This window comes from Thunnus maccoyii, chromosome 8 (assembly GCF_910596095.1).
Source record: "Thunnus maccoyii chromosome 8, fThuMac1.1, whole genome shotgun sequence".
Classification (NCBI taxonomy): domain Eukaryota; kingdom Metazoa; phylum Chordata; class Actinopteri; order Scombriformes; family Scombridae; genus Thunnus; species Thunnus maccoyii.
In genome coordinates this window covers 32,633,180-32,777,358 of record NC_056540.1, presented here as the reverse complement: position 1 = coordinate 32,777,358, position 144,179 = coordinate 32,633,180, and the positions used below count along the sequence as shown (strand labels likewise).

Sequence of the window (144,179 nt, the reverse complement as noted above, 5' to 3'; positions counted from 1 at the left end):
ATGGCCAGTACACCACTGTCCGTAAACTACTGTTGCTACTGTATATTCGGGCACTAACAAAAACTGGAAAGACAACTTGAACAGAGAGTAGGAGATCTGAATTGTATACTAGCTACAAATCAATTTGATGATATAAAAAAGAACTAACTGAAACAAATTACGAACTTAATAACATCATAAACAAGAAGACCCAATTTCTCATATAGAAGCTAAAACATAATTACTTTGAACACAGTGACCAATCAGGAAAACATCTGGAAAATCAACTCAGGCGACAACAAGAAAAAACAATTATACAAACTATTAAAAACTCAGGGGGGATTACAATGTGTACTCCAAATGATATATCAACAACATTTCATACTTTCTATAGCGACATTTAGTAACATAACTACAATAAACACATTCTAGGACCAGAACTTCATGCAAATATCTTAGATAGACCCATTACACTAGATTACACAAGCCATGTCAAATAACAAAGCACCCGGATCAAAACGTTTTACAAGCACTAAGAGATTGGAGAAAGTCATTCATACACTCTTCAAGTAATATGCACCACCTATTCAACCCAATACATACTATATATCCAAAAATCAAAAGACTAACACATCCATCATATCATTAGATGCAGAGAAAGAACTGGACCATATAAACTGGACTTTTTTTATTTGCTACACTAGATCGGTTTAGTTTCGGAGAATCGTTTATTAGAATCATTGATCCCCAACGGAACAACCTCACAATGTTTCACACTAATCTGTAGCAAGGAAGGTGTTCTGCCTCTACATTGTTATTCACACCATTTATAGAACCCTGAGCAGCTGCCATTCACACAAATCACTGGAATCACCACTATCAACTCAACCCATAGGGTCAGTTTATATGCCGATGATTTATTAATATATATACAAAAAAATCTGTCATTACCTGCAATCAATCAATCAATTTTTATTTATATAGCGCCATATCACAACAAAAGTCATCTCAAGGCACTTTTCACATAGAGCAGGTCAAGACTGTACTCTTTAATTTACAGAGACCCGACAATTCCCCCATGAGAAGCACTTGGCGACAGCGGTAAGGAAAAACTCCCCTTTAACGGGAAGAAACCTCAAGCAGAACCCGGCTCTTGGTGGGCGGCCATCTGCTTTGACCGGTTGGGTTGAGAGAGAGAAAGAGAGAGGGAAAGGGGGAGGGGGGACAGAAGAACAACAATCATAACAATAACAATAAGTATAAGTATCAATAGCCAGGGAAGGATGCCATCAGGACTGTGAAGGACCGCGAAGGCTCGGCCCAGAACCCAGAGTTTCCTGTGAGATGAGAAAGCACAAAAAACTCTGGGGAAGAAGCAAAGTTAGTGACATGCATTGATGTTACATGAATGCATACAGATGGAGAGGAGGAGGAGGAGAGAGGAGCTCAGTGCATCATGGGAAGTCCCCCAGCAGTCTAGGCCTATAGCAGCATAACTAAGGGCTGATCCAAGGCGAGCCTGGTCGGCCCTAACTATAAGCTTTATCAAAAAGGAAAGTTTTAAGCCTACTCTTAAACATAGAGAGGGTGTCTACCGAATCTGGTAGATGGTTCCACAGGAGAGGAGCCTGATAGCTGAAGGCTCTGCCTCCCATTCTACTTTTAAAGACTGTAGGGACCACCAGTAACCCTGCATTCTGGGAGCGCAGTGTTCTAGTGGGATAATACGGTACTATGAGCTCTTCAAGATATGATGGTGCCTGACCATTAAGAGCTTTGTAAGTTAGGAGAAGGATTTTAAATTCTATTCTAGAATTTAAAATCAGTGTTCAAGTGTTCAGCAGTGTTCAAACTCAAATAAAGACGCTCCTCCATCTCTGATTATTCCATTAATTGATCCAAATCCACCATCCTCCCACTAAATCAACACCAGTGGAAGGCTGCAACCCCCAACATCTCAACTGGTAACATTCGATATCTTCATCATTGATATTTCCTCCAGTCTTCAAGAGTTGTTTCACCCCATTCTTAAATCCACTGAAGATCAGTTAAACAGCTGGAATAATTTACCACTCTCCCTTGCAGACTGCATTGCAACAATCAAAATGTCAATTTTACCCAGAATCAATTACTTCTTCTCAATGACCCTGTCCAACCAACACCCGATCGGATCAATACACTTGACTCACTAATCACATAATTCTACTGGAAAAAACAAATAGTTTAAACCTACAGAAAATCAAACAGCTTGGAGATATAAATGCCCCAAATTTCCTTTACTATTACTTAGCCAATCAATTACAATACGTCATGAAATGGATTCACTCAAATGTCCACCAAGATCCATGGTTAGAAATTGAACATGGATCAGATCAGAATGCAACAAACTGTCCATCAAAGATCTACCATTTTTCTCAACAACAATAAAAAAAACATAACTGCTACAGGAACACAATTATTGCAACAAGTCTAGAAGCTTGATGGAAAATCATTAAGATCAGCAATCACACACCCTCTCCATGTAAATTCACCCCAATGGGGAACAACTCAGACTTTGTGATCAACAAGCTCTTTTAATTTGTGGAAAATCAAAGGAATCACTCACTTAGAACACCTGTTTGAAAACAGCACTCCATGAATTAACCCAGAAGTTTGATCTCATTCAAGAACATTTTCCACAACTCAAGAACGCACTCAGGAGAAGAAAAAAAAAAGATACACATAACAACTTGCAACCACCACAATTAGTAAAAGACATGCTGTGTGTCCCCATTGCACTCTCAACACCACAGACAACTACTTTCACTCAGCATTGCTTTTCACAACAACCCAAAACATCTGGAATAACATAATTACCATTTCCCAAATCTTGGATCACAGCATTCCACTTCCCCCCTCCCTCTGCCTCTTAGGAGACCTCCACCCCATCTGTCACCTACATAAATCAATCAAACACCGTACTTATCACCTTGACCGTTGCAAAAGAGACAATATCGCTCAACTGGAAATACAGACACAAAATAACCACATCACAATGGTTTGATTTGTTGGCAGAACATTTCTCAATGGAACGAATGACTGTGTCTAACACAAATCAAACAGCTTATTACACTTTGGCCCCTTTTCTGAAACCTCTGAATCTTTTCTTTTCTCCATATATACACAACAATGCATAATCATGTTGTACATCATTACCTGTTTAGATCAATTATAAAGCTATGGAGTTTGTCATTTTATTCTCTTCTGACTAGCACTATTCAGGGGTGGGGGGCTGTTTATATTTGTCATGTTTGTTATATAATTGTTGATTAGAGTGGAAATCCTTTTAGTAAATTATGTTAACTTCATATCCACTAAGTAGTAACTTTAACTCACCACATGTTTCTCTAACATTAACCCTAACCCTAACCCTAAGCATAATCTTTCCCTAAAGAGACCTCAACCACAGCATTGTCACATCATAAAACATCATTATTGTTTAACAGTGATGTGTAACGTTTTTGGAAAGCACTGCTGACAGGGGCACCAGATTAGAAAACACTCCTATTTGTCGTTGTGGAGTCACATGATCAAACCACGTACCTTCTTGTTTAATTTTGAGGACTTGTCCGGTGTTACAAATCAACTGGTTTTCCCGTTAACTTGTTATCTTTGTTTGTAAACGTTGGGCGTTTCTCATGGCGACAGCAGATGTTCCAATCATGGAGAGGAAACGTTGCTGACCTCGTATATGCCTGATTGTGATATTATTATATCACTCGTTATTCCGTAGACTAGACTATCCATCTGATTAATTCAGTTTATTGATGGTTTATGGATCTAAGAAAAATGTTTAACTTCAGAGTTAATCTTGCAGACATATTTTAAAACCCAAAGATAATATACAGTTGTTTTTGCTTTGAAATAGACTGTGTGTTTGGGCTTATTGGTAGTTCTCAAAGCTGCATTGCTCAGTGATGTGACACCATATACCGTAAGTTTTCCTTTAGATTTAACACCTGGTGTCGAAACCCGGGTAGGGAGTTTTTATTTTGAAGAAAATACATCAAATTATGGTTAAGAATATTTCTGATCCCAAAGTTTCATTGAACTCCATAAACCATAAGCTTAATTAATCAGATGAATAGTCTAGTCTATGAAATTATCAGTGATATAAAATAATAATCAGGCATTTACAGGGTCAGCGATGTTTCCTCATCTGTGATTTGAACATCTGCTGTCGCCATGAGAAACTCCCGACGTTTACGAACCAGTTAACAAGGAAAACCAGCTGATTTGTAACACCGGCATTAACAAAGGCTAAACTAAACACGAGCAAACCAAACAAAACCAAGTTAGGTGGCGGGAAGACGCCAGGTAGAGAGAGAGAGAGAGAGAGACATCTCCAGCGCTGTCATACAGCTCAGAGCCGTCACACAACACATGGCCAAAAATATGTGGACAACCAACCATGAGTGAATGTTCATGAAGCCACTGAGAGAACAGGCCCCACTCTTCAGGTTTCAGGCTTTACATCAGATGTTTGATACTGGCTGCAAATTACAAGCAAATATACATCTCACTTCGCATGCTTACAAACACACAGCTGCAGTTATCTGAGTGCCTCCCTGCACTGCTGTATGTCTTCCAGGTGTTGCCCATTCATATATTTAACTGACAGAGGACAAATTAAGGTAATGATTGTGCTTACACAAGAGAACCCTGTACTTCCTCTCCTTCCAGAGTCCATTAGCACATTTCACACACAAGAGGGGTCAGATCAAAAATATCTTGGGGAGTGAGGCGTTCCCATAATCTTCTCTGCCGTCGTCACCAGACTAAAGATTTCAGCCTCAAACTTAGGCGTCAGGTTTCTAAATCAGCTGGTGTTTATTTCTCTCCATCTGTCAGAATCATAGACTGTATGTTGTGTATCATTGTGTTCCAGCCACATAATGTTGTCATGATACAGTCTCTGTGTTTTTATGGCTGCACCGTTTCATTACATGCAAATATTCTACATGCAGTGAATCATTTAAAACCTTAAATCTCAGTCTGACAGATTTGGTGTATTTGGGAACTTTGATTTATCCGCTAAAGTTTAAAATAAGTGACTGCTGGTGGGTCACTTTGTACAATTCATGTTGTGCAGCCAAAAAGTTTAGTTTTGAATGAGACACATTTTTTGTTTCCCCAGGGTTGTAATTTCTTAATTTTGTTATGCCAACTTCTGTCTGGGAAAAAATAATGATAATAATAATTATAATTATCATGAACTTTACTTAAGTTTCCCCAACTAGGTCAGAAAAGTTTTCTAAACAACAAAAAGACAAATGGCAGCAGGAAAAAAAAAACAGAATTAAAATACAAAGCGAAACCAATAAAATAAGCAGAACCAAGAGCATAAAGTTCACACTGAGTCTGAATTAAAACTCAGAGTCGTAGCGCTCATAGTCTTTATAAAAAGAAAAAAGAGAGAGAACATGTTATTGAAGCTGCTGACTGGTGAGTAACGTCGGCAGCGCTCACTAATTACTGGAGCTACCTGCTAAAACTGTAATTTTCAGAGGTGATCAAAACTCTTTTAATCTGCTGTGCATACATAATGCTGCGGCGATAAAGAGCCGCTGCGACGAGACTGAAATAATAACAATAATAAAATATATCTGAACACAACGGCTGCAAAAAAAAAAAAGTTTCTGCCAGAATGAATCATTTGTTAATTTTCATGAATAAATTATCTCTTCATGCATTAAAAACACTCTTAATGAGGAAATCACTCTTGGTTCTTTCATTTGGGATGGAGCGTGTGTGTGTGTGAGCATGTGTGTGTGTGTGTGTGTGTGTGTGTGTGTGTGTAAATGAAGCTGAGGTCTGAGGTTCACTGAGTGAATTTCTGAGCAAATTTCTCTTTAATATACCTGAAAACACATTTTGACACACAGGCACAGTACAGGTACACAGACACACAAATAAATACAACAACAAACACACTACTGCTGAGTATCTTTAAGTATTTTTCATTGTCAGTGCTAATATGGTACCTAAATATCAATATTAGATTAGATTATTTTTTATTTTGAACATGTTAAAATAAAATAAAATATATAGGCAGTGAAACAAAACAAATAAAAATGGCAGCAAACTTTCAGTAAGCAACACAAATAATAATTGTGTTTGAGAGGGGCGTCGGATGAAGTAAAGAACTTCAGTATCAAACTAATATTTTTCCGCTACCCTACTTTGAGTAAAGTTATTGATATATATACACGTAGATGGCATATTGGGCGCCGCTAGTCAGTGTAACGCTGTAAGAAGTCGATCTGCTCTTACAGCTATGATCTCACCAAGCAGCAACCTCCGGGGCTGTAGAATGAATCTAATGTGGAAGTGCCAAAAACTGCAGCTCCTTGAATGACCACTTGAGGCTCCAAAAGCGAGTCAATCCCCATAGACCCCCATGTTAAAATGCCCAACTTTACAGCAGAAATAAACATGTTTACAGCCTGGTACAAACAACGGTTTTGGTCTCTGTAGCTAATTTCCTCTTTCATGACAACTGTACGGGGGGTGAATTTTTTTATAACTCACCCGTTTAAATTTTATTAAGCTGTAAAGTTATGCATAATGAAGGACATGGCTGCTTTGAGTGACAGGTCCCCCAGCCGCTAGGTGGCTTGTTTCAGTCATTCAGCCCGCCTCTTTGCCCATTTTTGATTGGCTGGGAGTTAGGCAGCATCATGCACTGCCAAAATGGCGACGGCCGGAGCTTCAAAACCGCTCTTCAGAAACCAACGAGTGACGTCACGGTAACGACGTCCATATTTTTATACAGTCTATGGATCTCACTGAAGTGTCAATCAATCAATCAATTTTCCAGCAGTTTAGTAAAAGGGGACAAAACAAAACCATATTTCTGCTTTTTTCTGCTCATTTTCTTTTTACCTCTTAATGTGATTTCCTGTAGAATTATTTTATGTAAAGTTAATACACTTGAAAACAAGGATTTCTGTTCACCTTCAGAATATAAATAAAGGTTAAATAATGAAAAATTAAAGATTCATGTTCCTATATGCTGCTGCTGCTGCTGCTGTGAATTAAATCCTGTTGATTCTCTCTCCATCACTGACAAGTAGGAGGCCTCGACCTGAGGAGTGCGACCACTCGGACGCTGATTTCCCTCAATCCCACTTGCATTTCTGAAATATGAATGCCCATTTCATATTTATCTTTTTCTTCTGTGGTGGCGGCGGCGAGCTGTCGCAGAACGCGGCAGGAAGGAGCTGAGCTGGGAGGTCCGGGGGAATAAACTTTAATTATACATGCCGGCGTCAGGGATACAGAGCGGCGAGTGGACGGAGTGATTGATTCGCCGTCAACAGAGGGGGGGGTTGGTGGGGGGGGGGGGTTCGGCAGTGATGGAGGTATCCGTGGCGACGAGCAGCGGGCCCTTCATCACCTGAGAGGCAGCTGGCATTAAGGCAGCTGTCAAGGACTTTGATTTGGAGTGGGAATTACAACACACACACACACACACACACACACACACACACACACACACACACATGCTTGCATAACACACAGTCTCACACAATACCCCAGGTTGCATAATATACATGATACACTCACACACACTCTTCACACACACACACACACACACACTCTGTGGCTGTCCCCGCAGGCGTTTGCTGCTGCAGCTCTTTGACGTGACACCACATGAATAATTTGTGAGCGGTGGTTCAGGCTGGAGGTGTAACAGAAATACAAGGCTGAAAAATCCCACGCTTCCCAAACACACCTCATGTAAGGCTGATGGTGCCGTAAAAAGTGAGAGAGAGAGAGCGAGGGAGCAACCCCCGACACTTCACCTGCGGGCCGAAACCAGCTGAAAAGCCTGAAACACATCAAAACAAAGAAAGAATGCAAAGCGCTCACATATGAGCCCAGAGGCTGAAAAGGAAAACCTGCTGAGAGCAGAGCGAGCAAAACCGTCACTGAAAAAAAAAAGAATTGGATACAGTTGCATCAGGTGAATGTGGTGTCAAGATGTACCCTGGTTTTTCACTACTGAGTCCAACAGAGCCTAAATATCCCCCAGAAGACTCTTTCTACTTCTTTCAAAATATCACCTGTTACAGAATTAATTTGACAGGATCCGTGTTGCTTTTTATTTCCCTGAAAGAGAACAACAGACCCTCTTAGAGTTCAACTTCAACAGTCATGTCAAATCAGTTTTAAAGTCTACATTATACCATCTTAAAAACAACATTGGCTGGCGATTTTCTATATTTTTTTCTTATTGTAAACAAATCTTATGTTTGGAGCCAAACCAACAATGAACTGATCTCCTAACGAGTATTGTCTGGGTTTTCTTGTGTTTCATTGGGTGTTCCCCAGGGGTCAGTCTTGGGTCCACTTCTTTTCACTATTTACCTCCTTCCCCTAGGCACTCTCCTCCGTCACCATGGGGTCCATTTTCACTGTTATGCCGATGACACACAGGTCTACATCTCCTCCAAACCCACCACTGCAACTTCCTGAAGCTGAACGGCAATAAAACCACCAAGGCCCTGCTCATCGGCTCCAAATCCCAACTCACCCCAGCTCCACCCATCATCATCGTTGATGGATTTCCTGTACCCTTCGCCCCCTGAAGTCAAGAGCCTCGGCGTCATTCTGGACAGCACCCTCTCATTTGCACCCCATATTCAAAACATCACCCGGGCTGCATTCTTCCACCTTCGCAATATCTCCAGACTCCGCCCATCACTGTCCCGATCCAGCACCGAAATCCTGGTTCACTCATTTGTCACATCGCGCATCGACTACTGCAACGCCCTCCTCACCGGACTCCCCACCAAACTCATCAACAGACTGCAAATGATTCAGAACTTGGCTGCCCGGATCATCAACCGTACCAAATCATCCGACCACATCACCCCTGTTCTCATCCAACTTCACCGGCTCCCTGTACAACACCGCATCGGCTACAAAAACCTCCTCCTCACCCATAAAGCTCTCCACATCCTAGCCCCGACTTACCTCCACGACCTCCTTCATGAATACACCCTGTCCCGCACCCGCTGCTCTTATCCATCCCCACGTCACACCTCAGTACCATGGGTGCCTGAACCTTCAGCTGCTCAGCACCCAGGCTCTGGAACCCCCCCCCCCCCCCCCCCCCCCCCACATATAAGACAGTCAGACTCCATCACCTCATTTAAGTCCCACCTCAAAACTCACCTGTTCAAACTGGTATACTCTCTATAACTGGACACTGTGCACCTCACCTGTTTTTACGCTGATGTTTTGTTTTAATTGATGTTTTTTTGATTCTTTTACGCTTTTATTTCTTGTAAGGTGACCTTGGGTGACTTGAAAGGCCTCCAAATACAATGTATTATTATTATTATTATTATTATTATTGTGTTTGTGTGTATCAAAGCCTGATATATCTTATTCCTCCGTCGTTGTCCAGAAACTATTAAAAACACGTCAGCTGCACATGTTCCTTCATCATGAAGAGTTTGGTCATGTTAGTTTGTTTAGAAACGGCTCCAAAGACTAATAACAGCATCATGTTTTCAGTCTCCAGAGAGTAGTTCTGTGTAAGGCAGACGCTACTGAGCATGTGCAGGAACACGGTTCTGTTTACAGCTTCGCTAGCTTGTTGCGCTACATATCATAACCTCTTCCTTTGTACTACATTATAAATTTCTCAAAGAACTTCAGTATAATGTGGTAATTCAGCTTTTTTGCTATAATTTCAACAAGACAGTCGTGTTTGCATTCACTGACTCTACAAAATTCCACTTGTTCTGTATGTAAACTGTTAATAATGAAACTTCCTGCAGATGTTTTATAATAAACAGCACATCAGAAATAATGGAGGCTTGTTATGAATGACCTTTATCTATCCAAACAGGCCACATCCTCTGCTATTATATTTGAGAGCCAGCGTTAGTACAGTATGTTAATTTCTTGTGCTACAGTGTATACTAGCTATCAAAATAATATTCTGTCAACATTAGTAGTATGGAACTGGGACACGCTCTGCGGCTGCTTTGCTTTAATAGAATCATCTTTCCTTTAGTCTTACTCGAGTGTTCACTCGTGTTAGTGCTTTTTCATTTTGGATGTGTATCTCCTCCAACTGAAATGAGCTGAAATTACCCTCCTCCTCCTCCTCCTCCTCCTCCTCCTCCCTCTCCTCCCTCCTTCCCCTCCAGCATATTGAACGATGCTATCAGAGCAGAAGTGACAGCTCGGCTCTGCTTTATTTACTTTATTTGCTGTGGTCAGAATGTGAAGCTCCTCATATTCAGACTGATGAGAGGCTGCAGATCAGCGTGTCATCAATCAGCCCGGCCGAGCAAACATTAGCAAGGAGGGAAAGAGAGAGAGATAGAGAGAGAGAGTCGCTTTATTTGCAAAGTGAATGCCTTCATGTATTTATCCTGACACGGGCCCAATCCCAGTTCCCTCCCTCGGCCTTACCATGCTCCTGTGTAGGGCAGGGTGTCCCGTTTCTTTTGGGGATCGAGGGGTGATGGTCATCCAGCCCTCCAGATGTCTCTTCAAACGGACTCAAAACTGAGTGGTAGGAGAAAATTCCCAAAATGCTTTGCATACTGGAGGTTGTGTAACCTGAAATATGGCTACCTGTGCAGGGAAAGAAGCCTATGAATGTAAGTATATCTTCATGTGACACCTACAAATGTATGGACACAATAGGTAGGTTTGGATCACTATTTTATGTATTTTTTCTGTGAAAAAGGCTAGATTTAAATATGTTTTATTATAGGTTTAAACTTTGTTTTTTGTGAAGTGTGCTTTTCTGTTCCGCCACAAGAGGGAGCAGTCACCAGAGCGAGCACTAGTAAGGCTTCCATTCCTCAAACAGAGAACAGCCTGATGAACGAGCACAGCCAACGTCTCCTGTCTCTGCTTGAACTGGCTACCTGTATGCTGAAGACACGTCTTCTGCATACAGGTAACTCATGTCTGAGGCCTCTAACATTCTCAAATAATCATGCAAAAAATTTTAAAATCGGCTGGAATATCTTAGTTTACTGTAGATGCAAAGGAACATATAATTGGATTGTTATAATATGCATTTAAGAAAAATTGCTATTCACGTGTAAATGACGAGTTCATGTCCCATGTATGATGCATATGATGCATACATGTTTAGTGCCATAGTACTATGTTATAATCATGTTGTAATATTCCACAGACTCCTGAGAAAACAGGCAGCTAATAAAATTCTGAGCAGAAAATGAAGAACACATACAAAGAAGAAATACGCCATCAAACAGCTGGGGGATTCAGTGACCTGACTGCTGTATTTGCTTGCCAATTTATTATTATATAATTAATAATGTATTATTAAATGTATAATTCTCTCAACCATGACATTAAAGAAGACTCTACAACAGGTCTCCAGAAAATGGGAGAACTTAAAAAAGAAAATATTAGTTAATAACTGCATAAAAGTTAATGAAACAAACGTATTTATATGTAAAACATCTTGCTTCTGTAAATGTTGTTGTCATTACTACATTTTTATAATATTCAGTTGTGTGTGTGTGTGATTTTTATTGCAGGAGCTAAAAACTTCCAAGACCGATGACTCAGGGGCAGAAGACGGAGAGGTCACAGCTGCCACCTGTTTTGCAGGTTTATGCAGATACGTATGTATGTGTGAGGTTTTGGATGTCAGACTTGCAGATGAGCTTCCTGTTTCGGTGGCATCTTTTGTTTCAAATACCGATGCAACAACATCACTTATGATAAGTTTAGCAGGAAAGAAAACAATCACATTTCCCAAATAAATCTCTAATGTTTCAGTCAGAAGGGTTTAGTCCAAAGATACTATTGCACCTGTATTTCTCAATCCTTCATACGATAGGTAGCAAGTACGTAGATGTCAAAAAAGTCAAAGCTTCAGTTTCAGTGGACCTGCAGGTCTCGGGTTAGAGGTGAGTCAGTTCTGTGTGACTGGACACTCGGTTAAGGATTTTTTTTCCTAGGAACTGCAATGTGTGGGTGTTCTTATGTACCTGACCAGAGTCAGGCAGGTTTCTCATTATTTATTTATCTTTTTCTTCTTTCAGGACATCATTAAACTTCCCGTACAAACCAACCTTACTGAGCCTGAGCATCAAGTCCTGAAGAGTTCACTGCATCTACCTCAAGTCCATCTGCCTCCACCCCATCTAGAAGAGCAGCTCTTCCCACAACCTCATCCCCTAAAAGAACAGAAAAGGAAGACCAGTCCAGTACTGGATTTCCTCAAATGAGCAGAGGAGAGCGAGGCCTGAACTTAACATTTTTTAGGCCTTTTTGAAAAATCAATTGACAAACTGTCAAACCAGTAATATTTTCTTCTGGCCAGTTGTAAAATATCAGTTGAATGTGCAATATTTGTTCATTTCTTACTGCACTACTTCCTGTTTTGTTCCTGCTGGACTGGCAGGCCAGAATGCAATATATTTAGCAATAAGGTGTTAACACATTAGGTGTTCCATATACATATACATATATATATATTTAAATTTATTTATGTGCACATATTTACATTAAATATATGCATATAACCCTCTCTACCCCCCATCTAACCAACCCTACCCTCTGAAGACTGACGAATGAATAATGAAACTCAGAAAGCAGCAGTTGGATAAAAAAAAAAACAGACTGAAGAATGAAGTTTACATAGATTATAAAACAGTTGCGGAGGAGGAAAGTTTTGGTCAAAGGTGAGTCTTAGTCAGAGAAAGTGACACCACGAAATTCACTTCATCCTCATGAAATGGGTGTTGCAGGAAACTTAAAGGATATGTTGACAATTTTTCGAGTGTGTCTTAAAACAGCAGTCAGGTGTCCATATGAACAGTGAAAGAGGTTTTCCTCGCTGTAATCATTCCTCCTGTTCATACTGGCTATTAAAAGATCCTTCAAATGTGCTTTCAATGTAATTCATGGGGGACAAAAATCAACAGTGTGTCCACACAGTCATTTTGGAGGACGCGTTCAACACATGCGCAGTAGATCAGCGTGTGATGTATTCCACACACTATGAATCAAATCAATATGGCAACATACATAGAAGAAGAAGAAGAGCTTGTTTATCTGTTGTACTTAGTGAGATCACATAAAAAAAGAAAAGTAAGGACCAAAGATGGGGGGTACAGCACGTTGTTGCAGGAAATGCATGTAATGGACGAGGAGAAGCACCATCAGTACTTCAGGATGTCCGCCGCCAAATATGATTTTCTGGCGCGCAGCATCGGTGAACGTATCCAACACCAGAGAACACACCAAGCGATCAATGTGGTGGGAGGGTTAGCACTGCTCTTATGCTATCTAGCTACTGGTTGTTCTCAGACAAGTGTAGCTGCAAGTTACTGACTGGGCAGCTGCACTGTGTGGAAGATCATTCCCGAGGTGTGAAAGGCCATTTGAGACACTCTGCAGCCGGAATTCATCCCATACCCGTCCCGAACACAGTGGAGGGAAATAGCACAGGATTTCTGGAGAATCTGGAACTTCTCACTGTCTCCTGGTGCCATCGACAGAAAGCATGTCAGCATCATAGCCCCCCCCCCCCCCCCCCCCATGCCTGTAGTGATTATTTTAATTATAATGGAAGTCCCTCACTTGTTCTGATGGCTGCATGTGATGCCCATTGGGGCTTATGGATGTGAAACCAATGGAGGCATCTTCAAGGAAAGCCTTTTTGGGTCTAAATTACTTGACGGGACTCTGGGGCCACAGCCACAGATGCAGATGCAGATTCCCACGGCACCCAAATCTTATGTGCCCATTCCAGGTAAGATTATTTGTTTATCAGAATTTACAATTTAATCATAAAAATTATATTTTGCAGCAATAGAATAGTCTTACAACAAAATGCTGTAATGCTGCAGCAAATGCAGCAGTAATTAATCCAAAAACAACATATATAATAATAAAAGACTGATAGCGACCATTATTCTGCAGGAATAACTACTTTTACTTTTGATACTTTAAGTAAATTTTGCTGATAATACTTAAATAGTTTTAATTAATGTTCTGAATGCAGGACTTTAACTTGTAGAGGAGTATTTTCAGTTTGGTGTTTTACTTAAGTAAAGGATCCGAACACTTCCTCCATGTCTCTCACTTTATCCCACAGGCTGCAACCTCACAAGAGCACAGCAGGTGTACAACTACTGACATTCCCTTTGACATCATGACATGCTGGAGGAGGATTTTTGGTCAGCCAATTGACTGCAGCCCACACAATGTTGTACACATTGTGAAAGCTTGTTTGGCTTTACACAACTGTCTAACTCACACTGATGCAGCAAATCCACCAGATACATCCCATCCAGCCCCACAGACAGCACCACCACAAACGGAGACATCCAGCCAGGCGATCGGAAGCGACATGTGGCGGGTGACAATAACCTCTTCGAGTCAAGGCAGCTGTTTACTGGAAGAGCAACACGGGTTGTGCTCAACACAATCTACGACCTCATGACTTTCTTCCAAACATCAGCAGGACTTGTGACATGGCAAGACACCATAGTTAGGAGGAGTCTCCAGAACATTTGACATAAAAATTCCCTTTCAGCTACATTCAGCTAGCGAGGGTGGAATATAACGACATACATTTACTTAAGAACTGTAATTAACCCTTTCATGCATGAATTATGATAACCTCAGTCAGGATTTTTTTCCTAAGTGTTTTTTGAAAAAAAAACTTTTTTTTTGCATGGAAAAAAAATATTTGAACTTCATTTTTTTTAAACACGCATTTTTCAAGGAGTTTGTCCAACTTAGTGGACAGATGATAGATTGTCATTTTCTCCCAACATAAAATCAATACTTGGCAATTTTAACAATTGTATTACTCCTTAGTTGTTACTTGATGTTACAAAATTGTATTTAGCTGCAAGGGTCTAATACTATAGAAGGATCGGCAAGATGTTCCTGAGCTGCTGAGCATTTCCAGCCGGCAGGCGGCCATCTTGGTTTTGAGAAATTTGTGTTGCACTTATAGAGGCCGGCCAATGGATGGCAGCGTATGAGATGACACACGAGAGTCCACTGTGTTGGCTGATGTGCAACTATACCATTAAACCCCATGCTTATATAAGAAAACGGCTTTTGAATAGCTGTCCACTGTAGTGACCACTATGCATGAAAGGGTTAAGTTCAGTTTTTCACTTGAATATTTTCTACTCATACTACTTTCTATTTCTAGTCCACTACATTTAAGAGGGAGAATGTACTTTTGCTCCACTACATTTATCTGACAGCTTTAGTTACTAGTTACTTTGCATATTAAGATTTATGTATATAATACTGTCAAAGTGCTTATAAAATATGTTTTGTTAACTGTAAGAGAATATTTTTACAGTGTGGTGTTTGTACTTTTACTTCAGTAGAGGATCTGAATACTTCCTCCACAACTGATTGTTACATTTTTGTCATTTACTAGGTGCCAATATCAGTGAAGGGCTCAGTATATTTCTTATATTTCCATTTCAGTAACTACGGCGCCTGTGACATTTGTGTAGTGAATTAGCTGATTAACAGCTGTTTGTGATGAACAACTTCTGATTGGTTTTTATTGACAAGATGTTTCTACCATTTAATAGTAAGACTGGATATTTGTGAATCAATTCTTCTTAGTCAAAATGAACATGTCAAAATGTTTGTTAAAGCAGCCACTTTGATTGAAGACCTCTGAGAAGAAGATGCAAAACAAAGTAATTCTTGAAATTTTTATTTTACAAAACAACAACACTATAAAACAGCAACATGGAGAACATTGGAAGACTGTCCAATTACTGGCTTAAGTCCTTTTCCAATACTTCCTGCTGCTTCCAATATGGCAGCTAGTGTACTTCAAATTGAGCATCCATGCACTCAAAGGTTGGAAGCATGATGTGCTCTCAAAACAGACCGCAAAGTGAAATAATATTTTACGTTGTTGTTTTTGTGAACATAGGGGGCTGCTCACTATAGCAGATCATATCATTTTTCTTCTTCTTCTACTAACTACCTGCTTGTGCTAGTTTTAGAGAAAACTACTGTGGAAAACTCGCTAGCAAGTGTCAAGTGAATCCACAACTTCACCACTAATGTGTTTTCGAGTCAAGTAAGTTACAATCGTTTGAGATACTCGCTAGTGATGTTATGTCACACTTTATTATATAAACATGATCTGCTCTATAAGGTTTTAAATAGGTTATGCTAGCTAACGTTAGCTATGTAGACTAAGTTAGCTAGCTAGGTTAGCTAGTTACTGCCATGGTAGCTAGGATTCAAAACCCTTCACATGTAAACAAGAAGTGGACAGCTATTTTAAAAATATGATTATATGACATTAATGCACAATTATGAGAATATTTATTTGTAGATTTCAATTTTACTGGTTTTTCATTATAAAAAGTAATGTGAAAATATGTTTTGAAGTTTTCATGGATAACATTAGCATAACATTTACTGTTGGAGAGGAAGGAGAGGAGGAAAAGTAAAGACATAATATAGATCCTGCCAACTTATTATTCCAAACAATGTTTTTGAGATAAAATACAAAAATGAAGCAAGCAATTGGAATCTGTTAATTAAAGTGTTTTATCTAATTGTATATTATTTATTATTAAAGATTGGAAAGGAAGGAGAGTGAGAAGGAAAAATTAAAGGAGTAAAAAGAGTGAAGCAAGGAGAGTGTAGAAGAGTGAGGTGGAAAGAGAAGGAAGACAAGTGAAGAAAAGAGGAGAACGATTGGAGGAGAAGAAAATGTTAAAGTAAGAAGATGGACACAAGCAGAATGAAGAAGAGCAGACTGAGGACGTACAATGGCTCTTTCCAACAAACAGAAATACCATTTTAATGACAACATCATGAGAGAATTTCCATTTATACGCCCAGGTCAAGACCATACAGTGGTTCACTGCACCCTTTGTAAGTCCTCTTTTTCAACTGGCAGCGAGGGAAGAATGGCGGTGGTAGAACATCAACAGACCAAAAAGCATAAAGCCTCTCTGATTACCCGTGCTGGTCTGCCCTCTGTCACTGCATTCTTCAAGAAGGTAGAGTCTTCCCAGGAAGAATATGATTTAGCTGAGCAAGAGGGCGTCTTTGCATATCTCACTCTGCGACACAATCACAGTTACAGATCAACGGACTGCATGTGACCCCATACTGTATTAGCACCATGGGCAACTATTCTGGTAACACAGGACCTGGACCAGGTTGAATTTGTGTCCCTGTCTATTGACGCGTCCAATCATGGACTTATAAAGCTGCTGCCAATAGTAGTCAAATATTGTAAGATATATGATTGCAGCACATCTGTGGAAACAAAACTGCTTGATTTTGTTGAACTGAAAGGAGAATCAGCAGAGGAAATTGCAGCTGAGGTCCTGGTGGTCATCCAGAAATTTAACCCGGAAAAACAAGTTTGTGGCGCTCTCTGCCGACAACACAAATACCAGCTTTGGAGGACCGAGTAGGTTGAAAGGGTCAATGTCAGTGGGAAGAGATTTGGCTGAGGTTGTCCTGCCCACATCATCCATAACACAGCCAGAATATGATTCCCCTTGATGTTTATCACCTGCTGACAGATATTTGGATATTTTCGTATTTTCACCGTCAGAGTAGGAAGACTGAAGAGCTCCCTGCTCTAGAAAGAGTGCTGAAAATATATGTGCCATTGAAATCCTTTTTTCTTTCTGAAGACAAATTCCCTGCTGTCCTGCAAACAATGTTTGAAGTGACTGACTGAACTTTGGCTGGCCTTTGTTCCCATGGAAACCTGATCGTATTAGGTGACATGATCAATTTGCTTGAGGGCTAGGATCGCACTGTGCTGTGGAATCGGCTGCAATTCTGAGAACCGTTGAGACAAAACTGACTGCAAGACATGGTGACAACTTCATTCCAGTTTTGGTCAGAAGACTTCTGAGAGAGTTAAGAGGAAAATGGAGCAATGTCTTAAGAGAGCTTTCTTAAAACATCCCAATCATCCTTCACTACGGCTGTGAACTACTTGGAAGCACAAGGAAGGCACACCGATAATCCTAAACCTAAAAGATTTACATCGTCTCCTTTTAAAAAGGCAACGTCAGAGTGAAGACATCCAGAAGGCAGCAGCCGATCTGAGGAAAAATGCCCCAGTGTGACCTTGGAGTGGATTAAAGAAAATTCTGCATCAATGAGACCAGATCCAGGGTCTAACTTTCCATACAACTTGCGGACGTGGTACTAAATCAAGTTACAGGCTCTTGTGGGTGATGATGTCATGCCGTCGCCTTCCTATGATGGTAAAAAGCAGAACTGACGGCTTTTGCCTGACGAGTTCTCAAAGGTTCAGATTCAGTAAATTAAGTCAAGCTAATGGAAAACCATCATATTAGTCACAACAGCACAAAATACTCTTTATTCTTTATTTTAGCATCATTATTGTGTTTATATATTTACCTATAAGTTACCTCTCATACCCTTCATCTGAAATATATATATTTGTATATTGTATATATTGAATATTATCATGTTGTTATATTTGCTTGTTGATGTATTTATGCTAATAAAGTTATTTAGAAAAAAAAAACACGTTTAACTCAAAACGCAAAAATTCTGTGTACTCTGATCCACTGATCATGACGAAACCAGTAAAACAAGTAGATTTCAGTCCAGCATCGTGCTGTTTTAATCACTGATGTGATCTATGAAGGACAGTCAGGTTGATCCTTTTCACGACCTTTGACCTCCACACAACACCTGTCGGGAGTAAATCCAGTGTTGATCTGTTCATTTAATTTATTTATTTAATAATCATTTTCTTCATGTCTTCAATCCTCTTCCTCGTCTTCCTTTATCTCCACTTTGTCCTATTTTCCTCATTTTCCAGTTCTTCATCTTTTTCCTCACATTCTTCCACCTCACCTCTCATTTTTTTCCCCCTCCTCTTCCTCACATCCCTCCTTCTCTGCCACTGTTTCTTCTTCTCCCCCATTTTCTTTCTTCTTTCTCCTCTGCTTTTGATGCCTCTTCCATCCCTCCCTCCTGGTCTTTCATCTTTTCTTTCACCTCCTCATTTTCTGTCCACCTCTCCCTCCCTTTCTCCTTCATCCCGTTCCTTGTTAGTTCTTTCCCTCCTCATTTTCCACCTCCTTATCCTCCTTCCTCATCCTCTATTCCTACCTCCCCACATCAGAATCAAAGATTTTTCTCATTTAACATTTTGCAGGGATGTTTTCTTGTGAACCAACAAGAATATGACTTTCAAAACAGGAAGATTCGTCCTTCTGATTTATATTTTTATTTTGTGTGTGAAGACAATCCATTAAAAAGAGGAAGAAAAAAAAAACAGCAGGAAAGAAGAGCAGTAAAATCACAGGAGGGAATCACTTCCTCCCGGGCAATTTATGGGTATGTTCTCTTTTATATGCAAACGGCCCGACCCCGAAATATAAACACTACACATACTGTACGTCTATATATATATTATATATATACACACATATATAAAAGGCTATCATTTGAAATGCAGGAGACGTGATTCAAAAATGTCTCCCGGGCTACAACGCCAATACCAGGTTCACAGTCTATCAATTCACATCAAAAGAGAGAGACCAATTTCACAAACGGAGGCTTGTGTGTCCACATGTCCTTGAATAATAACAGCATCAATATTCAATGTTTCCATTACGGAGAGCGGTGGCGTCGAGCTCTGAGACTCCGATGTGGCGTCGGCGTCCTCAGAGGACGAATGGAAAAAAAAAAAAAAAAAAAAGCTGCTCAAACACCACGTTAAAGATAATTTCATGGGGGGAAAAGCTTACATGTGATTTTTTTTTTTTTTTTTCATTTTCATGGAGGCTGATATTGACAGAAGATGCTGCATCTTTTTGATTCATGAAAGCAAACAGAAGAAGCTGACTGACGAGATCAAAGCTTCGCTGTAGATGAAGTCAGCAATTAAAACTGTTTTGATTGTTCATGTTTATTTATTGTAATAAAGAGGAAGAGTGTGAACATGTGTCACCACTGGAGACTCTCGGCGGACCGCTACGACATGCGAGGTGGTCTCGTGTCAAACAGCTGAGGGTGTCAGTAGGCGAGTTTTCAGCAGCCTTCCTCACCTTTCTGGTTGTAAAAAACAGGTAAAACAGTGGAGAATAACAAAACTGTCGCTGGAAAATCAGTAAAACTCTACAGCAAGGAGAGAAACACTTTGAAGCTGTTAATAATAAACCTGCTTGTTTCTTTATTCTTTTGCCTGTTTAATTTTGACAAATTGTGATTGAAAAACAGAGCCAACCTCCATCCAAAATATGACTTATTTAAAGGTGCAGTTTGTAGAATTTAGTGGCATCTAGCAGGACGGACTTGGAAGACATGGAATATAATATTCATAATTATGTTTTAATTAGTGTATAATCAACTGAAAATAAGAATCATTGTGTTTTCTTTACTTTAGAATGAGCCCTATAGAACAGGTCCTCTTCCACGGAGGCCGCCATGTTGCACCACCGCGTAGCCCAGAACGGACAAACCAAACACTGGCTCTTTCGGCCTTTCGCATTTTTCGCGAGTTTCGTGGCCGCCGTAAGGTTCTCCTACATGCTTGGAAGTGGAGGAAGATGTTTTATGGTGTGACAACGCTGCGGTTGAGGTCTGGTTAGGCTTAGTCACAAATGACACTTGGTAGGTTTAGAGAAAGATGGTTTGGGTTAAAATGGTCACTTGAAACGTGGTTACTAATTCTTTGAAGTTAGGCAAACTTTGTCGTCATGGCAACAGTAAACACAATGTTACGGTTTTTAAATAAATGTTCCGACTCACAGTTGAAAACGAGAAGCATAGAGCGGCCTCCTGCAGCTCAGAACACTTTTTGCCACTCAACTCACTAAGAAGTCATAATTACAATGATGGCGTCTGTCTCTCAAATCTAACTGTAGCTTGTTTTTGGCGACTGAATTTATGACCTATTGGGTCATTTTTTGGGGGGGGGAGTGCAGGCTCTGGAGGAAAATGAAGCAAAACATAAAGGTTATGTTCAAAAGGTGCATGGACGCTGAAGGTCAGCGTTCAAGTTAATCCCAAAATGGGTTTGAGGTCTTGGCTCTGTAGACGACAGGTCACAGATGAAAAAGGAGGAAGCAGAGGAAACAAAAGGGAGAGGTCAGGAAGTAAACAAGGAGGAAGAGGAGGAAAGAAGGGTTTGGCTAGGGAGGAAAAGATGGGAGGAGGAAGGGGGGAAAGGACTGAAAAAGAAGGTAATGAAGGAGGTAGAGAAAGAAAAAAAGGATGCAGGAAGGAAGATTAGCAGGTAGGAAAGGATCAGAGAGGCAGAGGAAAGGAGGAGGCAGGGGAAGGAGAGGAGAAAGTAGGAAAGAAAATAAGGAAGTGAAGTAGGAGAACAAAGATGTAGAGACATTAAGAGGAATGTAGAAATGTGGAATGTAGAGAAGAGAAAAGAAGGAAGTAAAGGAAGCAATGGATGAAGTAGGGAAGGAGATAAGCGGAGGAGGCGAGGATGGAAAAGAAGGAAGCAGGGAAACAACACAAATGGTGGTAGAAAAGGGAAAAAAAGGATGTAGGGAAACAGAGGAAGAGGAAGTAAACGGGATGATAGAAACAGAAAGAAGCAGGTAGGGAAGGAAAGGAAAAAAGCAATTAAAAATGTAAAGAAGAGAAGATTAAATGAAAGCATAGAGGGCCTCAGAGGTTGATCTGCTCTTTAGTATCTTTGAATCGAACTCTCTGAAATCCGTTCTGTTCACAATCTGAACCTCCAACCACAGACGACTCGATTTCGGGGGCAGATTTCAGGGCGGTTCCTCTATGTGACGAGACATGTAATTATCTGCAGCTACTGCATGTACAAACAAATTCTCACTTTTATAATCTTATTAAGAGATTAGGAGGGCTCGGCAACGGGTTTAGGCACGGCTGTCTGCTGGGGGGGAGGAGGGGGGGGGCAAGAAAAAAATAACTTATTTACTTCTTAATGGATTTTATTCTCACTTTCTCTCTGAAAAATCAGTTTGGAGACGACCTTAAGCGACGCATTCAGCTTATGAACACACACACACACACACACACATATATATATATATGTGCTTTAGCTGACAGTCTGGCAGCAGAAACAACCAGAAGACAAGGTGGGACGAAGTTTGTTGCCTGGATGAATGCAAATGACAATCCAAATCACACAAAGAGGAAAGAAAAAAAAAGGAGAACAGAGAGCATTTTGTGTGCCGTTTTGAAAATAATCCCATTAAAACAGCAATTTGTTCCACTTCCGACAGCATGTCTGTTATTGTGCTGCGATAATGTAGCGCAGGAAGAGAAAAGGCAACAAGAGGAAGAAGAAGAGCCTGGAAAAAAAAAACAAAAAAAAACACACACACACACACACAATGGTGTTCTTTTTTTTGTTTTTGTTTTGTTTGGTTTGTTTTTTTTGAGATTAAATCCCAGAAAAATAAGTCGTGGAAGAGACTGGATCTGAACAGAGAGTATAAAAGGGCGAAGAGGAGAATTTCCTTGATATTTGTGTGACCCTGGATATTGATCTGAGGGTTGAACTATGAAACAAGTTCAACATATCCAGGCTTTCTTTGTGTGATCTGGCTCGACAAACCCTAAACTCGAGATCACAGATAAGTGGTATCACAACGGTGGATATGATCTTTCTTTGTTAACTCAGGCTTTCTGCTTCAGGCTCTGTGCGCGTCCTCATAATAGGAGGCGTTTGGTGCGTCATTTGACTCTTTTTCTGCACAAAATGGACCGATGGCATGCTGGCTACTTCAGTCAGGAGGAACAGATCATTATAACGGAGAGATATGAATAATATAAATATATTATCACAGCAAAAAGCAACGTTGTTGCTGCAAATAAGGCGAGAGAGGAATGCTGGCAGAAAACTGCTGATGTAAATTCGTTCATTAAAAAACAAATTCATTAATTTATTTATTACGTAATCAGTTTATATACTTATTTAACTTTAAACTTGATGCAGCAGATTTAAAAATTTAACTCAAGAAGAGCATTCAGGTCTGTCTCATAATGAAGGATCAGTGGAAATCACTTTAGATTCTGGCCAAATCAAAGTGAAATTAATATTATAGATTGAATATTATCGGTGATAAATACCAATAGATTAATCTTTTTTTTTTTGGTTCAAAGTATTTCTTCATTTCCTTTATTTATTTATTTTTTTTTTAAATACAGTTTGATATATTGTAACAAAATCCCATCCCGCAAGTAACCCTAACCTACTGCACCATTACAAATTTACAACATGACGTATCAAATCAATGGTAAGTCTGATAAAAGACGAATCAATTTTCTAATCAGTGTTCTAATAGCTGCAGTAGCAGCAGTGTTAAACGGACTTTGCAGCAAATCAGGTAGTCAGTGAAAGGACGGCGTTTTTTTATTGCCGATTTAAGCTGAAACTCAGAACAGCATAAGTTACCATGGTAATGTAGCCTTCGTGACACTGAAAACTGGCTTTAGGCTCGACACACCTCACTAACCGACTGATCTCGCTTCGTAGTACAACCCTCTGGACAACTGAAATGGAGGAAAAGCTGTTTGAGCTGTGAAGAGAATGAACAACATGAAATCACAGAACTACACAGTCGACCTGAACGTGAAGTTTGCTTCGTTTTACAAACTTCACTCACCTCCAGTTACAGTCCACGTTAGCCTCACCTCTCCATCCAGGATCTAATGCAAACCCTGACCTTATTTTCCTCTCCGAGTACAAACTGCTCTGCATATAAACTGTACTGGCGGCTGGTTGCCTCCATGTTTGTTTAGTCGTTCAGTGTCTGTGTGATCACTCATAAGGTTTATGCTCCTTCCTGACTGTCAAAGACTGAAAACCAGTTGGTGGAAACAATGTTCATGTGTGGTCCAACCAGTCTGTGGAGGTTTCAGCTCGTCTTCAGGTTTGTCCCCAGTTTTAGGGAAATGTTCTTGGTCTCAACATTATTGCATCACAAAGCATTTTACCTCCAGACAGACATACATACTGAGCAACATCCTTACAATCATTTATACATTTAAAAAAGAAGAATAGAACCAATACAAGTTATAAAACCAGTAATATCACACACTGTACCAGAGTATTGCATGTAAAAAGCTACAGCGAGGATGATTCATGTGCTGTAGTAGACCAGACTATAAAGTAAAGTGCTGTGTGACCATGTAAAGTTCCACCAACGCATCATTTAACCGCTGCTTTTCAAAAATCTCATTGGAAGATGGAACAAAAGAGTTTATATAACTGTTCAGTCTGCATTTTGTAACTCTAAACCGTCGGCCTGAAGGTAGATGCGTATATTCAGAGTGAAGGATGTGAGATGGATCATTTTATTATACTCTGTGCCTTTTCTAAGCTCAGATGTCTCATAATATAAACTGAAGAGAAAAAGTATTCTTTCTTCTCTGTAACCTTCATACCGCAGCCGTCTGCACAGAATGAATAAGCCAAGTACACATCACGCTCACCGGGCTAATAGACATTTTTCACAGCAGACATTCTGACTTATCAAAAACAGGAAAAGCACAATTATTAATAATAACATTAACAGTGACTCAGTTGCGTTTAAGGGAAATTTTGCTACTTTTTATGTCCAATCAGTGTTGATGGTAGTCGATTGAAGCGATAAATTCCTCAGTGTGTTCGCTACACCGACAGAGAGAGTTGGAGTTTTCCTGCTTGCTGGCAGTGCCTACATGTCCCAGGATGCATTGTGCACGTCCTGTCCAGTCAGCTAATAATGTTGTGTTCAAGGACGCAGCCACGAGTAAGGTAAAATCCGAGTACTTTACTGTAAAAATGTTTTTCCTCATCGAGTCGTACCGGTGTGCGAGGATCATAACACAAACATCACACTGGAGTTATTTATGTGGATCAATGTAAACTTACTGAGAGTTACACACACGTTCTGGACGATGATGGGAGACGCTTACAGTAAGTTAATATCAACACTCATGTAAAACTCCCGTATTAGAAAATACATAATTTAAAATAGGCCTTGTTTGTATGTGTAGAACAAGCAATATGATGATATTTTAACTGTCAATGTTTAATTTAGCACATATTTTGTAGGTAAATGTGGATTTATTCCAGTAAAAATGTAACTTAAATGACAAGTGATCCATCACCAATCATCATCATGTTAAATTGTCTTTTTCTTCAGCGTTAATGTTACACCCTTGAAGCAAAAACCTCTCATATTGTGATTTTTGGTGACGTGCAAATGTTCTCCCTCTGCCCGGGACGTCTAAAGCTGCGGCGTCTCTGGTCTTTCGGCTGCGTCTGTAAGATAGCTTCTGTGGTGGTAACTTCCTCCTCTGTCTGATTCCACAGCACCGCGCTATATTCAGCCTCATAAATTGTGATAGTGGAGCTTCATCTGTGCTCTGACATTAAATTGTAAAGCTAGTTGGTTTTTTGAATTATATTCAACTCTTCTGGATGTATCATGGAGAGTTTAGCTTAGTTTAGCTGCGGCTGTGATATCGCTCTGGTCCGTCTCCACAGTCTGCACTCTTTAACTGTGTCAGACTCCATGGCGCAACATTCGGCCTCCTATCATGAAACTAGTTTTATTCTAATTATACTGATATTTTATACTGATAAGTATTTAGTAGTATATGTTAGTGCCTGCTTGTCCTTTTCACTAGTGTAACATGGTAGGCGGGGGTGTTTTGGAGGACCCACATTTTACCGTCCTTGAAGGCACCACTACAGAAAATGAGGAAACTAGTTTGTGGTCTAAGTCAGATCTCCAAAGACTGCTGGATGACGTGGTTTTCATCACCTTTTGAACTTTTGCCAGTAAATGAGCAGGGAGCTCTGGGTGCAGTTAAACATTGTTTATTTGCATATACTACCCACATGGTAATGATACAATGCTGCTTGAAAAACAGAAAAGTTTCACTGCAAACTGAGCCAGTGAGCCAGCGTGTACGATACAGGGCTGAAGCCTGCAGCCATGATTCATGTTATTATTTACACATGTGCTTCTGGTATGACGGGTTACAATGTCTGCTGTGAAAAAGGTTTATTGCTGACATACAGGTACACTGTGGGTGATGTCACTACCGTAAAGTCTGACAGGGCAAAAAAACAAACAAACAAACAAAACAAAACAGGAATTTAGAGTGTAAAAAGACTGTAGCTAGCTACCTTTCCATCATGGTTCCTGGGTTCACTGTCTGTCTGTCGAGTGACTCTACTGGAAGCGGTGACGTGTCACCCATCTTTATATACAGTCTGTGGTTTAGAGACGACACATTTCTAACAGAAAGCCCATCTTAAAAACTGGAGGTGTGGAGTTTGAAAGATGTGGCAAAAAGGATAGTTCCATTTGCATTATGAGAGATGTAGGACCCACACAAAGGACTAAAAGTCAGAATATCTCAGCCTCTGCTGCTTAAATTTGGACCATATTTTAAGAAAAAACTGTCTCTTGCAAGTCCTCCAACTTTATGGACTCGGTATTCAAAACTAAATTGCTGTAGTGCACCTTTATAACTACACAACACATTTATTTTTTTACACTGTACACACAGTCACAGAGGTCTATGTTGGCATATGATGATAATGCAGGTGATTTTTCCAGCAAAACACACATTGTGTGTAAAAACTACTTTTTCTGAAGACGGAAAATTCAGTTCAGCTGAATTCTCTTATTGTGACACAACAGACAAGACTCCAAGGAATATTTGATATCAGCTGCCGCTGAGTATAAATATCAGAACGCTGCTAACTGTAGCCTCAGTTTGTGCTTCTCTCACAGCTGCTGGAAGCATTAATAAGTCTGATAAGAGATGACAGAGAGGCGACGTTGTGCTGCTCAGAGAACTGCGGTTATGCAAACAACCAAAAGATTTATTCCTTTTCTGTGGCAGTAAACACAACACATGGGCCCACCCATGGGCGCCTGCTTATATTTTCAAATGGGAGAGCAAACTTGGAAAGATAAATAACTGGTGTGGGGGTCTGGTGGGTGACTTTAAACAAATTCCCTGCATTTCTACACATCTAACCTCTTAGATTAAGTCAAGAAAACAGAAACCTGCACTAGTTTAGACTGAGGATGCGATGAAAACCAAGAATGCATCAAGAACAGTTTATAACTGGGTGGATCAGGACAGGAAATGATTATTAGAAGAAGAATCGTTACCTCATATTTGAAATGATATTTATAAAAACATTATGTAATGTAAAATGCTAGCAGGTTGCAGGCCACTAGGCCATCAGGTCAAACAAGGACAAACAATTTATATAAATGATTACAACACACACTGCCTCTAGACACTGAACAACAGGCTACTATTATACCAGTCAAATGATTACTAATATTATGTTCAAGTGAGATTTTCATTACATAAAAACACAAAAGTAAAGAGGATCCTTTGTAATGTTTTTTAGCTATACTCATCATTTCTAGCTGTTAGATTACAATACTGTATTCAAATCTTTCTTAATTAGATCATGTAATGTGGGAAAAATGAGACAAAAACTGTGATGAAATATTGTTTAAAAGGCAGAAAAGAGTTAACCGATCACTATCACTGTCACTATCACTGTCACTATCACCTGTAACAGCCACAGATTCTGGAGCTTTTCCACTCTTTGCTAAATGCTAGCGTCATTGCTAACTAAAATGCTGAATAAAAAGACTAAATAACTACGCAATATGACGATTTAGTCACACTCTTGACGTAGGCCGTTATACTACAGGGGTAGAATCACATGATCTGTTCAACTGAGGATGTGGGTGATTTTACCAGAGGTGGCATCATGAGGAGATGAATTTAGGCAAAAAAAAAAACCCATTTTTGTCAAAAAATTACTCGGGCCATTATTTTAGGAAGGTGACGATATTGAAACACATGCTGTTATAGTTGTCTCTGGATTGCATTTCTCCTGACTTTTACTCAGTGTGTGTTTCACTCACATTTACTGACCAATTAAAGCTTCCAAATGTAGCTGAAATATAAAGAATCCCAGCGATAAACAAGTGATACATGGAAAAAAAAAAGACAAAGCCACTTACAAAAGCAAGTGAAAGCAGGTAAGTTATGTGTCAGTTTCCATGAGAGTTATATTCTTGTAATGCAGCATCAAGCTCAAGTATCGTTGCTATGGTTACTTTTGATGTAAGTTTGATGTAACCTATTGATGCTGATTTTTTTTCCAACAACATGACACGTGAAAGATCTGGAGATCAGACGCTTTAATTAAGGGAAGTTGAAAAGTTATTTTTCCTACAGTTGTGAAATGTTTCCGGACTCCTTAATTTTTAATGACGTAACTTGAGGAGTAAAGTGTTGGTGACATGTTTGGTGGGAAATGAAGGTCTAGTATGTACAGTATGTATCTGCTGCTGAAACACGGTGCATGTGAACAGATGGTCTGGTCTATTTTTGTTGATGTTGTTTAACCTTTACTCAAAATAAATGAAAACAGACAGAGCCATCTGTTCGCAGACTCTGTCACTAAAAACCTCCCAAAAACTCCCAACAACACTTTATCATCACAGGTTCAGACTTCAGCTGCTGAAGAGACACTTTACCCAACATCTAACTTAGTTTTTCAGGTTGTTTTTTTTTCCTCCCATGATTTTCATATTGTGATTTCAATGTTGTTGTTTTTTCTACTTTTGTGGGTATTTTGAACAGTTTCTTAAGGTGCTAGATCCAAACAAAGATGACAAATAAACTGCTTTCAATTGTTTTGTTGCCGAGTTTTCATCTTTGTTTTGCTGAAGGGACTCATGTTGACAGACAGGTATAATTTTCCTTTCAGAGACTTTTTTTTTTTGTCACAGCGGGATGTGAGTGTTTGGACATTATGTTCATGTCTTTGACAAAAATGTAGCTCTTTATATCATTGGAAATAAAAAGCTTATTATTGGGAAACTTCTTGGGCCTCATATATAAACGTTGTGTAGGCAGAAAAGAAGGCATACGCCACTTTCTAAGCAAACTTTGGGATTTATAAAAAGAACAAACCTGACTGCAGAATATGTGGTCCTCCATGGAAACTCTGACCCAGGCGTATGCATATAAACTGGACAGTTTTATGTAAATCAGGCCTCTGAGCAGCAGCAAGCACAGATGAGGAGAAAACAGAATGATGCTTCAAAGTCCAGCTTTTTATTTGACGTCACCCTCAGTGGACTTTGTCGCTCTATATTATCTATTACACCTCCGGGGCTGTAAAATGAAGCTGATGCAGAAGTGCCAAAAACTGCAGTTCCTTGAATGGCTACTTGAGGCTCCAAAAGCGAGTCAATCCCCATAGACCCCCATGTTAAAATGCCCAACTTTACAGCAGAAATAAACATGTTTACAGCCTGGTACAAAAAACGGTTTTGGTCTCTGTAGCTAATTTCCTCTTTCATGACAACTGTACGGGGGGTGAATTTTTTTATAACTCACCCATTTAAATTTTATTAAGCAGTAAAGTTATGCATAATGAAGGACATGGCTGCTTTGAGTGACAGGTCCGCCAGCCGCTAGGTGGCTTGTTTCTGCCATTCGGCCCGCCTCTTTGCCCATTTTCAGTTGGCTGGGAGTTAGGCAGAGTCACGCACTGCCAAGATGGCGACGGCCAGAGCGGCTCGCTTTGAGCTTCAAAACTGCTCTTCAGAAACCATCAGGTGACGTCACGGTAACTACATCCATATTTTTATACAGTCTGTTTTTTTTTATGTCATACATCCTCCTCCTTTGTCAAAACTACATTACCCAGAATTCAACTGGACCATGGACAAGTGTGTTATGCTAGTAGCGGCTAATGTAACCTGGAGCTGCAGCCTCCAGCAGAGATGAGCAGCTACAGTTGTCGGATAACCTCACTTCTTTCTAACTTCACATCCCCCAGATTTTTTTTTTTTTTTTTTTTTACCTTTTTTCAAACTTGTAGTCTTTAGTCCCAACTGACGCTGACTGAAGTGACATCACTTGAGGCTGTTTATCAGATTTCACCGCGCTCCCTCTGGAGATACAAACGATTTTATTCTACTTTTTTTTTACACACAAAACAGCTGGAAACACACACCGAGTCAAATGATTCCATGAAGTACAAACAATCTTCTGGAGATGCCGATTCCCAATTGTAAATATGGTTTTCTTTAATATTCAGTCTTTTTTGTGTATGATTAAAGGAAAGTTTTGTGTTTTTTCTCCCACTCAGGTCTTGTTCTGATTGTTTTTGTGTTTCTTCCTCAGCAGCTTTTCTTTCAGATGTGACAACACATACGAGGTCCACGTTTCTGACACAGAGATAAACACAAATCCTCATATATACAATTAATTGTTCAAACCTAGATGAAGAAAACTAACTAACCTCCTGAGCTTCCTCATCAACCTGAACACTTCACCCATCAACATAATGAGTCAGATCCTGAGAACTGCGTGAAAATATTTTCTCTCGCTTGTCATCTTGGCTGACATGTGACAACATAAGAACGCCAATTACAGTTGAGAAAACACGCCGCTTCCTCTCTGATTGTTTTTTTTTTTTTTTTTTTTTAACTCATTAATCACGGGTCTTTTCCATCTGAGACACATTTTCCAGATCAGAATGTCACCTGAAGAAACGTTGCTGCAGGGTTTTCTGTGCTGACAATACAAATAAATTAAACAAAAAGTTTGTGCAGCAGCTTAATTTGAGGTTGTGAGCTTTTTTAAAACTCATCTGCTGGAGAAACATGTGCTTTACCAGTTGAAATCATTGATTCAACTCTGTTCTTTAAGAAGGAAATAAAAGAGGAGGATGGGAAGAAATACAGTAAAGGGAAGAATGAAGTAAAGAAGTGGGAAAGGAAAGAAATGACGGAGGAATAAAGTGAAGAGGAGGTAGGGAAGATATTCAAAAAGCGGAAAAGGAAAGGAGGAAGTATAAAAGACAAAGATGTGGTAGGAAAGGAGGTAAAGAAAAAGGAAGTAAGGGAAGAAAAGAAGAAGGCAGGAAGGAGAAAAGAGTTAAGATACACACACTCCAAAAAAGTTATAATGTCACATTTCTGATGCATATAATAAATAATTATTGATCAGAGGGACCGCAAACTGTTATTACTGTGTGAGAGCAACACTGCAGTTTGCAGTCTGGTAGTGTGATAATGTAGTAAATATGGCGATGAAACCACAGCCGCTATATATAGATGGATATATCAAGTGTGATGTCACCCGTTTGTTTGCATTGGAGCTGTTTGGAGACTAGAGTTGCTGCTTATCTGCGTTGCTGTCACTGTTTGGAGACAGGAGCTTCTAAATAAGAAGTGCAGGGTTTTGTCTTTCATAGTATCAGTATCTTAATCAAGTCATATTCAACTTAGTGAAATATTGTGACAATAGTCTGACTCAGTGTGAGTCCCGGAGCCTGGAGAGCAGCAGGTGAACCAACCCTAACCCTAACCCTAACCCTAACCCATAACCCTAACTCCCTAACCCCCTAACCCAAACCCTACCCCTAACCCCAACCCTACCCCTAACCCCTAACCCCCTAACCCTACCCTTAACCCTAACCCCAACCCTAACTCCTAACTCTAACCCCAACCCCCTAACCCCAACCCTACCCTTAACCCTAACCCCTTAACCCTAACCCCAACCCTAACTCCTAACTCTAACCTCAACCCCCTAACCCCAACCCTACCCCTAACCCCTTAACCCTAACCCCAACCCTACCCTTAACCCTAACTCCTTAACCCTAACCCCAACCCTACCCCTAACCCCTTAACCCTAACCCCAACCCTAACTCTAACCCCAACCCCCTAACCCCAACCCTAACTCCTAACCCTATCCCCAACCCTAACTCCTAACTCTAACCCCAACCCTACCCCTAACCCATAACCCTAACCCAAACCCTATCCCTAACCCCAACCCTACCCCTAACCCCCTAACCCTACCCTTAACCCTAACCCCAACCCTACCCCTAACCCCCTAACCCTACCCTTAACCCTAACCCCAACCCTAACTCCTAACTCTAACCCCAACCCTACCCTTAACCCTAACACCCTACCCCTAACCCCCTAACCCTAACCCCAACCCTAACTCTAACCCCAACCCTAGCCTTAACCCTAACACCCTAACCCTAACCCCCTAACCCTAACCCCAACCCTAACCCTAACTCCTAACTCTAACCCCAACCCCCTAACCCCAACCCTACCCTTAACCCTAACCCCTTAACCCTAAACCCAACCCTACCCTTAACCCTAACCCCAACCCTACCCCTAACCCCTTAACCCTAACCCCAACCCTAACTCCTAACTCTAACCCCAACCCCCAACCCCAACCCTACCCTTAACCCTAACCCCTTAACCCTAACCCCAACCTTAACCCATAACCCTAACCCCCTAACCCCAACCTTAACCCATAACCCTAACCCCAACCCCTTAACCCTAACCCTAACCCCCTAACCCCAACCACAAAGCAGACATCAAAGCTACTATAAGACTTCAACTGTTATTAACAGAGAAATAATTTCCAAAATGACCACCAGCACACTTACTATAGGGACTAAATTTAGAGATTGAGATCAGAATGACTCTTTGAAAACAATGACTGACTTAGTATTTCTAGAGAGAAGTTGAGGCTTTTTGAATGGGAGTCAGTTGGAGCATCTAGCAGCTGTCATGGTAGTCGCTGCCTGGTCAAAGTTAAACATGGTGAACTCTGACCTGTAAAAATCACGCTCGAATTTGTCTGTTGGATGAGCTTTAATACAAATGAACAGGAAACACAACAAATATTTGTATGACAGAAATATAACATGACCGCACCCTCAGGAAAGAAAAGAGGAAAATGGAAAGGAAAGAGGAAGGAAGAAAAGGAGCTGTAGGAAAAATGAAGGAAGACAAGATGGGAGAATGTGTGAAAATAAAGGAGACGGGAAGGAAAGGAGGTGGTTGGGTATAAAATAAAGCAACAGAGGGGCATAGTGAAGAAGGAAAAGAGGAACTACTGAAGGAAGAGAGGAAAGTGGTCAAACAAAAAGATGAGAGACAAAAGTAAGTAAGGAGGAACGAGAGAGAGGAGGAAGTGGAGAAGGAAGGAGGGAATAAAAAGAAAAAAGTTGTGGTAATGAAAGAAAATGAAGATAAAAAAGTAAGGAGGTTGGAAAGGGAAGGATGATGACAGTGATATAATAGGAAAGATAGGAAAGATATAAGAAAGGAAAAAAGGGAAAAGGTAAAGAAGAAAGAGGAGCTGGGGGAGAAAAGAAGGGATTACAGAAAGAAGGAAAGAAAGTAAGGAGGACTTAGGAAAGGAAATGAGGTGGATGGCAGGAAAACAGCAGTATAATTAGGTCTATGTTTTGTATTAACAGAGCTGTCAATCAAATTTGGACTCACTGCAGGATCCAATCACACGCTGTGTATGTTGGTGGTGGGCGGGGCTTTTTTTTACAGCAGAATAAATGTATGTCATGAAAATTTAACCAATGAAGCAAAAATAGTTTTAATGTCATGACACACAAAAAAATCATATTTCTCCTCGAGATGTGTTTGCTTGAGTGGGAATGTTTGTGTGTGTGTGTGTGTGTGTGGGCTTTGTGGTCTGGGGGGGTTTCTGGGGGACCTCCAGCCCCCGTCGATGCCGATTATCAGACCTCCTTCAGATCAGCTGAGAGTAATTTGATTATGACGTCCCTGGGGGGTTTTCCAGCAATCACTGATTTACTTAAAGAAAAGAAAAAGAAGAAGAAAAAAAAGGGGGTTTCATTTTATTTCTCCCTGAAGGAAGCGTTCAGTCTAATTTGATAACAAGCAGGACAAACCTCAGGAGCCGCGGGAATAAACGTTGAGATGAGACGCGCTCTGACGGCACAATTTATACAGAAAAGCTAAAGTTATAAGCTAAATATCATTTAAAGGACCAGCCCACATGTTTTTTTTTTTTTTTTTTTTACCTATTTCATTTCAACTGATCAAATTTCCAAAGAATATCATCACTTTTAGATTGATTTCCTTCCTTCCAGGCAGCTTTTGGTTCAGTTCATATCTAGATAATCCATCACAGTTAATGTTTAGTCATGTTTGTTTTTTGGCAAATCTCTCAAGGATTCGCTGGCATTTGAGTCTTAAGACAGGAAGAACCAGAAAGGGGGGAAAGTAAAGTAAAAAGAAGTAAAACTCAAACAAAGTAATTAAAACTGTAAAGTTTATCCTGATGGACGCGCTGGAGGGAAGGTCCGACGGTCCCCAAAAATTGATCATTTGATTAAACACTTTAAATGACCCAGGCTTATTATTGTCCTAACACCCGACCTCTTTCAGCTGTATGAACAGAATCCCAGTTCATCCCAGTCAGAGACAGTGTTAGTTCTCTCTATTCTACAGTTTGGATCAACATGAAACTCTCCTGGTTGAATCATCAGTACAAAAGATGAACAACTGCATCAGAAAATATCTGGTTCTTTGATTAAAAAGTCAAAGTTACAAGCTAAAACTTCAGGGAAGAAGTTAACTACGACTCCCAAGGTGCATTTTGGCAAGAAATATCCAATCACAGAGCTTAAAATTCTCCTATGTGAGCTGCTAACAACAGCGGAAGGTCAAGACGACGATGTTGAGAAAACTGAAAACACAATCTGCAACTTAAATCGATTCATTTTTATATTTTGTGTCAAATGTGGATGAATTCAGTCATTTTCGATGCGTACGTCTGACTGGCTTTGTCTCCATAGCAACAGCAGCTGAAGCTCATGGGTACTGTAGTATTTTCAGCCATATAAGAAAGACAAAACACATTTTCTCGGAAACAGTATTGAAATAATGAAAACGTGTGTCCATAAAAAAAACATATATGATTGTTATATCATCTGGGAAAGTCCTGTTTACATTTTCAGAGCAGATCATTGAAAGTAAAAACGCTTCAGGAGCAATTCTGCAATTCTGTTATGACTTTCCCCTCTCAGAAGTCAAAGAGGTGAGTAGTTGGGATGTTCTTAAAGAGGAAGTTGCACTGATTGTTTTTAAAGCAAAGTCAGTGTTTCTCGTCCTGTCAGGTGGCAAAATCAATTCACAAGAAACTCAGATATTCTGACTTTTATGTTGCGTTCATGTCATAATCTATTTATTGTACTTATGAGTTTCTGTCTTGTAAATAGTGTTGATATCAGCATCCAAGTCCCTGTCAAAGCAGGAATTAAAAACATGAATCATGGCTGTATTCCATTTAGGTGAGCTAGTTTTTAGGGCTCTGGTGTTGTGCAGGCTCACATGTCTTACTGGGACGATTAATGATACAGAGCTGTTGTTAATGCTGTCTGAGTTACAGCTGTGCTTTTCCTGCTTTGAAAGGTCAAATTGCCTGCCATGAGAAGGGTCTATTATTACTGGGAAACGCCTCACATCAGCCAGAATCCAACATTCAATGTGATCAAACACAAATATAATGGATATGTTGTTATATTGTCAAATTTAATCCTCACGTGACCAACTCTGGTAGTCATACAGCCATCTTGATGATGCTTGCAGGTCATAGGAATCTTTCCCATCCCTACCTTTATCACTTGAACGCAGCATCAGTACCAAGCAGGGTTCAAGCTCCAAAAATGATTCTAATTTCTCATAATTTTTCTTTTCTTTACACTCTTTCTGATACACAAACTCCATGAATCCAGTTGGTAAAACTGACTTTCTGTCTCAACATTTGTATCTTTTGAAGAGTAAAATCAGTGGATTTGACCTTTTTAAGAAACATTGTTAGATTATTTATATACTTCCCAGCATGCATTGCATCTGAGTGAACTCTCCAAAAAACTGTTCTTTGAGGCAACAGCAAGCATCGTTCCATCAGAAACAAAACACGCTGAGCCAAATGCTACCAAAATGCCAAAGTACATAAGCCCTGCCAGCACGCCCAGTGAGTGTGTGTGTGTGTGTGTGTGTGTGTGTGTGTGTGTGTGTGTGTGTGTGTGAGCGAACCAGGAGGTTGATGTCTGAACAAGGCTGTACTTTGATTAAGAGCTGGATTTCAGAAGCTTTGACAGTAAACTTTGTCCTTGAGCGTTTGCCTGCGACTGCTACTGAGCGAGCAGGGGAGGTTGTTGGGGCTCTTCCAGAGTCCCGCAGGCGTGCAAATGAAGCGCACCCTTGGCCGAGCACTGATTAGTATTTGACGATGGCCATCTCTCCCTGGGGCTGTTTAGATGGCTGACCTACTTCGGACTTGATGGTAGACGGAGACGTTTGGTCCTCTGGCCTTAAAAAAAAAAAAAAAACTCCATCGTGGTCGGACGACGTCTCAGAAACATGTCAGTCCTTCAAAGGACAAACACGGCAGCTGGAACACGAAGCCGAGACGGATTGTGGTTTACAGAGTATGTGAGCTCAATGCTGAAATAGTATTTGCAGCTTCCTGGCAGCGCTTTCTGTTTGTGCTTTTGACAAATGATGATGTATTTTCACCTTTTGATTTTCCTCTGAAATTGCTTTTGGTAATTTGGGCCTGACAGCAGCTGCATGTTCTGTGTATGTATTTATGAACAGGGTGCAGAACATTCAGTGCTCAGACTAGAATAATAAATGTCCATCTTTAACTAGACAGCAAACTGACTAAATGAAGTGAGAATAAGAAGATACAGGATGAGTACAAAATACAAACAGCAAGAAATAACACCCTGCATGTGATTTATTATAAACTGCATTGTTAAATATTAAAACATTAGCTCCCAACTTTTTTGTCTTGTGACCCCTGTTGTATCTCTTGTATAAAAGCAGTCGGGGTCACATTTCACATGTCTATGAGTTGTTAACAGCTCCACCAAATAGTGATTTTTCCCTCTAAACTTCTCACATGCTTTCATTTCAGTAAATGTTCAAATGATCCAATATTTCAGCAAAAATCAAAGATTAGAGAAAAAGTCCAAAAAACTGAAAACAGATTTGTGTATCAGAACTTTGTTTTTCCCTCTTTCCTCTCCCATTAATCATCTCACCACCCCTCAGATTTATCTGCTGACCCTTTGGAGGGGCCGGACCCCTAGGTTGGGAACCACTGGACTAAACTAGCTAACTGTATATAAAGTAGTGAGTCGTATTTGTGACAGTGTGTCTTCAAAGTTGTACTTGACTGCAGCTCGTGTTGCAGCCAGCACAGACAGCAGAACGTGTTTTCTGAAATCACACTGGCAACGCTGGTCATTAACACTGAGACCACAAACGGCATAAAAGACTTTCAGCTCTGTCAGAGAAAACTCAGCTGAGTTCAGACTGTTTACTTACAGCACAGCTACACTCTGGCGGCTGCTCACTCTGCCTGCATGCTGCTGCTGCTTCAGTTCAGAGGCTAACAAGCAGAGCTAACTGCTTTCAACCACCGCTGCAACATCAAACTTCACAAATCCAATCAACAGCTCCACCATCCACAGTCAGACACACATACACTGCTGCTTATTTACCATCAAATTACAGCTAAAAACTCATGCTAACAGCTGACTCGTGTGATTGTTTTGCAGGCTAGCAAAACATCCGGGTGCCGATTATTTACTGGCATTACTGGCAGCTCATAACCCCCCACCCCACATTCAAAAAAATGATCAACTCCTATAAAGATATCAACAGTAATTTCTACAAAATTCTTGGAAAAAAAGCAGAATCTCCATAAGTCATTGCAGTGGTTTTGAGAAAAGAACTCAATAATGAACAAAACTTAGTAAAATGTAAAGTTCAGCAGAGGCCACAGTGAAAAGGTCATCTCAAACACATGAACATGGAAAGATTTCTCAAAGCAATCATTAAAAAAATATATTATTAGTCATTATAAAACACTTTTAAATATTTTTTTTAGTGTTTTTGGGGACATTCAGAGTGATATTTTGGAAATAAAGGGCAACAAGCCTCTGGATCATATTTACTCACCTTCAGCTTTGTTTCAGCCTGTTTTCTGCCAGATTTCATGCTTCTGTGACTGTTAATGATGTCGCAGCAGCTCAGTATTTGAGTGAATACAAAGTTCCAGACACATGTCTTGAAAAAAGAGGATTTTAACAAACAGCCCCAAGATTAACAACAGAGATAAACACTCAACAGAAAAACAATCTTTAAAATCCATTACTTAACATAATTATATTTCAACTGCTGTTTTCCAATACTGAGTCATTTACTCTCATTACAGGACTTTAGGACTCAATAACAGGCCGAGTTATTTCTTGCAGTGTGCATGAAAACAAAATTTAAAGTCCCTTTAATGTATTTATTGCAGAGACTCATATTGTTCCATTACAGTGTACATTTGTACACACTTGTACACACTTTGAACACTTGCACTCTTTGCATACTATTTACATTTAACAGCATTAAACAGATCTTTAATCTGTCTGTAAACTCAGCAGTAGGGAAGGATTCACCAAGTTATTTGCTGACTTTTTTGCCGCAGGGTTCAAGTGAAAAGAAAACCTGCAGACACTATTCAGGGCTGAAAAAATACCTCCACCTCCTCTGCATGTCTGTATTTTTAGTTACAGTTAATATTCTCATAAAAGACTTCAACTGTTGACAATCAATCAGAAGTAAGATAGTAAAGTATTAAGAACACTTAATATATAACACTCAATATAAAGTGCTGCAGTATCACCACCTGCTTTTACCTCAATAATAAAAGTAAGTAACTTTATTTATATTTATTTTTATTTTTATTTATTAATAACACCTTTCGAGAGCAGAGACATCACAAAATGCTTCGGAGGAGAAATAAAGCATAAAGATACATACAGACATAAAACACAATAAAAACAGAATTAAATAGAAAATAGAAAAAGAACACAAAGGCAAGTCTAAACAAGCTGCTTTTTAAAGGTGTCAACAGATCTTAAATGCAAAGAGAAAAAGTTCCAACATTTAGGAGCCACAACCTCAAAAGCCTTGTTCTAGTGACAACCATCAAACCCTGATCAGAGGACCTTAGAGACCTGCTGGTAGTGCAGTAGATCTCCAATGTAGGTGGGAGACTGACCATGCAGAGCTCTATAGGTGATCACAAGGACTTTGAATTTGATGAAGAGCAATCACAATCGGTGTCACATGAGACCTTTCTGAGGACCTGGTTAAGACTTTAGCAGCAGCATTTTGGACAACGTCTAAATGATCCAGGGGTGTTTTGCTGATGCAGGTGAAAATAGAGTTACAGTAGTCAAGACGTGACAATATAACAGCATGAATTAACATTTCCATCTCTGCTTTAATGGGTCTGAGCTTTGCAATGTTTCTCAGCTGGAAAAAACAAGAGAATCAGACACTTGACATGTTGGTCCAGAGTCAGAGTCTGGTCCGTAGTGACACCTACATTTCTTATGGAGGATTTAACTGACGAGGTAAGACACCCGAGACCATCCTTTACCTTAAGGACAAGACCAGGAGAGGCAGAGATGAGGGTTTATGTTTAGTCTTCATTTAGCTGTAAGAAATTATCTGCCATCCAGTTCTTTTAGCATTCAGGTAGTTATTTAAAACTGACAATTTAGCTGTTTTGAGGTTTAAATGAGACTGAATATCATCTGTGTAGCGATGTCTAAGGGGACGCATATACAACGCAAACAAAACAGGACCGAGGACTGAACCTTGGGGTACACCACAATACAGAGTTTCAGATGAGGAGGTGAAGCTGCAGCAACAGAACCTGCAAAACTCCTATCAGAGAGGTAGGAGAACCACTGCAGGGCTGACCCAGAGATCCACTGTCCAGGTCTCTCAACCAAGATTTGGTGGTCCACAGTACCAAAAGCTGCACTGAGATCCAACAGCACCAACACCGAACAGTCTCCTACGTCACCACGCATCAAGATATCATTCGAGACTCTGAGAAGAGCTGTTTCTGTTGAAGCTGTCGAAGATATGCTCAAAAACAAAAAATAAAGTTAAAGAAACAGTTATCATAATAATATCATTGTATACCCTGTATACTGTATGTATTCATATTTATTTCTATTAAATGGAAGATGAAGCCCAATTTAATCCCCAAATTACTCAGATTACTGATCTACAATCAGGAGGAATTTCTACCAGATCAGCTGTTGTCTGATGTTTGATAATATTGGAATATTGGTCAAAACATCCATTATAATCTGTAGTGAGCTTGTTTTAATATTAATGGCATATATTGGACATTAGGGATGTGCAGAGGGCCCAGTATTTGTATCTGTATTTGTTGAGGCAGCAAAATTATTTGTATTTGTACTCGAATAAAAATGGAAAGAGGCTTAAAAATAATGTTTTTTGTTTTTATTATGCTTATAATTTTAGAAAATTAAAAATGAAAATTAAAGTGATGTCCAAATTAAGAAATGTGCGTCATGTAGCAGGTGGATGTGACTCCCCTCATTGAGACCTGCTGATAGACGTAACAGCGGAGCAGAGGAGAGACACTGAGATAGCAACTATAACTGACCTGCTCGCTGGTATTTGTTTTGTTTTTTTCTTCCCAAAAACAAATAATTTTAAAAATATTTGTATGAAACAAATATTTGTATAAAACTCACTATTTGTGCTTTGCCGAATAACATATTTGTATTCGGGCACACCCTTATTGGACGATACATGTGACTGCTGTGATATAAAACTGAACTTCAGATCAGATTGATGCATCGTCCAGATAAATTATTTCATTCTGTTCTTATGTTTTTAAAACAGATTAATTTACTTGGTGAACAAAGTCTGATTCTGATGGTGAAAACACCTCAAACATGTGAAACTGCACTTGAGACACGTTGAATGATTTTACCTCACAGGTAAAAGGTTTGTTTTCATGTCTGAAACAGAGTCGGTGTCGGATGTTGAATACGAGGCTGAACGACACGTCAGGACAGATGTTTTCTTCAGCGAGTCTGTCTGTCAGGACGCCGATCGTCCATGCAACTGCACCGCTTCGTGTTTTCCTCCATATGTTCTTCCTGCGTGGGTCTGATGTGAACGTGCATGACCGCCTCATCGGCTCTGATACAATTGCCTCGGTTAGCGTTGTTCTCCTGTTGTGGGTTTCTCAGCTCATCCTGTACACACACGCTACACAGAGGACTTCCTCCCCTGTGGGTTTCTGGGAAACGTTACAGTCAGATTTGGAAACCAGGCGTTTGATTGGCTGTGTGAATCATCGTCTGTGGAGCTGTAGAGTGAGTAATCATGTTGCGTGTAAATAAATCACTTGTGATTTTGCTGCTGCCATGTTGCATTTCATACTGAATACATATTTGGGTTTTGGGGTTTTTTTGTTTCTTTTGAGATCATGATTTGGCCTCTGTATGTTTTTTTTTATTACTTTATCAGTTTATAATATTTCTGGAAATTTGAGGGTTTATAATATAAAAAGAAATTGAAATAAATTCTACAATTACACACATATTAAATATATATAAACATGCACATTTTTAAGGTTGATAACTAAATTTTTTAGATAAAACTTGAATAAATTAAATTAAAATGAGAGGAATTTAATATTGCCAACCAGAAATACAAACCTGGCACCAGATCATTATGTAGTTAAATGAAAATTACAAAAAATTACAATTTAATAGTTACATCAACTAATAAAATCTGATTTTTACAAATGTACAGTATATATTTGTAGATACATAGTTTTACATTTCAAAATATTAAAAAAATTGGACTGGTGACATCAGGATTTCTAAAACTTTGTCAGAAGTTCTTAAATCTTCATATTTTTTTATAATCCCACTGTCTGTCAGTGTGTAATGTCAGAGAAGTGACTCTGCAGCTCCTCTCAGCTTTACGGAGCTTTATAATGAGTTTCAGCTCATTGTTTATCTGTCCGGCTGCAACTTTACGATTCTGGTTCACTCTCAGCGCTCTCATAGCGTCGTTTTGGGTCGCAGCAGGCAGCTGTTTTCAGAGAATAAGCTCTAAAAAGCCACTGTACACTACCTGCTGTTGGGCCTCAACCATGAGGTCAGACAAAGAAAAGCCTACATGTAACCTCTGAGGCCCGGCCACGAGGCTGCCTCTTTCCTTTGTTACCCTGAAACACAGGAGCAGCACCAAAATGCTGCTCACAGACTCCATTTCCACTGATGCATTGCAATTTCGCACCTAGGTGTCAGGCTCTTGTCTCTGATTGACGCATCAATATCACAGGGAGTCATGGCAACACAGCCGTGACACATACATACACCTGTTTACCTGTTTTACCTTTACACAGCTGCTGTTTTTGTGTGTTTTTACTTAGTATTAGTTGGTAGCATAGTGTTTGTTGATTGAAACAATTGTTGACTTTGCTGATCCTTGTGGAGAATAATAAATACTGTTTATAGCTTTAAAGAGAAGTCATCTTGTCATTATTGTGCATATTTTATTGTGGCTGATTGAGAGAGTCAGAACTCGGACTGTCACCTTCACTGTTCACTTAGTGGTGCTGATATTTCAGGTATTAGCTTGTTTATGAGACTACTTGACAGTTTGGTTATTGGTCTCGGTTGCTGAGTGGTGCCTAACATTATTAATTAAATTTAATAATTTCTTAACTTCATAATTCTTAATTATATCTGATAACACTGCTCAGCACCAAACGGCAAACAGACACAGTTAGCTGTAGACTAGCTGGTGAACATAGTGGAGCATTTAGCAGCTAAAGAGCCAGATATTTCGTTCAGGAGTTGGTAGAGAGTAAAAACAGAGCTAAAAGAGAGTGAATATTGGACTTACATTCACCAGGTGGACAGAAACACGACTCCAAATGAACGATAATGTTGCTCCGTAACTGCTGGATGTGGAAATAAGCAACTGTTTGCTAACAAGTTCAACATATCAACTTAAAAGCTGATGATATGTCAGTGTTTTGTTCACTACTTTGTCCCCAAGTGGCCCCATAAAAACCCTAAAAAACACTTTTTGCAGTTTAAATAAATCAGTCACCCTAAAATGTTTTAATATTACCTCACTTGAGGAAGACATCCAGGAGCCAACATCATCAGAATCGTTAGCCATCACTGAAGTCATCAGCCATTTTTGTTCAGTTTCACTTTCTTATAAGATAGTTTTGTTGTTTGTAAAACTTATTGTGAGATTGTTGTCTTTTAAACAGTCATAAGGATTCAGAATCTGCTTTATGTGGATATTATTTCTGCCTTCACTGTTCAGCAGTACATTAACATACTTTAACTTAAGGAATATTTTAAAAGGATTTCAGCACCTTCTCCTCCTCCGCTGCTCATTATGTTGTCGGAGTATTTCAACCTGGACGACAGTTACGTTCACAGTCATACAAAGTCTGCAGAACAGTGAATTCATGTCGGGCATCCACACATCTTATATACCTAGGCTCTGTTTGCTAACAGTGCTAAGCTAACCACACATTATCAGATAACACACATACACACATTCCACTCCCCACTGAGTCAGTCAGGCAGATCAGACGCCACAACAACAAAAGGCAGCAGGATGGAAACAAACTTGGAGAGCATCTTAGGGCAGCTCTCGCTCTTTCTATCCGCTGTAGGTCCTCTGATAGAGTTATAATCAGAAACACACTTCAGTCTGCAGCTGTCAGTGTCGACTGGAGGAGTCTAGAATAGATCCCACTTATCCTCAACCTTTTCTATTGCAACGGTGCACTTTTGAATATTTTGAGTAACTGCTTCTGTGGCGCTGAGAATCAAAAAAAGTCAGTTCAGCTCAGTCAGATTCTCCTTGAACAAATGGAAAGTAGCTAAAACTCAGCCTTGCGGTGCTGGAAGAAGAACTCTGATCCATTAGTGAATTTAAAGTAGCAATACCACACTTTGAAAGTATAACAAGGAAACGTCCTGCATTTCAAAGTAAAAGTATGGAAGTATTAACTTATTAAATTATTAGCTAAATTAACTTAATGTATTAGAAACAAAAGTACTCGCTTTGCAGAAAATCATGTTAAATATGTTTAATAAAGTACATTATTAATACTGAAGCATCAATGTGTTAGCAGCAGTTTGGACTACTTTATATACAATTATCTAGTTTACTCCAATGGTTCCCAACCTAGGGGTCGGGCCCCTTCAAAGGGTCACAAGTCAGTTGTCTTACATCCCCTTTACGTGGTTTTAATATCCCTGTTGATCTCCTCATCTTTCCCTTTAACTTATTCCTGTTATTCCTACATACATAAAATTATTATAAGATAAATCTGAGGGGTCATGAGATGATTGATGGAAGAGGAAAGAAGAAAAAAATAAACTTCTGGTGCACAAATCTCTTTTCAGCTTTTGGACTTTTTGCTAATTTTAGGGGTTTTTTTGTGAGTATTGAAGAGTTTCACCTCTTTGGGTCTCGAATAGATATTTAAATGACACCATGTGAGAAGTTTAGAGGGGAAATGTCTCATTGGTGGAACTGCTGGAAGTTTATTTGTCAATACAAGTTTATACAAGAGACTCAACTACAACTACTTTCTTTTTTGTTAGACCGTTCCCTCCGTAGATATAAAAGCTTATTCTAAGGTAACGAACACACAATGATTCTTATTTTCAGGTGATTATACACTAATTAAAACATACTTATAAATATTATATTCCATTTCTGCTGAGTCTGTTCTGCTTGATGCCACTAAATTCTACATACTGGTCCTTTAACTGTGTTAGAAGACGTTGCTTTCTGACTTTTTGGGTTTTTCACAATGAGAGGAGAGAAGAGACATACACAGTGAAGCTTTCCCTCACATATCATTATTCTGAAGACTAAGACATATTTTTAAAATGCATAGATTAATTAATAATCAGGATAATTGTTCATTTTAGTCGTGTTGTGTCTGTGTTAGTTCCAGTTTGAAATATAAAGCCCCCCATGACGTTCTCTCTCTCTCTCAGTCTGTGTGGGTAGCAGGTGGTGTGGTAAGTGTCCTGGTGTTGTTGGCTGGCCTCTGCCTCCTGCTTGGCCCAGGTTCATCCCTACACCTCCACCCTCCCCTCCCCTCCCCCCCCCCCCCCCTCTGGAGTCACTCGGGGTCAGGCAGGTTTAATCACATCCAGCTGGGTTCACTGGTTGAAGCAGAAAACGTCTCTGAAGCTTCGAGCTCGTCCAGCTCAGAGTGTCAGGACGGTTTACAGTCTGTAACAACATCAACAAGTTCTCAGTGTTGAGCAGAAAACAGCTTTGTGGTTTGTCTTAATTAAAACTAATGTACTACTTTTGGTTGTTGGGCCACTGTGGCTGTGACACTGTCAGAAGTTGCCATATTTCTCTAAGTTGCCTTTTATTACGCCTGGACAATTATTAAATCAGGTTTTTCTTTTTTTTTTAATGAAAATGGCTGAAAAGACAAAGGTGAAATCCATTAAGGCTATGTTGATGAAATGTTGCATGTTGTGTAGTGTGAAGTGGCTTTTTAGAGCTTTTTCTGAAGTGACACTATGATTGACGCTCTCAGCGAAAACACAACACATTACACACTGACATTTCATACTTTATTATTATTATGAAAAATATTGATTTTAGATTCTCTTAGAACTTGAAGACTGACTTCTTACACTGTAGAGAGAGAGAGTCTGGTCAGTGGTTGTGGTTACTAGGGAAGTGTAGAGATCCCAGTATTTGTATTTGTATCTGTATTTGTTGAGGCAGCAAAATTATTTGTATTTGTATTTGTATTCGAATAAAAGTGGAAAGAGGCTTAAAAATTATTATGATTACTGAGCTAAAACTTTACTCATCGCCTCATTGCAGCCAGACCTATCTATTTATACACCCATAACACACAGACAGTACACCATGTAACGTGTAGGAAGCAACTTCAAAGGCAATTATTGCTTTGCACTTTTCATTTATTGCCTATTTTTTACAACCTAACTTTGTGGAAAGGAGAAGGGGAACAACAGGTTATGGAGAGTCTTTAAGAGCACTTTGCTTGCGTCAGCTTTATCTCTGGTGAACACCCCCAACAAACACTTTTTAAAATATTTGTATGAAAGAAATATTCATATAAAACCCACTATTTGTGCTTTGCCGAATAATGTATTTGTATTTGGGCACACCCCTAGTGGCTACTATAAAAAAAGTGTATTTTCAGGGATGTCCAGCAGCCAAGTGGCGAAGACGCGTACCATAAAAACCATTTCTGGTCAACTATTTCTGCTGTCTGTCAATTAAAGGCGAAATGTGTAGTTTCATGCCAACAACTAAACTGTAACAAGTCAAATTTCCTCATATCAGACTTTAAAACTATAATAAGTGTGTTAGTGAAAAAAATAAAATAACATTTTTCAGTGAAAAAATGTACATGGCAGATGATTAAAAAGAATTTTGCTGGATCTTCTTCTGCTGTGTGTGTGTGTGTGTGTGTGTGTGTGTGTGTGTGTGGTGTCGGTTAGATAACTCGCTGCCAATCACTGCACAACGCAGCGAAGGGATCGATTCAACACCTCCCTCCAATTATTCAACCCGCCTCGCAGCAGGTCGCAGTGAGAGCGCGTCATCGGGCCTCCCGCTGCCTCTCCCGCTCCTCTCTGCCATACGGTCATTAACCCGGTCGCCCAACCGGAAAACGCCGGCGAGGGACGAGAGAGAGGAAGGAGCCGCCGCATGGAGGCGGAGAGGCGGGGGGGGACCTTCAGCACCCCGGGGATCCTGCTTCCGGGTTCCTTCCCCTCATCGCCACCCCCTCCCTCCCCGATCGCATCCCCAGGCCCAATCACGGCCTCCTGAATAATTCAGCATGTTCATCAGCTGTAATCTGATTATTCACCGGCTCTGAAATATGAATAATGAAGGAGCAGAGCGGCGGCCATTTCCATATTCTCGCTCTGTCTGTGTCTGAGTTTTCCTGCAGACGAGGACAGATGGACAAACAGACAGACTGATGGAGAAGTGAGAGGTTTCCTCTTTGTTCTCCAACAGATATGGCCAAAAGTATGTGGACTGTTCACATACTTCAGTGTACTTTTGGTTTTTCCAGGTTTGTGCACCATAGTTCCCATTTACTCAGGGGCCTTGACCAGCATACAGTAGTACACAAAGCCAGCTCCATGAAGAAATGTTGTTGTTTTTTCAATTTGGTGTGGAAGAACTTGACTGGTGTGAACAGACCCATGATCTCAAAACCTATCCAACACCTTTTGGATGAACTGGAACACCGACTATCACCCAGTATCAGTGGTGGACCTCAGTGATGCTCTTGTGGCTGAATGGGAGCAAAATCCCTGCAGCCAGGTTCCAACATGTGGTGGAAAGTCTGAAACCAGAGAAGTGGAGGCTGCAGATTAATGAACATGGTTTTGATATCACATGTTCATCAATTACATACAGTATAGGTGGAATAATTGCATGTCCACATACTTTTGGCCATGTTGTGTAAGAATGTGACAAGTGGAACTAATAATTTATAAGGACAACAATCTAATCTCTGGCAAGAAGAGTTGAGACTAGTTTCAATACTAGTGATTTTTTCATTTGTTTGTCTTTAAAAGAATAATGTAAACAGACAAATGCATCGACATTTCACCACAATTAAATAATTATAATATTACACTTGTTTACATAGATGTTTATCATGTTCTGTTCCACTCATTATTACCTAACCCAGTGTAAAACAGCCAAACAAGAACACTAACCCTAACTCTCCCTGAAGAGCTGAGAGCTCTTAAAGGTAACTTTCTTTAAAGGCTCTTTCTCTGTTTTTATTCTTAACAGGGTGCCATTCTGATTTAATGTTTTGATGTTCTTATCATGGCTGAGCGTTGTGTAGATGTAAGTTAAAGTTATTTTTATGTTATAGCCTATAAAGTTACTTATAGATCACAAAGAGATTTGTACCTTGTTTTGTTTAAAAAAAAAAAAACTGTCAGAGAACGTGAATGTGTCACAGTCGGCCATTTAGCAGCAGCCTGCGCTTGTGTACACTGATAAATACTTCTCTGGATTTTGAGAGACAAAAAACAATTTTTTTGTCTGTTGAGACGCTGTCCATGGTGTTGAAAGGTGTGCTTGGTAGATGTGCTAAGCACTGAAATAACTGTCTCCCATCCTGATGAAAACGCCTACAGACCGTGCATAAGTGCATACATGTGCACATGCATGAACGTTCGGTACACTTAACGGTTCCAATGCGCAGACTTGTTCTATGGTTAGCTAACGCAGTTAGTTTAGCTAACACTAGCTAGATGTTAGTTTGCCAAGTTGAATATGCTGCTTATTTTAGAAATAGTTAGCTACGCGAAGGCACATAGTAATCTTGCTAACTAGCGCGAGGTAGCTAACTGACTTCAGTTGAACATGCTTGGGCAAAATGTAGTAAATGTAGTAGAATGGGATAGACATATATATACATACGTGTGTGTGTGTGTGTGTGTGTTTTACATCAAGTGTCTAAGTAACCTTTTTAATTCATATCCCACTCATTAGTATGGAGAGTGGTCTAGCTTGGAGTTTATTATATTAAGTTAATATTTGAAAATGTTAATTGACATCTTCCTTATTATTATTCAGTTCTTCTTACGCTGGAGGTATATTTACTCCTATTGATAGTGTAAAATCAATAAAGCCAATGACATGTTTCACTTACGTTGGTCTTTTGAATTATGAATTAGAAACTTCTTGAAGGAGAGAGGCACCGCAGCAGTGTCTGGATGGATGGACGCTACACAAAGTCCCAGTTGCCTTGTTATTAAGAGTCTATATGTTTGTGGGCTAAAGCCACACAAATAATTAGTAAAATATTTAAATGTATTATGCTTAAAGATGGCGATCCTGCCGTGGTCCAGCAGGAGCACATGGAGAGCCTCAGGGGGGCTACATGCTAAATCAGCTGATTTGGGCACAATTACAGAACTGATTTGTTAGTCTGTCTGTTATCTCACTGTTTTAACAGTAATTTTGCTTATTCTATTTGGTGGGTCCTCCTCGAAAATCCCTCCACAGGTGGGTCTCTGTGAACCTGTGACCCTATTACATCGACTCCAGCCTTTCTTTTAACCATCCCTTGTGATACAATTTTGAATATAAACAAACTCAATTTCCATATCTCGTCTCCCACCTTTTTTTCAGAGTATTGTGGCAGATGTCTGCTTTCTTCTGTATGAACAGAATTTACATACATATTATCAAAGTTTCAAAGGTGAGTTTTATGACCTGAACTTGACTTTATACATTGGTTCTTGTGACATACATGATTAAGTAATAATACCAAGGCTCTGCATGTTATGTGCTCGCAGCCGAAGGCCAAAGTGTGAATATAGTGCTCCTTTGCCATTTTCATGCAAAAATGACTCATAATAGCTAATACAAGGTATTCTGGGTGTTTCTAGTATCAGCGACATACATTTACAGAGGCTGTAGTAATAAAACTGAAACTTATTGATGAATGAAGTCATTACTTCACCAAATCAAAGCATGTTTACCATGTAATAGTCAAAGTACATGTAGATGGATGCAAATAGGATGTGGGTGTGCAAATTTCATACGATTCAGTTCATTCACTTTATTATCCCAGATGGGAAACTTGACTTGCAGTCAAAACAACACAAGTACAAAAATGTTTGCTGTACATACAATATGTAGAACACAATAATACAACAAAACAATCTGTAAAATGTTAAATTACATGTGCAGAATGAGCAGGGCTATTGCACAGGGAACAAAGGGCTGTCTATTCCTATTGTACTGTGTAGTCCAGTATGGACCTGGCCCTGCAGAGAACCTGTCTGTGGGACACCACCTTACCCGCCACATTCATAATATAGCACAGGTAGTTTTTGTCATTGATGTTCAGGTTACCAAGCAACCATAGGAAAAGTAACAGATACATACAATACAATAGTATACAACACCCAAATATAAAGAGCCACATTGCTTATTCCACCCTGGGTGCAAATAGCGTTGTTGGCTACTGACACCTGGGTGCTAATAGCATCTGACAACGTTTTAGGGTTGTGTTTAGACTCTGGCAGCACTTGGCTATTGTTAGAGAAAGATCATGATCTTACAGAAAATTAACTGGCAACTATTTTGATAATCAAATAATCGTTTCAGTCATTTTTTAAGAAAAAATGCCAAATGTTAGCTGGTTGCAGCATCTGAAATGTGATGATTTTAAGGTATTTTGTGCCTTAACATGACAGCAAACTGAATATCTTTGGATTTTGGATGGTTGATCAGACAAAACATGAGATTTGAAGATGTCATCTTGAGTTCTAAGACATTATAACGGGCATTTTTCGCTGTTCTCTGATATTTTATAGACAAAACGATGAATCGATAATGAAATTAATGGTTAATTGCAGCCCTAATTATGTAGGAACACAAATGTTTGTATAAAATTGCACAATAATCCATTCAGTAGTAATTGAGACATTTCAGTCTGGATCCAAACTAGAAAGAAATCATTTTAAACTCTATGATGACATGTCTCCAGTAGGTAATTGCTCTAACTTATTTATGTCTTTCTCTTCATTATTTTTTGTATTTTTGCTCACTCATCTTCCACTTTCTCCCTGCAGGAGCCTCCGTTTCTCCCGTCTTTATATATTCTTTGGCCTTTTCTGTCTTTCATTCACTTTCTCTGTCTTCTTATGCATTCTTTGTAGGTACCCCCACCTCTCCTCTTCCTCGTTAACATTCAAAGCAGCATCTGAATAATTCCCATTGAAATAATTGATTTTCTTTTTTTTTTTTTGGCTGCTGGACTGCTCGGTAAATAATGGATGGCTTCATCATCAGGGACTCCCAGACCCTGCAGGCTGAGTGACGGCTGTTACTAATAAAACACACACACACACACACACACACACACACACACACACTGATATATACCTGGACATCTTGGCAGGGTGAGACTGTGTATTTACAGAGGAAGTAGACAGTGAAGATGAAGAGAGGATGTGACATAATGTACCAGAGGAAATCCAGATACCAGATCTGCTGAGAGGAAAAAAGGTACATTAGAGAAATATGATGCCAAGATTGTATTCATAAACTTGATTTGTTAAAATGTTAATTACTTTAATTTGTTTATTTTATTTTTGTTCAACTTGAAACAGCATAATTTAACTTTCCTCACATGAAAAAGCGTGTTTTTTACTGCCAACAGGTCAGATGAATGTAAATATATTGTAAGTGATGATGTTATAATAAACTGGCTTGTGACCATTTGCTATCAACCAATAAAATAAAGTATGGTTAATTCAAAAAGGTTAATTTTGCTGCTTTACAAGTTCTGCCACTAGGGGACAGGAAGGCTCATCAGTTTTCTGCCATTTATCCTGGACCAGATCATGTTAATGGATATTATTAGGAATTATTGTTATGTACACCCAGGAAGTACTGACAAAAAATGTGATATAAATGTCAATAATTTCATGTATTTAATACATAATTTAAAGCTTTATTTTCCACGCTGTTTTTGTCAATCTTTGTTTGGCATGACAGTGAAAAGGGTATTAAATTATATTCTATGTGTTATTTAAAAAGATCTCACAATGTCTTAAAATTAATTTGGTGAACACTGCGGAGAGCCTGGCTACAGATGTTTCGTAGAAACCAATTTACACTTTACTAAGGTATTTACTAGATTTCTTAAGCTTTAAAGAGCTGGTGTTGTGGACAATAACAAAAATGAGATTTGTGATGGATCAGGATTATGGTGGGGCCTTGTGTGCTGTAAAATTACTCAATTCTATCTCCTCAGTCTTTTGAAGTTATTTAAAATTTGGAAATTTGCGGCACAAGAGTGAGTGTTGTTGAGGTGGAACCAAGCGGCAACCTCTGGGGCTGTAACATGAAGCCAATGTGGAAGTGCCAAAAACTGCAGTTCCTCAAATGGCCACTTGAGGCTCCAAAAGCGAGTCAATCTCCATAGACCTCCATGTTAAAATGCCCAACTTTACAGCAGAAATAAACATGTTTACAGCCTGGTACAAACAACGGTTTTGGTTTCTGTAGCTAATTTCCTCTTTTATGACAACTGTACGGGGTTGAATTTTTTTTATTACTCACCTGTTTAAATTTTATTAAGCCGTAAAGTTCCGCATGATGAAGGACATGGCTGCTTTGAGTGACAGGTCCGCCAGCCGCTAGGTGGCTTTTTTCAGCCATTCAGCCTCGCCTCTTTGCCCATTTTTGATTGGCTGGGAGTTAGGCAGCGTCACGCACTGCCAAAATGGCCACGGCGGCAGCGGCTCACTTTGAGCTTCAAAACCACTCTTCAGAAACTAACAGGTGACGTCACGGTAACTGCATCCATATTTTTCTACAGTCTATGGGTGGAACCTGTTACTACGTCACACCAGTAAGTCAAATCAAATATTCAGGAAGCTTTAGCATGAGCCCACCCCTGTAGTGACTTCTGTAGTCAGAGTTTGCATCACAGCCACATGACGAGCAAAGCAGCAGACTGGAAGTGTTGCTGGTTGTTCAGCAGCTAAAAAGTCTTTACAGCCTTCCGGAGGATGGAAAGTGACGTCAGGAATGACTGAAACTCCGTTATCGGTTAGCGGTTGTGTGTGTGTTCGACATTGTCTGCTCAATGAGACTCAGCAGGCCGCAGGATTTTCTACTGTTTCATCTTCAATCTGTGTATGTAGTTTTAATACATGGTTTCTTTCTGTTAATCAGCAAAAGGAATATGATATACCTGTGCTAAAGCTAAGCTAGCGACCTCCAGCTACATTTGAAAAAATGACTTTTACGTTGTGAGGAAACTTAGACACAAGCTCACCGTTCTGAAACATCCTGTTGAGTCTCAACTGTGCAACAGCAGCTTCTTCCTTCATTCAGGATCAGACTTCATAGACGCTACATAATGTCTTACATGTCCGGCTGCAGACGTTACTCCAGGTAAACATGCTGCTGTATTCGTTAGAGCGTATCCCGATTGACTGGGGGTGAAGGTAGGGGCCACATCTCCTGCCAATCAAAGTAGGTGCTCATTAATTTATTTATGATTAGTTGGTAAAATCCAGTCCTAGGGCCTTACTTTACTAAGATAAGCTGTTGCCTCTTGAAACCAGCAGTCTACCAGCTATTAAGATTAATAGCTTAATTAATGAGGTGTTATAGTAACTCAGTTATCTGAATAAAACAACCATCCAAAGAGAAATCAAGATGCTGTGTGAACATGGTTTGAAGTTATCTATATAGTATGTCTATTATGCCTAAATTTCAACATGTGCAACTCAAACTTCCAGACATAGATTCTCATCATGGAGGAAATATACAAACAAACAACCCCTGTATTAACCAGAAGGTGAAAAAATGTCTATACAGATGTATCGACATAACACCAAAACCACAAATTTCCTTTTTAACCCCCTATGACTGCATTTGCTTACTGTAATCATGCTTTCAGCTTCAGAACACAGTTTATTTTTGTGGACCCTTATTTCCTCTTTTTTTTTTTTTTTTTTTTTTGCCTTTTCTCAAACCCTTTGAACAACTTTTGAAAAGCAGATCCAATCCCTCAGTACGACCTTCCTCCATCACTCCACCAAAACACGTCTGGATTCAGCTCAAAGATTTCAATAGATGCTGTGTTACTTCAAAGAGCCGTAAAATGTTTAATGGGACTCATTCCAGAGTCATCCAGGTTACATAACAGGTGTTTTTTTCTATCATCTGCTGGAAATCTTTTTTAAAAGAAAAAGCCAGGAGAAGAACCCAGCACGAAATGACCTCTGACCCCTCACTGAGATTGAGGTTTGGATAAGTAGTCTCCTTTAATCTGACTGGATGTCCTTTACTATACATCGTCAGACCATTTTCATTTTGTAAATAAAGAGCTCTTGCTTTAATCAACTCGATACCTGCTGTCAGTGTGTTTGGGGTCGGGCACTGCCGCCTCAGATCACCATCGCTGCTCGTTTGGGTATTTTTCCTGTTAAAACATGTCAGCAGGCCTCTGCATGAATTCCTTAGAAAATCTAACCTGCTGCTGCTGGTTCTGAGTCAGAGCTCGCATTTCACTCTAACACAGACAAATGCCTTATTTCTTAAAAACCAGTGGACGGCTCTGATGTGAGCAGAGTCACAGCTGCTGAGAGGAGACGACTATCACAATGGTCATCAGTTTACAGAAAGTCAAACATTTTCCCTTTCAAAGCAGCAGTAGAATCTTCCCCCGCAAACTTTATTTAAATAAATTACTAACTTTACAACTACAGGAAGTCGATTCTCTTGGAGAAGTTGCCTTTTCAATATGAGTAGTACATTTTTTACCCCATTAACTTTATTTGAATAAGTTAACAGACCAAGCCAGGAGTGCTTTTCTGCATCCCTGTCATTTCTCAGTTTTACATTAACCACTTGGCCAGCTCGTCTGTTGATGGTGATCAAACATCCATAAAGTCGTGGCATTTTCTGGACAATCTGTGAAACACAGTGAATGCTTTAATGAAGGAGCCAGTTACGTTGACAATATGTAAACACCACAGACCAAAGTGAAGTTAACTCGACGAGGATGGGATTCGAACCCACGCGTGCAGAGCACAATGGATTAGCAGTCCATCGCCTTAACCACTCGGCCACCTCGTCTGTTTACAGGGTTTAAATATCCATACAGTCGTGGCATTGTATGGACAATCTGTGAAACAGTGAGGTCTGGTAACGTGGCAGTTGTGAGAGTGGTCAGAGTCACATGACTGAAGGTATAAATAGTTGCATAACTCCTTTGGAGGGATTGACTCTTAGCTGACAGTCTAACAGCCTATTCACACATACAGACTTGAACACTGAAGACACAACACAACTCATAACTGAGTCTAAACCACGTCTCTGTTGTGGAGCAGCTTTTCTCTGACAGAGGAGGGTAAAAAAGCAAATAGTGCAACACTTCCAACACACTATGATAACATTTTGGGCTCTCTGTTCCCTCATAGGGAAGGGTAGCAATTACTGCTTTAAATGCTGCTGCATCGAGGCTTTAACAATGGAACCGGTTAGCTCGACGATATTCTAACACAGCAGATCAAAGTGAAGTTAACTCGACGAGGATGGGATTCGAACCCATGCGTGCAGAGCACAATGGATTAGCAGTCCATCGCCTTAACCACTCGGCCACCTCGTCTGTTGTTGGTATGTAATTGTCCATACAGTGACGGCATTGCATGGACAATCAGACAGCAATAAAGTCCTCTGGAGAACGCGGGCATCGATCCCGCTACTTAGCGAGCGCTCTACCATTTGAGTTATTTCCCCTCTGATTGTAGTCACGTAAAGACAGAAGATTGAATTGAACATGACTTGACGAGGATGGGATTCAAACAGATGCTCTGGGACCACAAGTCTTTACACAGACCTGGAAGGTCCTGAGGGCTTCATTGGTAACTTTTCTAGGTGGATACACCAGGTAAAGATAGATTTCTCCAGGAACACAAATCCTCCACAGGGGAGGAAGAAAGAGGAGTGCAGCACAGAGTTGGATGTCTTCATGCTCTTGTAGGGGAATTAGCTCAAATGGTAGAGCGCTCGCTTCGCATGTGAGAGGTAGCGGGATCGATGCCCGCATTCTCCAGAAGACTTTAACTATTTCTACAACTTCCGTTGGGAACTTCTAGGTAACCAATTTCACAGCTGAACGTGGGTAAGATGATCAGAAAGGTCTGGATTAATCATCGATAGGTTCCAAACGACACAAAGTCCTGAGTAAAAGCGGGAGAAGGAAAGAGGTCTCAGGAGACCAGACTGTCCAGCACAGAGAGGCCTAGCTGCTGGGGCTGTTTGGTGGTGCCAAAAACTTGGTGACATAGTGACACTAACAGGGCTTGTTGCTAAACTGCTGTAGCTGGCCAGTTAATCACTAAGTTGCTAGCTGGCTGAATTACCACTAGTCAGTCACAACAGCTGCTGGAGTTTTTCTCTATTTTCTCTCTGCTGTACTATTTCCTCATCTTGACATTTATACACAATTTATCCAAAGAGGTAGCAGTATCGTGTCCTCTTCTCATAACCGAGTGCAAACCAGGTCTCTGTTGTGGAGCAGCTTTTCTCTGACAGAGGAGGGTAAAAAAGCAAACAGTGAAACACATCTAACACGCTACGATAGCTTCATCCGATTTGGATTCTCTGTTCCCTCATATAGATCATAGGGAGCTCTTTCAAGAAGCCTTGTGATTGGTCAATCACAAGGCTTTTGCATCTTTGACTTTGAATTTGTTCTTTGACCGAACAAATTGAATTTACTGCTTTAAATGTCGCTGCATCGAGGCTTTAACGATGGAACCGGTTAGCTCGACGATATTCTAACACAGCAGATCAAAGTGAAGTTGACTCGACGAGGATGGGATTCGAACCCACGCGTGCAGAGCACAATGGATTAGCAGTCCATCGCCTTAACCACTCGGCCACCTCGTCTGTTGCTTTATATGTAATTGTCCATACAGTGATGGCATTGTATGGACAATCAGACAGCAATAAAGTCTTCTGGAGAACACGGGAATCGATCCCTCTACCTCTCACATGCTACGTGAGCGCTCTACCATTTCAGCTAAATCCCCTGTGACTGTAGTCACATAAAGACAGAATATTGAATTGAACACGAATTGATGATGATGGGATGCAAACAGACGCTCTTTGAGCACAGGTCTTTACACAGAACCTGGAAGGTAGGGAGGGTTTCATTGGTAACTCTTGTAAGTGGAGACACCAAATAAAGATAGGTTTTTCCCCCTCCAGGAATCTGCAGGGGCAGAAGGAAGAGATGTGCAGCACGGAGTTAGATGTCTTCAGTTTTTTGTAGAGGAATTAGCTCAAATGGTAGAGCGCTCGCTTTGCATTTGAGGGTTAGCGGAATCGATGTCCACATTCTCCGCAAGACTTAACTATTTCTTCTACTGCTGTCGGGAAAGTCTAGTTGATGTCGAAAAACCAATTTCACTGCTCAACATGAGTAAGACGATTTTAATCAGAAAGGTCTGTAAGAATCATCGACAGGACCTAAACGACACAAGGTCCTGAGTAGAAGAGGGATAGAGAGCAGAAGAAGGAAAGAGGTCCCAGGAGACCCGACTGTCCAGCACAGAGAGGCCTTGCTGCTGGAGCTGTTAGGTGGGGCTGAAAACTTGGTGAAATAGTGACATTCACAGGGCCGGTTGGTGAAATGTTGTAGCTGGCCAGCTAACCGCTAACTCGATAGCCGGCTTGGTTACTGCTAGTCAGTCACAACAGTTCCCGGGGTTTCTATCTGCTGGTCTGTTTCCGCGCCTTGACATTTGTACACAATTTATTCAAAGAGTTAGCAGTATCATGGCCTCTTCTCATAGCTGAGTGTAAACCACGTCTCTGTTGTGGAGCAGCTTTTCTCTGACAGAGGAGGGTAAAAAAAGCGAACGGTGGAACACATCCAACATGCTAAGATGGCTTCATCCGATTTGGATTCTTTGTTCCCTCATAGGGATCATAGGGAGCTCTTTGGGTCTTTGACCGGACGAATTGAATTTACTGCCTTAAACGCTGCTTAAAGCATCGAGGCTTTAATGATGGAGCCGGTTAACTCGACGATATGTAAACACAGCAGATCAAAGTGAAGTTAACTCGACGAGGATGGGATTCGAACCCACGTGCGCAGAGCACAATGGATTAGCAGTCCATCGCCTTAACCACTCGGCCACCTCGTCACTTGATAGCATTTAAATATCCATACAGTCGTGGCATTGTATGGACAATCTGTGAAACAGTGAGGTCTGGTAACATGGCAGTTGTGAGAGTGCTCAGAGTCACATGACTCAAAGTGTGAATAGCTGAGTGGCCCCTTTGGAAGGATTCAATCTTTTCTAAGTGGATACACCAGATAAAGATAGATTTCTCCAGGAACACAAATCCTCCACAGGGGAGGAAGAAAGAGGAGTGCAGCACAGAGTTGGATGTCTTCATGTTCTTGTAGGGGAATTAGCTCAAATGGTAGAGCACTCGCTTCGCATGTGAGAGGTAGCGGGATCGATGCCCGCATTCTCCAAAAGACTTTAACTACTTCTCCAACTTCCGTTGGGAACTTCTAGGTAATATGGAAAACCAATTTCACAGCTGAACGTGGGTAAGATGATCGGAATCAGAAAGGCCTGAATTAAACATCAATAGGATCCAAACGACACAAAGTCCTGAGTAAAAGAAGAAGAGAGAGCGGGAGAAGGAAAGAGGTCCCAGAAGACCTGAATGTCCAGCACAGAGAGGCCTGGCTGCTGGGGCTGTTAGGTTCTGCCAAAACCTTAGCAACATAGTGACACTAACAGGGTTTGTTGGTGAACTGCTGTAACTGGCCAGCTAATCACTAAGTCGCTAGCTGGCTGGACCATCACTAGTCATTCGCAACAGCTCCCGAAGTTTCTATTTGCTGTTCTGTTTCTTCATCTTGACATTTATACAAAATTTATCCAAAGAGGTAGCAGTATCGTGGCCCCTCTTCTCATAGCTGAGTGTACACCACGTCTCTGTTGTAGAGCAGCCTTTCTCTGACAGAGGAGGGTAAAAAAACACTAAGATAGCTTCATCCATTTTGGACTCTCTGTTCCCTCATATGTATCTTTTTCAAGAAGGCTTGCAATTGGTCAGTGGTGTGAGGATTGATTTTGCATCTTTGACTAGATGAATTGAATTTACTGCTTTAAATGCTGCCGCATCGAGCCTTTAACGATGAAGGTGGTTAGCTCGACGACATGTAAACACAGCAGACCAGAGTGACGTTGACTCGACGAGGATGGGATTCGAACCCATGCGTGCAGAGCACAATGGATTAGCAGTCCATCGCCTTAACCACTCGGCCACCTCGTCTGTTGATAGTGTTTAAACATCCATACAGTCGTGGCATTGTATGGACAATCTGTGAAACAGTGAGGTCTGGTAACATGGCAGTTGTGAGAGTGGTCAGAGTCACATGACTCAAAGTGTGAATAGTTGCGTGGCCCCTTTGGAAGGATTCAATCTTAGCTGACAGTATAACAGCCCATTCACACATACAGATTTGAACACTGGAGACGCAGCAGGATGCCTTTCATGGTGACATGGAATCTCAAAAACTGCCACTGCTACTCAAAGGGAAGTTGAGAAAAGTTCAACTTTATGCCAAACTTAAGACAGGAGGGGGAGATTGAAAAAAAGAACGTGGGAAGAGAAAACACGCAAGCAGAGTGCTTGCAGTAGATGTAAGAGGACTCTCTTTATCTCAATTCTGAATTAATTGTACAGGTTGGGTTGTTTGTCAGTGCACACAAAAGTTCCAGGGAACATTACGTACACACAACAGGAAAGTCTCCTGGAGAATGCGGCCATCGATCCCGCTACTTAGCGAGCGCTCTACCATTTGAGTTATTTCCACTCTGATTGTAGTCACGTAAAGACAGAAGATTGAATTGATCATGACTTGACGAGGATGGGATTCAAACAGAGGCTCTATGAGCACAAGTCTTTACACAGACCTGGAAGGTCCTGAGGGCTTCATTGGTAACTTTTCTAAGTGGATACACCAAATAAAGATAGATTTCTCCAGGAACACAAATCCGCCACAGAGGAGGAAGAAAGAGGAGTGCAGCACAGAGTTGGATGTCTTCATGTTCTTGTAGGGGAATTAGCTCAAATGGTAGAGCGCTCGCTTCGCATGTGAGAGGTAGCGGGATCAAAGCCCGCATTCTCCAAAAGACTTTAACTACTTCTCGAACTTCCGTTGGGAACTTCTAGGTAATGTGGAAAACCAATTTCACAGCTGAACGTGGGTAAGATGATCAGAAAGGTCTGGATTAATCATTGATAGGTTCCAAACAACACAAAGTCCTGAGTAAAAGCGGGAGAAGGAAAGAGGTCTCAGGAGACCGGAATGTCCAGCACAGAGAGGCCTAGCTGCTGGGGCTGTTAGGTGGTGCCAAAAACTTGGCGACATAGTGACACTAACAGGGCTGGTTGTTAAAGTGTTGTAGCTGACCAGTTAATCACTAAGTCACTAGCTGGCTGGATCACCACTAGTCAGTCACAACAGCTGCTGGAGATTTTCTCTCTGCTGTACTATTTCCTCATCTTGACATTTATACACAATTTATCCAAAGAGGTAGCAGTATCGTGTCCTCTTCTCATAACCGAGTGCAAACCAGGTCTCTGTTGTGGAGCAGCTTTTCTCTGACAGAGGAGGGTAAAAAAAGCGAACAGTGAAACACATCTAACACGCTACGATAGGGATAGGGATCATAGGGAGCTCTTTCAAGAAGCCTTGCGATTGGTCAATGGTGTGTGGATTGATTTTGTGTCTTTGACCGAACAAATTGAATTTACTGCTTTAAATGCTGCTGCATCGAGGCTTTAATGATGCAGCCGGTTAGCTCGACGATATGTAAACACAGCAGATCAAAGTGAAGTTAACTCGACGAGGATGGGATTCGAACCCACGCGTGCAGAGCACAATGGATTAGCAGTCCATCGCCTTAACCACTCGGCCACCTCGTCTGTTGATAGGGTTAAAATATCCATACAGTCGTGGCATTGTATGGACAATCTCAGAAACACATTGAAGTCTGGTAACGTGGCAGTTGTGAGAGTGGTCAGAGTCACATGACTGAAGGTATAAATAGTTGCATAACTCCTTTGGAAGGATTGAATCTTAGCTGACAGTCTAACAGCCTATTCACACATACAGACTTGAACACTGGAGACACAACATAACTCATAACTGAGTGTAAACTACGTCTCTGTTGTGGAGCAGCTTTTCTCTGACAGAGGAGGTTAAAAAGCAAATGGTGCAACACATCCAACACACTATGATAGCATTTTGGACTGTCTGTTCCCTCATAGGGAACTCTTTCAAGAAGGGTAGCGATTGGTAAGTGGTGTGTGGATTGATTTTGCGTCCTTGACTGGATCCTTTGGGTGGTCAAATTGAATTTACTGCTTTAAATGCTGCTGCATCGAGGCTTTAATGATGGAACCAGTTAGCTCGGCGATATTCTAACACAGCAGATCAAAGTGAAATTAACTCGACGAGGATGGGATTCGAACCCATGCGTGCAGAGCACAATGGATTAGCAGTCCATCGCCTTAACCACTCGGCCACCTCGTCTGTTGTTGTTATGCAATTGTCCATAGAGTGATGGCATTGCATGGACAATCAGACAGCAACAAAGTCTTCTGGAGAACGCGGGGATCCTCACAGGGGAGGAAGAAAGAGAAGTGGAGCACGGAGTTAGATGTCTTCATATTTTTGTAGGGGAATTAGCTCAAATGGTAGAGCGCTCGCTTCGCATGTGAGAGGTAGCGGGATCGACGCCCGCATTCTCCAAAAGACTTTAACTATTTCTTCTACTTCCGTCGGGAAAGTCGAGTTAATGTGGAAAACCAATTTCACAGCTGAACGTGGGTAAGATGATCGGAATCAGAAAAGAAGAGAGAGCGGTAGAAGGAAAGAGGTCCCAGAAGACCTGAATGTCCAGCACAGAGAGGCCTGGCTGCTGGGGCTGTTAGGTTCTGCCAAAACCTTAGCAACATAGTGACACTAACAGGGTTTGTTGGTGAACTGCTGTAACTGGCAAGCTAATCGCTAAGTCGCTAGCTGGCTGGACCACCACTAGTCAGTCACAAGAGCTCCCGGAGTTTGTCTCTTTGTTTCTTCATCTTGACATTTACACACAATTTATTCAAAGAGGTAGCAGTATCGTGGCCTCTTCTCATAGCTGAGTGTAAAGCACGTCTCTGTTGTGGAGCAGCTTTTCTCTGACAGAGGAGGGTAAAGAAGAGAAATGTGCTACACATCTAACATGCTACAATAGCTTCATCCATTTTGGACTCCCGGTTCACAGGGAGCTCTTTCAAGAAGGTTTGCAATTGGTCAGTGGATTGATTTTTCATCTTTCACCAGACAAATTGAATTTACTGCTTTACATACTGCTGCATGGAGGCTTTAATGAGGGAACCTGTTAGCTCGACGATATGTAAACACAGCAGACCGGAGTGAAGTTGACTCGACGAGGATGGGATTCGAACCCATGCGTGCAGAGCACCATGGATTAGCAGTCCATCGCCTTAACCACTCGGCCACCTCGTCTGTTGATGGTATCTAATTGTCCATACAGTCATGGCATTGTATTGACAATCTGTGAGGTCTGGCAACATGGCAGTTGTGAGAGTGGTCAGAGTCACCACTATATTTAACTATTTCTTCCAATTTCACAGCTGAACATGGGTAAGATGATCGGAATCAGAAAGGCCTGAATTAATCATCAATAGGATCCAAACGACACAAAGTCCTGAGTAAAAGAAGAAGAGAGAGCGGGAGAAGGAAAGAGATCCCAGAAGACCTGAATGTCCAGCACAGAGAGGCCTGGCTGCTGGGGCTGTTAGGTTCTGCCAAAACCTTAGCAACATAGTGACACTAACAGGGTTTGTTGGTGAACTGCTGTAACTGGCCAGCTAAGTCGCTAGCTGGCTGGACCACCACTAGTCAGTCACGACAGCTCCCGGAGTTTGTCTCTATTTTCTCTCTGCTGTTCTGTTTCTTCATCTTGACATTTATACACAATTTATTCAAAGAGGTAGCAGTATCGTGGCCTCCTCTCATAACCGAGTGTAAACCACGTCTCTGTTGTGGAGCAGCTTTTCTCTGACAGAGGAGGGTAAAAAAGCGAACAGTGAAACACATCCAACGACAGCCTCATCCATTTTGGACCCTCTGTTCTCTCACAGGTATCATAGGGAGCGCTTTCAAGAAGCCTTGTGATTGGTCAGTGGATTGATTTTCCATCTTTGACCGGATGCATACTGCTTTAAACACTGCTGTATCGAGCCTTTAACGATGAAGGCGGTTAGCTCGACAACATGTAAACACAGCAGACCGGAGTGAAGTTGACTCGACGAGGATGGGATTCGAACCCACGCGTGCAGAGCACAATGGATTAGCAGTCCATCGCCTTAACCACTCGGCCACCTCGTCTGTTGATAGGGTTTAAATATCCATACAGTCGTGGCATTGTATGGACAATCTGAGAAACACATTGAAGTCTGGTAACGTGGCAGTTGTGAGAGTGGTCAGAGTCACATGACTGAAGGTATAAATAGTTGCATAACTCCTTTGGAAGGAATCTTAGCTGACAGTCTAACAGCCTATTCACACATACAGACTTGAACACTGGAGACACAACATAACTCATAACTGAGTGTAAACTACGTCTCTGTTGTGGAGCAGCTTTTCTCTGACAGAGGAGGTTAAAAAGCAAATGGTGCAAAACATCCAACACACTATGATAGCATTTTGGACTCTCTGTTCCCTCATAGGGAACTCTTTCAAGAAGGGTAGCGATTGGTAAGTGGTGTGTGGATTGATTTTGCGTCCTTGACTGGATCCTTTGGGTGGTTGAATTGAATTTACTGCTTTAAATGCTGCTGCATCGAGGCTTTAATGATGGAACCCGTTAGCTCGGCTATATTCTAACACAGCAGATCAAAGTGAAATTAACTCGACGAGGATGGGATTCGAACCCATGCGTGCAGAGCACAATGGATTAGCAGTCCATCGCCTTAACCACTCGGCCACCTCGTCTGTTGATAGGGTTTAAATATCCATACAGTCGTGGCATTGTATTGACAATCTGTGGGGTCTGGTAACATGGCAGTTGTGAGAGTGGTCAGAGTCACATGGCTCAAAGTGTGAATAGTTGAGTTGCCCCTTTGTAGGATTGAATCTTAGCTGACAGTTTAACAGCCCATTCACACATACAGACTTGAACACTGGAGACACAATAGGACGCCTTTCATTGTGACGTGGAATCTCAAAAACTAAAACTGCTACTCAAACGGAAGTTGAGAAAAGTTCAACTTCGATTGATCCCGCTACTTATGGCATGCTAAGCGAGCACTCTACCATTTGAGCTATTCCCTCTCTGACTGTAGTCACATAAAGACAGAAGATTGAATTGAACATGACTTGACGAGGATGGGATTCAAACAGACGCTCTATGAGCACATGTCTTTACACAGACCTGGAAGGTCCTGAGGGCTTCATTGGTAACTTTTCTAAGTGGATACACCAAATAAAGATAGATTTCTCCAGGAACACAAATCCCTCACAGGGGAGGAAGAAAGAGAAGTGCAGCACGGAGTTAGATGTCTTCATATTTTTGTAGGGGAATTAGCTCAAATGGTAGAGCGCTCGCTTCGCATGTGAGCGGTAGCGGGATCGACGCCCGCATTCTCCAAAAGACTGAACTTAACTCTGATTCTTTCTTCCCCTGAACATCAACCCTGTTGAGATGGAATTGGTCACTATGTGAATTTGCATGTCAGTGTTTACTGAAGTTGAATAATGAAAACTCAGCAAAATCAAAATTATTTCAGTCTGAAATTCTGTTGTTACAAAGACATATGACCTGGCTCTTATCCAGAGAAAGATCCAGGCCGTGTTCAGACAATCTTTGCACTAAGACTGGAAGAAGGGGGAATCTGGTAGCCTCGTTCCTTTTAAAAAAAGGAAAGCTGTCTGATTGACATGCTGTAGCTTGATTATTGAACACGCAGAGATAGAAATTGAAAAGGAGACATTGTGTTTTTAATAATAATAATAATAAGGATAAACTTTATTTATATAGCTTCAAAACACAGGTACAAAGTGCTTCACCAAAATAAAATAAAAATTAAAATAAAAGAAAGATTACAAATGCATATAAGAATAAACAAATATGTGTATACTGTATATACACATACGTACATGCACATATACATATACAACAACCAACAACAACTGCTGGTTGTAATAACTCAATGAAGCATCTCCAAGTTAGAGCTGCAACGATAAATTGATTGACAGAAAATTAAATTGGCAACTTTTGTGGTAATCACATAATGGTTTTAGTCATTTTTTTAGGCAAAAATACCCCAAAGTGTCTGTTTTCAGGCTCTCAGATGTGATGGTATAATGCTTTTCTTTGTCATACTGATGGTAAACTGAATATCTTTGGGTTTTGGACTATTTCTCAGACAAAACAAGACATTTTAAGATATTTTCAGGTAGATGAATACGGTATGGATTAGTGACTTTCCTGCTGGCTAATGACAGATACATGAAGATAAATTGTGAGAAAAGTGGGTTTGATCTGAGTTCAGTTTGAAAAGTGGATCCAGAGTTCACTCCAGTGATGAAGCCAGATCCTTCAATAAAAGAGGAGGTGTGTTCACAGCTTGCAATTAACCACCCAGTACCTCCTCCACAATGACAGACCGAAGGAACAGCAGTCTGGAACATAAAGTACCCATGTGTCAGGTCTGAATGCCGACAGGTCGAAGGTCAGTACTACAATGTGGGCGAGCAATTACCGATGAATGAAGTCTCGGCATGTGTGTCCTTCAGGTCAGAAACGCACAGTGGGACTTAATGTTTCAACACTGACGAGCAGGGTTTTCAGCTGACCTGAGAAAAAAGCTTCAAATGCAGAGAGGAAGAACCTCCACATGTTGTTTTCACCTCTGTTATTATCCGTCTGAACCGGCAGTTAGGAAACATTTCAGCTTTCATCAAAAGTGCATCAGCGTATTCGGCTGATAGAGTCCTGCTAACTGGGTCCTGCTGCTGAGTCCTGACCTCTTCATGCCAATGAACACTCAACTCCTGATGATTCATCCTTCAGTTTCTCACTAGCACAGAGGCTCCATGACTGTAACAATAATCATAAACTGTGTCTGAAATCACCACCTTGGTCACTCTCTCACTGATCCCCAAAACAGCAGCCTTTTTGGGTGTGGGTAAGGAAACTTTAACAGGTGATGTATTTTTACAGTGTGTGCATTTTGAATTTCCAGTAAATAAAACACAAAAATGAAGTACTGCAAAAAAGATTTTAGACTTTGCGGAGAGGATAGATTCAGAATGTTTGAAATATATCTTAAAACAGCAGTCAGGTGTCCATATGAACAGTGAAAGATTCATTCCTTCTGTTCATACCGCATATTAAAAGATCCTTCAAAGGTGCTTTCAGTGTAAGTGATGGGGGATAAAATCCACAGTGTGTCCACACAGTCATTTAAAAGAAGATGTGAAGCTTATATGAGGTTTCATCAGTCTGAGTTAGTCATATCAAGTGGATATCTGACACATTTACATCTTTTTAGCATCAAATTCCCTCTTTGTGTTTGTTTCCCTGTTGAGCTGCAGTGGAAGTATAGTAACAAAAAGAGGAACTTTGGCATGGAAGTGGACAATTATATATATTTATTATATATTATATATTATAGTTATATATTTATGTCCGTCAGGTTGGGTCAGCTGGGTCTTTAGCTTTTTCTTAAAGATGAAGAGGTACTCTGTGGATCAGATGGAGTTTGGTAACTCGTTCCACCACCGGGGAACTACAGAAGAGTCTGGCTACCGACTGGTACCAGACACCTTTCATTGGCAGAGTGTAGTGAGCGGGAGGGAGCGTACACCTGTATGATGGAGTTCAGGTAGGCAGGAGCTGTTTTAGTTGCTGTTTTGTAAGCGAGTGTCAGGGTTTTGAATTTGATGCAGGCAGCAACTGGGAGCCAGTGGAGGGATATGAACAGCGGGGCGACATGTGCTGTTTTGGGCTAGTTGAAGACCAGATACCCCACCGCATTCTGGATCATCTGCAGAGGTTTGAACATGCATGTAGGGAGACCTGCCAATAATGAGAAGCAGTAGTCAGTGTGTGATATTATGAGAGTTTGTGTCCTTTTTAATATTTTTGGATGATGGAAACATACACTTGCACAACAAGATGAGGTGTAGTGGTAGAGACTACAGTACCCATAATGCAATGTAACTGACTTCTGGGTAACTCAGTAAATTGTTGTCGTCCCGTCTCCTTCATTACACATGGTGTCAGAGAGTGAAACAGAACTCAAGATCTCTGTGTTTTTCTCTGCTATAAACTAATCTGATGTTTTTCTCAGCGAGCAGACACTTGGGGAGCAGATTAGTAGTGAAAATAAGTGCAGAAAACCACAACCGACGATGCATGCTCTCAAAGGCAGAGAATCAGCTCGAGTCTGTGAGGTGCTAGGCAACGAGGCCTGGACAGATACTCACACCAGGGAGAGAAGAGGAGAAACGACGGAGCGGCATGAACGTTTTCCTGAACATAAAACGATGGGGGGGGGGCATAATGACAGTGGCAGTTGTACAAATATCATACCCAGATCCATTTGACTTCTTAAATCTGTCAGAATGGAGATGGATCAGATGATTTGAGAGATTAAAGGGAAATACCCAAAGAATATCAGGTGAATTTAATCCTTCATGCGATGGGAGATGCAGCAGATGATATTTTGGGAGTTTTGCCAATGACTGAAAATAAAAAAAAAAATATGATGCAGAGACTGAATTGTGGTTGGGATAAAAGACAGGAAGTTGTCCAAACAGCAACAAATGGACTCAGAATTAACCCTTGTAAAGACAATACAAACAGTGAGATAAAGTGAGACTGTTAAGGGACAACAGACAACACTGCACAGCAATGTAGAGGGAAGAGACCTGAAAACAAATGTTGATGCCAGTAAGACAAACATGAAAAAGTGAACCAGCAGTCACTAGTTTCAAGGGTTCCAGAGAAACTTGATTTATAAGTGAAAAGTGATGTAACCTCAGGTCATATAGGTCAAAACAAAAAACCCAGAAAACAAAAGGACTTGTTAAAGTGATTTAATACTGTTCCTAAGTGTTAAAGAAACCCTATACCCTTATTTTGAAAAGTCTGTTGCTGAGCTAAAAAGAGACTACAGTACCCATAATGCATTGTAAGTGACTTCCGGGTAACTCTGTAAATTATAGTTGTTCATCTAGCTCCATGACTCCCGTCTCCTTCATCATACAGCGATGATTTACATTTAATTGGACCAAAATTTTAGAAATTGGTTTAAAATATGTGCAAAAATTTAGTGGAAACGTAAGAGTGTGATAACAGTAATTATCACATCAAATACAAAGTGTTATTTGTGATTTTTAGAGAAAATATTGTCAGCATTGTGAACACAACTTACTTTGTTTCACTGTGGGAACTGTTGTGAGTCACTAAACACTGCATTGATTTTAAACTCAAGGCCGGTCCACAAAAAAAGTGTTTTTCACTCGTCCGTCTCACAGATCAGAAACAAAGTATTAATCCACACTGACTCCAAAACATGTGAGTGAGATGCATGAGCACCTGTTTTTTTTCCCTCAGGCACGTTTAGTGATGTTGAATCACCACAGACAGCTGTTTAAGGACGTTTTCAACCCTACAGTTGCTTTGCTCTGGTTCTTCAGAAAGAAATCCAAGCGAACCAAAATCATAAAAGCCACGTTCTCTCCTCTCATTGGTCAGGTGTTTCTGGGGCAGGAGTGAGAAAGTAGACACAGGAAGAAGGTCCTGAAGAGGCTCCTGTCTGCCCAAATATCAAGAAGACAACGTACCTGGTTGTCAGTCCAGGTCAGACCTCGATTCATTCTCCGTCGATCTTCTAGCAACTGCTGATGTCACCCGTCCACATCCCAGCATGCAAAACACACCTCACCTGGCTACCGAATTCGTTTGTGACCAGACTGAGACCACTTCCTCTAGAGGGTCTCTGTGTGGTTGATTTGGTCCGAGTATGATTGTCTGCCCATTGGATCATACCAATGAGGAAAACCAACCTAAGAGTCCAAATCAACTGGACTCTTAGTTACATGAGAACACACATCATTCATTTACAACAATCATAACACAACAAAACTGGACCAAACTCCACTTTGTTGCATGTCAGACTCCTCTCATTCTCCCCACAGTTCCTGTCTACATCTTCACTGCGATCCAATAAAGGCTCTTTTTATAACCTATAATCTTCCCTCATGATTAGTTTAGACTTTTAGTGTCAAAATGAATCCAAGTGATTGTGCAAACAGGAACTGATAGCAGCTAATTCATGACATTTAGTGGTGCAGATAAACCAAAATATAAACACTACTGGGTACAAAAAGAAATTAAAACAGGGCTCAGTTGTATCAACAGCCAATTCACTGACTTAATGACATCATCACACTAATATAATACATTCCTTGCGTATTCTGCAAATAATATATGACATGCCTAAATAAGATAGTGACGATGCCATTAAATGTCTTTACTGAAAGGTAATTAAGTCCTCATATATATATATATATATATATATATATATATATATATATATATATATGTATATATATATATATATATATATATGTGTGTATATATATATATATATATGTATATATATATATATATATATATATATACATATACACACACACATATATATATGACTGGACTCAGTAATGAAAATATTAGCACTGTGTGCAGATTCTAACTTTTAATCTTACAAAAAATGTTTCACCAAACAGCAGACAGATGCCTGTGATAAGCTCAACGGTTCACCTGTGAATAGGGAGCGCTTGATTTGATCTGCTGTGTTGCACCCGATCGAGTTTAATTAACCGTGAAAGGTCAAATCCTGATAGCTGTTGTTATACAGTTAAACGTGCAGCTCTGCTCTTATTGTGAAGGTCCGACAGATAGTTGATGAGCGTCAGGACGGCGAGTTCAACATCGACGCAGATCAGCAGCAAAAGCTTTAAATCCATCTCACGCAAACAGAATGACTGATGATTATTGATATTAAATAAAACATTTACAGAACTGTTGTGGGTCAGCAGAGCAGTTCAGTACTGTACTGGTGTGTGTGTGTGTTTGTGTGTGATGTCACTGGTGTATCGAAGCTGAAACCGGTCAACTGTCACAAACACAAACACACACAATCCAAACATGAAACATCTTGACCCACCTTATCAGCATTTTGTATGTATATTTAACACACACACACACACACACACACACATATGTACACACACAGGAAGTGTCGCAGTGTGTCTTTGATGTGTTGGAGAGCGAGTACTTCACTGCCCGCCTAGAAAAACGGAACGAATCAGAGGATTAGGGAGGCCTGGGAGACACTGCAGGGTGTGTGTGTGTGTAGTCTGTGGGGGTCACGCTATGTTTAGCACCCTGATTGCTGATCCACTTCCTCTTCATCAAAGAGACGAAGAGGAGGAGGAGGAGGAGTGACGCCGCCGGAGCGTAGAGACATACGGGAAATTTGAGGGGGGGTTTGAGATGTGACAGTGTGATGGTGGGGGGTCACATTTTGGCAATTAGATAAGAGGAGGGTGGGTCACTTCCTGTTGACACTATGGGGTCGATAAAGATCACGTGAGGATCTGAAAACGTGGCAGCAGCATTTATTTAATTCAGATCAATATTATAAGGATCTTGTGAATCAACAGCAGAGGATTTGTCGTTCTCACCCTGATTTAGAGGATAATTGTTACTGTATTAACGAGGTAACTGAACCATATGTGGTACTTTTGGATCTTTTCAGTGTGTCGAGGCTTAAATTTAGAACAGCTGATCAGATGATGTGAGATCCTCAGAATCTATTTAAATGGAAAGAGGAGAGATAAGTGAATGTATTTATTATTTTTGTAAAAAAATGCACAACTTATATAATTAACATCTACCATAATTAAATCTGCATGTCACAACTTTCAGTCAGTAATTTAGCAGAGGAGCAGCAGTCTTTGCTGTTGCTATGATATGGAGTCAGGAGCATTATAGTTGTGTTTTATTCATCTGTCATGTAAGAATTAATTTAGGTTGTTTCGGGCCGCTGGCGGTTATGACCTGTTGTGTTGCTTTTATTTTGAAGGACAGTCTTGAAAAAGATGTTTTATAAGTTAATTGTGGGGCAAGAAAGTATATAATGAAAAAATACAGTTCATGATCAATTAAGTTTGTGGTTAAAAGAACGTTCATAATTAAGTTCACATGAAATTGTGATAGTGGGGTTTAAGTGATTAAGTCCAACATCTAAATTAGGCGCCAAAACTGGTAATTCTCCTCCTACTGGTCAGCCACAGAAAACCAGCGAAGAAGAAATAACCGCGGCGGCTTCGTGACATTTAGTTTATTGCAGCAGATTCCAACAGTTAGATTAGCTACACGATGAACAATAAATGACAATAAAGAGAACAACACATGCATGAAGTCGTCCGCCATTGTTGTTATTGTCGTAGTGTTTCTTCTTCTTCTTCTTCTTCTTCTTCCAATAAAATGCCTCACTACTGCCACCATCTGTTATGTCAGTGATATGACAGCATTTCTCCTCGTACACACTACAACACCAAGCCGGCGTTTTCACATTTAACCACTCTGGAGGCTGTTCAACGGAGAGAAAAAGATGTGTTTATGAATGTAGCCGGCTTAGTGTGGACGTGGTCTCAGTGTGCGTCACAAAGCTGGAGAGAGCAGCAGGTGAGCCACCTGTCAATCACAGCTGTCAATCAACATCCACACAGCAGACATCAAAGCTGCTATAAGTCTCCAAATCTTAACAGAGCAATAATGTCCAAAATGACCACCAGCTCACTTATTGGAGGTCCTGAATTTAGAGATTGAGACCAGAATGACTCGTTGAAAACAATGATTCGCTTAGCATTTTTTACTGTACCATTAAACAGGATAAATCAGGTTGCTCAGTAGTATGCATGGGGACAATGTTACTAAATAATATAAAGTGAATATATGTTTGTATAGGAACATATTTATATCTAATCATAGTTTGTTAGGGCTCCTCTCAGTTGGGGCCTTCCTTGGTAACAGTAAAGTCCGCCTCTGACTGCCAGCCTTTGCAAACTTCTTCCAGTCATATTTAGCGAGACGTTCACCATCCGTGAATCATGTCACCGTCCAGATGAGCGTGTAATCCTTCAGCCGAGGCCGAACATCAGCGTCATGCAGGAGAAGTTTCACACGAGAGCGGCGGAGCTCTTCAAAACGAGCCCAAACATACAGAAAAAGAGGCTTCAAAAAAAGGCAGATGGCTCTGATTGGAAATCTAGTTTGAAATGAAAAGACATCTTACTGTGCAGTGATGCAGACAGTCTCTATCTCTGCCTCTCTTTTATAATCCCTGCGTGCCGCTTACAACTCGCTGTCAATTTATTAATAAAGTTTGAGTTTCAACTTTCTTGTCGTGTCTTAGAGGCTGTGTGTAATGAAGAGTCTGTGCTTTTCTTACCATCATACAACACAAGAAAATGTATAAATGTGCAATATACAAACTAGATGTACAATAAAAACTAAATACATATACAGTACAAAAAATGAATGTGCAATTAAAAAATAAAATAAATATAAATACACAAGATAATTAAACATTAAAAACAGAATAAAATAAATATACAGTACATGATCCATTTGGTTTGATAAACATTTGGAGAGTCTAGAAGAGCCGCTTGATTAAATTATTTTATCCCCATTCAAGTTAGCAGAGAGTAGGGATGTGCAGAGAACCCAGTATTTGTATTTGTATCTGTATTTGTTGAGGCAGCAAAATTATTTGTATTTGTATTCGAATAAAAGTGTAAAGAGGCTTAAAAATCCTGTTTTTGTTTTTATTATGCTTTTATATTTAGAAAATTAAAGTGTTACAATAAGTGTTCATGAAGTGTTCCCTTGGGAGCGCTTCATTTGTATCAATAGTTCAGCTTTATCTCTGGGGAACACCCCCAACTCGTCCAAATTAGGAAATGTGCGTCATGTAGCAGGTGGATGTGACTCCCCTCGTTGAGACCTGCTGATAGACGTCACAGCGGAGCAGAGGAGAGACACTGAGATAGCGATGTAACCGACCTGCACTCTGGTATTTGACATGTTTTTTTTTTCTTCTTGAAAACAAATAATTTTTAACATATTTGTATGATACAAATATTCATAAAAAAAACCCCACTCTTTGTGCTTTGCCAAATAACGTATTTGTATTCGGGCACACTTTTGACTTTTGACTTTTGACTTTTATATATTTTTCATGATATCCTTGTGTTTTTTCTCATTTCATTGTGTGTATTTGCATTTTATTCTTTGCTTGATTCTCTTCCACGTCAAGCACTTTGCATCACTTCTGCTATCAGAGCGGACATTTTCACCTATTAATGACGGTGCTAGAAAAGGTCAGGAGGTCACTGAGAATATTCATATTCACCTTCTGGGATCCATGAATATTCACATCAACTCTCATGGCCGGTAGCTGTAGAAATATTTAACTGTGGACCGAAAGTGTTGGAACGACTTAATTCAGAAGAAAACACAGCGGCTGCGAGTCCACACGTGCAGCGGCAGGAATACAGAGCAGAGCGTTCATTAGGCTGGAGCTAGCACTGTCAGTTTGCTACAGGGCATGTTTAGCCTCACCAAACTCATCCTGCTTTGTCTGTCGCTGATGTTAAGCTTCTGTTATTGCAGCCGGGGGGATTTTAATTAAATCAAGGGCTCTTCACACTATTGTTATGCATAAAAACAAACTATTTGGATTAAATAAGAGGAGAAAATGTTTCTCCATTCGCTGTCCACCTCATCTCCATGGTAGATTACAGGACTGCAGGTGAGGCTGCAGGAACTGACACACTGCCAACAGCATACAGAGTGCTCTGCATGTACTTCTTTTCATTTCAGTCATCTATCTGCTGCTGTTTCAGACTCATAATGAGAGCTGGTTGGAAGGCTTTGCTTTAAGGCACTGTGTGCTGTTATGATTAACAGGCCTGAGTATCTCTTCAAATTATCCAGTATAGTGCTGGTATAATATTAGTTTTTTATTACCAATACAATGCTTTATTAGATTTTCTGAAATATAGACATAATTTTCTACAAAACCTTCTTTTCACATAACAAAAGAAGCCAAAGTTCTAATAAATGTTATCAGTGTTATCAGAACACAACCAGCTGTACGTCTAAAAAAAATAACTAAAGTCTATGAAACTGACTCAATTTTCAATACCAGCTTCTGATTTAACAATAATGTTGCTTTTTTTAAAACATCAGGTCATTCAATTTTTATTTATATAGTGCCAAATCATATTATCTCAGAGCTCTTGTCACATAGAGCAGGTCTAGACTTTACTCTTTACTCATAAACTATAACCGAGGTCGTAATGCTAAACAGTACGATGTAGAATTAATGTTCCTTTCATTCACTGAGCACAGTTTCAGCTGTGATATACTGTCGAAATATTAGCTGTTGCACTCAGGTGAAGTTTGTTAGGCCAGACAAAACTCTCAGGTAGCATTTCAGACCTTTTCAGATGGTGTTTGGACAGACAAGTGATGTGTCATTTGCGCAAATTTGACTGCTCATTTGTGTTTTTTTTGCCCCAAACAACCAAAGTACTAACTATACAGATGTTAGCTGTAAGTTAGCTAGCAACATGTGTGTTTATGTTCAGTTGAGCTTCTGACTGAACTCAGTTTCTCTCTGTATTTCTCTTTCAGTCTCTCTCATTTTTCCTGTCGTCTCTGTACGTTTATAAAGCAGATTCATAGATTTTCACTCAGTTAAAACATTTTCAACTCATGCAGACACGTATTCGCACCAGTGTGTGCCATCCCTGGTAAATATGCATCTAATCTTTCTTTTTTTCTTTCATTATTCCATGCTTTGTTTCCAACTTATTTTTACAAGAACATCATCACTGAGGTTTTCTATTCATAAAGTCAACAAAAAATAATACAGATAACATAAAGAGATGACTACATACCAACTGGAAAGGGTAATTAATCAATATTAAAGTTCATTTAGCTTTGAATATGTATTATATAAACAACCTCAAGATGGGTAAATTGTTTGTAAAATCTGAACTATAATAAGTAATTATATTTTTAATTTTCAACCTTTTTTTTCATGAAAACTAAATATTGTCATGGAATACAAAGTGGAAAATATCTCCAGGAAATACAAAAGTGTAAAAAAATTTCCCTCGAAACAACCAGTTTTCCAGAAAATGTTTTTACTCTGTTACGACTTTACGATCGGGAGATTTTTGAAAATGGTAGCTAGCCTAGCATCATTAAAAGCATAACAAATACACCTTTCAACAGCACCAACGCTGTCTGATTTACGTTTTCTTCAGCAAACTGGCAACTAAAGATCCAGATATTCTTCTCAGGAGCTGGTTGAGACCAAATCAGAGCTAAAAGGAGAAGAAGAAGTGAAAATTGGACCTTTGCTAACATGTTAGCTTTCGTTTTCTGACCCCTAGTGGACAAAAAATATATTATTGTAGCTTTTAAATGAATCACCTGTCAGCCCAAGTGTATATCAGCCAATCAGAGCGATGCTGGGAGAGAGCGCACAGAGCTCATTTAACTTTTCCCTGGATAAGATAAAAAAAAGGTTTCACATTGAGCTGTAACTGACACTCGGCGTGATCATAATTAACATGTGTTTCATATTTCACACAGCTTCTGGTGGAAAGAACGGGGGTGTTTGTGGAGCTGGTGCTGGTACTGGTGTGTGTGTGTGTGTATGTATGTGTGTGTGAGTGTGTGTGTGAAGCCCAGAGATCAATGCAGCGTTTGATCTGCATGTATCTGAGTGAAGTGAGCTTCCAGAGAGCTTCCAGAGCTACCAGCCCAGGGGGAGGCTCGGTATAACGGGCAACACCTCGCTCTGTTACACCACCACCACCCCCACCACCACCCCCACCACCCCCAACACACACACACACACACACACACAGCGTTTCATCTACTGTTTCATCTCTCACAGACACACACACACACATGATGTAGCTGCAGTAGCATCACATCCATCATGTTCCTGCAGGAACAAAGACTCTGAAAAGCATCTGAAGTTGATTTTCATTCAGAGATTCATTCGGTCTGAAAGCTTTTAATTAAATTACAGCCTGTTTTGCTATTTTTTTGTGTACGAGTTGGCCTGATGGTGGCGCTAGAGCAAAGGTCAGGAGGTCAAAAAACTGACTGGACTGCAGATAATTTTTTTCTTTGCTTTATTTTAATGAGTTTGGTTGTTTTGTTTCCAGTCTGTGTGTACACCGACTGTATAGACATTGCTGTAGCTAGCTAGAAATATAAGCATCGACCGTGTAATCCTCAGAAGCCATCGATAGCCCGGGAGTAGGGTGTAATTATTTGATTTGCTGATAGGTAGCGTTCGCCTTCAGCGTATCGGGACTGAAAGGGAGAAGATTCGTCACCCTGGAAGAAATCCAGTAAGAATGGCAGGAGGCTCCGGACACGGTGACGAAAGATGACCGCAGGGCGTGTTTCCAGGAACGGGATAAGCGCTGGGACAAGTGTATCTCAAGGAGAGAACTTTTTTTTTTAAGGGGAATAGAAAAAAAAAAACTGAAAAGACTGATGCTGAAAGATTTATGACAGTTTCCGGGAAGTTTTGGGTCCCTGCTCCTGTGTTTTATTTTTGTGTGAGAGCTCTTCTGATTTCAGGACTTAATGTACCAGGAACTTTAGTTCTTTTTGTTATTATCCTCATTTTTCTCTACCTCTGGTCTCTACAGATTCATGAAACGTAGTTGAGTTAATTTATGAAATGTTGTGACCTTTAAAAAAGCCCTTGATATAGCGTTATACCTCTATAACACTATTGGACTCACGATTAACAGCATCTTTTTCATTCCACACATATTCTTCTCCTTTGTCAAAACCTGGCAACTACATTACCCACAATGCAACACAACTGTCAACAGAGTTTCCTGTGTGTTCTTGATCCAACAGCTCAGCTTATAATGACACCTTACATGCCTTTGTATATGTTTTAGGAGAAGATGCATGTTTTTTAAAGTAGTGGTGTCTTGCAATCGCATGTGTTAAATGCTTTTATTTTGACACAATCTGTAACTTTGAGAAGTCTCAGCTTATAGAAAGTAATATTTAATCAGTCCCTGTATATCAGAGGGGTCAACAGTTCATCTTTGCCCCCCTGTGGCCCTTTACTGTGTTTATCCAGGCATGACGTCCGTTCACATCTCTCCAGCGACTTCTTCACCGCACACTGTTCATGCAAATATGTGCAGCAGCTCTTGTGATATTTTATTCTGAAAGCACAGACGGATCACAACACTACCAACTTTCAGCTGGTTAAAAATAGGACTGTTGTAATAATACGAACGCTTCATGATTTAATACTGAAAATAACAGACATACTGATCAGCACGCACGCACACACACACACACACACACACACACACACACACACACACTAAACTGCACATGTATAAATGTTGAAACCGGCAGCATGAATTCCTGCTGGACTGCTAGATATAGACCGAGAATAAAAACACACATCCACCTACAGAACTCACACACATGAAACACAACACAGCACAGTACACACACATACCACGCACACACACACACACACACACATATACACATTAAAAACTACACACTGGAGCGACATGAGTTCCAGCTGAAACCCAGCAAACACACATCCATGTGCACACACCCATTTGCTCACACACCATGCAACATGCTCTCCTGCTGGCATCCTGAATATTCAGACAAGGTATCAGACACACACACACACACACACACACACACACACACAGTGGACAAAAGCACACACACACACACACACACGCCTGCACATGCACACTCATCTCACAGTCTCTCGACGCCGCTCGCAGCTTGTCACCACAGAGTCGGCGTCCCGCGATACGGACAGGTCCAGATGGCGCTGTCACGGCTGTCACCGAACCGCATCTCCCAGAATACACCTGTGACAGCTGGAACATGTGCGCCCAGTCAGAGCGGCGCCGCTACAGAGACTAATTATCACCAGCAGTCCAGCCACCACGTACACGGGGCCCGCGCCTCGCCGTCACCTTACAAGGTTGCCGAGACCGGGCGACAAATCAACGGTGTCGTTAGCGTATGCCAGCTCGGAGAGAGAGAAAGAGAGAGAGAGAGAGAGAGAGAGAGAAGGCCCGTAACCATGGAGACACGCCGGCGTGCTGAGGCTAAGTGAGGCTCAGTCTCATAATTGTATCTCAAGGTTGGGCTAACTTTTCTTACATGACAGGTTTTTTTTTTTTTTTACAGTGTACAAATAGATAAAAAGATATTTTACACTTGAGTGTGAAGACTTTTTCTTCTCCAACGCTACATCTCGCAGGTGAATATTGTTCTTTTTTTTTATTCTTCTACATTTATCTGACAGCTGAAGTTACTGGATACTTTGCAGATTCATATTTTGACCTTATTGCCTTATTCTGTCTTGTTTCATGATACTGATACTCCGTAGAAAACGTGTGAATCAAAAGGCAAGCTGCACTGTGAACAGTAGAGATGTTAAACAGAAGGAGCCATGTGGATCAGAAACATTTGTCCTTGAACCTTTTCTTTTTAAAAAAAAAAAAAGGTGCTTAACATATTTTCTCAGTGAGCTTCTATTATAAGTGATGGAGGTTCGACGGCGACATGAAATTGAGATTTTTCTGTATTTGTCTTTTCTTTACACTCATTTGAAGTAGACGGAGCTCAGTTGAAAAGAAAAGGTGATGTCATTTATCTCCCTGCACCAATCAGAGATCAGCAAATGTATTGACAGTTGTGAGTTTGTTGCTCTGTTGATTAAAACTGAACAAACAATACCTCTGGATGTTCTTTTCTGAACCAGTGCTGATGTTGGCGCTCTTGCTTTTGTTTTTGCATGATGGGCTGCTCAAGCGGCCCACATAGCGACCGGCTCACTGGGATTTCTCCCAGTCTGACTCTGGTCATGCGTCCTGGACATAAAATACTAAAGATTTGACACCAAGTTGTCAGTAATATCAATGTTCCTCAACACAGAAACACAGGGGTCTCCAATCGTGTTCATGGCGGCTCGTTCTAAATACTCCTGATGTTTATGACCCTCGGTAGTGTTGCTATGGAGAAGAAGCCAGTCAGAGGCGTTAATCTGAGAATTCAGAACATTTAATGATTGTAGAGGGAACAAAACACATCGCAGTATCTGCAGAATTCAACCAAAAGTTCAACTACTTCATCTTTTATCAGGTTTCTACAAAATAAAACCTTAAACCTCAGTTCAAAGTCAGCAGCACATTCATTTCAGGGTCTGTGATTGGATGTTTTTGTACTAAAATGCAGCCTGAGAGTGTTTTTATGTTAACAGTCTTTGTTCAATCAAAGAAACAAATCTTTTCTAAGTGTTTGTACTGATGATTCAACCAAAAAAGCTTCATGTCCATCCAAGATCTGTTATTATTATTATTATTATGTTACCACATCATCAATGCAGAAATAGATGCAGACTTCTTACTTCATGAACTCTGGATGTCTAATTAACTCAGTGGGAATGATGTGATGATGATGTAATGATGATGTAATGATGATGTAATGACTGGAACTAAATTGATTTAATTTGCATCTTGTAAAATTGTAAAATCTTTAGCTTCCACCTGCCGTTTAGCAGACCACATGACCAAATTTTAAACTCTGGGATTGGATGTTTCTCGTCGAAATGCATCTTGGGAATCGTAGTTAACTTGCTCCCCAAAGTTTTTATGTTTACAGACTTGTACCTTTGACTTTTTTTATTTTTATTTTTATCAAAGGTGCAGATATTTTCTAACACAGATGATTCAACCAGGCACCTTTACCTCCATAACCAGGGGTGCCTGAAATAGATCCTCCCACTTAACAACTCCATTGAACTTATCTTATGATGGTTGAAGGTCAATTTGAAGGAAAAAAAAGAAGAAGTGATATTTCTTTCTCTGTCAAGGTCGATAAGGCAGTTTCCTCCCACAGATGTTTTTTCTTTCTTTTCTGTTTGTCTGCAAGATGAGCTGATTGTCACGCTGGGCTGAATGTGTTTTCTCTGTTTTTTTACCCTTCCTCTGTCTCCCATTAGCACGCTGTTTGCTCATTCGGTGGCTGCGGTTTGGGGATGGTGGCGGTGGCGGCGGCGGCGGCGGCGGCGAGGGGCTGATCCATCACGACACTGCGCCACATATGGTAATTGTTATAATAGATGCAGAGCAGTTGCTTAAGGCCTGATGTTGGGAAACTGTTATTGAACTAATCACTCATTTGCATACTTTGTCTTCAGCATTTAGCTCCAGATTTTGTGTGTCTCTCTGGGGTCACATTTAAAGTCGCTGAAAATGGGGGAAACGTCGAGGAACTCCGGCTGGCTGAGTAGCGTCTGCTCCCATCAGTCAGCTGCACACACAGTCGCAAGTTAAACACTCAAAACTTCACTTCTCCTTTCATTTTCATTCTTTGTTTTGCATCAAACATTCAAAGTGTACTCTGTTTATTGTTTTTTAGTCATAAAACTAATTTTCACTCCATGTTTACTTTATCTTTTGCACTGTAACGTCTCATAAATTATATTAAAGCCACTGGAAACCCAAATCAACAACAGCATTTTAACTATGTAATTTAGGGTCTTATATGCATAATAGTAAACATCTAAAAAGTATTACAAATTAGTTTCAATCCAAAATTGAAATATTGTCATTTAAGTTTTTGTAAACTTTCCTGGTATTGACATTTATAACAAAAATTATGCAATAAATCCACGAACCAAACATAAACGATGTGACATGCAGTGATTTTGTCTCATTTCCTGTTGCTGGAGCTTCTGTATTACTGGTATCGTTTCTGCATCTCAACCCAGCTAATTTAGCTACATCCTTCATTACTGCAGCTAATTACCTGCTGTACATTTAAACGCACTCTTAGCTTTCTCCTTCTTTTAGCGACTTTCTCGCAAGTCACACAGTTGTTTACGTGCATTTCAGATCAGCTAGCTACTTTAGCTTAGCATTTAGCGATGGCTTCCCTGTCTCCCTCTCGCTCTCTCAAGTTATTTAACAACATTATGTAAATGTCATATAATTAGATAATAATATGTAGCAGAACACACTCTTCAGTTTCAAAACATGTCAGATTATAAAAGTCAGAGCTCAGCCTCATGAGCTGCTTCCTGTTTCGCAAGATGTTCCCTAGCGACCCAAACGACAGATGTTCTGAGGCTCAGGAACTGAGTTTATACAGTATCAAAAGTTTGGACACTTGAATGTGAAAGTGTGAATCCGATTTGGGGGCGTGGGGACTGATGGGGGCGAGTTGGAGCAGGTCCGTCACGTGTGTCAGTGTGATGGAGTCATGCAGTAAAATAAAGAAGAAGAAGAAGAAGAAAGGTTTGTGGTGAGAGAGAGCACTGACCAACTGAAACTGAGTTGTAAAGTTGACTGAGCTGTAAAGAAAATTAACGTCTCTACAACATCAACTTCAGGAGCTGCACAACCGAACCAGAACCTGAAGTTAGCTTCACTCACCTCCTATTACAGTCTCGGGAATCAGGAAACTCTGCTTTTTTTCTCCTTTTTTAGCTTTTTAGCTGAAACTGCACAGCATATTAGCCATGGGTGTATTAATACAAGCGGCCTGTTGCCTCCATGTTGCTTTTAGTACAGAAACATGCGATTATTGGTATCATTCTCACGCTCAGTTGTAAAGTTTATGCTTCTTCCTGATTGTCAAAGACTAAATATATATATATATATATGTATATATATTGGTGCCAGTTGGTGGAGACAATCTTTATGGATGGTCAGTCCAGTTTTGTAGGTTTCAACACTTTTTTAGATTTGTCTCAAGCTTAAGTGAACAACTGATATTCTTATATTTGGATATTCTTCATGTTGGGTGGTCATCACGTCATCCATTACAATCATGAAACATGTTTTATCCCTGAATATACTTTTAATCTCTAGTGGGTGCAACACACAGATTTGAGTTACTTTAACTAACTACTCTAACTCATTATAGGTTAACAGAGGTCAAATCTGCTTCTAAGAGGATGAACCTAATCATTTTGCTGATGTCACTTTAGATCTTTACATTTGTCAATCACCATCATAAAGATCTTCTGGATGTTTCATTCCAGTAAATTACAGCGATGACTTCACATGGAGATTTGACAGCGTGTTTCAGTGTAGTTTTGATGAGCAGATGTCGCTGCATGCTTCATACTTCATACTTCATTCAGCTGCTGCCTTTCATGCCTTAATCTCACAGCATTGTGATCCCGCTAACAGCTCCACCTGTGCAGCGGCTGTAATCTAAAGTTCAGACAAACACCTCCTGATGATTTGTTACACACATAATTACAGGCGAATATGTCGCGTCCACGCATCCCGAGGCTTATGCTTTAATCTACTGAGCTGCTGACTGCCTGGAAGCCTGAGTTATTATTTGTTTACCACATATAAAGTGTACATTGATCATGAGCATAGGGAGAATGCAGCCGGCTCACAAATTGTCAGAAGTGCTCGCCTCAGCAGAAACGAACCGATCACGTCCCTCCTTGTTCTGTTTTGGTGACAAACTTGCCCCCCCCTCCCCTGTCATTAACCTCTCTCTGCATTAATAGCAGCGTAATTAGTCCCTCATCCTCAATCCATAATGTTGAGTCAAGAAAGTAACGCTAATTTAGATCTAATTAGGCTTTTTTTTTTTTGCAACGCCATTACGCCGCTGCTCTGATAAGCCGAGGAGCTAACGACAGGCCGTGAGTCAGGATGTGAGATGCTGTCGGACGGCTGATGCTGCTGCTGCGCCGCTGCTGCTGCTAAATGACAGCAGAGTGACTGAAGCACAAAGGCAGCAGAGTTACAGTCTGAGGACTGAAGGCAAACTGCAAGTAAGCACTTCTGTCAGAGAGGCTCTGCAGAGGAGAAGCAGTCTGCCTGTCACGGAGAGTCTGAGGATCAACCGCAGGGACGTTCAGTCAAGTAGCAGCTGAGTTAATGCTGAGAGAGATACAAAACTGCCTTAAACAATACGGATTTAAAGCGGACATATGTTGTTTTCTGGTTTTCTGTTATGTTTATACTGTTATGATGTTGGATATCAATGCTAAACATGGTCAAAGTGTTGTTTGTGTTGTCTCATATTTCAGATTTCAGCTGAAACATGTACAGATGTATTTGAGAAGTTGACATTCTGGGTAAAGAACAAAAAAAAAAAAAAAGCTGAAGCTGACCAATCAGAACAGAGTGGGCTCATCAGGAGGCGGGCCTTAAAGAGACAGGAGCTAAAACGGCCTGTTTCAGACAGAGGCTGAACTGAGGGGCTGCATAAAGGACCAGTAGAAGATAAATAAGGAGTTTTTAACTGGAAATCATGCAAAGATATTCCAGTAGAGCCCCAGAATATAAATATAGAGCTGGAAAAAAATCCCTTTAAGAGATTATTGAGGATAAAAGGCAAAGTTGCTTTCAAATAAAAATATAAAATGCTATATTTGTAAGAACAACCGAAACTGATACTCTTAACTACGTTAGTCATTTAATAACACAACTACTTAATATCTGGCAAAAGACATTTCCCATCAAAGCAGACATTAAATCCTATAACTTCTAGAAACTTCTCAAATGACACTAATACGAACATGTCATGTCTCAGAAACACAGAACTCAGAGACACCAGTAAAAAGCTCAAACAGTCAACAACACTTTTATTAAAATAACGCAGGCAGGAGCAGGTTTGAGGTCTAAAAACAGGCGTGATGGTAAAACATGTACCTGTATATATACACTGCAGAGCTAATGAGGGGACGAGGAACAGGTGAGCAGGTGGGTGTGAGGACTCAGGTGTGTGTGTGTGTGGGACGGGTTGAGGTTACTGCAGGGCAGACGGGTGTAGCTGAATCTGAAATGACAGGACAGTGAGTTGAGACGGCTGAACGACTGAATAAAAAGACGAATGAACTGTGACACAAACGTGTGTATAAATAAAAATAAACAAACTGCGAGGTACGCAGCGACCGTGCTGTTTATATCATGTATGATGTTTTATGATATACATATTTTTTAGTTTTAAAAGAATGTAGACATCAGTAATCTGAGGGGTTTTTTGAGGGGTTTTACTGGTGAGAATGTAGCTTTTATTGGTTAAAATGTGTGATTGATTTTAGTGACTCACTCTGTCTAATCATGGAGTTCACAAAAGGGATCTATAAAAGGAATTGATTAAGGTCGGGTTTAGATGTTTAGATGGAGAAACTAGAGAAACTGTTCCCCAGATCAACACATGTTGTAGGTATTACTGCAACCATGAGGACAAAAGTCCCCTAAACCTTGACAAAGTCATCAATTTAACAGAAAACACAACGTGACCAGACCTTAACTGTCTCATTTGGTTTTATTCTGTCATAAAATAAAGAAAAGCACCTTAAACATAAAACACAGACATGCAGAAACATTTTAGATGTGTGTTTCTCTCTCTAATGTCTATATAACAATAAAAGCAAGTTGCTAATATGAGTCATGTAGTGAAATAACACATTTAAAAACTAAACACTCATAAAACCCCTGATGGGACTGAAATCTATTCATGTCAATGGAACCGCTGTGATTTATGTATTTGTACAGATAAAAAAATAAAAGAGTTCGACTTTAGTAAACTCGTACGAGTAAATCTGCACCGTTGACCGAATTATAAACTATCCTGACAGTGAACAGAGTGCTGAAGAGACCGAACCGGAGGAATCCATAATATTCACTGTCAGCTGTTTTATAACTCTGCTCTGCTGGAGTATAAACTGCTGCACAAAAGAGATGCAGCGTGTTATACAGTCAGTCAGAGTCAGGAGTCAAAGGTGCAGCCATCCTTTGAGAAAAAAAAAAAAAAAACTAGCATGTGGTTGGTGACCGAGATCACACACAAACACACACACACAACCCACACACAGGTTCCAGTTTATCAGGTACACATCGCTGGAAATAACCCAGTCTAATATGAAATCCCTGTAATAATATCACACCCTGATAATTCATCTGTATGTTTTCAACACAGGACAAATATATGTATATATATATGAATATATGAATGAACAGAGGAGAGAGTCTTTGTTCCTCGTCTTGCTTCCATTTTGGGGATAAACATGCTCTCAGTTTTAGGATTATTGTTCCCATAATGCTTTCAGGGATGTAAACAGAATGTATAACGTTACCATGGATACGGTGAGTTAGCTGTAGGCTACTTGAGCCTCATTTTAATCCACATTTGTTTACATTTTTGGCAAATTGTCTCCATTAAAAGTTCTGCTGTTTTTCTAGAGATACACCAGTTTTTCTTGGCTGATTCCAATTTCTGATAATTTAAAAGTTATTTTCTTTCTAAGAACTATAACTGACAGCACACACAAACATTTTTGTAACTTATCTTCAATGGAATATTGAAATTCAACCGTATGTCCATTAACTATTTAAATAACTTACATTTTTCTTCTTGGAACTGAGCCTGATCACCACAGTGATGGTTTTTTAAGTGTCTTAGAGGTTTCTGTCTTCATCACTCACGCTGAAGAACTTCACAACAACAATGCGCATATTATGTGTGTGTGCTGTGTGCAAGGAAACAGATATATGACACTGATCACGGTCCAATTAGCTGAAAACCGATCGATCGTTGCATCTCTACTGTTTTCTCTAGTACACAACCTCTCCACCCGGTGTGAATGTAGCTGTAAACAGCTGAAAAACATCTTGAATACAATTCAACAGCAGCACAAACTACAGCCTCTAAAAACTGAAGATTATAACCTCGACGAAGGCAGGATTTATTGCGGGCCTGTTGTATCAGACTGCATTATTTTTAATTGGTGTAACTAATTGACTTAATTTACTTCCTGCTCTGGCGGAGAGCTCTTGCACAGAAAATGTTAAAGGGGCTCATCAGGTGGATAAAACTCAAAGCACACCATGCTCCTTTCTAATAAGAGAAGAAAAGACTTCGGTGGAAACTAACTGACCTCTTCGATCTTTAAACACATAAACACAGACGCAGCAGCAGCAGCAGCACCTGTAGATGTGTGTGTGTGTGTGTGTGTGTGTGTGGTCTGTGTGATGTCCTGTTAGTGGTTTGTCTTTGTAAAGTGTCTGTTAATGATGAGCTGCTGTGATGGGGTCGAGCGCTCATCTGAATCAATACAACCCGGACCTTCCTGTGCTAATGATTAAAGCCGATCGCCCGACACATCCAGAGAAAAAAAAACAGAGCAGCACAATAACTAAAGAGTGTATCGAGCACAAAATCAAAGCGTTGTGACACGGCGGAACAAACGGCGGATCCGCTCCGGTTAGCATTACACGCCACCGTATCTCTCATTGTGAGTAAATGTGACTGAATGTGTTTTCTCCCTTTCAGAGGCCATTAGCGGGCCGATAGCGATCAGTGGGGTTTACATCGTGCCGGGTTTAAAGAGCGCTGGCTGGATAGCTGGCTGCTGCTTATCTAATGGCCCACAGGAAGAAGAAGCCATTAGCAAATTAGCAAGTCCATCCTCATCAGGGCTATTAGCTCGAGCCTTTATTTCTCTGCTCGCAAAGTTACTGAGAAACACAAGACGACGAGCGCTATGAACTCTGGGGACTTAATGACTGGACTGCTCTTTGTTTCTCAGACAGCCTGTCTCCTTAAAGACAACATGAGATGCAGAACTTTCATCTCTACTGCACATAAACATAATATCTCACCCAGAAGGTCATCACTGATTTCACAGTAACTCTCCTATCAAACCAACCTTTATTTCCATTGGAAATAAAGCCCCCAAAATAAAGGAGTTATTAACTGTAAACCATGCAGAGATGACCTGGAAATGTGCAGAAATATGTCCCATTAACGAGGAGGTCATTATATATGTAGTTAACTACTTATTACTCATACCGGGTCGACCCATCCTACCCTGTTTGTCTCAGATTTCTCGACCCACCCTCCCTCTTTCCCTCATCCCTTCCTATTCAGTCCGGCGCATACCTCCCCCACGTCTCATTCTAGGCAGTGTCTGAGGACCAATGATCAGCTCGGCTGGATATATATATGCCTGAGACAGAACCCCCACACTGAGTCTCCCTCCGCCCCGGTCTTCAGTACCATCCTCTCAGACCGGCCTAATATGACGACATCTTTCCTCCTACCTTCAATCACATCACATTTATCTGTCCTCATCATTCAATACCTCCTTTAAACGACATGTTGCTGTGGCGTGGTTCTTGCTGACATGACGTTTCGATGCTGTGCAGAGTTAAGTTTTAAAATTTCACCATTAAGCTGGGAGGAAATTTTGGAAAAGAGAGAGAAAAGATGAGCAAATGATCACTTGCAAAAACACTTTTTTAAAAATTGCTTTTTGGTGAATTCATGTTTTATTTTATGGCATTTTATTTATTCTGATTTTTTTTGTGTTCCTATAATATAAAGCTCTTTGTAACTGTGGTTTGAAAAGTGCTACATAAATAAAGTTTATCACCATCATCATCTTTAATAAACAGTTTTTTTGGTTTCCTGGGTGTGGTTTCGTGATGCCGGAGCATCCTCCTCCTCTCTTAACCTCCTCTCTTAACCTCCACTGCAAAAAATGAGACTGTCCTCCCCTCCCCAAAAAATAGACAGAATCAGCTGTTTCAGCAAATCTCCCAGAACGACACGTTTATGTTCAAGTGATGTCAGCAAAGGAGGAAATCAGCAGACATTTGGTGAAACAGTCACACATTAATCACACCGGTTTAACTGTTTTTAAAGTGTGAATGTTTTTAAATAATCCTGTTTCACCACCTTTATAAAAAACCTAAATAACTTGGAGGTGAAAACACAATCAGCGAGCTGAACTTCACTAATCTGATCAGTTTCAAACACAAACCATCAGCGCTAAGAGAGAGCGTCACCTCCGACCCGATCCGATTGGCTGATCTCTACAGCCTCGTCTGAGTGACATCATCCTGCTCTCGGGGGGTCAAAGCGTGTCGGATACATTTCCAGCGACGCCCTCTTAGTCTCTCTCTGTGTTATCAGTGCGGCTGTTAGACAAAGACGAACCGCAGCGATTACAAACAGTCGGACTCTCTTCTGTCACTCATGCTTTTATTTTGCTGTTATTACTTCCTGTTTCACCAGCAGGGCCACACAGAGACTTTTCAGGGGGCCCGAAGCTGGACTTGATTGGACGTCCCCCCCCCCCCCCCCCCCCCCTGCATTAAAAAAGCTGTCGTTCCCTGAAGCCACGTTTGAGATGAAACAACCTGCAGATGACTTTTGTCTTCGGTTGTGTGGTTGTTATTGATTTATTTGTTTGCTTTGTCGTTTGATCTCGTCACATGCTCTCTCTCTCTCTCTCTCTCTCTCTCTCTCTCTGTATTGAAAAGAAGCTTTGAAGACGACGTGTATATGTTGGCACACGGTTAGGGATGGTTTAATTGAATTTGTGTGGTATCTCACAGGTCCCCTGATTACAACTGTTTGGGAGTTAATTGGTGTCGCACTCAGAGGAGAACAGAAGGCGAAGCGACGCTGGCAAACACACACACACACACCTCCAGCTCCTTTTTTTTGTTTTATTGTCTTTTCATTCATCAAACGTGTCAGATCACCCGAATCCAATCCGAGCTCCGGTCTTGTTCTTCGCGTCGGGAACTTCCTGTTTTCTGACGCCGATGCAGAGAAATGTAGAACAGATCCGCCTGCCAAAATAAAAGCTGCCCAGAACGCCGCTTTATTTATTTCGTTCCTTTTTTTTTTTTTTTTTTGTCTCGTCTCCAGGTTTGAATCGCTGGTGGGGTTTTTTCATTTGAAATCGAATCGAGTTGGTTCACAGTCAAACTGGCAAAAAGCGAGAGCGCACACACACACACACACGCTCACAGACATCGTTATTCAGCACCCGGCGATCAAAAGTAAAAAAGATGGCAGGACTCGTTCATCACAGCGTGGTGCCGTTTTGAACGAGATGGTCATCCAGCCTGAGCCTCGTCGCCAGCTCCGTTAGAGACGGACGACAATCAGCGGATCCAAAGCTTCTCTAATCACAAGCTGGAAGCAGCCGGGAGAGATCTGAGCATCTCCAATTTAAAAAAAATATGACTGCTGAAAAAAAACATAAAAACTACAAATGGACCCGATTAAAAAAAACCTGACATTTAGTCCAAATTCCCTGCTGAGATTATTCATTACATTCAACAACACAAACATATCACATCAATATTTGGATATTTAACAAAGCAGATAGATCAAATTATGTTGTGCTTGTGCAATGAAAATAAATACATATAAAGATTTTAGCAGCAACCATTGATACAAATTAACACTTTTAAAGCTGCATATTAAAACAACTGTGTGTAAACTTTTCAGAACGTACTTGAAACATCTCTTTTTTTTACCATTTATTTCTTTTTCAGTCATTTAAAGACGACAAATTTTTCATGGCAGCCTGAAGTTCCTCATCTTCTACAAGCTCTGCTTCTGCTCGGAGGAGGTCGGGATGAGTTTCCCCACATCTGTCGCAGCGCAGACGGATTCTCTCGACCCTCGTCATGAGCTAATTCTGCTTCGGAATTATTATTTTTTTGCCGCCACTTTGCATAAAAAACATAAACCTCATCATCATCATCATCATCATCATCATCATCATCATCAGTTCCTTCAGATCCATTTCTCTGCAGCCTACGTGACGCCTCGATGCTGTGACATCAGGTTACCGTGACAGCGAGCAGATATAATACAAACTTCATCACGCTTGTTCTTGAATTTATTCATAGTAACGGTGAGACATCAGTACCATCATGAAGCCAAACAGACAAAAAAACACAATATTATATGTTGTAAACTGTTTATTAAACAAACACCTCATGTCTCTGGCAACACAACAGACTTTCAATAATTTGGACATTTTGACATTAGAACGTTGTTAGAAACAGATTGAGGAGCTGAAGGCTGAACTGTATAAACTGAACCATCAGGTCACTAAAGATCTCGTAGTTCTCCTATTTAGCATTTATAATCAGTACATAAACATATAATAACTGGATTTTAACACACTGTAATGTAGCTATAAGCAGATGTGAGTGTTTATTAATATATTCCTCCTCCTCCTATAAGTGGAGGCTGCTGTATAAACAGATAATAAAACACTTGTAATAATATAAAATATGTTTTCATAGAAGTTGTAATTGTTGACAAGCTGTGCATTAATAAACACTTAAACTATCCTTATATCTGCTTATACTTATAGTAGTTTTGATTGGAGGATGCAGAGTTGATGTTGTTACCAATTTTTCCATTTTGTGCCCAACTGTAAACAAAAGTCAGCTGTTGTTTGTCATCCTCATCTGCTTTGACCTTAAAGCCGCGCTAATCAATATTTCTCTATAAACAATGGATCAAACCACTGTGTGTAATGTGAAAGATGTCGCCCGTAGTGACGAACCCGCAGAGAGACTCTCACCAGACTCTCCACCTCCAGATGAAATTAGAAAGGAGGGGCGACATGTTTTCACGTGAGGGGGGTGGGGGGGGGGGGGGGGGGGGGCTGATGTGTGATCACATCACAAACAAAACCTGCGACGTTCACTGTTGACAGTCGACACACGTGGGAGCGTTTAGCACACAGACAAACAGGATGTTAGACAACATGACAGGAAATTATAAAAACCACAACAGCTACTGTTGACAAGTTAAACAACCAATCAGGTTTAAATGAGTCTTTTCCACTGAGTCATTTTATCTTTATTTCCAAGACTTTTGTTATTCTACAGTATTTTCAAATACATGTGTTATCTATAATAAAACATCGGTCACCAATCCTGTCGAGCCATAACGCCAAAACTGTATCAAAATGCTTCTTTTTTATCTTCCTGTGAAAGGTTTGGGTCTCAGATGTTTATCAGGATATAAAACATTTCTAAAGCATCATGGTGGAGCATCCTGATCTGACAACGGTGGTGAAGGAGGTGAGTGTGGAGGCGACGGTCCCCCACAGCTCCGTACTGCCACATTAACGCTAAGTTACACCTTTAAAACGTCACGATACAACACTTAACCCGACTTATCGAGGGCTGACACGTGTCAGGTCTTCAGAAAATCATCAGTTTCATTATAATCAGGCCGGATTGGTACATCTGAGCTACTGTACATTGACTGCTTCTTGTGTCTCAAGCATCAACTGATACACTTCTAGGCCTCATGTGATCACACACAAATGCCACAAACTAGGTGTTGTGGATATTTTGAGCGATGGTCAGCACCGCGGTGGAGAAAAGTGGACACGAGCCTTTGATGTCTTAAAGCTGAAAAAGTTTATTGAAGCACTTGATCGAGGAGAAACTGAAATAACGAACATCGAAGTCACCTGCAACTCGGATGCTGTCTCTGAGTCTAAGGTCTTAGTCTTTAACCTCAGCAGATCAGCCTACAATATGAAAAATGAGTCTAATTGGTTCACTAGTTTCTAAACAAGGAACTGCAGTTCAGGTCACTGTCAGCACATTTTGGTTTCACATTCCACCTATATGTGTTATCTAGGAAGGCCCTCTCCGACCTTGGTGACCATGGCGACGCTGATTTACCCTTTATCAGAGAGGTTTCTGCTTTCCCCAAGACATCATAGACAGCTGGAGTGTTAAGGAGAGGAGAGGATGGGAGGCATCCTCCTGCTTAAGAATTACAGTGTGACCTCAAGGCCCAGACTTGACCCAATACAACCCAATTTATAACCCCTAAAGATGGAAAATCCATTTCACAAGGGCTGGGTATCGTTGAAAAAATACCAGTTCCATACCAGTACTCTTAAAGTGATACCAGTACCAAGAGACTACTTCATTCTATACCTTTTTTTCTCTGCTTCATTCGATACTCATCATATGAATTGAAGCATTTAGTTGCTTAAAACGACACCACTCCTCCCCGTCCAAATGATTTTTACACAAATTATTAAATTATTTATTTTTGTGGCATCTCGGCACGCTGAACTGCCAACTCCGTCAAATGCAAACCGCTCGACTCCACCAACACAGACTGTGTGGGTTGAAGCTGCTGCGGCAGTAGTGACTCAATCACATGTCACATTAAATCGAACGACGCTTGCAGTGATTGGCTGCGAGCAAAACCATAAAAACAGTCTCTTATTTCTAGATCTGGGTACAAAAATGATTGAATGCAGATATTGGAACTGGATTATTTCGGTCGATACGTTTAGAAGACCTTACAAAAAAAACACGAGAAACAGTTTTAACGTGAAATATTCAAGGGTGCATGTGGTTCTCAAACATTTCACATGTGATGTATTCAGGGGCACATGTGGTGCATTCAGGGGCACATGTGGTTCTCAAACATTTCACATGTGATGTATTCAGGGGCACATGTGGTGCATTCAGGGGCAAATGTGGTTCTCAAACATTTCACATGTGATGTATTCAGGGGTACATGTGGTGCATTCAAGGGCACATGTGGTTTTCGGATGTTTCACATGTGATGCATTCAGGGGTACATGTGGTTTTCGGACGTTTCACATTTGATGCATTCAGGGGTACATGTGATGCATTCAAGGGCACATGTATATATATAGATACCCATCCCTACCACACATGCTACAAATATATATATTATTAAGAGTCTTCCACCATCACACTCCTATAACTTTTTACAACAGGATCATCGATGCAGCAGAACCAAATTTATTACACTCTTCTTCCTTGTCAAAACCTGGTGCCTACATTACCCACAATGCAACACGGCCACCAACAGTTGGGTGGTGGATTGGGGGTTTGTGATGCTAATAGCGGCTAATGATTCCTGGAGCTGCAGACGTCTGCTAACCTCACTTCTCTCTGACTCCACAACCTCCAGATTGTTTTACTTTTCAAACTTTTAGTCTTCAACCCCAACCGACACTGACTCAAGTGACATCACATGAGGCAGAGCTTCCTCTGAAGACAAAACAGGCTTTTTTAACACATATACAAAAATTAAAATCTCAAAACTCACTTATATACTCCTCACCTTTTTAAAACTGATGTTTGCTGTTTTGTTGATATAATTTCTGTTTTATCATTTCTATTTTATTTTCTATTTTGATAAATATAGATCTGTGATGCTTGTTTGATGCTTTAAATGTTTTGTTCCTAATTAAATCTTTACTCAGTTACTCCCCAACACCTGGAAACACACGCTGATGCCAAAAAACAGGTTGTTATGTATTAATACCTCAACAGGCCACCAGGAATGATACAAATTCAATCCAAGAGGCTTTTTTGGGAGAAACACACTGTTAACATTTACAGACTAGATAACTGATTGGCTAGTCAGCTGTTTAGCTTAAAAATGAAACCTGCAGACGTTATTTTGGTCAGTTTAGATGATAAATGTTGTGGTTCTTACTCACATAAACATACACCAGCCTGTTCACTCGAGGCTTTGAGGCTAACGGAGCATTTGATGTATCTCTAAAGGCATTTTTAATAATGAAAGGTTATAAACAATACATTAGAAAATCCTTTTGATGTGAATTTTGCCTGAAAAAAAAAGACAAGACTCATGAGATTACAGCTGCACTTTAAATGTACTCGGTTACTTTCTACGTCCTGCTTTTTGATTTCGATCAAAGATGCTAAAAGCCGAAAAGATCCGGACGTTTCTTCACGTCAAACGCCCTGTCGGCGCCCATCAGCTGCAGCCGCCGCATGAAAAACAGCTACAGACGGGCGGACGGACGGGCTGGTGGGCAGGCCGCAGCGCTGGCAGCTGCATCAACATGCAGAACGGCATTCTGGGAGGACGGGGGAAGAGAGACAGGAGGCTTCAAATTGAAAGTGGCAGCCGCCGCCGAACTCAGAGCTGTTTTTTTTTTTTTTTTTTTTGCTGACAGGAGGTCAGAGGTCACAGTGTCTGCAGGTCTTCTTCTCCTGGAGGTTCTTCTCAAAGCTGAACCTCGAGCACGCACGACGAAGACGACAGCGGCAGCGGCGGCGCCTCCGATGGGATTCTCTTTCTGCCTCTTTTTGTGTGTGTGTGTGTGTGTGTGTGTGTGTGTGTGTGTGTGTGTGTGTCATTCCTCCTGCCTTTAAGAAATCCATCTCATTATCCTCAAGTCCCGGCGGGATTAAGATAACTTCCTGTCGTGTCGAGTCAATCTCGAACTCATCCGGCGCCTCACTGTCACTCGCCTGCGTCGCTACATGTTTAATGCGGGTACAAGAGTTCTGCATTTACAGCATTTGGCAGCACGCTGTGACAGCAGGCAGTTATTACCCAGCTCCCCTTGCTTCTGAGTTTGGCTGTAAGTAAACATCCCTCCACCTCCATCACGGTTTGCTTCTGTATCTGGATCTGTTGGAACAGAAACATTGTTTGTGAGTGAAAACTGTGAAAATCTCCATCACAAAGTTATTTTTTGCCTGTAATTCATCTGTAAAGTCTTTTTTTTTGTATGAATATTACAGTACATCTGGTTTTCATTGTAAAGTGTTTCAAGTATTTTCTAATATAAAATTTCATTTATCTTGATTCTAATGTTTCCAGATATAGAATCTCATTTGTAGATAATTCTTGAAACAAGTTGATTGATAGTGAAATATTCTTCCTCTACTGTAGGATTTCTACCAAATAAGAGTTTTAGGACTGAAGGAATATTATGAGATTGAGATTTTAAAGTGTATTTCAACAACAGCTGACTCATGTTTTTAAGTGTCTTTTAAACACCCATAAACTAATCATATATACAAATCACATATATTACCGTTTATATTGAAATCTTGTAATAAACATGTACAAACTGTTATAAATGACTGTACATACTGGATGAACATGTGTATATATCTACATGAATATACTGTACATAACCCCTGTATGCATCTAAAGTAATTTATTAATTTACGAATGACATTTGAACTACTGTATAAATGGTTTACAGTGACAGTTTGACCTGTATATAGACATATATACTGTATGTTGTTGTCTATTGTTATACAGTTCAGGTGTATATATACACATATAAAAGATTAGTTTTTATTTTATTTATTCCAGATACTTGTCTACATACATAACAGCTTTATGTTTATGTCTTCTTATTTCTGTTTGCCTGCTTCTGTCTTCCAGTACATTTATATGTGAGTATACTGGGAGCTACTGGAAACCAGTAGTCAGATTCTTTGTGTCTAAACACACTTGGCCAACAATTCTGACTGAGACTGTTGCTGCATTTAAGTCCCAGTTGTTGCTCTTTTCTTCCATATAAACCAGCTTCCCTACATGAATGTTTGCCAGACTTTGTGTCAACTTTTAATGCATGACGTCATTTAGCAGCATGTTAGCAAGACTGTCCTCTTGAAACTGATCTATGTATGTTTTTTCTGATAAGTGACCTCTTATGGATCCAAAACAGACGCTGACACAAACAGAGGATGCTGTACTGGATGTCTGGGTGGATTCAGGTTAGCATCTCCTACAAACAGTCAATGCACCGCGGGCGCCATGTTTCCCTGACAAATGACCTAAAAACATCTTAACGATAGTTTCAGAACACCAGAAAACCCACGTTGGATTCAGAAAACTCTCTGAAACTCTTTGTAAATCTCTTGGTTTCAGCCTGATGAACGAGACCTGTTCACGAGCAGCTGAACGTTCCTGAGATTTCATCATCATCATCAGCATCATCATCATCGACGCCGCTAAAACGTCTGTATAAGGCAAGAGTTTCATTCACAAAGATGTTCCCAAAGAGTGGTTGTTGTTGCCGTTAGAAACCAGCAGAGTCGTATAAGAGGAGCTGAAACAATTAGAAAATATAATTCCAGCATTATGATTTCAGATCAAATTAGTGTTTTCTATCTGTTCATGATGCGTTCGACAGCTGAACTTCATTCATACCTGAGAGAAAAGTCCAAGTACGAGAAAATAACTGTTAAGTGCTACTTAAGAACGAATCAGTTTGTGTGAGCTGTTCTTGGATGAGACCCAAAGTTTTACTGAGTGATGACACATATAGATGACAAATGACATATTTTATCATTTAGGATAAATATAGAACTTGTTGACTGCTTTACATTTGTTTCACATATCAGTAGATGAGTGTTAGACTTTGTTTGTGCAGGAAGACGATGTTTGAGTAGTAGAAGAAGAAGAAGAGGGCAGCGTGAACGAGCAGAACGAGCACGACAGTAATGAGAATTATTTTATTTTTATATAAGACACGACTTTACGGAACCATTTTCATTTTTTTGTGTCAATCTGCGAGTGTCGGAGAGCAGATGACTTTTTTGAAAATGATCCACACTTCAGCTGGATTACCGCCGTGATAAAGGTCACCGTGGTAAAAATAAACCGAGCTACATTCAGCATCGGTCTGCAGAGGGGTTTTTTTTAAAATCTCAGCGAGCAAGATTTTCACACTGAATTTAAAAACGAATAAATCAAATATGAACTGTAGCACTCGTACATTCTTTTTGGGGGGAAATAATGACATTTCATTTAAACTTTGTGGGGCTAAAACAAGAGTGGAGGTTTGTTATTATTTCTTGGGGAGGACAAGTCTTGAATGTAAATGTATCAAACAGGAAGCAACAGATAAACATTGTCAAGGCAGGTGAGTAAAAACGTTGGTATTTATACATATATCTATAGATATAGATATATCAAATCCTCCCTGTTGCTTAGAGATACAGATGTTCATTTAGTTTACATTCATACCATACAAGTGCAATAAGTGCTCTTGATTCAGTCACATAATAAACTGCTTGTTGTTTCTTATCTTTATTCATCCTGCTGCTTTTTTTCCTTTTAACATACATCCTTTATTTTATTCAGAGCTGCGTGTATAGCACCGGCACTCTTAACGTCTTCAGTTGTGTGTTTATGTTTCATGTGTTTTTCCTGCAAACAGAATTTCCTCTCGTGGTGCAATAAAGATCTGAACTGACCCGACTCTGTTTTAATTTTAATGAGGAGATTAAACAGATACTTGAAAAGACAAAAGGGGGGTGAGACTGCACCCTAAAGTCTCCTAAAACACCAGTTAGACTTGTGAATAAACCGAGTTTCAGCGGACTGTACTTTAAGCTTCTCTCATTAAAAAACATACTGAACATGTTATGTAAGAAGAAAGATAATCTGTGATTTTCTCTGCTGGTTTTCAGCCTGTAGTTTTCAGCAGCAGCAGCAGCAGCAGCAGCAGCAGCAGCAGCAGCGGCGGCGATGATGAAGTGGAGCTGTGATAATTTTGCTGTCAGTGTTATAAACAGGGTCCACTGAGTCTGACCTGTGGCTCAACACACCACCCATGAATCAGCCGAGCCCCGTAAACATTTGGGTAATAAATAACTATAATTAAAAAAAATACTGGTTATTGCATAAATTAGGTAATCAATTAGGCTGCATTTGGTATTCATGCGCTGCCTGCTCGGCCTCCAGTTTGACTTATTAGACTTTCTGAGGCTCCGCTGTGGTTCACTGAGATTTGGGAGTTGATATTTTTTTTTCTCATGTATGTGTGTGTGTGTGTGTGTGTGTTTGTGTTACACTGAGGAAGAGTTATAGTGTGTTTCTGGCTTCTGCGACTGCATGCACACTGTAAACACTGCAAAATAATCATCATCTTAACCGAATATTCAAGTTTTTATTGAGTTCTATTATGATTTTTGCTTAAAATGTGAAATAATTTGGCTCATGAGGTGAGATTCTTCCTTTTTTCAGCGGGTAATTTACCCCGTTTAAGGAATTTTGTGTCACTTTCTTGAAACAAGGATGATGAAGGCTGTCTGAAATCACATTTAATCAACTGTCTTTGCATTCAAAAATAACGTCAACATGTTTTAAATAAATATATTTTGGTAATAGTTACTAAAATTAAGAAAAAAGAAACAGCGTGTCGCTAACAGGGATCTAACGGGTCTTAAGAGATATATGCAGGTATGTTTATGTGCTGTTTAATGTGCTGCAGCTGAGCGGCTAATTAGCTATCTAATTAGCGGTACACTTCTCCCCCGGTGAATGTTTGTTCAACAAGTTAAGCTGCAGGACAAGACGTGTGTTCATGTTCATAAGTTGAGATAAGAAGGAGACTTTAGCGGGAAAAGCTAACATGGGTTGTTGTTCTTTTGTGTTGTGTAGCCGGATGCAATCAGGCTCAGTGTGACCGTCTGCTCTGCTGATCATAGAACGACACGTTAACGCTTTATGCAACATTTGATTTGCTGTATGGAAATAAAGGCTATAGCTACATAGAATAACAGAACAATATTTAATTAAATGAATGCTAACTAGGGGAAACCATAATGAAATCAAAACATTTAAAATATAAATTTCTCCCTTTTGGTTTCTGATTTTTCCTCAAAGGAGAAAACAGGACACGTGATTTACGGAGCAGATATGTTGCTGCAGTAGACAAAGTGAGCAAATCTGCTAGTTGACCAACAAACACGATTATGATTTATAATATAATACACTGTATGTGAATGCACTTTTTGTATGGTCAAAAAATGACTGATGATTGTGCCTTTAAACAATGTGCTGTTGAATATGTGTATAAATATGTGCAGCACATATTTCTGTCTCTCAAAAACATTCCTGACTTGAAATGCAAAACTGGATCAATTATTACGATACAATTCAACTTGTTTCAAGAATGTTTCTATGAACTAGTGTCAACATCTTGAAACAAGACTGAATAAAACAGGTTTATGCTTTAATTTACAGCAGAATGATGCTTGATTTTTTAAAATTCTTAACAGATGGTCAGTGGTCTGCACATCCCAATCCTTATTTTAATTTTATTTTTACTCTACTTGAACCATTTGACACACCTGCTTCTTCCATAAAAGTCTCCATAAAATGTCTTTATGTTATCTAAGAGTCTCAAATATTTTACACTGTTATGTTATGTTATGTTGTTCAAGCTCCTCATTGAATCCTTATAGTGAAATATTCACTGCATGTATTTCATAGCTGCATTATTCCACTAAATGGAAATATTCTACATGTCTCCTGCATCATTTAAGACACATTTCCCCAAATGTCAGCTGAGCATATTTAGTATTTTTAGAAACTTTGAGATCTTCACAAGAATCTATAAAGTTTGAACAAAGTTTAGCTGCAGCATGACTTTGTAAAAAAAAAAAAAAAATCCACTGGAGAGTTCTCATGTTTTTAAGCAAAATCCAATATGAAAGCAGGATATGAGGCTGAATTAACTTGTTAAGATGAACTCTTTATTTTTGCAGGGTTTGTGCCTTTGCTTTCCCCTCCCAAAATGCATTGCAAACAGGTTTCCGGCGAGGGGTTTCTCCCACACCGCTCTCCCATGGTGCACCTCACTTAGAGAACATGAATAGTTGATGGGCAAAAGAACAACAATTGTTACTTAAGTCTTCATATAATATTTAAGGGACAAGCGCGGCAGGTCTGCAGCGGCGGCCTTGTAACTGAAAGCACAGAGGAGTTTCGTGCAATTAACTGCCGGGGGGAAACAGGAAAGAGGTAGGGGGATAAAGAAAAGAAAATGCATTTTGGTAAAAGAAAGGAAAAATAAATATATTAATGCAATTGTTCAAACTGCTCCCTTTTTCCCTCTGAATTTAATTGGAGCCTCTGAGAACTCGGCTGAAATAAAATAGAAGTCGATAAGCGTGTGCGGAGCCGACAGATTGCCTCATATCCATGCAAGCAGGCTCAGCCCACATTAAGAATGGCCTCAGCATCTTCCTCCTCCCCTCTGAAGGCTGCCGGAGCCTTGGCAGCAGCTGCTTTTGTTTATTCTGCACCTAACATGTCCTCCCCCAAAAGTTTACCCTTGATCAACAAGCATATTAGGTTATGCTAATATTAGTCGTCATTAGAAATGTGCTCACGGCGCCGGTTTTTCCTCTGCGTTCACTGACTCATTTGTTTTGATTACTCCGTGTTCCCTCCCAGCGCGTTAGCGGGCGGTGTCGGCTCAGCCCGGGCAGCGTGGGCGCTAACAGAGGCCAGGGGTTAAATTCTACACATCTATATCATTCGTGTTAGCTTTCAGCTAATGTGCAACTCCCACCTCCAGCTCTTAAACATGATAGAGGTGCACTAATGGACAGCTGGAGGGCATTAATGTACTGAAGAGCGATGAGCAGCCGACAGCTCCGGCCTCCGTTTCCCTGCTGCAAAACACTCACAGAAGCTGTTTACACTCACATTCAGCCTCAAACGCTGGAGAAATAATATATATATATGTATATACTGTAAATCCAATATAAGCAGCTGTTCAGGCTAAAATCAGAACAATTTGAAACCTTCTCAATGACTTTTGCAATCTGCAGAAAAACAATCATTAAAATATCTGAAAGGACTAAAAATAAATGTCTTTATGGAAAACACAGATATACAGTATGCACAGTACACAAAATATAAGAAAAACTATTTCACTGAGCTCTTAAATGATGACAATAAATATCCACATGTCTAATCTGACTGTGGTTTTTTAAGTGTTGAAAGCTGAAAGTCCTCTCAGGGATATTTAGTTTCTCTTTTTCGTTTTATTTTGTATTATATGAAAGCAGATCAGTGCGGAGGCTCAGTTGTCATATACAGAGCTGCGGTCCAGATGTCTCTTCCTGTTCCGCCAGCTTCTTTAAACTCAATACAATCTGTCACTGAGAGTTTACAATTATTTGTCAGCTTATAAACCTACAGCACCCATTTAGTTTTTCACAGATCAGCAGTGTATGAGCAGTATTATACATCAAATACGACTTTAATTTATGATATTCACACATGCTGTCTCCTGGAAATGACATGTATATATATATATATATATACTTCTAAATTGCAACAGCAAATATGTTTTCAGCCCCTTTATTTACAGACTTTTTTATGAAAAAACATTATCCGTATATGAATGGATAGAGGAGAGTATTGATGTTCCAGGAATATAAGAAGCATTTCAATAGGACATTCTCAACCTTAGTGATGTAAAAAAATAAATAAATAAATAAAAATAAAGCTTGTATAAACTGAAACAAACAAAAGATTATGGATTTTGTCACTCATATTGTGAATCTTTGTCTTTCATTGGGGGATAATCTAGTTCTACATTTTGGAACTACAGTTCCCATAATGCTTTGGGAGATAAGATAGTTATGTTGCCGTGGAGTCAGTGTGAGTTATGCATTCATATATTCATATACGGGGATGGATGAGAGAGATTGTTTGTTTGCGGCTCGCAGGCATTCACGTCATGTCGGCAGAACGGGAAGAACGGGTGTTGTTGCCATAGTAACGAGTCAGGAGCATTATATACGCTCACTGAGTGTGTAAATGATGTAGTTACATATAATCTGACAGCGGGGAGTTTGTTTATGTTAACTTTGACGTTACCTGAATGTTTTCTATTAGTGGTAATATTAGATTTTATTTACATGTAACGTCCAGTGATGTTTGTTTTTTTTGCAGCCGTGTGTCGGTTCGTTGACACGCTCGACAGCAGTTTGAACAATAAGAGATAAGAGATTAATCAATCTGACAAGCTGCAGACCTTTAACCTGTGGGCTTGTGGGAAATGGTGTTTGTTAAAGCCTGTAAAAAAACAGAAGTTACCGTCCATGTCAAGACAAAGACTGTTGTGTTCGGCTTGTCGTAGCTCATTTTTTAATAATCTGCATGATTATAAATGTTTCTTACTTCTGGAACATAACCTGGACGTTCTGGTTCTACTTTGTCTGTCTGCTGGCTTCAGTATTGAGACATTTCAAATGACACTGAGCCAAATTTAGGACTTTGTAATAGTCTCAATGAGGTTTTTTTTTTTTTTTTTTTTTTTGCATTCGGCTGCAGCTTCTGTGAAATGATGAAGTGAGGTAGTTTGGTTGTGGCGGCTGTGACAGCTCCGTTTTGGAGTGACGGACCTGCTGCTGCTGGTTGACTCATCTTCTCCCCGCAGGCCTCGCTCTCTCCCTCTCTCTCTCTCCGTCTCTCTCTCTCGCTCTCTTACTGTGAGATTTTCACACAGTAAATCCTGAAAATCGCCGCCGAGCGGACACGGCAAAGACAGCGGACATCATCGATGTTCCGCTTCTCCCGCTAAGAACTAAATCTATCATACATTGTATTTCTCTCTCTCTCTCTCTTTCTACTTTTCTCTCCACCTCACACAAACCGAGGCAGATCGTCCGACCTTGTTCAGAGCTGCGGGGGATCAACAGGTTTTCAGACATCCTGTTATCAGCTTTTGTCTTCTCAAGAGTCTCTCGTGGAGATTATGAAATGTATGTGTTCAAACATTCAAACACCTACAACAGTGAGTGAAGAAGGTTGAAATCATTTTTAGTAATATATAAAAATAATCCTTCACATCTTCATTCAGTGAAATCCTGTTTTTTTTCAGCAGTATTATCATCTGATGACCTTTCGATGAGTATTTATCATCGTTAGTCTGCAACTCAAGTGTTTTTGGCTGAACTGTGAACAGACACATCAGCTTCAATCAGCTTTCAGTTCAAGTGATAAATGGACTGCACGTATATACAGGAACGCTTTTATCCAAAGCACTTTCTATAATCTTCTTCTCCTGCTCTTCATCACTCTCACACTGATGCCGGCCGAGACTCAAACCACCAACCAGCAAAAAAAAAACCTGACCTGCAGTCACAAATTACTGTACAATAAATAAATAAATAAATAAATAACAGGCACAATGTTGTTGTAATTCATTAGCAGTTAATTCAGAATTAACAGCTTTGATCCATATAAATATAATCAGTCCTGCTCACTGATTTACAACTAAACATTCAGAGAAATTGAGCTGAAACCTGCATCTGTACAGTAACATATATCATTTTGTATCATTTATCCTCATATGTCCAAACTCTAACTGCTAATTGTTTGTATGTTTTTTCTACCTGAGGTTTGATGTAAATCTTTTAAGACATGAATCTTTACAAATGTTTTGCTCTTCATCTGTTATCATCTTCAAATCAAGAAAATTATTAAGTAAAAACAAAAAACAAAAAAAGGAATCTGACCTATGAAATAAAGACAAAACAAGAGTGTCGGTGCTTTAAGCTAAATGCATTAAGCAGCGATAATGTATATCAGGTTCATCATGCTAACATTTGCTAATTAGCACCGACACACAGTTCATTGGAGGCTGATGGGGATGATGGGAATGATGGGGATGATGGGAATGATGGGGATAATAGGGATGATGGGAATGATGGGAATGATGGGGATGATGGGAATGATGGGGATGATGGGGATGATGGGAATGATGGGGATGATGGGGATGTCATTAGTTTTGCCTATTTAGTCATAAACCAAAGTATTGGCCAGATTGAAATTCTTGTCATGAGCACTGGAAGGAGCAAATGAAGGGGAGAGAGCACCAAATGTGTCAAAATTAAATTGTTTATCTACAAAAACATACATTTAATGTCAAAAGAGATGCAATGTGGAGGTCAGTAGTGAGTGAGTGGATGTTTGGGAGGTGCAGTGCATGAATGTTGGCGGGAAACACGATAACTGAATCAAACAAACGGTGTCAGAGGCAGCAGGGGGCCCGGGTGCAGCCTGATGTACCTGCAACAGAAAGAGGAAGCAGGGCACAACCAACCAGGCCAAACCTCATGATGGCATCAGGTTAAAACTTCACCAAAAGAGGAAGACATGAACGTCTGGATCAAACCTGATTACAATCCATCTAATAGTTCTCAAGATATTTCACTTCAAACCATAAAAGCGAACCTCACGGTGGTGCTAGAGGAACAGTCAGAGAGGATCACTTACGTCAGTAGAGCTTTCATCATCTTGGAAACATGAATGTCTGGATCCAATTTCACGGTAATCCATCTTGTGGTTGTCGAGATATTTCAGCCTGAAACAAAGCGGTGGGCTTGACTGACCCACACTGTCATCCCTAGAGCCACACCAGCTAAGAACATAATTATATCTTCACAAATCAAACTGACAGTAATTATCAGCATAAAATATAGTTTTATATAGTATCTGGATCATTTTGCCTTTATTAGATTGACAGACAGCAGAGAGGAAATAACAGGCATCTGAACTGGGGGAAGCTGCTCTGTCACTTAAACCCCCCAAAAAAGTTCATTCTTGACCTTAGAAACAAAAATCTACTCGGGAAGACAGTAACATTTAGCTGAAAGCCCAAGAAAAAGTCCTTGAGTTGAGACAACGATCATGTTTTGAAGTTTAAACTGAAATAAGTCGGGAAAAATGAGACTCCGATTGGAATAAACCGGAGCATCTCCTACAATAACACTCACGCCTCTGCCGCACCGTTAACGTTCACCTGAAGAAGAAACCCGGGGAGGTCGGAGCGTGACACCGTCTTTTATCTGCGAGGTCCACTTCCTGTTCCAGCATCTCCAGGAAGCTTCGGTTTGACAACTCAGATTAAAGCCTCCGTCGCTGCTCCGCGTCCTTCCACCTTCAGCCGAGAGAGAGAGAGAGATAGAGAGAGAGAGAGAGTTGTTCTCTCTTTCACACAAATATTGATCCACGTATCCGAGATCACAGGCAGACAACACGCCAAAACACACACACGCACGCAGACACACACACATGTAGTGCAGCTTTCTTTGCTTTATCTGGGATTTTCTTCCTGACAAAAGAGCTCATGGTGAGCTTGTTAAGGCGGCTTGTGGAATAAGGAGGGCGGCTTTGCTCGTCCCTGAGATGGAAGATGAATCTGAGCCTAATGACCTTCACTGACAGCCGTAATTCTATCAGGACCCAATCAGCTGCAGCAATTAGGCGCTCTTTGTGAGCCGGGGAAAGGGTGTGTGGATCCTAACCGGGGTCAATTAGAGAGTATAGAGCCGCCGCTCGACTCCCACTACATCACTCTGTCTGTCACTGGCCGGGCCGGCCTCTCCTTCCCCTTTAATCACATAATATAAATGTATCTCAGTCACCCTGCCTTCATCTCTCTTTCTCTTCCTCTCTGTCCCCAGGCAACTCCATCTTGGTCAGCCAGGTTTTTAAAAAAAAAAAAAAAAAAAATCAGTCTGGGTCTTTTTTTTTTTTTTTCCTCGTTTTCTTTCCCTGGAAAAAGCTTCCTGTCGTGGCCTGGAGGTTATCTGGCTCCCCCCCCCCGCAGAGTCTCTGAAGGGTCACGTTCTTCATTGTAGTTGATCTTTATTTTTCATGTCGCTCTACATTAATGCATGCTTTACGCTGTTAGGACACATTTGCATATCAGTGTTTTAGTTGTCATGGAAGCCGCTGACCTCAGAGGAGAAAAAACTGTGCTGCTGGAAGTCGGACGGATCTGCAGATCCCTCTGATCCAGCTGCTGCCCTGTATGTGTAGGATATACTATATATTTTTATGTCCATGCATTCATCAAAACAACACCGCCCTGGACCTTACGCACATGCAGAATATCTATATTAAGGATTTTATAATAGTATTTCAGCCTGGTGCATCTGTGTCTATGAAGTCAAGAAGCCGTCTTTGTATATATATATCGACAGAATTGGGGGGGAAAGCTTTCCATTTACAAGCTATCGGTTGCTTGGCAGCTGTAAGACCGGCCAGCCGGAGACGTCTCCGCTTAACACAGAGCTCCGAGTTGGAGCTGTCATTAAAGAACATGACTTCTGGCGAGTACAGCATCTCTGAAATCCTCCTCCAAAAACTCTTCAACCCTTCTGGGCGCTCCCAGACCGACACAGATATACTTCCATATTGTATGATTCTGTGGCTCATGACACCGACGCAGGAGGAAGTGTGTTGTTAATTAAGTGTAGAGAAGAAGAAATCTAGTGATCGTCCACATAAAGATTATTTCAAACATTAGATAAGTGGGATCAGGATCACTAGAAGGGGAAGTAATTGAATGTGCAGCAGTAGCAGCTACACAGACTCCATCAGTGTCTGACAGGCTGCGTTCAGGCTCATATGAAACTAAATAAAATGCTTAAAAAAGAAGCTCCAGGTCGTGGCTGCAGTGGAAGTGACTCTGATTGTAACTAACCAGGTGTTTTTCTCTACATGTCCAAAAGGGTTTCTGGCTTTTAGAATGATGTTAATAATGTTTTTGACTGAGCTGTTTACAATCCTGCTACTTGTTTATGTCGTCTTAAAGATGATTCTCATGTTAATCTGAAGTTAATAAGCTCCAGAGAATGATTATTTTCTGGATTTATCCCGGATTACTCCTGATATTTGTATGCAATCACTCTGGATAAATAATCACCTGAACGTTGTCAATCACTGTCAAGATTAGAACAGTGCACGACCCCCGTCTGCCTGTCTGATGAGGAGCAGCAGCAGCGGCGGCGGCGGCATTTGAAACGTCACCTTGGTGCAATAAATGAGTGGAAATGGGAGCCCGGCGGTGTGCAAGGCTGTTTGTTCTGTTTATATAATAATACACAACCTGCCGCAGCAGAGGTCTGGAATTCTTTCTTCAAGGATATCATAAGATTTCTTTCTCAAAAGCAGTGAAAGTACTGAAAAGATCTCCATTCACGGACATTACCGCACTTATGATCTTTAAAGGTCCTTTTATGTTTTCGTCCAAGTTCGTGTTGTATGCTGCATGTCTGTTTTGTTATGTATCCCTCAGTCAATATAAATTCTGATCACAAAAAACAAGAAAAGAAAGAAAATGTGACTGAAACACCTCCTCTGATGAAGAGTTTAGTCCAGGTTGTCTTCCTCTCTACAGTTTTTATGTTTCATCGCCTTTTCTGCAAAAAACTGCAGCATAAAACTGGTTTTAGTTGATGTTTTTTTATCCAGTATTAAATATAAACAATAAACTGAACATGTTTGGTGTCTTGTCTTTGTAGGTTTCAACAGTTTTTGAAGTCTTTTCCATCTTCAGCTCGATCTCCGGATGGATCACAGTTTGGAAACTCTGTCGTCGTTCTATCTCAATTCTCCAGATATCAAAGAAAAGCATATTCTCTTTTCAAAGATGATGCTTTAATATGAACATGAATATAAACTTTACTTCACTGTAGCTTAAAATCAGGACCACTAGACTGTAATTTGTCATTTCTACTGTGTTTTATTCACCGTTAAACAACTGTGATAAACGTATTTGTGCTGTTTTTTTGTTTTTGTTGACCGCATAAAAAGGCATTCTGCCGCCGCTAACACCGTAACAACCCTCTGTGACCACTCACAGCGCCACTACAACCTCCACGAGTACCACCACTCTCAGCCAGATTACTCACACTCTCTCTCTCTCTTTTGCACTGAAACTGGCTTTTCCCAGGAGGATGTGAAGGCACCGCCACGGTGCTGAGAGGGAACTAAATAAACTCCCGTTGCCACCCCCCCCCCCCCTTCCTCAGATCACCACGTCTTCCCCTGTAGGACGCTCTTGTGCACGCCTCCATCTGCGACAACGCCGAGCTCATCACTCAGTTGGCTGCATGAGAGCACTTCAGGAGGAGAGAGGAAGAGGAAGAGGAGGAGGAGGAGGGGGGGGGGGGGGGCCTCGCCTGGGACGCTGCTATACCCAACAACAACAATCACTATCAGAGTAGCGTTCAGGGAATTCTTCCTTTCTTTACTTCTTTGTTTTCTTTTCTTTCTTCCACTCCTTAAAACACGAGATGAACCCATCCGCCGCCGCCGCCGCCGCCGCCGCCGCACTCGAGGACGTGACGCCGCACTCGTCTGAAGTTCCTGACAGAGCGATCAAAGTTAGCGGCTTAACAAGTCGTGATGATTATGGAGGGTCAGGTCACATCACATGAGGCGCCTTCAGCCAGTTTATCTCCACCGCTATGCCGTCAAACAGCTGAGGGGTTTGAGCTGTGTGTGTGTGTGTGTGTGTGTGTGTGTGTGTGTGTGCTTGTTTTGTTTACCTGCATCCCTTCAAAAAACAGCTAGCGTGCAGTGTGAGGTAAATAGTAAAGAAGAGGTAATTGCACACAAGGGGACCAGTGTACGTATGTGGGTGTGTGTATTAGAGCTGGAGTGCAAATGAGAGATAGCGTGTGTGTGTGTGTGTGTGTGTGTGTGTGTTTATCAAGTGGTGTGTGGCAGCGTGTCAAGTGTGTGCAGAGAGCTGCATGACTCACATCACCAAAGAGTTGGCACAGGTGTCAAAAAAGTCTGTAATTAGCAAACAAACAAACAAAAGAGCAAGTGAAGGGAGTGAAGGACTTGGAGGAGCGGGAGGAGCGGGAGGAGCGGCGACCGTCGCCAGAGGGGGAATCACATGACTAAACACTGACAGGCATGAAGACAAGATGCGAGTCATAGAGTGACAACTGTGATTTAGGAGGAAAAAAAACGTCTCAACACATCCTGTTTCAGGACGGCAAAAACAACCTTTAGTTACTTTTAGGTGGTAAACGCTCTCTGTAGGAACTGAGAGTGTTACACATCACTGTTAAACAATAATGATGTTTTATGATGTGACATCACTGCGGTTAACGTCTGGTTAGGTTTAGGGACAAACAACACCTGGTTAGGTTTAGATAAAGATCACGGTTTGGGTTAAAACGATCGTTTGAAATGTGGTTCACACTTCCTAAAAGTTACGCAACCTTCGTCATCATGGCAGCAATAAACACTGCATCCATCCGCTCAACCTGCCTCCTGCTAACGAGGCAAAAATCAAGTCACCTTATAGTGACGTCATCTGAACTGCGTCACTTCCCTGCTAGTCGCTGCTAGTTGGCGTAAACATAACTAAAGGTTGTTTTTGCCAGATGAACTTTAGATCTATACTGTCATTGTTTTCTTGTGAAGACGGGCTGTTTTTACTCTGATAATTCAAACTAATAAAACCAATAACTGTGATAGATAGATAGATAGATAGAGAGATAGAGAGATAGATAGATACTTTATTTATTCTGAGAGAGAGTCAGAGCCCTGATTACTGGGATTGTTCTGTATTTGTTATTGTTAACAAACCATGAAAAGATCAATGTAGTGGTTCATCTCTCAGAACTCTCTGAATTCAAGCCCCACTGGTTCCTCCTGAAGATATAAATATTAATATAAAACTGATATTAAAAAACAGCTCACAGATATACAGTTTAAGGCTCTGGAAACAGCTGATCTGCATAGTTTTTATCAAACAAACAGGAAGTAATAGAGCAATTGTTGGGGACTATTTCCAGCAGTGAATAGAACGGCTTCATTGTCATTGCACAAAACAAAATTTGTTATGAGGCCCTGAAAACAGCAACAAACCAAACATCAGTATACATATAAATAAATATATATATAAATATATATATATATATATATATATATATATATATATATATATATATAAACTTGCAGCACTAGTTTTTTTCATCTTGCAATATTGTACTAATATGACGTTGATGAATTGTAAACGTTGTGAATAAGATTATGTTGCTGTTGCATGTGAGCTGTCAGTGATGGTGGGGGGGTTGAGGTGGGGGGAGATATTAGAGCATCACATGTGTGTATTTGTGAGTGTTTGCGGTAGCAGGACGGTGTGTGTGTGTGTGTGTGTGTGTGTGTGTGTGTCACTCAGTGCAGTTCTGTGACTCACTGATGTGTTTTGAATCGTTTCTGGACAACAACGGAGAAATAAGATAAATCAGGCTTTGATACACACAGCAATACCTGTTAGTAGGTCAGTTCATTGGTGGGTTTTTTTGGGATTTTTATTGACAAGAAGGAATTTTAAATGTGACGTATTTCCTGCTGGAAGAGGATGGTGAAAGGAGGAGATATCATAAAGGGGGGGCTCATTTAACAGCGTAAACCAATGAGATGTTAGGCAGGAAGTGAAAGGCTTTAAGATCCCTTCTAGACATGTTTTAAGTGTCTCATATTGACTGTCTACAAAAAAAGTTTGTTCAAAATTCTTAAAATTACATCTCCTCCTTCTCCCTCATTGAAAACAGAATCTATGGATATGCAAATATTCATAAACTCTCATGAACGTGTTTTTCTTCTTCTTCCTGCGGTTGGATGTTTTTTCTTCTTCTTCTCTGTGCAGAGTTTGTTTTCACATTCATCTGCTGAAGGAGGAAAGTTTCTCTGAACTCAACCTTAAACCTTAAAACACCTGGATGTTCATGTATGATTTGTGACATTGTTGTATCAAATTGTTGCAGAAAAAGGTACCAGAGCAAAAAACTCTCTCTTGTAAATAAAAAGGGAGTCAGAGGTCCAAGCAGCAAAGTGTTCTTTTATTGCCGGCAAAAAAAGGAGAGCAAGTAGCACTTTTACAAAGAACCAAATCGCTCCAAAGGTTTTTTCTTTGGGTCATTGTTTTTATGCCCTTGGGTCGGCATAGGTCACACCTTATCATCCACCCTCCCTAATTTTTGACCAATTATTGTGTTACTTTTATCTCCGTCACTCGTTGTTGGTCAAAACTCTTCAAAACAGGTGTTGAGGTGTTTGAGGATATGTACTGGCATATTCAATTCTACCTGATTATATCCAATTTTTTTATATAAGTATTGGGAATCATTTTACACCATTATTGCCAAGTTATTTTAGTCATTTTACACCCTTATTTCTTGATCTCCTCCAGAGAGTATTTTTTTAAAAGGTGAAGACTTTAGCAGACCCAAGCAAAGTGACATGTAATACAAACGCACTCAAATTTCTCCAGTGTATGATTATGATTCTTCTACCGTGCCTCTATACGTACAGTGTGATTAAATATGGTTCATGAGATTATAACTACACCAATACAAATTGTATCACACTAGTCCTTATTGCTTATAAACTTATAAAATCAATCTGCACAGCTTATACACCAATGACATTTAATGAAAATACACCACAACATCAGAACTAGTTCGGAGCCAATCGCGGTCCAGGATGCAACTTACGCAAGTGTGATGTGGAAACTCGAAGCCTCCAGAGCACAAACACTGAGAATGAACTAACTTTATTAGAATATCTTCAAGAGGACGGAAACAAGTCCTACAAATAAAAATCTGAAGGAGCAGAACTCAGAGTGAATGTAATTAAAATCCGCCTCTCAGATCAGGAGATCATGTATAAGTGGATATTTTTACGTCGTCGACATGACCAGGAATCATCCTCTGACTATACAATTAACTCTGAACCAGAGTTCATCATCATCATCCTCAGGCCCAGCTGTTAGTGCGGAGGGGAGAAATAAGAAATTTGGCATCGTTTGCATTAACATGTCCTTCAGGTTTCCATGACAGCGAGCGGTTTGTGAGATTTGGATGTCGGGTCCCGCTGGGTTTTGTTTTTCCTGCTGTCCTGTTTATTTTTATTTATTTATTTATTTATTTATTTTGTGCTGTATGTATAAACAACCTGCAGCAGGTGGACAGGCACCTTAAAACTCTGACATTTATTATCTCTGTAGGCGCTGGCAGCAGCTCGCGGAGAGTCAGCACAACCTGGAGCTCCTGACAGCACACAATATACTGTAGGTTGGCCTCTGATGAGTGTGTGTGTGTGTGCGCGTGTGCGTGTGTGTGTGTGTGTGTGTGTGTGTGCTGCATGCATCCTCGCCAAATGATACGTCTGAGCATGAGAAAAATAAAAACATCAAACATAAAGTCAAAGCAGCCCAAAGGAAGATCGTTCCAGAAATAACCTCAAAGCGCTCCTGAGCTCGCCCCGCTCAGGCCCCGCCCACCCTGACCGCTAACGCTAACTGGGTCGGCGAGGTTGGCGAAAACTAACAGTGCATCATTTTTAATTGCCCCCCCCCCCCCCAGCATGCAATTTCCTGACAGATGCCATCACCGCTAATTAGTTACTGACAGCATTATCAAGTTATCTCGTCTCCTTCGTTCGGAGGGGCCGATCCTTAACGCCGCCGCCGCCGCCAAATTAAAGTGTTGTGAACTAACGAGCATGTAGAGGCGCCAATTAGAAAAAAAAAAAAAAAAAAACGCAGAATGGCTCGTGCTCCGGCTCCGTCCCCGAGGCTTCACATGAAAGCTTGACTCTGCTCTCAGAGACGCCGCTGGAAGGAGGGAAGGAGGCTCCGAGAAAGACGAGAGAGAGAGAGAGAGAGAGAGAGAGAGGAGAACGAGGGGCCTCCGGCAACTCAGGACAGTTTCTCAGTCTGAAATATTTCAACACTAATTGGTGCGTATGAACAATATGCTTGAGACAAAAGCCAAGATGAAGATATATTTATTAAATGTCACACCTTCGCTCCCCGGGAGATGTCATCCGGCTCTGACGTGTTGATTGTTGTCGCTGGTTATCTGTGTTGTCATGTTTCCTCCTGTTCACACTCTGTAATAAACGACGTGAGCCGATGGATTCAATTTTCACATATTTTACACTCCTGATGACTACATGCCAAAACTTTTTTTCAATAATTTACTTTCCTTCCAGGCAGCAACTGGTTTCATTTTATTTCTATCAAAAAGCAAATTGCAGTTTTTGATTGAAAACCCATCACAGCTGCCGTTTGGGTCGCCCCCTTTTTTTTTTAGAAATAAAAAAACTTTAATTCAAAGTTATGTTAATCCGATCTGTCTGGGGGATCATGTGTGTTTTTTTTGACTCTCCATCCATGTGTCCATGAGTTTTTTTTCACTAATTCAAACACGTCTGGTATTGAGCTCGTTAACAGCTTTGGAAAAAAATACAACGAGCCAACCAGATGTTTTTTAGCCAAGATTAAGAATGAGGACGTCAGAATTATTTCCAAAAAAAAAAAAAAGGACAAGATGTTCCTGTTTAAAACCAAGGACATGCTGATTTAATGCACATTTGACTAGAATTAAAGGTACATTAGTTTGAAAGAGTACCAACCTTTAAACGCACCATACTTTTATGTTATTGTCTTATACTGCCTTATAGCTAAAAGCACATTTTCAGACTTTGTGCTTTCTGCTTCTAGTGTGAAAATGTTCCCAACAGGTATCATCAAAGGTGAGCTGAGGGACTCGGTCACTGTAACTTTTACTGCTCATTAGACTGAGTCAGAGTCAGAGAGGGAAAGTCCAGAGAGGGGAAAAGGCAGATAAGGATTCGGCCTTCATCTCTTAATTGTCAGCAGAGACCACAGAAACCGAGAGAGATACGGTGAATTAATTAAAAATACCTGATAGAGGTGACGGATACGAGATGATTGTGATGCACGTCGTTGATGTACAAATACTGACCGTGAACTTTTACAGTATCTCCTTCAGCCCAGCAAACTGAGATCCACATTTGCAAACGTGAACTGGGTTTTTGCAATAAAACTCTGAAAGACAAGTGGATCTCTGTTAATTCATCTTTACATTTCCACAACATTTAGTTGAGCAATTAAGGCAGAAAAACTGCAGCGAGGAATGCTTTTCTTGTGTCGGTTAAATTAGTTTGTATTGAGTTTTGGTTTGATCTGTATATATGAGAATATGCATGTTAAGAATCACAACAAACTAAGATCCAACATCTGTAGAACAGCTTCATACGTACCATCATAAAGTCTACAATCAGACTCAGAGTGTTTTTGAATGGTAATAAGCTAACAGGTAACATGCAGCCTCTGTCATATGCTATGCTAATGCATGCTAACATTAGCATTCAGCTGAGTCTAAGTACAACTGAGCCTGACAAGAGTTTGTCACTTTTTAAAACTCTTTTATCTGTTAATGCTTCCTGCACATCTGCACGATAGATTAGTCACACTTATTTACACGTGTCTCCTACTATGTGTTCTTATTTCATTTTTATTATCTTATTTTTTTATGAATTTTAAACATCACTTGTCCAACTCATGGCAACCAAACACTTTAATCTCTTTTTAAATCCATCAGTTTAAGCAGCTTCAGTTGAAACAAACGGTGACACAAAACAAACTATGTCATGTTAGCATGCTAACGTTAGCATGCTAACGTTAGCATCCAGCTAATCCTGAAGTACGACTGAGCCTGATAAATTACAGCTTTGACTGACGAAAGCTGAGCCACGTCTGACAATGTAGAGCTTAATCTCACTTTTTCAAGTTTCTCTATCCAACAGTCCAAAAAATGTTGATTTCTGGACGCCAACACAGCTTCATACTTGTAGCTTATGATCACATGACCTCTGTATTTTGAGTTCAAATGCTGTTTGGGTTTTGAAAAGTCTCATTATCACACACACACACCTGAGTTATTAATAAATCTCTGCTCCTCTCTAGTCATATAAACATCCTCTGTTACAGCATCCTTGTTCTCGCTGCTTTTATCACACCGTTTTAATCACTCTGCTGGTTTTATCATCATATCAGCAAATAGTGTGAGGCGCAGTGAAAGCAGCAGTGAACGCTAACGGGCCTCTCAGAGAGAAAGAGAGAGAGAGAGAGAGAGAGAGACCTTTAAATCTGAGGAAAAATACATGACTTCATCCATAAAAATCATCCCTCACTCCTCCTCTCAGCCTCAGCCATTAGTGGTAATTCAGCTCTCTCAGCTTCCCATCACAGCACACAACTAACTGCACCTTCCTGCCCCAGAGCTCGCCACTAAAACAAACACTCCGGCTTTACAGAAAAAAAAAAGAAAGTAAAAAGCCCTGAAAGCGGTGTGGCTGTCATTGGGAGTATTTTGCATGATGTATGAGGCCGGGTTGAGCGTGCACCTCGCTGTGACTCTAAATAATTAAGAGGAAAAAAAAAATGAAAGCTTCAAACATTGTCTTTGCAGAGGTAGAATGACTCACCGGTTAATCAATGCTAACAGGGAGTGTCAGGGGACCAAACAGATCAATTCCCCCGACGGAGGGAGGGGGAGACCGCTTCAACCGTGACGCTGCTGTCTGATAGACTGACGGCCAGCAGAGGGACGGAGGGATGGAAACACACACACACACACACACACACAGCGTCAGTACAGGATGATGAAGGCAGTAAAATATGTACACACAGGATATGAGACATCTGCTCGTAAAACAAAAGATGCTTAATGTGTTAAAATGAATGTAATAATAAAAAAAAAAGAAACAATAAAGCTGTGGTGGGTAAATAGTTGCTCGTCCTCTTGATGATTTCCATAAAAAAACTACTGTGGATAACAAAGTAAACGTGTAAATCCCAACAAATATAACTTTGTCCTGTTTAACACACACCAGGAGAAGCATTAAAACACTGGATGCTGCTGAGATTATGACCAGAAATGACATTCTGACACTGTTTTAACTCTTTAACAACTTTAACCTGCAGATCTGTTCTTCACAAACACAAACAGGTGGCAGAACAACAACAGAAATGATGCGTCGATGTCATTTTTTTTTTTTGTCTCTAAGGCAACAACAACAACAACAACAACAGGACGTTCAATCAACCATAAATGAAGCTGCTGTTGTTTATGGCGTGCGGATAGTCAATAAACAACAATCTCAAGTCTCGTATGAGTCATTTTTAGCCAAATGAGGATTAAAATAAACTGTGATTTACTAACAGGAAACATGACATCTGTCCTCCCTTTTTATTCTTAAATGAATTAAAAGAAATAAACAAAACATATAGACCTTGTTTCCACTGCACCGTTATAATAAAAGCTAATAAAAACTGCTGCAATAAACCAGCAGATATATTTCTATAGACTGACCCACCTGTGTCATTTCAAGTAAAATGAAAAGACCAAACACTCCAAGCTCATAATCTTTAAAAAAAAAAAAACAGCTCACAATTATATAGTTTCAGCTTTTAAAATGGTCCAATAATTACAGCTGCAGTTTTTAGCAAACAATCAGGAGGAAATGATGCATTTAGGGACTATTTCCAGCAGCAGATTAATACACATTTAGTTTCCTGGTGAGTCTTTCCAGCAGTAGGACGGAAATATTATTTTGACTTTTTTTTAAAGTCCAACAAAAACGAACAAAAACTTGCTGACAGGAGCAACAAACTCAATATTTTGGACATAATCATGATGATATTTTATGCACAAGAAGTTTTGTTGATGTGCATCGTTGCCACATAGAAACGCTGAACCTTCGTCTGTCTGAATGAAGGACAAAAATCAAATCAACTTTATTTTCCACTTTTGTTGCACAAAAGGTTCAGGACTAAAACTCTGTGTGTGTGTGCAGATTAATACAGCTGTGTGTGTGTGTGTGTGTGTGTGTGTGTGTTCGTAACTCCGATCCTGTCTTCTAGAAATGATGTTTATATATACGACTAATTTATTATCCCAATTACGTTAGGAAACATTTTTGCTGACTAGATTATTTTTCCCCCCGGCTGCTGTGTTTTTTGTGCTGGAGGAGCGACAGTATGAAGCACACATGATTCATAGAGCAGGTTTTATATGCTGAGTCCTGCCTCCGGTCAAGTTTAAGTAACAAAAAAAGCACTTTGGTTAACGTTCGGGGAAGTTTGGTTAAATGTTGGTAAATTAACCCCTTAACATCCACCTTTTTTTATAGAATTTTCACCTATTTGGCACAATGGAAACGCTTATAACAGAAGTGTAAGCCTTCATTTGACATCTTCTAGTTTCTGGAGATGTGTTTGTTTAGCATGAGGCTAAAACACAAACAAAAGTTCAAATAAGGTTCAAAAAAGTGTTTTTGGTCCTCGTTTATAATGAGTCATATTTGAATAACAATCATTAGGACATGCTTTATGCCACAACTATGCAGAACACCATAAACCTTCTACATCTTGTCAACCTCTATAATATTCCAGACCTTTGGGCCTAACCTTATGGGAGCTTTTAGTTTGTGGTGTCCCCGAACCTCTCCAAACATCTCAAATTAGCCTAATTATGCCCGTCGCTTTGACTCATTAGTGTGTGATGCTACTGCTTGCAACTGGCTAAACGGGTCGCCAGCGTCCCATTGGATGTTTAAAGTTTAAACACATCCTGTTGTCTTTTTAAATATTTAACAAAGACCACAGTCTTTCACTAACCGTCACCAGGTGCCGTGTGTCACCAGGCTTTAGTTGCAACCAGCAGATACTGAAGGAAAACAAATGAAATACATGGTCAGTGTACATTTTTACTGATATGTTCATTACTGACATTTTGCACCTAATGAACAACATTTCATTTTTTTTTTTTTTTTCAGAAATGCATTAAAAGAGAATTCAACCGATTTATTGCTGCACTCCTTCCCCTTCAAATGTGCTTTCAATATAAGTGATGGAAGCCAAAATCCAGTCATTTAGTGCAAAAATGCATTTAAAAGTAGACGTGAAGCTTCTATTCAGCTTCAGCAGTCTGAGTTAGTCATATCAAGTGGATATCTGACACATTTACAGTCTTTTTAAGCATCAAATTCCCTCTTTGTGTTTCCTCGGACAGTGTTTCCCTGTTGAGCTGCAGGTGGAAGTATAGTAACAAAAAGAGGAACTTTGGCACTAAAACGACTGTAACGTTGAAAGATATCTACTCGATTTGACTCATTTGGATGCTGAAGCTTCATGTTCAGATTAGGGTGTGTTATATGTATAGTAATGGCTAATGTAGTCACTTTAATTGAAGTATGTAATTAGAATTAATTAAATCTAATTGAAGTCATCCTCAAGAGCTTTTAAACTATCTCACAGATTTAAAAATCTTCATACTGCTTTTATGTTTCCTGTGACCTTTAAGATGAACTCAGAAACACTATTCTAACTACCTCTTCTATTCCACTCTTCCTCTAACATGTTCATATCCACACGCTAACTGCACCACCGTCTCCGTCTCCTCCTCTCTGACAGCCTTTCCTCCGGGCCGTGAGAAACATCTTCTGAGCGGATCACCGGAGGGCCGCTGAGCTCGCCTCTTAATTCCTCCGACAGCGGCGTCGCTGTGATACCTCTAAGAGGCGAATCCCCATCTCTGTTCTCAAACCCGACAATCTCCACAGCACCCCGCGTCTGACTCGAATACCATCTGAGAGTTTTAAAACGAAGCCGGAGAGAAAGAGAAGAGAGAGAGAGAATCAGAGGCGTGTGGTATTTGTTTGACAGGTACATGTCCCTATAGGCCAGTGCCTTTCCAATTTAAGAGGCCCTTAAGCTGGGAGCAGCAGTTTAACATTATTCTCTGTGAAGAGAAAAAAAAAAAGAAACACTGCTCTCTTCTCTTCTCTCCCCCCCTCTCTTTCCTCGCCGCTTTCAGAACAGGCCCTGCCGACCCTTCAAGGACGCTTTGCTGCAAGTGTTTCATCATTTGGTTGAATTTTAATTATTTTCCAGGCTTGTTAAGTCCCATAGCTGCGGCGGCGAGCATTCGCTGTGAAGGAAAAGGAAGTGAAGTGACAAAAGGTATGAAGGGAGGACCAGGGGGACGACGCAGGATGACAAAATATTTCATTAGCCTCTGAAATGTTGGCTCACTCAAACCATCCAGAGATCCAGAGCTCGTCGCCCCCCTTCGACACCGGCGACTGTGTGTGAGGTTTAACTCGAGCCGCGGACCTCGTCTCTGCTCTCATTTGCAGGACAAATCTTTAGATAATTAGTGAATCCCAGCTGTTAATAGAGGACCATACTGGTGTTTATGCATGTTTAATTAGCTAAAAATCTCTTTATAGCACTGCTGACCGTTCATTCTTTTAGGCAGCTATTGTTTCACTTCCATGAAAATCGACAAATTTAGAGAAAGACTTGCCTCAGACAGATAATCCCCGTTAACATTTAGTTAACTTTAACTTTTTGTCAATGTTACAGCATCCTGTTGTGACAATGTAGTTAAGAGCGTTGATAGTTTCAGTGCGTCTGACATTTGAAAGTCAGATTTTGAAAAGAAATCTTTTCAATACAAGCGTCTGACTCTAAATAGACAAAAGGACAAGGAGAAAAACAAATATCAAATTGTATTTTTGTGACTCTTACTGTCATTATAAAGAAGATAAGATTAATATAAAGGATGGTTTGACTAATTAGATTGATCAGATGTCTACATTAGCCCCATGAGGCTGTTAATGTTCATTACAGAGTAGAACTGATGACGTATAAATATAAAAGAGTATAAATGAAAAACTGAGTCGACTCTACTGTTCTTATTCTTTATAATCACTAATGTGGTAAACATGTGAAGTTTGTCCTGAGGGTGGTACTGGAGGAAAGCAGCTCCCATGTGCACACAGAGAGGGCCGGTAAAAACAGATATGTTCTGATGGTCCACCAGCCCACTGGGATATGTCCCAGTATGCTTAATGGTCAGAACTGGCTGTAACCTATACACTATATATACTATATACTATACTATATAGCCTAGTTTAAGTAATGTGTACATTTCAACCAGCTAATGTGTAACATGTTAGCATACATTTAGCATGGCGATATCTGAATGTAGGCATGGGAGGCACTGTTAGCATGGTTCTATGTTAGCATATTAGCATTAAAAGCAAGACAATGTAACTTTTAACACATCTAACACATCCATTCTTTATGAATGAAAATTTGATTCAAAGGCAATAAAATGCTTCCTTACTTAATTCAATACACTCAGGGCTTTTAGCTGCAACAGTTTTACTTGTTCTTGTGTGAGACAGTAACTTACAGCGGCTCATGTTAGCGAACCTGAGATGGATAATTTTTGTACTTTTGTGTGACTATTACACCATGTTTTAGCATTCATCACAATAGTTCCCATTTGTGTTGACAGTGGTCACTGTGTCAATTAAAGGCCATTAGAACTCTGTAATGAACTTTAATTGGCCTTAATGACTTGTAAAAGGATTAGGTTCACAATTGTTCACGTCTGTCCTAAATCAAACGTCCAAATGAACACTGAAACATGTTTTTCTTGCTGTAATCATTCCTCCTGTTCACACTGACCATTGGAAGATCCCTTCATAATGACCTTACAATGGCAGTGATGGAGGACAAACAGTATCCCTCCTTCTGTACAAAATTTTACTTGAAGCTGATGAGACTTCAGCGTCCAAATCAAGTCAGAATCTTTCAGTTAGTCTGTTTTAGTGCTGAGTTCCCTCTTTTTGTAACGATCCTTTCACTTGCAGCTGAACAGGAAAACACTTTTGAGACGAAAAGAGGGATTATTTTTACTAAAAAGACTGCAAATGTGGCAGATATCCACTTTATTTGACTAACTGAAGCTTATATGAGGCTTCAGCCTATATAAGCTTAAACTTTGAAATGATAATTTTTTGCTCTTAATGAGGGCTTTGGATGTTGTCCACCATCTCTTATGCTTTGATTCAAACCAACACATCTGTGTCACGTTCCTGCTGTAACACAGTTTCGTTCCGTCCTCCACACGGACATCACACCCCACGGGGAGCGTTTCAGAAGCGGAGCGTTTTGCTCCGGCAGAGCCAGAGAGAAGAGAGCCACCCCTCTATCTGTAGGGGAAGCCAGGGAGCGGGGCCATCATGGCAGCAGTGGTGTCATAAAATCTTGTGATTTTCCACTTCCAAGATGAAAATCTCGTCATCCACAGTGACAAATATCCTCTGACCAGTTGACTTCTGGCCTGTAATGTTGATGTAGTGATGCGATATACGATCAGGAGTCTGCACGGGGTGTTTTATTTTGAAAATTGACTTGATGCTCTATGCCGTTCCTGTGTCTGACTTCCTGTCTGGCTTAATCTGTTCTGTGCAGCTTGATGCAGCTCCTGTCAAGAATAGACCGGGTGCGTTTGTTTAGCGGAGCGGAGCAGCTGGAACGTAACACAAACGCACCCGGTGGAATCAGGCTCTTACTTTGAAAATGTGTCTGGAGGTCAGTATGAACAGGAGGAACGATTACAGCAAGAAAAACCTGCTTCAGTGTCCATTTGGACCTGAAGAATTTTGAACTTGTCCTTTAATAAAACCTCACATACACATACAAGACCATGAATGCCTGATACAGCATCTCTCTCTCTGGATTAGTTTGGTCCTTTAAACCTTTAAATAAAGATGAGAACAGTACACTCTGCCGTCTGTACAGGTTGTTGTGTTCAGCCTCGCCGATGTCGCTGAGACCTGATGATGTTATGTTGTTGCTCTGATGGTCCGTCCTGCTTTCACCCTTGGGCCCGCTGCTCTTCCTCTTCCCTGGAGGCAGCTCTCCTCCTCCTAACCCCTTAATTACCACTCTTTAATTGTCATTGCCAATTTACCCATGAACACCTCCTCCCCCCCCCCCTCTTCATTACCAGATCCACCACTACCACCAACTTAGCCACTCTGAAATTAAAACCCCCTCCACCACCACCAGAGACACACAAGGGTTCTTCCCCAGAGGACTCTCTCAGCTTAACTCCTTAAAGCCTCCAGAGTTTAATCCTCATGAAATGAGCTGCGGACTCTGATATCTTCCCCCCCGGGTGAGCCAATCGAGGGTCTCACACGGCTTCGGCAAGCCTGTCCCATCAGGTGACATCAGCATCAGAGAGGCCTGCAGCGCTGGCCCAGCCGGCCATGGAGACTGAGATGCCGGTTTGAGCTGTTTTTTCTGCTTCATTAACAGTCAGGTCACACGACGGCCGAGCTGGACTCCGGCCATTAGCCTGGCCGTGATTAATGGCTACTTAGCTGAGGCAATTGAACATTACGGGACAAGAGAGGAGGTGTTATGACTGCGGTGTATGAGTCTGTTATGTAGCTCTATGTGCCTTCCAGATATGCTTTACAATTATTTGTTCTGTGAGGAGCAAGCTGCGGGGAGGAGAAATCTATCCGTCTTCTCTGATGTTGAGTAATGCCAAATCAGCATTCTAAGCGCAGAACCTTATTTCATTTCTTTTCTTTTTTTTTTTTTTGTTTTTTTTTCATTTAAGGTCCCACATATCTATCTATCCATGCTGAGTAGACATCTCAAAATCTCAAAACCAATTTGGCATTATCTCCATCAGAGGCGACCCCTTAAATTTGCATCAGTGGAGTGGGTTTGGCAAGCAATTACCCCGATGCAGGACATTGGTAATTTGACGAGAATCTGCTCTGACAAGTCTGGATGCAGCAGAGGAGGCGTCCCCAGGGGGGAGGCAGGCAGGGAGGGAGGGAGGGAGGGAGGGCAGAGGGGGCTGCAGAGAGAGCCGGCCTGCAGCTCTACAGGGGAAAGCATTAGGATTAATAAGACGACGAGATAGCAAGAGTCACAGATACATCCAAACATACAGCAGGCATACCGAAACATACAGTGAGACGCCAGCTGAGCTCGCCGAGGGTTTACGAGGTCAGCTCCGCATCCAAAGTTCCTGCTCATGTATCGCATTAAACTCCTGCTCTCCGTCACTGTGAGTCGACTTTAACCCGGAAAACAAACCTAAAAATATCAATCAGTGTGTTTCAGGTTTTTTTCACCTGATTTAGTTTTCACAAAGCTCTGATGAAGTTTGTTCCATCACCTTTTTAATGATTACTAATTATGACTTGTATTTTTATTATTTATTCACAGGACGTTTAAAAGAGTTCAGTTCCTAAAATCCTTACCGACCATCTCATTCAGGGAAATTTAAATTTCTTGCATAATATTTTGATAATGAACTCTTATTAATGTGGGGTTTTTTTTCTGAAGTGCTTGTGAGCTGGACGCTGGCACCACGTCCTCTACTGCTGTCCAGGAGACCTGCAGTCTGTCAGGATTTTATTACTGAAATACAACCAGGACGTAAACTTTTGTTTGACTGTGTGTAAATTAGGATTGAATCCTAAAAGTTTAGGAGGCAACGACTCAGAAGTTCAGTGTGCTGCAGCTGCTCTGTGGAAGAGTTGTAACATGAATATTATACTTCTCATAATTGTAAAAACTACTGTTTGTAGTTATACATACTTATAAACATTCAATTACTAGAATAGAATAGAACGAGATTAAGTTTGCGACTTCCATATCAATGCTATAAATAACAATAAATAAGGTAAAAATAGAACAACAAACAAGATGAAATAGTAATAAAGTGACAAACAGTTTGAACAGTGACCGGCAGCAGTACATAGTACAACAACAAGATGTTGTGCAGCAACAGGAACTTATACAGTAACGTAGCAATAAAGCAACAGTCTAAACAGTATAAATAGTATAAACATTTTCCAGCAGGATTAAACAGCTCAGATGTGCAACGCAGCACCAAAACCAAAAACATAGTGGAAATATAGATGTAGAGTCTTCATAAAAACACAATGTGGGTGAATGTATTAGTCCCTGTACGCTGAGGTTATTAATTACAGCAGCTGTCACTGTGTTGTAGATACAGATATTGGACACAATATCCAGACAGATGAGAGTGGACCCCTGTGTACTGTATAGCTTATTCAGTGGCATAGGACAGTATGTGTGTGTGTGTGTTGTGCCAGACAGGTAATAATGTTGAGTATTTATAAGAACAAAAAATAGATAAGAAAAAAAACCTGACTAAAAACCTTTTCTTTTTCCCTCAGTGTCAACTCTGAGTTCATCTAAAGTTTGCACATCAAAGATAATGATACTAAAATGTGGAGCCTTGCAGGTAAAACATGGGACTTAACATGTAGGCTATGATTGCTAAGTTTAGTCTCAGGTGGCTGCTGTGCAGGTATTTCTCATAATTCCATGTACTGATGAAAATGTATCAGTAATCTTTGTTGAGTTTATTTAAAAAGATATCTATAGAAAAGACAAAAGGAAGCTGTTTTATGTCCTGTGGTCTCTCCTCAATAGTCAAAGCATCGTCCCGGAGTTGAAGTAAGGTCTTAAAATAGTCCAGAAATCCAAAGTTATTCAATTTACAAACATATGAAACATGAACACTTTATTTTGAAAATACAACACTGTGAAAACCATCCACAGTGCGGTCTATTGATTTTCCCCACAGTAACTGGGACATTGTTTTGGGAAAGACACGTCACTTTTTCAAATGTCATGTTTTTACCGCTTCAGTGAAATCCTCCGTTGTAGCGTCAGAAGTGGCAGACAAACAACCTCATCACATAAAATCCAAACTACCTGCATGAATAGAAAGCACTGGAGGTGAAGTTGTTAAATAGATGTTTAGTGAATTGGGTGAAGTGACCCTTTAAATGTAAATGCAATCATAGAGGAAGTGTCCTTTAAGGGCGTCGCAGCAGCTTTACCTTCATCATCAGAGGCGACGTCCATCAAAAGCAGAATGACTCTGTGAGCAGCTGCTGAGAGGTTTATGACTGAGCCGGAGACCCTGTTCACCTGCAGGAGGACATGCTCAGCAAAAACAAAAAACAAAGAACTGAACACTGCAGTCCAGTCAGGAAGCAGAGGAACACCACCAGACTGTGTTTATAATGGAGAACATTGTATTTTTAATGCATTTAACAGCAGCAGAATTTCAGTGTGCAGATATGAGATTGAAGTATTATAGATGATGATACATTTTCATGTCTTTTTTATATTATCTGAAGAGTTTATGTGTATCATCCAGTGTGTTTACATGCACCAAAGTAACCGGGTTACAGTTACAGCGTTCTCCAGGAAGCTAATTTCACAACTGTCATGTAAACAAGAAATCTGGTTACCATACTCGGGACGGGTGGATTTCTCTTAAAGGATGCAGGTTTGTCATATAAATGTGTAACGTGTGCATGACAAAAAGAAGATGTATAAAAAGCATCTGCTCCTCCTTCCTTATTCCACAATTCCATCATCTATAAATATGCAAATATATTTCATATCAGAAGTTTTCCTGCTGGACACAAATCCTGCTCGTCCGGCCTTAAAATCTGATTATTGGTGAGAAACTTTCCCCCTTCAATAAGTGAAAACAACCCTCTGGTGTCAAACTCTGCACAGTGAAGCTCAAACATCCAGCTGTGAAGGCAACAAGAAAAAAACATATTTTTGAGTGGAGGGGGACTTCAAAATAATTTCATCTGACTGAAACTGAAACTGACACAATGTAGTCTGTAGAAGTCTAAATAAGTCGGTTTCCAACCGTGAATCTGTGACTATTTGTTAAATTCATACATTTTTGTGCTGTGAGGAAAAGCTGCACACAGTCTTTCTGCCTGCTTGTCTGCTTCAACACACACACAAAAAAAAAAACAATGTCAGAAATATTTTCAAAATAAAGTCGAGGTTTGGGGAGAAATCTAATTACTGATCTGCTGAATGTAAACGTGGATTACTGAGTGCATGTTAACACACTGATTGAGCTGGAACAGGCATTTCTAAAAAGAAAAAAAAAACATTTTGAACCAATAATGTCCTTATTTATAGTATTTCCCTTTGAAACGTAGCAGATAAAAAGTAAGAAAATACTCTATAAATTGTGTGTTTATGCATGTGTGTATAATTACGTCTTTTTTTCTTTTCTCTATTTCTCCTTTTGCTTCTTTTCTTATATCATTCTTCCCTTTCCAACTTTACTTTCCCATCTTTTTCTGATCTCTTCGCCACATATATCCGTATATTCACATGGCCGTGCTCACACATACACATACAGGTCCTCCCTACAACGTGCATAACTCTACATTTATACTGATCTGATGACTCTGCCGTCTCTGAGTTGTTTATGCTCAATTTGTGCCACTTTGTTTTATGTCACATTGCACTAATTAAAGAGAGAACAAAAGTAAGCAGAGCCTCTACACTGACCTTCAGTACGTTACGGGGCAGTTTAGGCAAAAGGTGCTGAAAACAAACTCTAGAAGTCCTGCAGGTGACAGTAATGAGCAGATGCAGATGTTTATTCAGAGATATCTCCAAGGTGACAGAAACATTAACAAATTATCTCCCTGGATTTGCAGCTTGAGTCAAGAATTATTCACTTTTTTCTTTTTCTGTCTCATTTCTGACGATGCGCATCAGTGCTTCAGCTCATCCTCCGCTCTGCATCTGGCTAACTTTTTCTTTCTTTTTCTTTCTTTTTTTTTTTTTCCCCCTCCAGTGTTCAGATGCTCAGACAGGAGGAGAATGAGATTCCGCTGATAGCAGGTGCTGCTGTCCTCTCCTCTCCGTTAAGTGCCTCCTCCCGTGGTCTTCCATTTTCATATTTCTACGCATGGCTGCCTTGACATTTAGTACGGAGAAATTGACTGTTTTCAGGGACTCTCAGGGGAGCGCTGTATTACTTTGTCCTGTCAGAAAAAGATATCATGAAAGGAAGGTGATGTCAGGTCCGCCGGGTTGTTTATTGAATTTACGGCGCCATTATTTCGCCACTCAGCATGATTGTATTCATATTATACCCCATCCCACCAAGGTCGCTGGCGCACCACTCGCCTGGTGACCTTGTGCTCGCGGCCCCTGGGGGGCCGGGTTTAACCAGAGAGACGGGGGACCCTTCAGCTTTCAGCTTTGATGGACAGTCGAATAAAGCTCGGAGCTCAATGACACACCAATCAGACCGTGTCAGAGCTGGAGGAGAGCAGCGGCGGCGGGCAGCGGAAGCAATGGCGTCGAGGTGAAAAGAGACCGCCGTATCAACGCAGACAGACTGACTGACTTATGCCCTCACACGGCGGCCCTCGCTGAGGTCGCACGGCGTGGAATTGCTGCATTGATCAGCTGTGAGGATGACAACGGGTGTGTGTGTGTTGTCGTTGTCTGACCACCAATCACAGACTCAACAGGCTCAATCCTGCAGAGAGATGGAGGTCTCTTCAGGGGCGAGGTCACGGTTCCTGTTTGACCCTGCAGCCATGACACTCAGGTCGGCGTCCCGGTGATCAGTCTGCTCCTGGTTTTGATCAGATTTGATGTTTTACACGGAGCACAGAGGAAGCTGGTTACGTGATGATAACGACGTTCTCCAGGTTTCTGTCTTTCAAAGTGGAAATGTTCAGCCATGACCGCTTATCTCACTCCTGATATGTCTTGTAGCAAATGAAAAACAACACACGGACATGTTAACGAGGTTAAAAACTTGATTTTCATTGGAGGGGATCTTTAAGCTTCTTCTCAACCTCAATTACAGACAAAATATAGTTAATCACAAGGAGTATTACTGCTGCAACAGTTGTATAATGTCCTCTGTGTTTCTGGAAGAGCTTATGAAAATAAATATGAAAATCTGTCACCGTGATGTCATCGGGGTCAGCTGTTGGGTTTGGCAGTAACCACCACTTGAGGCTGAAGTACCTTAAAGTGCCACCGACGGCCGCTAATTGCTCCAGCTGACTCCCATTCAAAAAACCTCAACTTCTCTCTAGAAATACTAAGTCAATTATCATTTTCAATGAGTCATTATGGTCTCGTTCTCTAAATTCAGGCCCTCTAATAAGTGTGCTGGTGGTCATTTTGGAAATTATTGCTCCGTTAATAAGTTTTGAAGACTTATAGTAGCTTTGATGTCTGCCGTGTGGGCGTTGATTGACAGTTGGTTCACCTGCTGTTCTCCTCAGCTCACACTGAGTCAGACTATCGTTGCAATGTTTCTATAAGTTTAATGTAACTTGATTATAATGCCTGTCCTGTTAGCACAATTTAGCTAATGTTAGCCCAAGTGTTTCCAGAGTGTGAAAGACTCACACTCCTTATTTGGAAGCTTCTGGCTCCAAACAGAAAAGATGGCGCCAACTATAAACTGCTACTCTGCTGCTTCAATGAAACCAACGGGTGACCTCACGTCTCGCTACGTCCATCTTTATATACAGACTGTGGCTTTGAGACCGCAAACATCATAATGAGAACTCTGCTTTACAAACCGGAGGTGTGGAGTTCGAAAGACATTTACAAAACCTAATGAAAGAATCCACGATTTTCATCATGGGAAGTGTAAGAAACAACATTTTTGGGGACTGACCCATAGAAGCACAATTCTAATTGAATCAATTATAAACACCCCTTAAAAAAAAAAGACCCAATTCCAGAAAAAATTGCCTCATGAGAGTGATATTTTTCCAGTGAACCATGTGATCCCCGAGCTGATTGCAAAATATGAAAATCACCAAATTTGTAGAGAAATAGTTCCCACCTAACAGCAGAGATATAAAGTAGCTACACCACTCTCCAGCCTTAATGGTGTATTTTTTCCTGCCAAACCGCTGTGATGAATTGCTGCACTGCTGTGTTCCAGCCACACACACACACTCGTGGCCATATTCTCCCTGACAAACCAGCACAGACACATTATCAAATGGCAGCTATAGGCTGCAGTTATTTAAAGGTTGTCATGTAATTACTGAGCTCAGCAGCAACCCTCATCTGAGGCCCTCAACGCTCTCAGGCTGCGTTCAGGGTCAACGCGAGAAAGCGGCGGCTGATTTTAGCGGGCGCTCTCGGTCCACCATCACACAGAAGCTAATGGGTTTTATAGAAGAGACCTCGGCGCCGCAAAACAGCCAGGAAGCTTCAAAGAGTTCCCCGTCTAATGCACTCATCCACAGCAAAATGGTAACATGCAATTATTGATGCCAAAATGGCACCTCCATCCACGTCCATTTGTGGTTCACATCACATGGAGGATAACATCTATGTTTTGTAATTAGTATAATTAGCATTTCTCCTTGGCAGGTTGCACCGTGTTGTGTTCTTAGTGGAGCCGATGTGTTGGTAATGATAACGGTGACGGATTTATCCCCCTTGATGTTTCATCAATCACAAAAAAAAAAACAAACGTCCTTCCAAAATGGGAGTTGAGTGAAAAACAAATCCTTCACTGCCAAAAATCTCCATTTTAACTCACTATTTAAATGCTGTGCCCCAGTTCCATGATGTATACACCAGCAGCACTATAAAAGCACTCACTGCTTAGTAAAGTTCACAGTGAAACGTTCTGGCAATTACTGCACAATAACTCACTGAAGCAATTAGTCCTGATAGCAGGAAAGTACGAACATAGACGCCAATCAAACCGCAAATCTGAAACACAACTGAAATCTTCACAAATAGCAAGTAAAGTGTTTTTCAAAGCACTTTTTAGTTGCTTTATCTCTACACCGAGAAAGAGCCGCTGTCAATAATCTGATTCATTTTTTAGAGTTCATGCTTGAGCTCGGAGTTCTTGTTAAACTACAAAGTTAACTTGTCAAACAGAAATCTAACTCAGGTAATTATTTTGAGACACAAAGTTCCTTTAGTGCCTTTAATATCTGAATCACAGCTATTGCAAATGTTTAAAGGAGAAAAGAGACAAAAAACTACACATCTATATACATATATTCATCACTCAGTCAAACTTTATGTATATGGCACCTTTCATACAAGTCAAATGATGGTAAATATGCATTTAGAGACTAATGAATGACTCATGATAAGAGTAAAATACCAGAATTAAAACAAGGTGACTTGTAAATAAAATAAATAAATAAACAATAAAATAGAATAATAGATTAGAAAAACATATTTTTAAAATAGTTAAATGAATAAGACAACAATAAAAAGATGAATAAATGGTAAGCGAACAGTTAAAAGAAAAGAAAATATGAGTCAAGTCAAAATAAAATTATAAAACACTAAACAATATAAATAGATTGAAATAAAACACTAAAATGTTAATAAAATAAATTAAAAATGATAAGACATCACATAAAAGTCATGCTAAACTGATGGGGTTTTAGTGTTTGTTTAAAAATATCAATATTTTCATGTCCTCTATCATGTTTCATACACTATAAACATGTTCTTTGTGTAATATTTTGACATTTTATAGACCAAATGATAAATTCAATGAAAAGATAACTGACAGATTAATCAATAATTAAAATAATCATTAGTCGGAGCTCTATTGTAGTGTTTTATTTGCTGGAACTTTGTTTTAACCTGCTTTTTCTTTGTAAATCAGCTTCCTGATGGCGGACAGGTGCGGCCGTGTCGTCAGTCTGATATGTGATGCAGCTGCTGCTCGCCGGACTCCTCCAACGTGGACTGAATGAAGAGATTTGATTGGGTGTTTGAGGAGGTTAGTTTGGCTTTGTTCCCTGCTGAGCTCTTGATCTTATACGAAACCTTAGTTGCTTATAATGAACTGATATTTTAGATTTAAAGCTGAGCCGCTGTTCCACCAGCTTCTGTAACTCAACACAACGTCTCATTTAATGTTTCTTTTATCGTTCTTATTGTAAAAAAAAAAAATGAAGGATGTTCCTGGAGTTTACTTTCCATATTCTCAGACCGCTCGGCTCCACTACAGCAGAAATTCAAACCTTTGATATTTTAACAAACTTAAACAGCTTTTAATTGTGCACACAGAAAAAAACTACAACCCCCATTAAACAATCTACAAGTGCAGCAGTGCAGGTACTTAAAGTCACTGTAACTTGGTTTTGTCCATAACCATAAAACTACCCTTTCTTTTACCCTTAATGTCATTTTTCATCTGTTTGGTTTGGGCAGATGGACTTCCTGTTTGAGTATTTATTTGGTTTTGAAGATGCAGATTGTATACGGCAGGTTTTTTCTTTAATAATTTACTTGTATTTTACATTTTTTTACCCTTAATGTCATTTTTCATCAAATATATAAAGTGAGCCTTATGTGTTCGGCTCTCTATGTGGCACTAAGTCAAAATAAACTACAGTAGTGTTTGTGTTCATGGTAAATCTTTGTACCACTATCAAGAAAATGACACTAAATTCTAAAAAATAAACATGTTGACTCAATAAAGAAGCGGTTCCTGACATTTTTACAGTGAGATTGATATATTGAAAGTTTTGATGCTGATAACAGAGACCAGAAAAGGTTTTCCTTAAAGCCAATGTGGCTTTTTTTCACTTTCAGTAACATTTTAGGAGTCAATATTCTAAACGAGTTGTCGAGATGGAGATTCAGTTGAACGGTTGAACATAAGCTGTGATGATTTGTAGACAAATTTTCGCCAATCTCTTACTGTCCCTGCAGGGTGAGAGAACATTAAGGTGTCTCAGCGTACGTTAACTCCTTCACAGTTTCTCGCTAATGTTTCAGAATTGGAGAGAAAATTGACTTTCTAATGTGAGTTGTTACAATGCCACCGGTATGAATGGATGTTTCTTCATTAAGAAGTTAAAGCCTCCTTGGTATACATTATGTAAACCAGCACTCAATACACCTCAGGTGTGCACTTAATTCTGCTCTCCTCCAACCTCACCAATAGCATCATTAAAACCCCATTATGCATAATAAAGGAAGGAGAACTCGCTCTGAATTGCTGAGAGCCAAAATATATGGCACACTTCTGTGAAGTGCTGCTGGGAACAAAACGACAAATTCTGGTTCTAATCATCACAAATAAAAACAAATGAAGAAATGCAAAATACCAGCATTATATCAACAGCGAACACTATAACCTGTATGAAGAGCAGGACACAGAAACTAAATGATAAAGTAAATGTGACTTGATGATGAGTGAAGATTTTCATGTCTCCTCCCTCTGACTATGATCTCTACATTAGAGAGTAATTAAAATGCCAAAATTCAAAACCCTGGATGTGCAGTCATTCACACAGAGACAAAAACTTCAGGTCTTCCTCACACCAGCATTTATAACAATGGAACTAACTAGATAGAGGCAGGAGTTGATGGTACTTATACATCTTTTGAATCCACTGTGTGAACTTATTGTCCTGTTTAGCGACAGAGCTAAGCTAAGACAGCTTTATATTTTCTCTTTAATAACTTTTTTTTTTAACAGAATGTCAAGAGGAAGTAAAAAGAACAGTAGAGTGAAAATAGAGAGAAGCTGTTGTGGCTGACTGGCGCTAACCTAGCTGGGCTGGCTAGCGAGTTAGCGCTTAGCTCGCCAGCTACAGCAAACCTCACTGGGCTGGCTAGCGAGTTAGCAGTTAGCTCACCAGCTACAGAAAACCTTGCTGGGCTGGCAAGCAAGTTAGCGGTTAGCTCACCAGCTACAGCAAACCTCGCTGGGCTGGCTAGCGAGTTAGCGGTTAGCTCACCAGCTACAGCAAACCTCGCTGGGCTGGCTAGCGAGTTAGCAGTTAGCTCGCCAGCTACAGCAGTTCATCAACTAGCCTTGGTGGTTCAGAGCTACAAGAGACACTTTCACATTACATTAATAACTGTGCATGGAGTCCCTGGTCCCAGAACATTTTGAGTGGTTATATCACTAAATGGAAGCTTAATGGAAATCATTTTTGAAACTACAAAAGTGAAAATCTATAGAGGAGGTTTCACAAAAAAAAAATTGACAAAATCAAAAAAGACGTGACTTAAAACTTAAAACTTTTCTTGCAAACAAACAAAAGTTATGTTCATTACTCACCAAAACTCACTGTGTGTGTCCTTGTCCTTCCATATAAGACATTTGCAAGACTGATTAAAAAGAAAAATCCATTCCATCATTTACATCTGTGTTTACTAGCCTGCAGCCTTCTCTTTTGATTTATTGATTGGATTTATTTGATGATCCAACACATACAGATTTAAAATGATTACAATCATCTAGTATTAAATCACAAAAAACATATGCATGTGCATCCTTGCGTACATTACAGCACAAGGAGACAAAACGGGGAGCCACTTGTGAAAAAACTGCTCCATGACTTTACTTAAGGTCTGAAACACCAAAGTTAACTTTGAATATAAACCCAATGACTCATAACTTCACATAGAAGTGAATCAACTCTTAGTTCAGATACGTGAATTGATTGAGGCTGTGAATCTGAGTTTTCCCTTTTGTCTTTTAAAGTAAATCTGACACCAATCATCTTGAACACTGAGGAGACGAAACTCATTAACTGTGTGAAACTTCTGCCGTGTGACGTGCCAATGACTCAGCTTGTTCATAATGTTAAGAAGCGTACATAATAAAAAAGTCAGAATCTACTTTTGAGCTTGTCTCTTTCTGTCCAAACTTGTCTTCTGCCTATAAAACCTTTACGAGCTGCACAGAAACCTGCCAGGAAGCTTCGCCCTGATGACGGCGAGCTGCTCTGAGGTCTGTGGCACCGCATGGAGGATAAAAAGTTGAATCCGGTATGAATAAGGATGTCCTTCACTTCCCTTCTTCCTACAGCTGAAGAGATAAAAAAATAAATAATGCTTCAACTGCTCCGAGTCTGCTCAGAAAACATGACTTCCTGTATCGCCGGGCGTGACAGACATGACAGGCGGAGCAGTTAAGCTGACACTCAGCCATCCTCTCTGTCATGTCGAGAGCAGAGGGAGGTCAGGCGTCCTGACAGCCGCTGGACACGACGAGCTGCTCAGCCTGACGAGTCACCTTCCATCCACCTCGCTAAACTCCCAAGTTCCTGGCACAACTTCCTGCTGCCGCAGACGTCATCGCGGCGATCTGCAGACAGCGGCTGTCAGGGAGAGGGAGGGGAGGAGGGCAGGGGGGGTCGACACATGAAGGGAGACAGAGTCAATTAAAACTAATAGGAAACAAGAGAGCGCTCAGGGTCAGGCAGGACACTGCGTGTGTGTGTGTGTGTGTGTGTGTGTGTGTCTTGTGTCTTTTGTGAGGACCAATTAGAGTTTCAGAGCAACAGACATTTTGTCTGCTTCTCACTTTTTGTTTGAGGGCTACATTTTCTATTTCTTAATTTTTTTTTTTTTTTTTCAGGGATTAAATGTACAATGCTTTCTCCCTGAACATCCAGTTTTACCTCAGCTTTAAAGCTGTACTACTCAAGATTTTTATGTGAACAATGGCTAAAATAGACCATTTTCACCAACTCTTTTAGCCTCTTTTATATATTTACATTTATACTGGTTCAAGTGGCAACTACCACTGAGGCTGAAGCACCTTACAATGCTACTGACAGCCGATAAATACTCCAACTGACTTCTCTTCTCTAGAAATACTCAATATAAGTAAAAATATAAGTGTCATTCTGGTCTCAATCTCTAAAATCAGTCCCTCTAACAAGTGTTCTGGTGGTCATTTTGGAAATTATTGCTCCGTTAAAAAGATTCGAAGACTTATAGTAGCTTTGATATCTGTGGGCGTTGATTGACAGCTGTGATTGACAGATGGTTTACCTGCTACTCTGGCTCCGGGACTCGAACTGAGTTGGACTATTGTCGCAATATTTCACGAAGTTTAATGTTGCTTGATTACCTGCCCTGTTAGCACAAACAGCTAAAGTAGCTAACGTTAGCACAAGTGTGCAGTGCTCTGTGTTTCCAGTAAGCTAGCGTTAGCTTTGGTCCAAAGTAGTGGGGCATGTTTCCAGAGCGGGAAGGGCAACCCCCCCCCCCCCCCCCCCCCCACACACACACACACACACACACACACACACTTATTATATCTTGGCTCCAAACAGAAAAGACGGTGCTGACGAGAAGCTGCAACTCTGGGCTTCAAACTGGCTCCAGTGCAAACCAACAGGTGACATCACACCTTGCTACGTCCATCTTTATATACAGGCTGTGGCACAGAAAAAAGTTAGTAGCTGGTGAAGAAAGTGGAGCAGTTAAAGAGCCTTACAAGGGGGAATATTCTCTAAGTCTAACTTGTTATAAGGGGTGTAACCTTTTACATCACCAATGTTTTTTAATTTCAGATTACTGAAACTACAGATGTAAATAAAAGTGTTTGGTAAAAATGCTTTGTGAATTACTGAGTCCTTAGTTTGGGGTCTGAAACACCTCCTAAGGAGTTTCTCTTGACTCAGATATTAAGAGCTGCTTTTAGCCTTTCCAGTGTTTTGTGAAAATAATACGTCCCAGGATATTTTCTCTGGATTTGTCGGGGGGCCATACGTGCACCGTTTCTTAAAAGCATCTTAAAGCCCGTCTTAGCCTTGAGATGCTTTTGGGAAACAGGGTCCAGAGATAAAAGGAGAGTGAATGTTGGACTCAATGCGGTGATCATGTTGCTCTGTGTCTGCTGGATGTGGAAGTAGGTATGCTGTTTGCTAACATGTTAAGATGTAACATGTTTTTTTTTTCGATGTCAGTGTCTGAAGACAGCCTGTTTTTAGCTTCACATGTTAACAAAATGCATCCAAACCCAGAGGAGCCACCACCTCAACACTTCTAACTGTAAATACTACTACTGTCATGGTGTCTCACTTTAGATTCAGAAGAAAAAACAAATGACCCATATAACTGCAGCCGGAGGTAATTTACTTGTATTTTACATTTTTTAACTGAATATGTCTCTCTACTGATGTGTTTAAAGCTTCATCTGTAACTCTGGGACATGATCTGTTTTCTGATTGGCCCTGACATTTTTCAAAATGTATTTGAGATGTAAATCATGCAAGTTTGGATGTAAATCATCCTCCACCATTTTTTTCTCTGTGTGTTTTTTTTTTTTTTCTTTCCACCTGTTTCTGTTTCTGAGGAAGCTGCAGTTTTGTTTTATTGAACCCAAAGGGGAAATTGGTTTGTTAACAGCAGCGGCGAGGAGGAGTACAGATTACAGAGCAAAGAGTGAATTTTAAAAAAAAAGGTAATGAAGGGTATGAATACAAATATTAGAGTGTGTCTTTATGATGCCGATAAAATATTAATGAAACATTGTAGAAATGTGAAAGAAAAAAGATAAATTATTGATTATGACTCATACATCTGCTAGTTAAAGTATGAGAGTGTGAAACTGAACTGATGAATAAACAGCATACATTTCAGTTCAAGGAGAAAAAGAAAGAAAGAGCTTTCTGTAAATTATACTGTAAATGAGATCTTAGGAAAAGCTTTTCACACTGTAAATCCTGCTGTCCTCCTCTATGAATTATCTATCTACCTCCTGTCTCTCTCCAGATACCCTTCGTTGAATAGAGTCCTACCTTTCTGACTAATCTCAAACTGTCAGCGTCGATAACCATCAGTCTACTGCACTCGGCGTCTCCAGTGGCGTCCCACAAGGATCCATATTGGGCCTACTTCTGTTTAGCTTATATGTCAATGATCTGCCATCCATATGCCCCAAGATAGAGACTCAAATGTACGCTGATGGGAATGTTATTTATGTACACAACAATACAAAAAGTGAAGTTGCCTCCATCTTAACCAACGCAATGTTAGCGAATGGTTAAACCATTGCCTTGTACAACTAAATGTATCGAAAACCACTAGCATGTATTCACAAAATAAAAAAAACTAGCAATACTGTTGAGCCACAATTAATAATTGTGCGTGGATTAAACCAACAAAATATGTTAATACAACATATACCAATAACAATAAAACATGTTAATTACTGAGCTGCAGAGGTGCGTCCATACATGTTGGAGCCTGAATCCGAACCAGAATACGAGACTGGACAACACCAATAAACTCAGCAACAATTACAGAATGGACAGCTATTATTAATAAAACTCTTCATAATGAAGGAAAATGTCACCCAGTGCAGCAGTGTGACTCATTGACGTGTTTTTAATAGTTTCTGGAGGAATAAACAGAGGAATAAGATATATCAGGCTTTGGATACACACACAATACTTGTTATTAGATCAGTTCATTAGCTCCAAACATGAGATTTTTTTTTGACAATAAGAAAAATAAAATTTTCAAGGTACAAAAACTGTCTCTCATTTCTTGCATCACACCACTGGATTCAACATGTTAAACGCAGGATGAGGTTGCATAATCACATGCACTATCCAAACCTGCTAGAAACTGTCAGTGAGAATTGGTTGTCTTGTAAAAAATGTGCTTTAATTTGTAGCAGCAGCAGTTTATTTGAGAGTTTAAGCAGCTACAGATGCTTTTAAACCTCTAAAAGACATCTGGGTAGCAGTGAAACAGTGACACTACTTGATATCCTGAGCTTCAGCGTCGGCCTCATTGACTTGCATTCATTCTACTCGGGACTCCACAAAGCCGCCACATGCAAAAGAAGCAGCGGCGAGTGAGTCAGCTACCATACCTCCACAATACCCTCCTCATTGAAAAGCACCTTGGGATAATGATGGAGGTGCTCCTAAGTGGCTCGGTGGTCAAGAGGAAGCGGGGCTTATCACGGTTGCCACGGCAACCGACGGAGGAGAACATCAGACGGACGCAGATGTCTTGTCTCACTCTCTGTGTGCTCGCCCGGCCTCGTTAGGAAACAATCTGCAGCAGTTTTCATTCGAGAGGAGGAGAAAAAAAAAGAAAAAAGGAACATTGTGTCTGAGCTGATGATGGAGAAGAATATTTCTGCATCTGCTCGCACTGAAGCAATTATTGGCAATTTCATCATCTATGAATTCATGAACTGTACTGAAATCCATTTGTCCCGCTGCCACAGAGGAGACAGAATGGGGTTTAATTGCCGTCCTGCGTCACCAAAACGAGCCTCATTCCTGTTTCCAGTTTAAATAAAGGTGGGGAGGTTTTTTAGTGGAGAGAAGAAGAGAAAATAACCCAGAGTTTATTCTGCTTTTATGATTTCAATTTGTGAGAACAGCTGACAACATTTCAACCAGAGATGGCCATCATCAGGTAATTTAAAACAGCTAAGGCTCTGTTCCATCAGAGGACATTAGGGGTCCTGCACACAAAGCTACATTTTCTTTCTATCTTTCAATTTGAACAACAGCATTTATTACAGTAGTCATTAAGTGAGGAATTGCTGTCAGCGGTGTTCAGATACAATACCCCAGTGTAAAACTAAACAACTGTAAGTAATGGTTTTGCATTTAAAATGTTACGGCCGCTGCTATCAGGGGATACCGTTGCCAGGAAGAGGTGTACTTTGTCTGCAACAGTGTTTACGTAGGTGTTAAAGTAACATCCACATATGAATGCCAGGACCCAAAGTTTCCCAGCAGAAACTGAAGGCCTCCGCTGGCTCGCCTTCTTCCCATAGTGCATCCTGGTGCCATCTCTTCCCCAGGTAAACGATGCACACGCACACGCACATGATGTAAAAGAAAATGTGATTCATCAGACCGGGCCGTCGTCCTCCATTGCTCCATGGTTCAGTTCTGACGCTCACATGCCCATTGTAGGCACTTTCGGCTGTGAATAGGCGGTCACCATGGGCAATCTGACCGGTCTGCGGCTGCACAGCCTCAAGCTGGGATGTACTGTGTGTTCTGACAGCTGTCTATCATAGCCAGCATTATCTTTTTTAAGCAATTTGTGCTACAGTAGCTCTTCTGAGGGATCAGACCAGATGGGCTAACCTTCGCTTCCCACGTGCATCAATGAGCCTTGGGTGCCATTGACCCTGTCCCAGGTTGACCATTTTTGGTAGGAAAACCCCAAAAGACCTGCTGTTTTGGAGATGCTTTGACCCAATCATCTAGACATCACAGTTTGGCCCTTGTCAAAGTCAGATCCTTACTCTTGCCCATTTTTCCCGCTTCCAACACATCAACTTCAAGAACTGACTGTCCAGTTGCTGCACTCGTGCCATTTTAATGACATAATTAATGTTATTCAATTCCCCTGTCAGTGGTTTTAATGTTTTGGTTGAATATATACGTCATCTGAACAGCGCTATTGCTCTGGGTCATAATTACTACGGCCACTAGATGGCGTTTGTTGCTCAAACGTAAATATATGTTGTTTTTTGGGGTGACTGACATTACAATCTGTTGTGTTGTTTTTCTTTGGAGGGCAGTGTTTTCTTCTCCCCGGTGTCAGCTGTGGTGTTTGCTGTGCGTCGCATGTCTGACCTGTTTCCCCCTCATGGGACAAAACTTACCCCAGACAAGTCTTTCGTGTTTGACACTTCTGAGAATAAATCTTAGACGTATGAAACGAAATAGGAATAAATCAAGACATCAGAAATGTAAATCCTTAAGTGCATGTCGAGCTCCGGGGCGGCGGCAGCGGCATTGGAAGTGGCGATGGAGAGGCCATTAAGCAGCGATCTGGAGGTGATTATCCGTAAGACAATCAGACCGTCAAGACGACTGGCAGCTGAATTCTTAAAAAAACAAACGGTCTGACCTGCTCTCTAAAGTGCCGCCATCATCGCCGCTTTTTTTTTCCTGATCGTCGTCGCCGCCGTCTTATCATCACCTCCTGACAGGCTCTGATCTGAGAGAAGCCCGTGACTCCGTCTGTCATCTTAAAGAATGAAAAGGGGGGGGGAGAAAAAAAAGAGAGAGAGAGAGAGAGAGAAAGAGAAGAAAAAAAGTGTCTCTCTCAGTTGTCTAATGGGCTGAGATGACTGTTCACCTTTTGAGCTTAACGCAGCCTGAGAGCGGCAGGTTCATTTCTCTTTCTCTCACTTCTCCCATCGAGGATTCATCCCTCGTTCTATAACTTTCCTCCCTGAATGCAAATACACTCCGTCACATCTTTTCGACTCCCCCTCCTCCCTCCATGTATCCCTCTCCTCTCCCCCCGCCCTCCCCCTCCCCTTTTTTTTTTTTTTTTCTTTTCTGCAGAAGCATAGCAGAGGATTAGCAGCCATGCGTGACTGATGGGGAGAAGATACGCCATCAGAATAAGTTAGAAGACGAAGATCTCTCCTCCTCTTCTCTCCTCTTGATTTCTTTGTGCATGATAAAGAGAGAGAGAGAGAGAGAGAGAGAGAGAGAGAGAGAGAGGGGGAAGAGGCTCGCTCTCTCTCTGAAGTGTCATCCTCTCTGCTCGTCTTATGAAACAGGAATAAGTGGCTGGTTGAAGTGGAAGGAGACTCTGTTGGTGTGAATCTAATCCGATGCATGTTTCTGTGGATGGATGTGACGCCGCATCACCTGCATGGCAGCCCGAGACCCTCATTACTGTCACCATCTGACTCGCTCTGAGTGTGTGTGTGTGTGTGTGTGTGTGTGTGTGTGTGTGTGTCTATGGCAACATGTGGAAATAAAACGGTTATAAATTCCTCCAGCACCTGTGCTCATAAAGTACACATCCAGGTTTTAAAGGATAGGTCCGCAATTTTACAAGTGTGTCTTAAAACAACAGTCAGGTGTCCATATGATCAGTGAAAGAGGTTTTTCCTCGCTGTAATCATTCCTCCTGTTCATACTGGATATTAAAAGATCCTTCAAATGTGCTTTCAATGGAAGTGTTTCCATTTTGAAATATGGCATTAGAAAAGCTTGATGGAAACGCCAAAATTCGAAAGAGTTTATGTGCAAAATGTGTAATGGAAACACATTTGTTGGATAAATAATGACATCGCTAACATTTAACTCACATGACTGATCAGCTGTTTTCTGACGTTCTGAGATGTTGCAGCCTGGCTGTGAAACATGCGTCCGTTATGACCTCCCAGATCTCGTGCGTGCGCTGTCTCTCCCTCGCCGCCATTAGACTCATTACATTTCTTTGTCTTTGTCTCCGGATAGCATGAAGCATGGCTAATACTAGCTGACATGAAAGAACAATCACAACTTCCTCTTACAACTCTCTCGTCAAGGCAATATAGCTATTTGTTTTGTTTCCAGTTAGCAACCTCTATTTCTTCTTCTCTGTTTACTGGCGGGTTATTTAAGCCTATACCGCGATCTTCTGATGAAACTATGTGTTGTGTAGCCTAGATTACTTGATGGTAACGCACCTTCCCTTTTGCTATATTTAAGTTTGCTTAAAATTCTCTTGCAAAAATGCATTTAAAAGTCTGTGTGAAGCTTCTATTCAGCTTCAGCAGTCTGAGTTAATCACATCAAGTGGATATCTGACACATTTACAGTCTTTTTAAGCATCAAATTCCCTCTTAGTGTTTCCTCAGACAGTGTTTCCCTGTTGAGCTGCAGGTGGAAGTATAGTAACAAAAAGAGGGACTTTGGCACTAAAAAGACTGTAACGTTGAAAGATATCTACTTAATTTAACTCATTTGGACGCTGAAGCTTCATATTAACTTCAGATAAACTTTGAAATACATTTTTCGCACAGAAGGAGGACTGTGGATTTTGTCCTCCATCACTTCCATTATAAGGTCATTATGAAGGGATCTTCTAATGGTCAGTATGAACAGGAGGAATGATTACAGCAAGAAAAACATGTTTTAATGTTCATTTGGGCTCCTGACTGTTGGTTTAAGACACACTTGTGAAAAATTGCGAACCCGTCCTTTAAGCAAATATCCAAAGAGTCAGACAGCGAGTTGGATCCCAGTGAGAGAGTTTTGAAAGACTTTTAGGTGTAATATCGATGTTTTCTAAGAAGTCACCGCATGAGTTTCCATCCACCTGTTGTGATGCACGTTTGCAATCTGTGTTTAAAAAAAGAAATGCACCAAATTATCATATCAGTTTGTCTGGCAGCCAATCAGATTAAACTCATGAACTGGAAACAACATAAACTGAACTATTTTAACATCAAGAATAAAGCACTTCTTTGACTTTTTGGCAGTGGAGATAATGGCGGCAGTGGACCCTGAGACTTTATAAGGTTTATAAGCCATTGTACTGGTCATCATGAGTTTTTAATATTGTGGATTTTTGTTTTGTTTCGCAGAATTGATGCATTTTCCTTATTAAAAAAAGTGAATTTAGTGTCAGAAAGTGAAGAAGACTTGAGTATGTAGGGAAAATAATAGTCTATTACGTCATCTCACAGCAACCCCCCCCCCCCACCCCGAGGGTCCTACACCAGGTCTGGGACATATACGTCTGCTAGATCTGGTCTGCTGATGACAGCATGTTGGTGGAGAGGAATGAGCACTGTCCTCATCCCGAACCAGCTTCCCTCCTTCCAGTACACATGGGGTCTACTCCTGAGGCCTGTCGCTGCTGCTAATTAAATGTACTGCACCCTCATTACCCAGAATTCCCCTCTGTCACCCGGGACACTTTCTGTTTCTTGCCTCCGCCTTTTTTTTTTTTTTTTTTTTAAGATTAATTGCCTCTCTGTTGGGTGATGTGTTTTCTTTTCTCTTCTAGGACCGAACCACGCTTGGAAAACGTTGTGTGATTGGTTAGCTGCTGTGGGATTGGGTCTCGTTGTCACATGACCTGCTGAGTCAGCAGCGAACACGCACGCACACACACACACACACACACACAGAAAGCACTGATGACCTCTCCAGAGACAGGCCTGACCCCATTACATGAACACTCTCTCTCTCTCTCTCTCTGTCTCTCTCTCCCAATTTAAAGTAATGAGTACATCCTGGTCAATTATTGATCCCTTCAATAATTACGTTTGCTTCTATGAATACAGCGGCGGAGTATGCAGCGCTCTATCAAACAGTCCTTTAATCTTGAGGCTGGCAGGAAAATAAGAGACATAAAAAGAAGCGTGATATTGGCACGAAACACGAGCAGTCAGACAATCAGACGAACCAACAGGTTCGTCGAAATTATTCAGGAGAGGAAACAAACTGTCCGTCCATTTGTACAATTATGATTTGGAGCGAGAAAAGGAGTCAATATATGACCTGAATTCACATAACGAGCATCATAACGAATGGGAGATGTACAGAAAAACACACAACTGCTTCCAGTTTGTGGAGAGAATACACGAGGAGATATAGATTATTTTATCACAGCGATTCAACAAGCTAAATACGATATATATTTTCAAAATCCACCATCATAATAAGATACAGTATAGCCAAAGCACTGTATGAATACTGACATTAATTTATAATTAACATTCATAACATTGTTTAGGGAAAGGAACAATCAGAAAATATATTCACAGTATAAAGGTTTTCATATATAAAAATTAACAATTCAGTGTTTGAAACCTGACTGCAACAGCAAATTTAATATATTTCCTTTTTTAAAAAATATTTCTTTTATTTATTTTTAAACAGTCAAAGTTTGCAATGAAAACAAAAGTCTGTGAGTTACCGATCAATACAAATAATACAAATAATATACAATATTTTTTCATAATAACAATGAGGAAAATAAACAAAATATTGAGATTAGAAATTAAAATTAAAAATACATGTGATTTATATATAATATATATAATTAAAACAGTATAAAACATTATTTAAAAAAAAAAAAAATTCTTACTATAAATGAAGGAATCTCTGTCTGTATGTATGTATGTCCTTCACGTATCTCAACAACTGTTCATCCGATTGACTTCACACTTAAGAGATGATTTGCTGAGGACCTGAGGAAGTGCAGCATTGAGTGTGACGTTGTTTCGATGAGCGGTTCTCAAGAAATATATGAAAATACCTCACAAACAACACTGATTTGCTTCTTCTTCTGCCTGTGGAGTCAACCAGTGGAAATACGGACAGCGCCACTCTGCCATTGCAACCCTCATTGTGGTTGGAGGCGGAATTACATCCGTGGTGATAATGACTTTAAAAAGTTTAAGCTCTACTGTTGAACTGTGTGCTATGAATGAAACTTAGCATGTACATTCAAGACTTAGTGCTGGATGTCACAGACACATTTTGAAAGGGTTAAAAACTAAAAAGCAAGGAATCTGTCTGTCTGTCACACTTTCTGTGTTTTCACACATCTCAGCTGTTAAAGGACCATAGTTTAGATTTAGAGGGATCTATTGGCAGATGTGTAATATAATATCCATAAGTATGTTTTGATTAGTGTATAATTACCTGTAAATATCGTGTGAATCGTGTTTTCATTACTATAGGCTGCATTCACACCAAATCAGGCAGTACGGAGTCCAGCCGCAGGGTTGAGCAGAGGTGTGTGGGGGGGGGGGGGGGGTGTGTGGGTGTGTTTATTTGTGCTCTACAACGTAACCGCTGTGAAACAATCAGAAAATAATGTTTTATTGATCTGATTCACCGGCTTTCTCCCTACCAGCCCTCCCTCTTTCCATTCACTCTCTAGCTCGCTCGACCACAGCTGCTCTCTCTCTCTCTCTCGTCTTTTTAAAAATGAGTCGGGAAGCCGACAGCAAAGTCTAACTTTACTAATGTTATCAAGTGAAGAGAAACGTCCTCCCCTCGTCCTAGGAACGTCTATGTCCTCCCTCATGGCAGAGTTTACAACTCTTGTCAGTCTGATCTCCCGTTGTGATTGGCCACCGCAGCCTTCAGCTGCAGTGACGTCGGGTTGCGTTTCTCCAAAAGCTCAACTTTCCAGCCGCAGTCCGAGAGTGACTGCAGCCTTAGAACGAGAGCTTTACATCAACAGAGGGAGCGGGTCCTCTTCCACAGTCCGCCATGTTGCACTGCCATGTTTCTACAGGAGCCCAGAGCAGACAAACCAAACACTGGCTCTAGAGAGGGCCTTTCATGTTTTTCACAAGTTTGGTGACCACGTAGGTTCTCCTACACATGTAAGGGAGGGTGAGGGGTATTCAGTCAGCTGCAATCTGCAGCCTCACTGCCACTAACTGGTCCTTTAACTTGGTGATACGACGTTGTTCTAACAGATAGAAATGATGGACGAAAGTGTGAAAATAAACAACACAAGGTGTAATAAACCAGATCAATAAAGTATATTATTATAGGAATCCAGTCAATGAAGGAGACAAGAGTTTGACTTTGACCTTTGACCTGCAGTTTGGACACCAGCAGATTTCATCTCAGAAGCGTTTTCAGCATAAAAAAAAATGCCACCCGGCTCATGACAGCATCTGAAGTGTGCTGTCACTTTGAGGTTCTGCCAGCTCCGAGTTGATCAAACCGTCACTGGCCAGGGTTTGGCGTCCGAAGCGCTGACACCGACGTCGCCACCCTGGGAGAAATCAGCGTCTGGAAGCGGCCCCTGTAATTACTGGACGCTCTGCTGGGCGCTGATTGATGCTTCTTGATGAAGTAGTTCAGTGATTGAAGAGTAACGACGCTCCAGGAAAATCTATAAGAGGGCCTTTAACTGCTGCTGGAGAGGAGCTCCCGGGATTGGCGGTCCTCCATTCGGCTGGTTAATCAGATGGCGGTTTGGCCCCCATCACACGGCAGGCGAACGATCATCCTGGCTCATCAATCAGATCGATCAATCACCTGATAGAGAGCGCAAACAGGCAGGACCGGAGCTCCTCACCTGCTGTGATTTCTCTCTGCTTCCTGATGACCTGAATTTATGCATCTCCGTTAATGGAGGAGCGCTGCTGCTGCTGCTGCTGCTGCTGCTGCTGCTGCTGCTTTTATGCGCTTTCATATTTCCTGGTGCTGTGCAGGAAGGGACAGTTTGTACAGTATAACGGGCTGAGCGCTGCTTTTACACAGGGTCAAAACAACCACGTGAAACAGCATCATTATTATCATCTTCCTGTTGTCA

At 40.5% G+C, this 144,179-nt stretch overlaps 3 long non-coding RNA genes and 10 other non-coding genes across 13 annotated transcripts; 2 read left to right on the top strand and 11 right to left on the bottom strand.

Annotated features, from left to right (window-relative positions):
* Window positions 1–54,358: 54,358 nt before the first annotated feature.
* trnas-gcu lies at window positions 54,359–54,440 on the bottom strand. Its single transcript has one exon. It is a non-coding gene; the product is annotated as a tRNA-Ser (tRNA).
* Window positions 54,441–54,890: 450 nt separating this feature from the next.
* On the bottom strand, window positions 54,891–54,972 carry trnas-gcu. Its single transcript has one exon. It is a non-coding gene; the product is annotated as a tRNA-Ser (tRNA).
* Window positions 54,973–56,176: 1,204 nt separating this feature from the next.
* Window positions 56,177–56,258, bottom strand: trnas-gcu. The gene has a single exon. It is a non-coding gene; the product is annotated as a tRNA-Ser (tRNA).
* Window positions 56,259–57,438: 1,180 nt separating this feature from the next.
* Window positions 57,439–57,520, bottom strand: trnas-gcu. Its single transcript has one exon. It is a non-coding gene; the product is annotated as a tRNA-Ser (tRNA).
* A 1,068-nt stretch (window positions 57,521–58,588) lies between these two features.
* Window positions 58,589–58,670, bottom strand: trnas-gcu. Its single transcript has one exon. It is a non-coding gene; the product is annotated as a tRNA-Ser (tRNA).
* A 1,577-nt stretch (window positions 58,671–60,247) lies between these two features.
* On the bottom strand, window positions 60,248–60,329 carry trnas-gcu. Its single transcript has one exon. It is a non-coding gene; the product is annotated as a tRNA-Ser (tRNA).
* Window positions 60,330–60,857: 528 nt separating this feature from the next.
* On the bottom strand, window positions 60,858–60,939 carry trnas-gcu. Its single transcript has one exon. It is a non-coding gene; the product is annotated as a tRNA-Ser (tRNA).
* An 899-nt stretch (window positions 60,940–61,838) lies between these two features.
* On the bottom strand, window positions 61,839–61,920 carry trnas-gcu. Its single transcript has one exon. It is a non-coding gene; the product is annotated as a tRNA-Ser (tRNA).
* An 803-nt stretch (window positions 61,921–62,723) lies between these two features.
* Window positions 62,724–62,805, bottom strand: trnas-gcu. The gene has a single exon. It is a non-coding gene; the product is annotated as a tRNA-Ser (tRNA).
* Window positions 62,806–63,329: 524 nt separating this feature from the next.
* trnas-gcu lies at window positions 63,330–63,411 on the bottom strand. The gene has a single exon. It is a non-coding gene; the product is annotated as a tRNA-Ser (tRNA).
* A 13,586-nt stretch (window positions 63,412–76,997) lies between these two features.
* Window positions 76,998–80,272, top strand: LOC121902102. The gene is made up of 4 exons (XR_006097460.1): window positions 76,998–77,710; window positions 77,789–77,861; window positions 79,605–79,708; window positions 79,803–80,272. It is a non-coding gene; the product is annotated as an uncharacterized LOC121902102 (long non-coding RNA).
* A 33,897-nt stretch (window positions 80,273–114,169) lies between these two features.
* On the bottom strand, window positions 114,170–117,418 carry LOC121901875. Its single transcript, XR_006097411.1, has 3 exons — window positions 117,023–117,418; window positions 116,310–116,358; window positions 114,170–114,219 (listed from the first exon to the last, which is right to left on the bottom strand). It is a non-coding gene; the product is annotated as an uncharacterized LOC121901875 (long non-coding RNA).
* A 7,211-nt stretch (window positions 117,419–124,629) lies between these two features.
* LOC121901874 lies at window positions 124,630–131,371 on the top strand. Its single transcript, XR_006097410.1, has 3 exons — window positions 124,630–125,001; window positions 125,182–126,049; window positions 129,019–131,371. It is a non-coding gene; the product is annotated as an uncharacterized LOC121901874 (long non-coding RNA).
* Window positions 131,372–144,179: the final 12,808 nt, after the last annotated feature.